Here is a 144,179-nt window from a genome sequence, read left to right as displayed (position 1 = left end):
CCCTGAAGCATGGAGCTGATGAGAGAATTACTGTGTACTCTGATTCAGCATATGTGACCACAACAACTCATTCAAGCATATTGAGGTGGAAAAGGCGCGGTTTTCTTAAAACAGATGGCACGCCAGTAATGCACAAACAGTTACTTGAAGAATTAATTGATTCTCTGACACTGCCAGCAGAAGTAGCAGTAGTGAAATGTGCAGCACACACGAATGGCCAGGATTTTGTTTCCAAAGGAAATGCAATGGCAGATTGGGCTGCTAAGGCAGCAGCGAAAGGACCGAGTTGTACACTATCACCATCCCCAACACAGACTGATTGCAACCCCATTTTGCTTGCCAAAGATACACACTCAATAGTACAGGAAGATATACAAAATGAAGTTGAGGACCCAAGTAAGTCACCACTCCCAGGTACACCTGATCCAACACTTCCATACACCATTGATGACACACAGCAATATGACATTTTTGCACAGTTACACCTCAGAGAGATACAAGAAAGTGCCCCACCTGAAGAAAAAGAGCTATGGAAGAGGAGGGGAGTGCAACAGGATGCTTCAGATTTCATTTACAGACAGACAATGACAGGGAAGCCTGTCATGCCACAAGCTCTTCTGCAAATAGCACTCACCCAGCTGCACCTTCCTACACATGTCCCTCGTGATATCATGTCCACTACTCTGCAGACAGAGTGGTTCATCCCAAATGCATATGAGTATATACAACTCTTCGTCCATCAGTGCCTCATTTGTCAACAGTATTCCCCTAGCCCAGCTATGAAAACAGTTGCATCAACAATACCAAGGCCCAAGGGTCCGTTTAGAGAGCTCCACATTGACTATGTTGACATGCTTGACAGATGCCAGAATTACAGATACCTCATAGTGGTAGTGTGTCCTTTTTCACGGTGGATTGAAGCTGGACCATGTGTCCATTGTGACGCTAAGGCCGCAGCCACCTTCCTGCTTCGTGAGGTCATATGTCGCTGGGGAATACCAGATTCTATTTCAAATACCATTTTTGACACAATTGCAACAATGCTAGGATTAAAACATAAGTTGACTTCAGCCTATCACCCCCAAAGCAATGGCATCTGTGAACGCCTCAACGGACTGCTCAAAGCCAAGATCAGTAAAATAAGTGCCACAATTGGAAAAAATGGCTTTATTGCCTTCCCATTGCTCTGTTTTCACTCAGGAACAGTCCCAGTTCTGTTCACCACCTTACACCTCACCAGCTTGTCACTGGCAGATCAATGAATATGGTTGTTCCTTCCACCAGACCTAAAATAGATAATGAAGCATCTTCAGAAATTGTAAAAGCTGAATTATTTGATTACTTGTGTGCCCTAACACGTGCTGCTAGGTTTCTTTCAATTCAGATATCGAAGACAAAGAACAAGATCGGCACCAATTCTGATGAACTTTTGCCTATCCACCCTGGAACACAGATCTTCATAAAGAAGCACGTACGGAAGTGGAGAGACCCTAAATACGAAGGACCATTCCAAGTCATTGACTCTTCACCCACTGCTGTCCAAATAGCTGAACGCAAAGCATGGGTTCATCTCAACCACGTGAGGATCAATCCAGCACCATCAGAGACTTGAACCTTAACAGGAAGGAGGGCATCTTATTTCCTATGATGATCCAAGACCGTGAATGAGGGTCTATGGAATAAGGGACAATAACAGACCAACGCCTCCTACCAAGATTCCAGTCAAAAAGATATGTACAGCTATTCTTATATTGTTTGTTATGTTTGTTGTTTCAATGGCTGTATTCCACTGGTTCACAGTACAATCAGAGAGAGAGAGAGCTACACCTAGCAATGTTAGACCTACCACCTTAGTAGGGTATCACATACCCAAATCGCCTCCTGGTAACATACTAGATGAGGAATGCACCAGCAATGGTTGCACCACCCCTGTATCCACCTTGAAACCTTCCACACCCCTTGCAGACACCACTGAATGGGACAGGGTACTTGATATCACTGTCCATGCCCCAGGGGAAGATGTCCCTAGACGTTTCCGTCAGCATAAAAGGAGTATCAGGTATAAAATGGGTCGCAATAAAACACCAAGGATATATACAAAACGTACCCAACGTAAGGAGGAACGCACTGTACACATTTCAGACTGGGTTAGTGATCTCCAGGACACAGTTGTGTACACGTTTGAACAGCACTCCATACCCGATTTCTACTCCCAGCGCCCCAGTGTGTCAGTGGAGGATTATGGTATCCACAACGCCTTGTTAGATAACATGTGGTATAGAGACATGAGGGAGGTGGGAAGAAAAGCCACGAATGACTCCTGTTTTGTATGCTCACACATTCCACACGCTGTAGGTGCAGATAAACTGCTCTTTCCCAAAGAGATTCCACCGCCCACTGCCAAATGTCTCCTACACCTGTTCCTCTGCCGCATACATGGTCAGATTCAGCTCCAGTCAGCAAAGATAAATAAGGCATATGTCAACGCCTCAGAGTGGGATAACAAGTATGTTACATTCACTGTTGTTTCTGATCCAGTAGAATTTAGCAAGAGGATGCAGGTTTACCATGAGATGGGAGTGTCTGTTGACATAAAGCAGGTTTGGGAGTATCAGTTTAAAACACTAGGATACTTCACTTTCCCAACACCCCCATCAAGATGCCACACACCCGAGTATCAACAAGCTAACCATACACATGACACGTGCCCTTGTCAGTGGAGACCAATTTTGCGCCTAAGGGCCAATATATATCTTAACAACAAGTGGAATGGCCCACATGACTTAGTATGTAAGGCAGCCTCTTTAGGTATCCCGATTGTAGGTCAGGAACATGAACATTATACCAATGAGACTATTGGGAGGGAGTGTGCTGAGATATGGGCACAAGAAACTAGAAGATACACTCTCAATGAAGGTACAAAGTACAAACCAAAAAGAGCATACAAGCTAAAGTCTCCTCTCCTTTGCTTCCTAGGTAACGGAACAGTACCTGTGGGTCAAAACACAAATTGCAGTCACACAATTTTTAATTTTGACCTTCAGTACGGCACCTCCAGTCTCATGGACATTTACTGGGCCTGCGGCGAGCACATCTATCTGCAGCTGCCCCCCCAATGGCAAGGACTTTGTTCCATCGTGACGATGCATGAACTGCATCTGGTTGTCCCAGCAGCAAACATTTCCCACATCCATGCACACCCAATGGCAGATGACGTTACCCTGCTTCACCACCGAAAGAGAGAAGTCATGAAATACTTCTCAGATGGCCCATTTCACAAAATACCTCAGGATTTCAGACTTTTCAACGATGCTGAACTTTTCTTTGGGGGAGTTATTCCCATGTTCCAGACTAAAGCCAATGCTCGCTGGCTACAAGTAACGAGATATGAACTGATGCAGCTTGTCAACAACACCCGGGATGGGTTCAACGCCGTGAAAGAAGAACTTCGACCCCTAAGACTTATGGTACTAGAGCACAGATATGTTCTAGATCAGCTGACAGCAATGAATGGTGGTGTGTGCGCCAAGGTGGGAAAGAGGTCCTGCTGTACTTTCATTTTAGCGAATGATGCCGATAACGGAACACTCACAAAAGCCATCGAGGATTTGGACAACCTGGGGAAAGAAATGCATGAGGAAGGAGGTGCTCAAGCGGATGTCTTAAAAAACTGGTTCAATTTGGACTGGATGCCTTCATGGCTGTCCGCAGTACTCAAATTTTTAATGCCAATTTTTTGGGTGCTGTTATTGTTGTGTTTTGGATCACAGATACTCATACACTGTGTAAAGAGATTTAGCTCTAAGGTGATAGGGATGAACTATGCTGGCTCAGGTTCATATATAGGAATCCGCAGAGAGAAGGGAGATGATGGAGAGGCGACCGTGATGAGTATAGTGGAGGTGACAATTCCTGACTCCCGCCCATTACCAGATGTTCCTATGAATAGTCAGTACCAGGCCCAGGTGCATGAAGTTCCACCACTTTCGTCACAAGGTGGCTTGATACATCCCTATGAGACAATGTGTGATACATTAGGGAAACCCAGTGCGGATTTAGAAAAAATACAGGACAAAAGCCTAGAGGAGCCACCTCTTTATAAATCGCCCTGGCCACTTCCCCCATCTCCAGCTAAATATGCAGTTAGTATGATGTTTAATGATGTTTGATTGGTTCAAATATGAACCAGAGGGAGGAATGACAGAGGGAGATAATTTCACTGCATAGTTATCCAAGCACATCCTTATCACTTAGTCAGCATTAACCCCTGTGTAGGCCCTGCTGCTTGAGTGTTATAGGCCTCAGTTACGTTGGCCTGAGCACTGCCATTTTCTATTAGTTTAGAGCAGAAGCAGAAAGCAGGTCTGACCGAGCTTCACCCAGCTCCACTTGTCTGCGTGGCTTCGCACGCCTTCATTTAGACCCCCACCCTACTGTATGCTAAGTTCATGAACGATAAAGGTCAAGTTCCTTATTAATCTTGCAACACACCCCAGGCCCCCACCTGAAAGCTGTGAACAGAGAAAGAGGAAGTTCCCGCCACAGCTAAAGCTAGTCCGATAAATGAGGACAAAAGTAGCAAATCAGTATCACAGACTGGCACATAAACGCATGAATAGAATCCTTCAAAGTAATAATAACACATTTGTGTTGTGTATGATGAATTAATTACAAACCTCCAGTCAAGATGCCAGGAACTCAGTCTGGACTGGCGTACGTGCCACACACAATTACGAGAAATGGGGCCACATTTACACTTATGATGGGAAGGTACCAGGCAGGGGCGTAGGAGACGATGGGGAGATATGTGATACGAGGTTGCGTGACATGACGTAATTACAGTCTCACGCTTTGGACATATAAAAAGGAGACCCGCAAGACTATCGGCGGGCAACTCCTCGTCTGTTTGTAGGTATTCAGGCAGAGAGTTGTCTCCAAGGGCCCTTGATCAAATGTTCATGTTTTATGTATATATATATATTTTACTTGTATTTTATTTGTGTAACTGTAACTGCTTTCCAACAAGACATTTTATATCTGCTTACGTTCTTTGTAACTTGTTTTTATACTTGACTTTTATATTATGATACCAGGACATCTCACTAAGTATAGAGTTGTGAGCGTACCTAATAATAATAATAATAATTTGTACCTTGCATTCTAATGTATTAGCATGATCCTCACTTATAAGCAGCAAATGTGAGTATTTTTCTATGTAACTAGCACAACCGTGTTTATTCAAACTGTCTCAAAGCTCACCAGTGTACTTAAAACATTAAAGCAAAGCCTCTCTCTCATAGCAACTGTAATCAGCACTGTGCATATCAAACTGCTATTATTGAATACTTCCTGAAGCTGTGTCTTCTAATAAAACTTGTTCAACTTTCAGAAACAGTCTCCAAGGCTCATATATCCATTTTTTCCCTGTTTTTAAAGCAAGCGTTCCAGGAGCACCGGTTACAAATTAAGGTGTGCCATTTCCCTTAGTTCTCTCTCACGGTCTCCCCAGCGCGGCTTCTGAGCTGCTGCGCCAAGCCCCCTGACCCCTCCTGCCCACAATTAATTTTCCCTCCAACACCATAGCGGATTCATTGGGACGATTTGCAATAGTAGAATGTCACTATAATAATGGGGGAGGCAAGCTAACAATATGCACTATTTACGGAAATACCAGCGGTGACCCAGATGTGCTGATCAAGGTCTCGAATGAATTAACACATTGGCCTCTCCCGTCAATCATATGTGTTGATCTAAATATTCACCTGCCTACCAAATGGTCCACAGATCAAGGCTTTAAATACCAGGGTAGGAAGCGAAAAGTTTTTTATGCATTAAAAGACATGTGCATGCTTCATGGGTTATTGGATGCCTGGTCAATAAAACACCCAGGGGACCCTGGCTATACCTAATATTCACACCCTCATTCAAGACACGTTATATTAGACTACTACGTGTTTTTGACAAATGCACTGAGATCGAAGTATCAAATTGAGCTACTACCTAGATTTCTCTCAGACCACAATCCTTTGGAGCTTAGTCTTATGAATGTCCTAAAGATACCCAATATAAAAACATGGACCTTTGAAAGGGCATTACTATATAATGATGCATATTGTCAACAAATGCGAACCTGGATCCTTGCTTTCTTAGAAGATAACATAGGCTCCACTTCTATTGACATGGTATGGGATGCTCTGAAGGCTTGTGTCAGGTGGGAGACAATGAAATTCTCCTGCAAATACAACAAAATTGAAAAACAAAAATTGGTCTTACTTGAAGTAGATCTGCGAAGAGCAGAAGAGGAATTGATTAAAGCAGTACATGAAGGATGGCCAACAAATAGTGAGATGTGCAATGTGGCTATTGCTAAAAACTATATCTCAGAAATATTAGTGGGGAGGGCAGTTGCCAGAGCAAGTGTCAACAGGGAAAAAACATATGAGCTGAGCGAAAAAGTGGGACACCAACTAGCCTTTAGAACCAGAGAAGAGCCCTCATTCGCAGTAATAAAAGAAATCAGGGACCCTGATTTAGGGCTAAGATCTGAACCCGCTGAAATAAGAACGGCCTTTCATGAGTTCTATAAGAAACTATACTGCGAGGACGACAATGAATATGGCGATCCTAAAATATATTTGGATTCTTTCACTCCCAATTGTTTGGGGACTGAAGACCAAGAACTATTAGATGGGTCAATCTCTTGGGAGGAAATATTATTAGCAATAAAGGGTCTGGCCAAGGGAAAAGCGGCAGGTATGGTTGGGATTCCCACCGAATTTAACACCAAATTCGCTCCACAACTTAGTACTATTATAACACCACTCTTTCAATATATTTTTCAGGGGGGAAGCCACCAAAATCATGGTCCTCGGCCAAAATAATTGTTTTTCCTAAAAAGAACAAGGATGTCAAAGAAATGGGTTCTTATCGCCCCATTACTCTGATTAATTGGGATTCGAAAATCTACGCTAAAATATTGGCATCACGCTGGCACCTATTATCCACAAAATAGTCTTGGAACGACAACACGGGTTCATCCCTGGTCGATCTACTACTGATCACATACAAAGAGCCATTTCTCTTTTTGACTACCAGGGAGTGACAGGAGACCCTATGGCGCTTATACTACTGGACGCGGAAAAAGCGTTCAATAGGGTCTCCTGGAACTACCTATGGGCAGCCATGACAAGGTGTGGGATCGGAGAAAAATACAGAATTGCTATTAAACGGCTCTATGTAAACCCGAGTGCCTGTGTTCTGATTAACGGGGTTCTCTCTGAGAGCTTTGCTATTACTAGGGGCACGAGACAGGGCTGGACCTGTTCGCCCATCCTATTTGTCATATATATTGACGCATTTTTACATAACCTAGAAAACAATGCTTTAATCCCTCCAATCAAAGTACGGGACTTAGAGACCAAATGCATGGCGTATGCAGATGACATAGCTATCGTTACTGGTGACCCAAACAATGCTATAAGAATAATCGAAAAAGAAGTGCATGATTTTGGGCGTGTCTCGGGATATAAGTTGAATTCGAGTAAAACTCAGATAGTTTTGAATAATAAAATCACGATGAATGACCCAAGGATATTTGACAAGGCAATATATTTAGGGGTCAGTATTAGTGCTAAAATTGAAAACATCGTTGATGATAACATTGAGCCCCTAATATATCGTACCAAGAAAGAACTACTGCGGCTACATAACTTGCACCTAACTATCGGGGGCAGAACTAACGTGGTCAAGATGTTATTTTTTCCAAAGTTTTTATATTTCTTTCGAGCTATATGTTTAGAATTTCCCCCACAAATTTTTAAAAAAATAGACATTATGGTTTCACGCTTTCTCTGGGGTTACAACAGACCGCGCAGAGCACTCAAATGGATTACTTTATCCCGAGAACGAGGTGGCTGGGCACTACCCAATTTTAAACTATATTATTGGGCTACAGTGTTAAAATACAGTGTAAACTTACTTGCGGCCAACTCGCATGGCCGTAATATCCCTACCCCGCAAGAACTTGTCTTGGGTGATGGAAGTGCCGGCTGTCTGTGGCGCCACATTAATGATGATTATTTTAAAAAAGTGAGGTTCAAAACTATTTCTAGTGTCTATAAAGTATGGGGCAACATAAAAAAAACTAGTAGGCCTAGGGCAGTATTCCTTCTACACCCCTGTGTCACAGAATACAGATCTTCCTGAAATATTTCAAGATGCATATATGCAGCGATGGATAGAATTAGGTGTTACCCAGCTGGGGTGCTTCTTTTCTATTAACGGAATGAAATCATTTGACGAATTGAAAATGGATCTTGATCTGACAAATCGGGATTTTTTCAAATTCCTCCAGGTGCGGGACTTTATATCAAAGAAGGTGGGTGGCTGTATTAAATTTCAACCATCTCAAATTATAGATAAACTAAGATTAGCTAAACCACTGAGAATCGGCGAAATATATGTAGGGTTGAATTTATTATTACCCGATGATATGAATAAACATGGGGCGGCATGGCAAACAAGGGTGGGGGTTCATCCTCAAATCGCTCTTGAAGCCTACGAAATGTCACTCACCTGCTTAATATGAATGAAACTTCAGGCACAATTTTACAAAACTTTCTTCTCCCTTTATTATACTCCTGGGAAACTGTCTAAATGGGGAACTGGGAAAGGAACAACCTGTCCACGATGTGCATATCCTGCTGCAGACTTAACTCATATGTATGCATCATGCCCAAATCTAGCTAATGTCTTAGCAGAAATCTCCGACTTCATTTCGAGCATCACACATGGCAGGATCATCATTACCAAGGAGGAAGTTTTGCTGGGCATAACTAGTATCGCCCGACCCCATGAAATACAAGGCCTGATTTTTGTAGCCAAGGCGGTCTTCAGACTGTGTGTCGCTTCAGCATGGATAGATCCGCTACCACCCTCATTCTTAGAATGGAGAACCCGGCTGTTAGCGACCTGCAGCCTGGAGGCTGCAATATATAGCAACAAAGGGAGGGATAAGCGAAATCGGGGCATGAAAATCTGGGCCCCGCTGCTAGCGTGGATTAAGGACGCTCAAGAGCCAAAACATCATACACATGGACCATCCGTTGTTGCAAATGCTGTAAATATTGTAAATTTGATATATCTTCAACCACATGATATGTTTTTGCTTAAAACGTTCTCGCTTATCATCACTGCTTATATTGTTACAAAAAGAAATGATGGAAACCTGTTCTCCGGGGGTGGGGTGGGAGGGAGGGGTGGTGTGTATGTATTAAATCTGAAATGCAAATAAAAATTGTTTTAAAAAAAAAAAAGAAACGCAGCTGCGTGATGCAACTTGGGCGCAGGCCCTCGCATCCCTCATCGGCAGAAGCCTCGACTATGATGCTGGACTCTGCATCATAGCCTTACATTTCTTTGGACCCGAAGCATATCCTCGACTGCGCACCGGGTTCTTGATGCCCGGGCTTCACATCGCAATCCCCATCAATGGGATCCATGAGGACAATGCAGGCCCTTGCATTGATGTCTCACTGCACTTCAGAACCAACACATTGCCTCAGTTACATGACACATCTTCGACGCGGACCCTCACAACACTGTGCAAATCAGGATTTAAGGTTCTTTGTTCAGCAGACCTAACTGGGTCCCTATAGCCAGCACATGCTCCATCGGGGTCGGCCTGAAATTGTGACTTTGTCTCGGTCTGGAGCAATCCGATATCTACAGTTGGCACTTTGGGATTTTTGGCACAATTTTCCATATAATCTTTAAAATTGCATGTCTCAGATTCTACCAATTGTATTTTTGTTGTTTTGGTCTGGTTTTATTTATTAAAGAAAGTTCTATTGTTTCTAACTTGGGTGGCTCCTTTTTGTTTGGTGTTTTCACTTAATTACTGTTTGAATTGTTGCACAAATACTTTGCACATTACCTCTAAATTAAGGCAGATTGCACTGTGCACAGCTACCAGAGGGCTGAGGGCAGGTTAATTTAGGGTTGGCTCATGGTTCACCCTGTCAAGGATTTTGGTTGCTGCTTGACCATGGCTCACATCCTACTCAACAAGTAAACCAATTTCTAAGATTCCCCCATAACCCCACCGGAATCCAGAAGTGGAGGAATCATGCATGCACTGATTAGGGATAATGTGCTAATATTTAAAATGTGTTTTAGGCAACAATGTGTATTATTCTACATCAAATTTCAAATATGAAGCACATTCTAAGGAAATTAATTAAAAATATGCATTCTAAAATGTGATGTTATTTTGAAGTACATTGATACAGTAGAGTAGGTATAACAAGACATACATAAAGAAAGAAAGAAAATAAAGTGCAATGCTGAACAGTGTAATTTTTAGCTGGCATTTCCAAAGTTTAGTTTCGCACATTGGGGAGGATTCATTGGTAGTTGCTTGTATCAAGAATGGACCTGCAGTGGTGAGCTTGCCAGGTGTGTTGAATAATGGTCTAAGAACCCCACTGTGAAAGTGTTTTTTAACAATAATGAAAAAGATGAAATTACAAGTTTAACATGTATAAGATATATACATATATACTGGGTAGTTACAGTTAGGACTGCGTTACCATGGGAAAATAGGAAACATATTTTTTTGGCTAGTTTATAAGTTTTACTTCGTTTGATGAATTTTCACCAAACGTTCTAAACAAATGTCTCATCCACCTCTGCTCCTTCATGGAAAGTTTTGTGGTGATCCATCAAGTGGGGACTGAGAGAAAGGATGGGTCTCAAATTTTTCCCCATTCGTTCTAGAAAGCTACATCTTGGTCCGGAAAACATGTATTTTGTGATTTTGTGTAAATACGTTTAGTATTTTTGAGAAATTAAGCCTGATTAACTTTCTAGAATTCACACTGCGGACGAGCCATGGATCTTAACATAAGATCTGATTGGCTACCACCACTTCAACAAAGATGTGATGGAAGCCATTTTGTGACTCAGGAACTCAGTCCCCTGTCCTGTAGGGAAAGTTGAAAAAAAGTTGTTTTTAAACATAGAAGGGCTGGATAGAGATACCGAACCCCCCTAGGCCTGGCAGCAGGGTCCCAGAGGGACACCCCAGATGAAACACAGCTTTGAAGAAGATTCGGTGCAGATCCTCTGTGGTTCTGCAACTCTGAATTAAAAAAAATAGATTGCAGTTTCCTGCCTTTTTTTTATATATATAACCCCACAGGGTGAGCTAGGGCTCCGGGGAATCGCACATACTATTTTTATGGGGAGCCTTTATTTAGGCCCTGGGTACCTCATCCCCTGGGCCAATATTTTAAAAACAAGCATTTGCAATGCAATCAGTTGCACATTTGTGAAAGTTAGAGCTATTGGCGTTGTAAAGTTGTAAATGACAAATGTTTTTACTTAGACAGCACTAAGGATAAGAAATTGGTATTGTTATTTAAATGTATAAGGCGCACAGCTGACAAGAGGTTTCCCGGCACCGCCTGACACGAACAGGGAAGAAATGGAACTATTGATTAAATAACCAAGTTTTTAAACACTTTCGGAAATTCGCATAAATGGTGTCGTTACTAAGTGACAAAGGAAGAGAATTTCACAAAGAGGGGCCCAGACAAGAAAAAGACCTACCACCCATTTGCCACAGTCTGTTCCTAGGGACCGAAAATGTTGCCTGAGTGGAGTAACGAAGAAGGCGCAGTGGAAGGTAAGGGTGGACTAAGACATTCAGGTACTGAGGTGCCGGGCCAGATTTGATTTTGTACATATAACTCAGGGCTTTGAATTTAATGCGGTTCTCCACCCTGAGTCAATGAAGGTCACGAAGAGAACCTGAGATGGAAGCCATTCTGGGAACCTGGCAGAGCAACCTATTAAATTAAAGCAGGTATCTACGAGGTGGGGGCGGACAAGCAGTGTTGTGTGGAGTTGGGGAGACGGCAAAGGGAAACTAAATGAGGGCACTGAACTGCAAATCATGCATAAATTAAGCAAATGAAAAAACAAACAAAACATGAGCAGTGGCCTCAAGGGGTGATGGGGGCCTGCCAGCAGTGTTCTGGGAGGGGTGAGGGGGTTGCATTGGAAGATTAAGGGGTGAGGGAGAGGTATGGGGAGATTAAGGGATAGCAAGCAAATGAAGCGGAGGGAAGTTTCATAGCACAAGTAAACAGAACAATTAAACAGCAAAGAGGCAGGCCAACCAAAAAAAGAGTTCTCTCAAAGTATAAATAACCTGCACAGTAAGAACGCATCTAACCGGGGCAGTCCTCATGAGAGAATACTAAATTCCAAAAGTAAGGACTACCAAGTGTACTCACCATTGAAAAGCTAGCATTTCTAAAGGACAGCAAGTGGAACCAACGAAAAAGATGGGCGTTTTTTAAGGCCATATACTAGATACCTCATGTCTTGAAGAAACAGTGCATGCGCTGCTGCCTAGCTGACACATAATGAAGAGGGGGCGCACATCCTCATCCACAAGCTTCCATAAGGGCCTGGCACCATCCACCAGGGCCACACTTTTCAAACTGAGGAATGGAGCGCCTGGTCCCCTCCTTAAGCCATGGCAAGGCCCCTTGGATCCCATCTCCCAGGTTCAGCTCAGGGGGATGGGGTCCCATGGACACCGTCTTTTCCCTGCCTGAGAGTTTGGACTGGGAAGTGTAGTGTGCTCACATCCAGCAGCTCCAGAAAGCTGCTCCTGTTGGGTGGGTGCATATAACATTTTCCATGACCTTATTCTCAGGCAGAGAAGAACAGAAATGCTCCCACCCAGTGTGAGCAAAACAAAAGTTGCTCCTGCAGGGTGGGAGCAATGTTGACTCCTGTCACACCTGTGATGGGTGCAGGCAAAGAAGCCTGAAGAGCTGTAGCAGCTTTTCCCCCCCACCCCCTTTCAGGCCCCAACGTGGGACATGTTGTGGTGGGCGCTGTGTGGGCACTGAGGCACCCCAATTAAAAAAACAAAAACAGCTTCTGTGGTAGCAAGGAGCAGGCAAGGCTGCGGGGTCCATGACCTTCCCCCACAGCCCCCATCAAAGACAATGGTGTGGAGTGTGCTGGTGGGCAGTGGGGCAGCCTAGTTAAAAAATAAACAAGAAAAAATGAAAATTCTTGCTGGATCCTGCGCAGGGAGCTTGCAGGGAGCATGGTCTGCAGGGGTCCCAGGACTTTCACCTGCAGCGAAAAACAAAATATAAATATCTGGGTGTCCAAAATGGGCTCTGGGACAACCCAAAAATATATTTAAAAAACTGAATAATAAATGAGTGGAAAGAGTGCTCCATATTTCCCTGCAAGGCCTTTTGAAACATAGTTTTTGGAGCCTGGTGGTGTACCTGGAAGGGGCAGAGGCACCCCAAGTATTTTTGTTTAATGTTGTGGGGGCTGAAGGGAGTGCAGCAGCCCCCAGCAACATTAAAACAAGAGTAAGTCTCCTGGGTCAATAATCCCATGACCCCAGGAGAGCTTACCATATGTTTTAAAAGCACTAGTAGCTGCAACTCTGTGTTCTTCAACTGTAGTGCAGAGCCCCCTTGGTGTTGATTCTAAGGCTGCACTTTGTAGATTGAAAAATGTTTAAGAAAAGATTTAAAGACATATTGATGCTTTTTTAAACTAAAAGTTTCTTAAATCACTTTCTTTAAACATTCCACTGACTGAATTTATCAAAAATACATTTCATTATAACTATTGGTGATTTCTTGAAAAAGACAATACTTGTGCTTTATATATGTTGATATCCAGACCCCTTCATAAAGTCAGTAGGCCCACTTTTTATATGTTGGTGTTCTGACCATTTGACAAAGTCATTACTTCTGTGTTACTTAAAATAATACCCTTTGTATTCAGCCATGCATGTCCACTGGAGTTTGGGTGGCATGCTCTGTGCCCATCCTCCATTGCACACAGCTTGTGTGTAGCAGGGAACTAGCAACCAGCAGGGGTTTGGGCACAGGCCTAGCCACAGGCCAGGCCTTATTGCCAACCTCACACTGAGTAAAAGTTTGTGCTTGGCTTGGTGTTACCTGGCCACGAGGGGTTATGTGTTATAGTTACTTTAGGTCACAAGTTATAGTTACTTGACTTAACTACAACTGTTGAATTTCAGTTTTTTTTGTGAAAACTGTTTGATAATGATATCTATCTATCTATCTATCTATCTATCTATCTATCTATCTATCTATCTATCTATCTATCTATCTATCTATCTATCTATCTATCTATCTATCTATCTCTCTCTCTCTCTCTATCTCTCTCTCGCTATATATATATATATATATATACTGTCTGCTGACAGACTGAGGAGCTTGATGCGCAAGAATTGGCACATCTTGCTCACAGACGAGGTACTTAGAGAGGACATGCCTGCACATCCCCAGGTGACCTTTAGCAAGGCGAGGTCTCTGGGAGATGCGCTAGTACACAGTCATTTAGAACCCCTACCCACTCAAAGTAATACCAACACTTTAAAAACCATGAGTGGTTTTTTCCCATGCGGGAAATGTAAAGCGTGTAGCAACAGCCGTAGGGTCCTGCAATATGATATCCCTGATGCAGGTATAACTAAGAAAATCAATAAGTTTATCACCTGCAGTACCACCTACGCTGTGTACTGTCTGATATGCCCATGCTGTCTCAGATATATTGGTAGTACCATCAACCAACTTAAACTGAGAGTGCTTGAACATCAGAGGGCTATCGACAAAGTGGACCCCACTTACCCAGTAGCGAGGCATTTTGCCGAGTATCATCAAAGGGACAGAACGAAATTGCGCTACTTTGGCTTGGATTATGTCCCATCCAATCCCCGGGGTGGAGACAGGTTGAGGAGGCTCAGGCGTCTTGAGTCCAGATATATAATCGATCTGTCTTCTAAGTTCCCCAAGGGCATGAATAGTGGTGAGGATATGGTGGTTCATTTGGGGAAATAATAGAGCAGGAAATAAGTCTGGAGTCATTCTGTTATGCCTTTATACCATCTATATGCTAGAACATCTTGCATATCTATCCGAAAGCTTGGCCAACCTATGAAAATGCGATAATGTTTAAATGTAAATATATGTATATATGTACATATTGTGCTTTGATTACATGGTATATTATATACTCAGGCTGATTAACAGTCTTTGTAAAATATTGTGTGCATAATTATATACACATGGGTATATATATGTATATATACGTATATACTTTTCCATATCCAATAGCATACTGTGTGTACATATATCATATATATCTCGTATCGAATCTCACTCCTCTTAGACTGTGCTAGTATCTGTATGTTTGTGTATGTAATTTGACTTAGATCATTTTCTACACTTATCAAACTTTGATTCAATGGACTTTATTAATTCGTCCATTCCTTACTGTGTAGTTATGATCATGTTGTATATAGCCTTTTGCTTATCTCCCGCCGGACGGACGTGGGGTATCTGTTTTACTGTGATGCAGGACTGATTATTTAACCACTTTTTTCTATATTTCTTAATTATGGTTGAATCATAGTATTTAACACTGTCCACTTTGACTGCTCATATGAAGTAGGCCACTTCCTTTTTGCACATATTTATGTATAATTTTAGCACCTGATTGTATGTGGTTATGAATTTGTTTATTTTTCTCATCCAAGGGACCTTTGCCGATCCACGGCCTTATTTCTTTTGTGTAATTGTTGGAACGCATTATTGAATTTTGCCCTCTGCGTATTTGATTTAACCAATCCATGGTTCAGATCTGTATGTTTTTTTGACTCTTAGAAAACCACTCTAAGATGGCGCCTTTGGTATTGCTGAGGGTTTAGTCCCTTGTTGATGTTCATGACTAACCACTTGATTGGATTTAAGGTGTGTTTTTGAATTATGGGCTGTGACACCGACGAAGGCTTTCTGCCGAAACGTTTGTCTGTGCTGAATAAACTGCACGCTGATAGTAACTCTCCTGAGTGCTGCCCTCTTCTTTTTCACGGAGAAGTTTTTTGAGCGCAATATATATATATATATATATATATATATAGAATCAACTCCTTACGATTTCCGCTATGCGCAGCAGCAGCAGCAGCACGCCAGCAACGAAGGAGACGGACCAGCTAGGTACAGCAAGATGGAATTTATTGCTCACAGAGGAAACAGCTACGCGTTTCGGGCCAACTCGCCCTTGTTCACACTGATGTATATATCTATATATATATTTTCATTCATGCACTGCTTATGACCTCAGATATTTCATCACCCATGACATATTAAATGGCACCATTGATGACTTCATTGATTACATCTCAAATAACATAATTGATTACATAATCCAGTTATTATGACAGCGTCCTATAGAATTTGTGGACTTGAAGTATTTGAAAAAGGTGCACCCGTGGCATAATTGTAAGTCAAGAGGTTGACAGGTATGCATTTGTTACTGATAAAGAACCATCTTCTAGGCCATATGGACAACTCTCGGTAGTTTCGGAAAACAAACTACACATATTCCTGAGATGAGCACAATGGTAAACAAGCTTAGAACCATGCTTGCAACTCCAGTGTGAGTTAAAACACCTCTAAGTGGGCCTTCCCTATATATGCTACTATCTACCATGCCTCAAAATAATCAACAAACCACTGGAAATAAAACAACTGCATCTCATAAATGTCTTTGTTGCATACATTTTGTCTTTAGCACTGTATTGCAACTATTTAACATAGACACATGCTCAGATATCCACTCATGGATAATCTATTGTCAACAGAAGCGTTGGCATTGCTTGTAGATCATTTGGCCGCATGCAGCAGGGGTTTGGCTGGAGAGGCGGGCCTCTGGCCAGGCCTTGCGGCCAACACCTCACTGGCAACCAACACTCCTACTGAGATGGCCTTTGGCTGTGCACAGCAGGGGGCTGGCATCCAACCTGACCATATCTTCACACAACCTATGGATATGTGTAGAAAATATTCTATAAATATTTCTTTTTTGGGGTGGTTGTGTTGGTTTTTTCACAGCTTTTTTGTTTTGATTTTCTTTGTTTTTTTATTCCAGTTTAGAACTACAGTTTAAAAAACATGCTTTTAAATGCAATTTTTGTATTTTTTAGTTTTTGTTCTACAAATCTCTGGAATGCTCCTTTTAGCGGTTCTTTAGCACTTTTGCAAAAGCTATTCGTCTTGCCCGAATTGACATTGTGGTGGCATTTTTTGCAGTATGCCACAAAATACTGCACATCTTCTGTCTCCTCTTTTCTTTCCTGTTGAAAGTCATCTGCAGTGGTACCCCCACCCTTTCTTCTGCAGCTGGATGATCCTTCTGGTAATCAGCCCTGGCAATCTGTTTTAGATGCATTGATCAGAAATGTTTCCACATCCCTGAGGTTCCTATTGAGTACTACCCTGACCGGACCCTGTAGTGTTCTTGTTTACAGATGGTGCAGGTAATATTTGCATTTACTATTTGTTTGCCAGACAGTAGACTGAAAAACTGCCACCACTGACTCTCTTTTTGGGCTGAGTGGTAGGCAATGCAGTGGAAGTTGTTGCAAGCACAATAATGTCTTTATCCTTGGTGTCAGATGACATGATAGCTTTGAATTTCTTGTGACAAAATCAGTCTGCCTGAATTAGCAATGTGCAATGCTATTCAGGAAATGTGCTTTTTAATTGTTTCTGTAGCCTTTTTGAATATTTTTTCTCAACTGCAGCTGATAAGTTGGCTCCTTTCACTTTTATTTTGTTTTCACCTTCTGTAAGATGCCACAATACTCTCCTAGGACCCATAGAGAGATTGGTGGAGTGCTGCAGGAAACTTAACCCTAGACGTAGTTAGCGCTACGCTAAGCTACGCGAAGTGCACTTCGCACTACGCACGCTACGCGTAGCTACACGAAGTGCATAGCACAGTAGGGAAATGCTGTTTGCACTGATTGCACAGTGCCGGATGCTTGTCCGCACTGTGCAATCATTGCAAACGGCATCTTGCACAGTGCAAGCGATTGTTTTCTGCCGCTCGAGTAGATTTGTACTCGAGCAGCAGCTTTCTCAACGCGGACTGGTAGTTTCTCATCACGAGCGGTCATGAGCATACGCTACCACTCGCAATGAGAAACCTGACCTCCCACATTGAGAATCTCGCCGGGAGGTTTATTTTCCATGGTCACGAGCGGCAACTTGATGCTTCTGATCGCAAATGAGGAAAAAGTCTCGCCGGGATGTTGATTTTGCTCGCTCGCGGTCACCAACTTGACGTTGAGGACCGCGAGCAAGCAAAAACTGCTCAGTACGCTACGCGTTTTTGCTCTGTGCTACGTGCAATTTGCGTAGTCCGTAGTAACGCAAACTACACACGCTCTGCGAGCGTAGAATAGTACTATGCCATGGGTTAATACAGGTTTTACTTCTTGTTCTGGATCCCATGAGTCAGGTGAGGTACCGTGGGACAGAACGTTTTCCTAATATTCAAGTTCATTAGCAATGGGCCTTTTTTAAGTTGGAGCTAAGGTTTTTGTAATGGTTTTATATGAAGTTGTTTGAATATATTTCTTCATTTTTCCATTCTTTTTAAAACATTGGGGGTACTGCAGTAGATTCCATACTACTGCTGGAACATGACTCACAGTAAAAGCTCTCGATGGTTTCTGACTCTTTTCCAACATTACACTTCTTGATGTCTGTGGGTTCATCAGCAAACAAATTACGTTTTAAGGATACTTTTGTAGTGGGAGAGGAATTTATCTTTCCGGGTGTGCCCCCATACACTCAGTCTTCATAAGTGCTCCCTGAAATACGGTTGAGCCCATCCAACCTTTAGGAGTTGGGGTGAGCCCGATGATAAAGCATGTCACTATTAGAGTGACATCCTTTTGTTCATATAACCCTATATGAAGAAAAGGATCACTTTTCCTTCTCACCCACAGTAGTGGGTGTGTTGCCATCTAGCATACCAACCATCCCCTAGTCCCTTTCTCTTCTGCAGGAACCATCTCGGTTCCTGAGGGGATACTAATTTGTTTACTGAGTCTACGACAGGGAGGACGTATCTCTTCCATCCTCTCCATTTGAGGACCTCCCTACCCTTCTAGGGTTCCCATTCAGGAACCCTAGCCTTGTGTATAAGGAGGTCTGTGGGTTCATACCTATTGCACAAAGCTCCAGCCCTGATTTTCCTTTTTATTGATTTTTTGGGGAAAAACTGTCATGGCTTTAGGAAATGACCAGGAACATTTGGAGGAACAGTAGGAATAATGAGGACTTCCACCATCCATCAAGGAGCAGTTTATTTCCATTCCTGAAGGGGAGAAGAATGTCTTAGTAAAAATCATCACCTGCACAATTTGCAAGCCGACCTTCAGGTGGGGCACTGATTAAAAAATAGTTTTGGGGCGTCTGGAATACAGCAGCATTTAAATGCCTTGCTTTCCTAATAGTTTAACACCTGCAGGAACAGGAAGGTGCCACACCCATGCCACCCTTTACTGATCCAGGGAAAACACTGCTGGCAATGTTTTTGAAATCTTAGCCACAGGACTCTGACCCTGGATAAACCACTGTTGGCCTTTGCTGTTTAATTTGTAACAAAGTAATTTGTGTCGGTGAGCAATGTGCAACAGCTACCCTAAGTTTCAGTTCCTTAAGTTTTTCATGTTTTTCACCAAAAAACCCAAAAATCGTTTATAAACTTTAAACATTCAAAAAGGGTTATTTTCAGAACCACCTTTTCTAGTTAAAAAGTTGAAAATAACTTTATGTTTGTCATGTCTCCGTCTTACTGTAAATACAGCTTTATATTTTGTGGTAGAGACTTATACCAAATTTTAAAGTCCAGCTCTAGTGTTTTGGGTCAGAACCAGATGTGAGGTTCTATAATAAGGGATGTGTTCTTTAATGGTTGGTTTAGTCCACTGTGACAGGCTATAAGGCTATTATAACATTCTGTCCCATATAGGCAGAATGTCAGAATTAAAAATAAAGGTCTCCTGGGGCCTTTTATGGAATAGAAACTCTGTTCCTGTTTTTGCCAGGGTACACCTTTTAATGAGTGCGCTGGCAAAAACAGGGTTAGTGTGCTTTATTACAAATAAAGCACTCACCACAGAACAGCTGCAAATTCCCCTGTTCTGAGGGTGCAGCATTAGTGAAAGGCAAACCAGTTATTTGAAGCAGTTTTTCATCTTTCTCTATTCAGGCAGAAACCCATTGCACTCCAGAGGAGGGAAAGAGAACCCATGCAGGCGTATTGTAAGAAATTGGATTATTATTTGGGGTGGATAACTACCTATCTTAAGGGCAATCAAAACGTTAGTCCGGGTGAACCCTCAAAGTCACTAAATTAACCTGAGCTCAAACACCAGGGCCACAGAGCAGACAGGCTTAATTTAGGTCAATATGTAAAGTATTTATGCCGAAGCAGAACAGTAAATACACAACTAATTGCTTTGCGTCTTTAGTCGTCCTTTGAAGTGCACCCTAAGTGTTATATGTTAAACCCAGGCCCCATGGCAAGCAGGATTTGGCATTCAAACTGTATTTGACACTGTAATGTCAAAAAATTAACTCACAATTCCACCCTGCAAAATCTGGCAGGTTCAGAGGAATCATTTCTGCCAGTTCAGGTCAACCTATTGCTTGCTACTGGGAGGCATTTCACACCCATTCACACCGATTCAAATGGTAATTACTGTCTGTCAGACGTGAATCCTCCACCTTCAGTAGGCCTAGATGCATTCTACTTTTTGAAAAGTTTCTGAAGTGTGTTTCCATGGTATTCCATTTTCATACACTTCCAATTTCTTTGTCACTATATAAGAGAGGAAAGTGAAGATGTTTCTAGATGGTATACTTTGAAGCTGCTCAGCACCAAATGGAAAACCATGCTGACTCTGAAGAATGCACAGTTTCCCACCTTAAACCCTGTGCTGATCTGCTCTGTACCCTTACTTCACCGTCAAAAAATTACGTACAAGAAAAAAAGCTCCCTCTGCCAATCAAAGGGCCCTATTTTTTAAGTTTCAGTACTAGGGGACTACCGTGGACTCCTGCAGGACCAACCATCCAGATATACTTATTTTTTTAACCCTTCATAACCACCCCGAGCACCTCTTTAAATGCAAATTTCTCCAACAGGGCTGAATGGATTTACACCAAGAAATGAAAGGCAATTTTTCTGAGTAAAGTTCTATCTTTTTACCAAATTGGAGTAATTCAGATGAGCCATTTTTGGGAGCTACAGTTGAAGTATCCTATGTGAATTGACATGAAATATCAATGTTTAGGGATACGCAAATCTTTTGGCCCTGTTTGAAGGATCACCCAAAGCGTTCCAAGAAGGAGCTGACGGTTGATGACTTTGTTTTGGAAAGTTTTGCACAAATTCATCAAATGGGGCTAACGTTATTATCAAAACAAAAAAAGAACCACTCTTACTATGGAAACCCTGACTTAACTATAACTACACAGTAGCATGTATATAGTTGCACACATTTATTTTACATGGTTAATCCTCCCTATCGAATGTTTATCAGTGGTTGGTTTCAAAGCTCTTATTTTCATAGAAAAAAGGTAGTTCTATCTGTGATTTGCAGTGCTGCATTCATTTGCAAGATATTTTACATGTTTTTTTGCTTTTAGTGCACAAAATACTGTGGTTTAAGAACACAAAAACGTACACTTAACGGGGAACAGTGTAATATAGAACATATTTTAGTATTCCCTGTGAAATATGGATTTTATCATCATTATGACTCCAAACCATTCTGCATGGTAGAATACCAAATTCACCCTTGCTAGTTTGGCACAAATATAATGACAGTACGTCTGGTCTAAGACTACCAGTTCACTGCTTTTAGACCAAGGGACATGTGATTATTTATTTTTGTTCCTGAGACCAGTCTGGCAGGAGCGTTAAGGGTAAGCCCTTAGCGGGGACAATTTGTATCTAGATAGGCCGCATAGAGTGGAGCTTCCGTAGTCCAGCCTAGGCAACACAAGAGCTTGGACAACCAACTTGAAGTCGTCCTGTGAAAGGAAGGGTTTAAGTTTCCATAGGATATTCATCTAATAATTCACTCCTTTGGTGGCATAATCAGGTATTTGTCTAGTGTAATTCCCAAGGATTTAGCATAGTCAATAATGTGAGAACAGTTGAAGGCTGTTAGATGCTTCATGCAGAGGTCGATCTTGGGTGTGTGGTTAGAAGGAGTGATGAGGAGGAATTCTATTTTGGTAGTCTTGAGCTTGAGGTGGTTGCCAGTGAGTCAGTTGTAAGTGTTCTTCAGAGTAGATTTGAGAGAAATTATGTCTTATGGGGAGGAGATTTCCGGATACAATTGAGTGTCATCTGCATACAGTAGATAAAGAATATTGGCAGAATTCAATGCTTCTTCAGGAGGTTCCAGGAATAAATTGAAAAGAATGGGCGAACGGGCAGAACCCTGTAGTACCCCCAGAGTGACCACGGAGGGCTGAAATAGGGATTAATTCACCTTGACTCTTTGGGTTCTGTTGTGGAGGAATGAAGTAAACCATTGTAGCACAGGTTCAGATAGGCCCATCCTCCGTTCCAGTAGGGACAGTAAAATGTTGTGTTTAACAGTGTCGAAAGCAGAGGATAAGTCAAGTAGTATCAGAAGACATGATTCATTTTGGCCTGGTATTTTTAATATGTCATCCATGATGTGAGTGAGTGCAGATTCTGTGCTTTGACCTTGACGAAAATGGGATTGGTGTTGATCCATGAGTTGGAAGTTCTCGATGTGGTTGCAGAGTTGAATCTGCATGAATTTTTCTAGAAGATTTGCCAGAGTGGGGATATTGGAGCTAGGGCAGAAGTTGTTAATATTTGAATAGTCTGCAGTAGGATTTTTTAGGATGGGGGTTACCTGCCCTACTTTTAGGCAGTCTGGAATAGTGCCTTGTCATAGTGAGGTATTAACAATCTTGGACCATAATGAGAGAATAGCCGTTTTTATCTCCTTGAAGATTGATGGTGGTAGCGGGTCACTGAAGACGTTAAATGGGTTAGCCGCTAGAAGAATATTATAGATGTCACTTTCATTGAGGTGAATGAAAGTGTGCCAGGAGGCATTGTTTTTGGGTACATCCCCAAGGGGACCAAGCCGATCCGTGATCTGAGAGGTGAGTGGAAAAGCATGTCCTGTAGCTGGAAGTAGTTCCCTCTTTGATTGTAGGTCATTTTTATTGGTTTTTGTTTTCCCCAAGAAAAATGAGACCAGATCCTCATAGTTTGGGGGAGTGCTGTCTCCAGGAACCAGCGGATTTGTGGCATTAAGCGATTGTTGCTTAAGGATTTCAAAAGGTTTTGTGGGTCGATTTTTAGCTTGGTTAACCTGAGTTCTAAAGATGCATTTTTGATTTTCCTGTTGCATGTGTTCCTCACTGATCTGAGGCGTTTTAAGTGTTCAGTGGGTTGTACAGCACTCTCCAGCTTCTTTCTGCTAATCTTAGTTTGCATCTTTCAGAGATTAGATTATCTTTGAACCAAGGTTTGGATACTTTAGTGGAAATGCTTTTTCGTTGAAGGGGGCCATAGAATCAAGAACGTCTAGCATAGAGGTATTATAGAACTCTGTGAGGTCATCTACATCTACCATGCCCAACTGTAGAGTCAAGGCAGTGCTACATCAGGTTGATAAGTCATTGGGATTAACATTTTGGAGATTACTTTTCCATTGTTTTGTTTTCTTGGGTTGATCTCTCTATGGGGTCACCTCTATGTGGATGAGGAAGGTGATGCTGTAGTGGTCTGACCAGTCGCAGGGGATAATGGATTCCAATGTGATGTTATTCCTTTTAGAGACAATGAGGACCACTGTATCTACCTTGTTGTGTGTGGACCTGTCACTGAATTGGATCAGATCATGGTCTGATAGGAAGGATTTAAGGCAGTTCACTGCATGGTCATTTGGGTTATTTCAGTGGAGGTTGAAGTTTCCTAGGAAGATCTGTACCACTTGAGGTTCGTCGTTGGATGTGATGATTTCCATGGTTTGTTCAATGAACGGCAGATTGTCTCCAGGAGGGTGGTAGAATGTGTGTAGTTTGCAAAGGAAGCTGTTGTTTCTTGTGATGCTGATGCAGAGATATTCATATGTAGGCAAAGTGCCAGTTTCTGATTGGTACACAGAGATTGTGTTTCTGTAGATGCAGGCTATTCCACCACCAGGTTTCCTAGTTCTATCAAGTCGAATTATACCATGGCTAGGAGGGACTAGTGAGTCTAGGATAGGGGAGAAGAGCTGTTTAGCAAAGTTTCCGTGAGGATAAAGATGTCTGGCTCATTTGTGAGGATGAGATTGTAAATATCTGGTGCATGTTTAAAAGCTGATCTGCAGTTGAGAAGTATGTATTTCAGTTGGTTAGTGGTATGGACATGACAGCCCGAGAGATGTTAATGCACTTGAGGTTGTCGCTATTTACAGATCTATGATTGTGGCTGGATTCTCTGTAGAGGGTGGCTTGAATGGTTTGGACTAGAACCCGGTAGGACTTATTAGTGCCTATCGAGTGGGAATATAAAGGAGGAGGTTGGGGATGTCACTGTCAGCTAGATCTGAATTCAGTATCCTGGGATGAAAGGAGGCATTGGGGAAGGGTATAGTATTTGATTTAAGATGATAGGCGTGCGGGTCGTGGCCGAGATACGTGCCTGTTTGGGAGCTGGTCCGGTTCATCAAGGCACTATTGGGTCTATGTGTGGGCAGAAGTTGTTTTGTGATGGTTGTCAGATTCTGGAGTTCAACCTTGAGGTGCAGCAAGCCAAGAGAGATCTCATCAAGGCATGCAGCCCAGGCAGTATGGTGACAATTGGTTATGGGTTGTGGTGTGAGGTCTATTAAAGGGGAGAGGCCGCGGGAAACATCCTTTACAACGAAACTTTTACAACGCAGTGCTTTTGCAACGCAGGTTTTACAACGAAAACCATTACAACGCATTGCGCTGGGGGGCGCTCTAGGATAGGGAATAGATTTAATTTACTATCCAACACCTTCCCTAGTATCCACGGGGACTGGAGTTGAAATAGTAAATTAAACTATTCACTATCCAGCACCCCAAAGCGCTATGCGTTGTAAAGGTTTGCGTTGTAAAAACTGCGTTGTAACAGCATGCGTGGTAAAAGCATGCGTTGTAACGTCATACATCCGAGGCCGCATGTGAGACCTGGTTGAGTGGAAACGATATCATTCAGCCATAGGGGTGTTTGTGGGTCAGGGAGGTCTTGTAGAGGGCCTGATTGTGTGGAGATGGGGGCAGGGGTGGGAAGGATGGTAGGGGGCTTATGGTCTGCACGAACGGCATTAGCAGTGAGAGTTTAATCAAGTAGGGAGTATAGGATAGGTTCCGAAGAAGAGATCTTCAGTGCATAAGGTGGAGCTCTGGGCATACCTGGGGTAGCCTCACAAAATAGTTCAACTGACCGAAGATAGACAAATGAGCAGGAGAGGATCCAGAGACAAGGGAATCTCTGTTTGTCTGCATAGGAGCCGATGAGGCATGTGTAATGGGTTGGGAACTCCCCACTTGATTCCTAAGCCCTGCTGGTGATGAGGACTCTAGCGTGGCTAGGGCAAGTGAGTAGGTGGGGTAGCAGTCGTAGGTGGCAGGGAGTGAGCTGATTGACATTGGAGTGGCCAAGGCTGTTGGGAGGGGTTTGAAAGTGCCATCATGGTAGCTAGGCTGACTTGGGAGGGCATGTCAACTCTCATTGTTGTCTTCTTGAGGATAGGGAAGATCTCATCTATTGTACCTAGATTGTCATTGGGGAATTGTACTAGAATATTGCTGTTATTGTATAGCGATATGATAGAGTTCGCCTTGCAGAAGGATGAGGGGGCGACAGAGTTTGAGGCCATAAGGTGTTTTCCTTGTGTCTGTGTTTCAAAGCATGGTATAGAGGACATTCCTCCATTGTTAATCTACACTTGTTAGCACAGAAATATGAGTCTGAGATAAGTGTTTCAGGGTGGGGTTTGAGGAACTTGTGTTTAAGTCTTTTAGAAGCATTTTTGGATAGATTGGGTGGGTATGTAATGGTGAAGGCATGGAGACCTGAGGGTTCCAATTTTGTGTCCATTATATGATGAGAGAGGGTACCTCTGGGAAATGAATGGGACCTTCAAAGAGAGAAAAGATTGCATGTTGTTCAAGGAGGAATTCAACTCATTGTAAGCTGGGCCCTACAACTGGCAGGTATATATGGTTACCAGCAAATAGCAGCATCTCTTGCAGTGGTTTCACTATCTCACCCCAAATAATGCTTTACAACTGTGCCTTTGTATGTGGATCACAACAGAGAAGAAATGGACTGAAGTCTCTAATGTGTGTCTGCCCAATCAGGAAACACAAGTTGCAATTGCATCATACACACCGGACCAAATTGTGTGAGCATGTGAAAATAAATTAATCTTAAAGCCAGCTTTGAATACAATAACCAAGGCTTTCATCAAAATGTGAAACTTTCTAGATACCAGTTTATACATTATTTGTCAATGAACCGTGGACTGACTATGGGTGCATGGGCAGGAGGCACACAACAAGAAAGTAGAAAATTATTGTGAATTTAAAAGTGCATGTAGCTCAGAGCACTTTTGGGAAGTTTGGTCTAGAGACACCTCATTTACACATTTGTATTACTGTTGTGGCTTGCTGGGCAATATATTTCGCTAAGCCGGTGGAATTGGCAGAATTTTAGTCACTCCACATAACACTTGCAGCGTGGAGTTCTATACAAATTCTACCAACCGCCATATGGCGGCGTTTTTTCTCACGCTCTTCTCTAGAACAGTAAGTTGGCAAGTGTGAGCGAGATTTGTCGTCCACTTGCACAATTTTTGGTCATGAGGAGGGAACCTGGTGAGACTCTCCAATGTGAGCATTCGCGGTCAGAAAGCTGGTGCTCGAGCACAAAATCTAGTCAAGCAGCAGCAAAATCAACTTGATGAGCTGCGCCCTCTGGCACGCTGCGTGATACCATTCATGCTGATTTTTCCACACAGAACACCTGGCACTAAATCACAGATAGCAGGGCACCATGCCTATTCACTCCCGTTCTTTGAATTCTGCAGAATCTCGCTGAGTTTTTTTGTAACTTTGCGGACTTCCGCACAGTGAAACTTTGTGAGTTCCACTAGGCCGAGTATTAAGCATCCTCTCACAAGAAGGCAACAGTGATTTAGCAGTCGCACAACCTATCCTTAGGGAAGTAAAAGGTAAACAAGCAACAATGCTCAATGCACTATTACATGCCTGTTGCCACAATGTGTGTATTTGGACCAGAGAAACAAAGTTCCCAGCCCAGGCATGAACAAAACAAAAAAATATAGCGGAGAACTCCTAGTGTACATTAACTGCATTGATCTAAGTCTTTCGACTTCTCCCGATAAAGGCCAGATCACAAGGCACGCCAGTGGCATACTAAGATTTCACTAGTCTTTATCAAATCTGAGGACTGCCCACCATCATCACCATTCTGACACATGGACTTGGCAGCTGTTCTAAAACATTTGATGTTATTGTTCGTCGTAATGCGGAAACAACTTTATAAACGTACACACTGTATTGGGAATGGACATTTTTTCACCACTTGGTTGAGCTGATCTACCTCTTTATGTCTCTATCGACATATTAAGAAGATTTCCAGATCCTTATATGCCTTATTAGTTTTCAAATAAAAAAATTCAAATATAGCACCGAAAAAGTCCTGAGTAGGGATGAAACACGTGTTGGCTGAAACATCTATAAAGCACTAACATCAACTTATATGTAGTTAATGGCAAACAACTGTGACTATAACTAGGATACTTGTTGCTTTTCTATTATACCAAGATTAGGTAAAAAATACCATCCTCCTGTACATTTAGATTCCTGATGTTTGATAATATTGCACAATAAATAAATGCTTTGTCTCCAACTAGTAGCTCGTGAGCTACTGTAGCTCTCCACCTACCTATAAGAAGCTCACCTGTGTGCAGTACATCTTATTAAATTAGCAAGCTTTTGCTTGGTTGAATTAATATACGTATAAGAAAATTGGAATTATACAACAGTAAAAATATTAGTAGCTCTCAATGTGTTTCATTGAACATAAGTAGCTCTTAGTACAGAAAAGACTCATTAGGGTGTGTTCATTAGGGTGTGAACAGAGATACATCAATGGACTTAGATAAGTACAGTTAATGTACACTAGGAGTGCTCTACTAGATTTTTTTGTTCTGCTAGTAGTAAGCATGTGGCTTAAAAAAATGCCCCTCCCTCATTCTACTCTACCAATAGTTTATATTTTCACATTATATCAAATGCAGTTTTATTATAGAAATGACTTAGCCGATAACTACATGATGGTGAGTGCATCTGCCAACCGAGGACTGCTGAGGTATTTTATTATGTTTAATTATATTTTAAAAAATTTTTTTAAAAGGGAAATGGATCATCAATATCTATTTATTACATGCTAATGTTATAAGTGGATACTAGAGCACACATAAAAATGGGAAGATTACACGTGATCAATAGCGGAAATATAAATGCTGGGACTCTCAAAAATTACATGTTGGTATAGTTTTGAGAATGTTTTACCCTTTTCAATATCCAAGGCTAAGAATTAGAGAGCAGGGAAATAATTTCGAATCAGGTTGAGAACCATGAAGCACTGGCTCCTGGTTCTTTCCTCACGCGGTTGTTCACAACTGCAAGCAAGGCCAGACTGGCCATACTTAGCATTGGCCATTTTCCAGGAGGCTGGATAGGTGGGGGCCGGTTTTGTTAGAGAGGGCCAATTTTGTGGCCGTGCAGCAGTCTTAAAAGCACTGCAAAGATCTTTGTATATGCTGCGGTTATCAGGCAACAACATAAGTGCCACGCTAACTCTGCTGATTATTGTACCTGCTAGAGAGCGATGGGAGCTTTGTCTAGTGGCAGTTTTGCATCATCTAACGTAGCACAGAGGGTTAATATGGCAACTGCAAAGAGCATGTACCATGTATATAAAAGAAAAATATTTAATGTGCATAGCTCAATGGGTTACTGCTACTGTCACATAGATTATTTTGTCATTGTGCAGTTCATAATTTACAATCATAATCTAGCACAGTGAGATATGAAATGCCATCAAAGAGCTGCATGCAAGCTGCATGGTACAACTTAGGAAGTTAGGTTCTTCTCCCATTCTTTTATTATCCTGATGTTGTTAAAAAAGGTTTGTTTGGGTAGAAATACATTCTTTTTTATTAAAGTCAACCCTAACCACTGAGTTATGTTCTGAATCCTGAGTTTATGTTTCTCCAGATCAAGCACTCTTAAAAGTGCCTACCAGTATGGATGCATGTGAATCCTACACCTTGTAGTGCCCTTTGCCTTACATTACATTTTCTATTCACTGAGTTACACATGTATGATTCATTGTCTCTGTGATGTAAAGTGCTCCATATAGAGAGTGGGTTAAGTTATTTGTAAGTACACCTTTAATAGAATGTATTATTACCGTGTATTCTGTATTCTGGAATGTTTAATGTGCATCTTTCAGATTGCTACCTGCTAATTGACTGGATTGGTCGTGGGTCCTATGTATGGAAATAAATCTTCTTTTCTTTCCTGAAAACTTTGGAATTTTCTTGGATTTATTTTTAAAGAACTTCCTACACTCTGACACCCTACACTGGCACGAAAGGTGCTGTAAAACAAATAACACACATGGGCTATGGAGAGATGAGAGGCACTGTTGGAGGATGATAGTGAGGGTATCATTGAAGAGCCCCAACAAAGAGTGTTGTAACCTGCTCATAGTAAGGTCCTCTTTTACTATGGTTTAAAAATTAAAACAATTAAATATATAATGACAAATGTGTCATAAAATGCACCATTTTCCCCTACGTTTCTAGGGGGAAAGTCACCCTAAGCCCCCTTTGTAGTGGTCATGCTTGTTTGATGCGCTCGCTCGGTCTGCACTATATGGGGGTGGTCTGACAAAATATGCCAAGGGTTCACAGTCCAGCCCTGCAGCCCTGACTGCAGGTAACATCACACTTCAACAGTAGTTTACAGTATAATCCATCAAGTAAGTGATATCATAACACTGCTTAAAACCCGAGCAGATGTCATCAAACAAAGCAGCATTCTAGAATACCTATTGTAGGTGATTGTTACTGATGAAAGACTGGGTAATAATAATAGTTCTGTTTTCTCAGCACAGGGTGGCCCCTTCAAGGGCAACTGTGGAGGATAAGGGTCTGCTCTGGTGAACTTGTGAGGTGGGATGATAGTCACTCAAGCTGCCCCTTCACAGCTAAAATTACAAGCCATGATGCACTTTATCAATGGATGAATGAGGAATCTGAAACTGAATGCATAGAAAACTGAATGAGTAGTGTCAAACAAAAATCCATCTATTTGGTCCAGTCAATAATGGCTCACGGAAATGGGCACCCTCCCCGTACCTAATTCAGCTACAAAAAGTTTGGGAGTCTGAGTGGACCAGCAGCTTTCTTGGAGGCCACAAATTAATGTTGTGGTCTCAAAATGTACTAAGAAACGACTAAGAAATTGCAATCTTTTCTCTCTCTTCTGAAGACTTAAAGACTATTAAGGCAGCAGTGATTGGTGGAAGGTTGGATTATGCTAATCGTATATATGTTGGCCTCCCCAAATGCGACATTGCCGGATCACAACTGATTCAGAACGCAGTGGAAAGATTGGTCTTTAAGGGCCCACGCAAAACGCACACAACACCTCCCCTAAAAAGGCTTTACTGTCTACCTATCGAACAGCGTGTACAATTTAAAACTTACTGCCGCATTTTGGTCCATCTGTAATCTGTGCAAAATCTTTTTGTTTGAGCCGACATAAGGGACATTACCATAGTCAAGCCTGGAGGTGATTAGGGCATTGACTACAGTTTTCCTTGTTGTTTCTGGTAACATCCAGCAAATTTTTCTCAGCCACTTAATGATGAAAAGCAGGTGGCCGAGACTTTAACTGATTAGACATGCATGCTCAAGGTGTCATCAAGGAGTACACCTAGATTACGCACTTGTGATGCGGGGGTGGGAAGAGTGCCCATTTTGTCTGGCCAGTGTTGTAGGTTCCAAAGATCTTTTTGCTTTCCCAGTATCAGTACCTCTGTTTTATCTCCATTTAATTTTAGGAAGTTAGATTGCATCCAGACTGCTATGTTAGTAAGTCCTATCTTAAGTGTAGAGGTATCATTCGGGTTCTGCGCAGATAGTGAAAATATGATTTGGGAGTCATCTGCGTAGGAGTAGATAGCAGCCCGGATTTTCCAGCAAGCTCCGCTAATGGCTTTACATAGAGATTAAATAGTAGCGGGCTTAGGATGGAACCTTGTGGTACACCATGTGCAAAAGAGTACATTTTTGAGCAAGCGTTTTGGGAAAACACTTGAAAGGTTCTGTTTGAAAGGAATGCCTGGATCCATTTAAGTGATACAAAAGGGGGTGCTGATGGACGGAGCATCTGAACCAATCAAACACTCACACCCAGTCAACAGATCTGGGTTTAATCCATCACCGTTTTTTAGCCCACTCTGCCACCCCAGTTCAGACATGGCCATATGCAAATCAGTCTGACCCTATGCCTCAAGGATTGAAACAGGGATGCCTACTTGCTCCGATTCTCTTTAATCTTTTTCTAGCCGATCTACCTGGACAACTAGACAAATGTTCCAACCATGCACCGAAATTAGGGAAAATCACCCTATCAAACCTGCTATATGCGGATGACCTACTGTTGATAAGTCGGACTCCAATGGGCCTGCAACATCTTTTGAACACAACCCATGCCTTTTCAGTAGAAAATGCACTACAAATAAACTTCAATAAATCAAAGGTGATGGCTGTGAATTATAGGAAAAAAAAGAACCCCTGCTGGTACTTGAATGGCGAAAAGCTCGACCAGGTCACTACATATAAGTACCTGGGAGTAATCCTGGACTCAAATAATGCCTCGAGGGCGCAGTTCAAATCCTTGCGAGGGAAGGCTACAATGACCTATTTGACTCTAAAATCATTGAAGGTCAAACTACCTGACCTTACACTCAAACCTCTTCTTGAAATATTGAGTGCCAAACTAAAACAGACTCTCACTAATGGGAGTGAATCACACCACGGTAAGGATGCGGCGTTGCTGGACACACTCATTGCCAACTCATAAAGGGCTATTTTTAATCTTCCCAAATACGTCTCCCCGGCTCAGATTCGACTAGAATTCGGAATCTTGAAACAAACTCTAGAGAGGCGGAGCGTGTATGTAACAAGTTGGCATAAAATTCGCAATGCAGATGCTGGATCTTTATGTGCAAACCTATGGGAAGAACTACTTCGGCACCGCAACCTCGCGCCGAGAGCCTACTTATATGAATCACTCAAACTTCTAGGCCTGACTGACTCCTGGGAAACATCAATAGATCTCTTGTCTTTTAAAAAAGTAGCCAAAAAATCAGCTAGCGTCATCTCAGCGATAGAAGACAAGAAAGACCTAGCAAACAGAGCACACGGATGGCTAACGGTGGGTGACTATGAAAAACTGCGGCCACAAGCGTACTTCAGCATCGGCATGAAAATTAATGTTAAAGAAAAATTCCTAAAATTACGCCTCGGGGTAATTCCCATACTTCCACATCTTCCACCTTGGGAGAGAAACAATCCTTCACAACAGTGTCGCATGTGCAAAACCGGCAAGGAGGACATAGTTCATGTGATCTGCATCTGCCCTAGCGTAAAGGACTTGAGGTTTAATCTCCTACGTCCTTTTTTTAACCTACATGCCGTCCGGACCTGTAGACAGGCAGTCAAACTGTGCTTCTCTACTAGCGACATCAAATTGAACTGTCAAGTTGTGAAGTTCTTTGATCTAATAAGAAAGAGACTTAACCATGCTAGATGAACTTTTTAAATCCCTCGAGGGTAACCATAAAACTGTTAATAACACTGTAATTTTATGCATCCTATTTTTGTTATGTTTAAGTAACAACAACTATGGACGTTTTACAATTTTGTAAAGATTTTAATTAATCATATACAAATAAAATATTTATTTATCTATGCCTCATGGGAATAGTCCAGCCCGAACTGCCAAGCCATGCCTTCCCTGGACCGGAAACAAGCTTCCGAGGACCGGTTTCTGGCATTTCAGCCATCTTCAGCCCGGCTTGCTTGAATCCAGTGGCAAAGTGAGCAAGGGACTCATGTCTGAGCATACCCTGCCAACTTATGGCGAACACTCACACCCAGTCAACAGATCTGGGTTTAATCCATCACTGGGGTGGCAGAGTGGGCTAAAGAACGGTGATGGATTAAACCCAGATCTGTTGACTAGGTGTGAGTGTTTGATTGGTTCAGATGCTCCGTCCATCACCACCCCCTTTTGTACCACTTGGATCCATTTAAGAGCAGTTCCGCCTATTCCTATTTTGCTCAGTGTGTTTATGAGCACAGTGTGAGATACGGTGTCGAAAGCCGCGCTCAAATCTAACAGAATGAGCACCACCGTTTCTCCTCTATCTAAGTTTTGATGGATTGCTTCAGTGACTCCCAGGAGAGTGAATTCAGTTGAGAAACCAGCTTTGAAGCCTGATTGTGAGGGATCAAGTAAGTAATGTGTTGCTACATATTGCGTCAGATGTATATGAATATGTTTTTCTAAAATGTTTTAAAAAATCGGAAGCAGTGATATGGGACGGTAGTTTTTGCTATCGGCAGGGTCTGCATTAGACTTTTTTTAATAATGAGTGAATCATGGCATGTTTCCAAGTGGGGGGAATCACTAACTCTTTGATCGATGCATTTAAAAGGTGGGTTAGGACAGATAGCGCGGAGTGATTGAGTTGTTTAAGAATGTTGGCTGGAAGTGGGTCCTTTGGAGATCCTGATTTAATAGATTTTAGAAGTGCATCCACATTTTCCGTTGTGAGGAGGGACCAGTCAGTTAAGACGCAATCAGCATCATTTGGAGTGTGTTCTTGCACAGCAGGGGGATGATGGACCACTGACGTGGATGTATTAGAGCTCACTGAGCTATCATACACATTATCTTGTGAGACAATATCTTGGTATATTTCTTCGACTTTATTTATAGAGAAGGATGCTAATTCCTCGCATTTAATTTTGTACAGTATTGGTGGTCTGGCTATGGTGTCTGAGCCGGCGAGTTCTTTTACTGTGTTAAACAGTGTTTCAGCACAGTTTGACGCAATTGAGAAGGTCAGATTCACAAATGGGACACAAGCTTGTTTACATTCTTTGTGATATTTGCTCAGAGCTATTTTATAGGTCAGTTTGGATGATTGGTCATAGTCTCTCCACTTTCTTTCCAGGATCTTGCAGCTGGTTTTTAGATTTTTTAAAGATTCATTGTACCATGGCGCTGGTGGGCGATGGACGGTTCGTTTATGTTTTATGGTAGGGAGGCAAATATCAACGGCTTCTGAAAGCCAGTTTTGCACTGTATCAGCGAGAGAGCCAACTTTTTGCTCTAGGGTTGGTTTGTGTGCATCAAGACATTCATTAAATTTAACAATGTCTAACCTTTTCCAGTTTCTCTGAGCTTTCCCTAGTTCTTTTACGTTGCTTAAGGTATGCTTATCAGATGGAGTGGTCAGAGTAAAATGTATCTGGTAATGGACAGACCAACTAGTCGGTAAAGCTGGGATGCAGGTGATAGTATTTAGATTAGAGAAGACAGGATTTAAAAGATGTCCGGCTATATGGGTAGGACCGGAATTGAGTAGCTCATGGTTTAGGGAATCCATGTCAGAGATAAATCTGGTACTATTTTTGCAGGTAGGGTCTTCCAGATGTAGATTAATGTCCCCTTATACTGTGAAATTAGCCTTATTAGTGGCAAAGGATGAGATAGCTTCCATAAAAGTAGGTATCCAGTTAGCAAGGTGTTCTGGGGGTCGATATACTAACACTCCTGAGTAAGTAAATTTAGGGAAGAGGGCAAGTTTGAATAGTGCAGCTTCCCATGCAGGAATGGGTAGCTGCTCCAGGGTGCAGCTAATTTTTTTTTAAAAAATTACTGCAATGCCACCCCCCATTCTTTTTGCTCGATCCACTCTTGCTATTGCGTAATTGGAGGGTAAGGCTATTGCTATTTCTGGGCCTGAGCTCTCATGGAGCCAGGTTTCTGTGAGAAAAGCCGCATCCAGTTGATCATTCATAAGTAAGTCAAAAATATTAGCTTTATGTTTGGGGAGAGAGCGGCAATTTATGCTAGTCATAGTATATGATTTAAATCGGGGGGTTATTTGTTTTCCAGCATGCAGTGTGTTTAGGTCATGCTTAGGGGTGAACTGGAATCCGCAATGTGTGCAGATTGTGGGATCCATGATATCGAGAGCTCTAACGCAGTTGGGCGTTTGAGTGTTATTTAGGGCCTTCAGAAAGTCGGGGTTGTATTTGTAATTACCTGTCTTCCTTGCCTGTTTTTTCGTCAGTGGATTTGTTATTTTGTTTGTTGTGGAACCAGGGGTCCTGGCCCTGGGCCCGGGCCAGGCGTGGACGGGCGCAGACCGGCTTGCCTTTGGCGCGCCACCGGCACGCCCGCTGCGCGCGTACACTCTAGGGTGTCCATTTTATCCCTGACTGTGCCCAACAACTAGCCCGCTGCCCGCTCCGTTACCTCTAAGAAGGTGGCGGTATTTGGCGGCAGTCCCAGGTTTTGCCCAGCGTCCCCTGTTCAGCTCCTGGTCGTCTGAATCAGGTAAGCTGAGAACACCGATACAATTTTAAAATAGTGCATGAAGTTTTACGAAAGTAAAGCAAATAAAAGTAAGTGGCTAAAAATGAAGACTCCCGGCTTCCGCCTCAAGAGTTACAGACTTGTGTGGCAATTAGGTGCGGGAGCAAGAGTAGGGCGTCTTTTATCCCTGACTGTGCCCAACAACTAGCCCGCTGCCCGCTCCGTTACCTCTAAGATGGCGGCGGTATTTGGCAGCCGTCCCAGGTTTTGCCCAGCGTCCCCTGTTCAGCTCCTGGTCGTCTGAATCAGGTAAGCTGAGAACACCGATACAATTTTAAAATAGTGCGTGAAGTTTTACGAAAGTAAAGCAAATAAAAGTAAGTGGCTAAAAATGAAGACTCCCGGCTTCCGCCTCAGGAGTTACAGACATGCGTGGCAATTAGGCAATAGCAGATGGCAATAAGAACAATAAACATTAATGCTAGGCCAGTGCTGTTTTTAAACTGGCATCCAGAGACTAAAAGGACCAGTCTCACATCAACATTTTCAGAATGATTAGAACAGTGGAATAAATTCACTAAAAGCTTTTATTTTGTAGTGAAAAAGCAATACACTAAGGCAAACAGTTTGTATGCCAATATGACAGTATTTATTGGGGGTAAATGATGTGCAAGTAAAAATTAACGACATCATGTAGTACATCAACAGTGAGTTGCTTTGTCCTACTAATCTACCACTATAACTTCTACCAAATTATTAAACCCATCCACCGAAGCTTATTATAACCGTATGATTCATGGTTTTCTATCTTGTGTTTTTCTTGTTGCAATGCTACAGTTTTATTCATGTAAATTTATACATTCAATAAATTATTTGCACTAAATCAATTCGACCTAAAATAATGTACTGCTTCTCTATATATCCGGTTCCGAAAACGGCAAAAATGTTAGTATGAACACTATTTTCCACATCACTGACAGTCCCACCTATCCTAAGAATGGTGCCAAACCTTGTAGAAATGTATGTATATGGTAATTCTATATGGCAAATCTAGCCAAGAGGCAGTTGAGGGATGTACGTGGTAAAGTTGGTGAGTAATAGGAGAAGAAGCTGAGTTGATGCATTGCATTGTAGTGTTCTTTAAATAGATGAGTCATAAACTCTTTCCTAAATCGGAGCAGCATAGGAGCGGTCCTGATAGATATAGGCATGTTGTCCTAGATCCTGGGTGCATACATGGAAAGGTCTTTGATATCCTGTAAGTTCTAGACTTGCATTATATATAGAGTGTACTATCCCTGTTTGGGCCGCAGTGCACCTTTAACCCCTTCGCAGCGGGGGTAATTCCCCCGCTGTGCTGGGGGGCAGGGGGGCGTGCACAGCGCCCCGGTGCTCATGACTAGCTCAGCTCGTCATGAGGCACAGTGCTCGTGTGCTCATGACGAGCTGAGCTCGTCATAGCCACACCCGTTTTCATGGAACGTTCAGCACAGCAGGGGAATTATCCCCTCGTGTGAGTGTTCGAGCTCGTCATGAGCACACAAGCACCGTGCCTGATGACGAGCTGAGCTCGTCATGAGCACGGAAGGAGTTAAACGGGTGTGCTAGTTGCGAATTGGGTCAATGCTCCCTATTATAATAAAGGCGCTGCCCTAAGGGCCGCAGCAAACAGCTGCCGGTCGTGGGTCAGTACATTAATGAAAGGTGGACTGACTGTTTGAAGGAGTCGTTCTGCAATTTTCTGTGCAGACAACAAGCAGGCCTTCTTCTGAAAGGGTGGCAGAGATACCTCTGCAAGCGGTTGCAGTGAGTGAATACACCTGCCTGCAGGGAGATGTCTTAAGGGTCCAGACATCAAGCTATTTACCATTTCAAAGGTCAGCCCAAGAGAGGGCACAGCGACTGCGCAACACAGTCTCTCCGCCACGTCTATAATGTGATATGGATGCAGAGGCAATGTGCTTCTTCATTTGCATGGTGCCATGCCCCCATACAAGTAACGGGGAAAAAAACCTGAGATAGCCCCGGTAAACATGTAGCGCCAGAATGAACGGTTTAACAGAAGAAGCCAGGCAAGAGTCTGTGACCCTTTCTGTAATAGCAAACTGTTCCAAGAAGTGCAGAAAGTGGGCGTAAAGGCACAATTCACTCTGGGACACTTAATGTAATACAGCTCCATATGTCTGATTCTGGATGGAAGACATCTTAGGAAGAATTCCGGACAACTGTATATTTGTACATTTAAATGATGGCAATAAGTAGGCTCAATGGTTGTCGAGAAGAAACAGGGCAAAACATTCCTACTTTGTGGAATTCTCAAGCAAATAAAATGAAACTATCACCATATAGCAGTGTAAGCTGCCATCTTGCTCATCTGTAGAGAGCAGCAGAGTGCTAATAGAGCAGTAAAGGTTTTGAGTATTATGCTACTGGACATTTTATTGTTTCTGCTGATGTACTGCTATGATGTAATTAATCATGTACTTCATGGCAATCCAGTTATATGTCACCACTAGCTAAAGACTGTTGAAGAAGAACGGTGGAAACGTGGATTGCATCAGTGGGAACCCTGTTTACTTTGTGTTTTCTGACAGTGATACTTTATGGTAGAAATGCCACAATGCAATTTAATATCCACTGCTGGATAATAAGGATATTTTTAGTGCACTGCTATATATGAGGTCTCTTTTTGAAAATATTGGTTCACCATAAATGTCAAAAAGATCTTCTATGGCATGACCCACTTTTTTTTTATAAAATGTTGCTTCATTCACAGGAGACGTGTAATATCTTGTTCAAAAGTGTCTTATTTCCTGTATATGTGGTGCACTCCTGGCTCATCATGTAGCCATTTTAAATTATTGGAAACCATTGAAGTACACTTTCTGTAGTTTATAGTCCAGGCCTGCACAATATTGTGGTTCTTCTCTTCTCAAATTCATACAAGTATGACTTATTTGGTAGTCCACTGGACAATGCAGCAACAACATAGACACTTGAGCATGTTTAGTAATGGATTAATATTTTATCTACATCAGCGGAAAGAAAAAACCTGCAGTAATAGCAAGGTAATGCAGCATGCAGCTATATGAAGAAACTTAGGTGCTGACCTGTACCAATATGCTGATAGCACCCAAACAATCAGCATTAACACCCTGAAACCCGGCCCCTCCCAACTGCCAACCTGGATCAACCTGTACACCACTCCATTGCCTTTGGCTATGTTGGCACAATAGAAATACCCTATACATACACACACTCTCACACACATATGCATGAAAGACATCTTTCTTCTCCTGAACCCTCAAAAAATAGACTTTGTACTTTCTAATAACCAAGAGCAAATGTTATATCTCCATCTTGGATTCCTTGGAAACAGACAGAATAGAACCCACTCTCACTCCCTTGGCTAAATCCCAAGATCCCCGTCACCCGTTATTAACCATTCTCTGAAACCGCCGGGAAACCCTTTTTGGGTAGCTGTTGCGCCTTATAAATCAAAATGAACATAACATAACATAACCGCTACCTCAGTCTGGAACTCTGCTCTACAACATAAAATATCAACGTTGCTCGCCACGTTTCAAAAGCATGCCAAGACTCAGCACTTCAGACACATTCTGGACTAACCATCACTCCATAAAGGACCTTGGAAGCTACAGACACTTTCTCACGCCCAACACCCATGCACCACTACTAGGGTTTGATACCCCATACAATGTAACCTGCTTTCAGTTATAGTGTTGTTCTATGGAAGGAGCCGTATTACATATATGTCCAGATACACTATATAAATGGTTAAATAAATAAATAAAATTGTGGGATTAGGTGCTGAATAAGCCATCATGTTTATGATAGGGTAATTCTCCAAAGAACTGATCTGATCCAACTCCACTAATTCGTTATCATTCCAAGTGCCTCAGAATTCCAACCAATCACAATAAAGCTGTTGAGCCAATTGAATCACCATTTTCTTTCCAACAACATCAAATATGTCTTCAACTCTACCAAATATAAAACCAATCAGGTGTTAAATGATTCACACGAGTGACGTCACAAAACACTTTTAGGCACTTATAGGTTCTGCTAAAACAAATCAAAATGATTAAATAATATTTTTGGGTGCGCCAATCACACAAAGAACGCACAAAGTACTGACCAGCTCATCTGATTTATTTAATCCCTGCCGCTGTGCCACTGGACAGTGCCCATTGACGATATATGAAGCTAAATGCTTTAATAAAAATGCCATTGGGAGTGCAAACCTTGGAAGGCACGTGGAATGTGGAGAGGATTGGCAAAGTGTGGCTCAGAGAAAAGTGTTAAAGTGCAAGTACATATAAACATTATGCTATGCTTATTCGAAAATGTCACTGGCTGAGTCAGCTGCACCGACATTTTGATGATTAAAGGTTTCATCGGCCTCCAGCACACCTAGATCATCAACGTCCTCAAAATGACTCCTTCTTTCTTCTTGTTCCAGGGCGGTCTCTAAAAAAGATATATGTTTCTGCGCTTCCAGCTCTTCATCCATATTCAAGGCCGTGAGCTGGCTTCGTGCCGAGGGTCCTAGCTCGTCCTCCGCCATTGAATCACCTTCTCCTCTGTGTTCTGGAATTGGTCGAAGGGCAAGCGCTGTGAAAGGTCTTTCTGTTCGTAATCTTTTCTTTAGCTCTTCCTCTTTGGTCTGAAAATAATATACCACACCAAAAATGTAAAGTACATCCTTCTGTGTTTGTCACCAGAGGAGATAACTTATGCATTTGTACTCATGCAGTAGCTACAATGAGACTTAGCCTTAAACAAAGCAACCCCTATTGGCCACTGTAACATCTCAGATGATTGGACAGAGTTCCAGAAAAGCAAAGAAAGTTGTGGCCTGTGTTTTCATTTTTTATTTTGTATTGTTTAGTCTTATCTAAAACTTCACAATTCAAACTCTTATGTTATTAAAAATGCCATATCCATATATACACAACCCATAAGATCTAAAACCCCAACTTTAAAAGGTCTATAGACATGACAATGCAAATTCAGCTCACACAAAATATCCTACTAACAATTAATTTCTTCTAAAACTATTCTATAGTCTGCACACTTTTATAATATCAAGTCCGCTCAGTCCGTGAAATGTATCTGTAGTGTTGAAAACAGGCTTAGGCCCTGGGGCATACCATGTGCCATGGTAATGGAGGGGGCGTCACTCTGAAGGAGCCTGCTCAGCTAAAGATCTTTGTAGATTATTAAATTGGCCATTCTAAGTGAGATTTTGTCCCATGCACCTGGTGAAGGAGAACGACAAATTACTCATTGCAAAGACTCAACCCTTGAACTGTAATCCATAATGGAAAAGCCAGTATGTTACATCAATTTAATTTTGTTGATGTGGTGTGCCTCGATTTCGTTTCTAAACTAGTGAATTGCACCAGTCACTAAAATATTATGCATAATGTCCAGGAAAAATATCAGTAAAAGGTTTGGTTCCAAAAATTGTCAGTAGAATGCTTGGGGGCTATGTTGCTGCGGTGCTCAGTGGACAAGCCATGTGGTAGCTGAGTTTGAGTGTTTCTTGCCTTTAAGGCAGACGGTCTACTGAAGTCATGGTCTATGTGACAGACAGGATGTTACCAGTAGAGTGAGCAGAGCTTCCCCTTTTGAATGGTGAATATATTTTTAATTGAAAAGCTCTTCACCCTCACTGAGGGCCTTATTTATGACGGCCTGCGTCAATTTTGTGCGACTGTTGCGCCACTTTTAGTGATGCAGCGGTGGCATAAATAATACGCCATGTTGCGCCATATTTACGAAGTGACTCATCTAGGCAAATGTGTCTCTTCGTAAACCCCTGCGCTACATTATACCTGCGGCAGGTATAATGTATGCAGTGTGGGCGTTCCCCCACTAGAAAGGGACGTAGGAGTGGTGCAGCAAAATCTAATAGATTTCACTGCACCACTTCTAGGACACCAATGCGTCAAAACCTTACGCCTGGCTCAGAGCAGGCGTAAGGGTGACTCAGGCCCTTGCCCCATGTGAAAGGAACATTTCTGGAGTTGCATCAGGCTTCCGACACAACTCCAGCAATGAGCCCCTTTTTGTGCCGACATATACGTCAGTAATACTAATGTATCTGTCATTCCTTGCGACATGATGCTTCATACTGTAAATATGATGCATCATTGGTGCCGCAAGGAGGGCGCAGTGAGAAGTGGAGCATCGCTGCTTTCACCCAGCGATGCCCCACTTCTCATAAATGAGGCCAGGAATGTCTCTGCCCACTGGGGCTGTCCCAGCACAGGAATAGGTATATTCTGGTTTGGCGTGCACTCAGATTAACACATATGTCACCAATTTGATCTAAGTCACTGCAGACCTTGATTTTTCATGAAGGCACTCACAACACCTGAAGTCAGTCACTAACTTCTCCAGTCGAAGCCGGAGGAGGACCAGACAGACCCTGTCAGCATCACCACTTCTACAGCTACTGCGCAGTTTAGGGATAAAAGCTACATTGCGAATCAGCCTAATTCACACCCCTGTTCTTAAAGTAGTTACATGCACCACTGCTGACAAAGCCACCGAGTAGCATGAAGAATGTAGGCACTGCTAGAGGGCAGATTTGTTTTCAGCAAATATCAGCTGAAATATTTTGATGCAAATGTGGGTTACCTTTCGCCTCTCCTCCGCAGCTCTTATTTTACGGTCAATGTCTTCTTTTGTTAACTCCTTCTTCTTTTTCTTTTTGGTCTTCAGTTTTTCTAATTTTGCGGGTGGTCGCTTCAATGGTTTTCGGTTCCCCTCCACCTAAGGAAGAAAGTACAGACATGTTTTATTTGCTTATGAGAGTAGATGTGCAGATGTGCAAAATAGGCCAAAAAAATTAAAGTGGCTCTTGACCACTTCATGTCGTCTTCACAGCCTCCCTACATGTGAGAGAATGAGAGTGCCAGATGGCATGATCTCATGAGGGACACATTTGTCAGACCCTAGTGTCCCTATAAGCTAACTGGGCTGGGGTTCAGTACACAATGTGCATAGACTGTGTCTAGAGTGATTGACAACATTTTCAGGAATCTAACTGGGTATGTGAGTGCATGATATGACTTTGTGGGGATGAACATAGATTGTTCCCAGAAGTCAATTCCCTTGTACCCTTAGATGAGCTGTGGGGCAGGCAGATGAGCTGCTGGGCTTTGGCAATGCTCCTCCCAAGTGGTGCAGGAGAGCGACTCATTCAGGAGACCCCAGAATGTGATTGCCTTCCCATGCAAATGGACAGGACCACGATAGACATAAGGGCTGAACAGGCCGGCATTGGGTTGGACTAAGCCACTGGGGCAGATTTTTCACGGATTTCTGGGATTCAGACCATCTTCGTGGTTTTGGGCGAATACTAGCAAGGAAGAGGCGTTGAGTGGAGTCCATAGTGGGCTTGCCTTGGTGTTAAACGTAATAAAGGGTGGCAAAAGAAATACCAACCAGATATCAACCAGATACCTGCACACAAAAAATCCTACTCACAGAACATAGGGTGGTGGAATGTAAGCTCCACTTATGTGTGTCCACGTAAAGGGTACTCCTGAGAGAGCAATGTTTTGGCCATGGCTGTGGTTTTTATGATCTGAATGAGGTGTTAAACCCATTTGCTTCAGGAAGACACATAAGAGGTATTTCTTTGGCAATGGCAATGGCTTCCAGGAGATGATAGCCGGCCAGACCAAATCTGACTTGCTGTCTCCCAGTAGATTTTTTACTATCAATATGATGTTTCACAGCTGGGCTCTATTATTATTTATATTTCTTGACGGATCGCTCACTCTCCTATTTCCTATCTCTTAACTTGAATACTTCCTCCTGCTAATATGTGTCTTATCACTATTCTGGTTCCCCTTTTTCCTTTCTTCAACTTTTTACTCCTCTTTTCCATTTAAATTATGCCTGTGGTTGTACATGTACTTTCTATCATACATGGTTTCCATGAATTGGACAACAAGGGTGGCTGATAAATCAAACACAGAGAACATCCCTGCTGAGGAGACAGGAGCTGGAGGCAGTGAACAGAGGGGGTATATTTACAAGGGGATAACGTCACCTGAAGTCCCTTTTAGCGAACTTCTGGTGGTGCTAGGCTCTTCTCCATAATTACAAAGCGGCGTTAAGCTACTTTTTTTGGCCTAACGCCGCCTTGTAAATACGGCCCCTTTTACACACATCACTTTGCGTGAAAGGGGCATGCAATGGGTGTTGCTGTGGGTGTTATACTGCAACACCTATTGCTTTTTGACGCTTCCCCAGATTTACAAGGATGTGTAAATCTGAGGCAGAGCCAAAAACTAACGCCATGAATAGCAGGCAGTAGAATGGCGCAACAAGCAGAAATACTTTTATTTCTCCTTATTTTTGCTTTTTCTATGTGTGCTGCAATTTGCAGCACACATAGAAAGAGCAAAACACCATTAATGATTGTTTATGTGCAGGAAGGTGTTCCTTCCTGCACACAAACAATCATTAAAGGATCTCAATTTCCTACTTCTGTGTGTAATGCATTCTGCAGCACACAGAGAAGTAACAAATCGCCAATATTGATTGTTTATGTGCAGGAAGGGACAGCTTCCTGCACATAAACAATCATTCCCTGCAACGCAGGCACCTTTGCACTATACTACAAAGGTGCCTGCGTTAGCGCTAGGCAGTTACATTTAGTGCTAGCACTAAGGAAAACACAGGAGGTTACCTATATTCTTGTAGATACGGAGCATCCCTGCATTTTGGAAATGTCGGAGCAAGGCGCTGCCAAATTTGACGCTGATCCATGCTCCGACATTATAGGCAGTGAGGCTCAGCTAAGGACAGTGTAAAAGGAAAAAGAGTCCCACCAAATGTCTGCTATACTATAATGTTATTGCAGTAACCCTGGTCTGGGTCAGAGGGCACTATATCTCAAAGTTTACTAAATTATTGTCCAAAAATTGGACCACATCAAAAGCAATACATTTGAACACACATTATAAATGCACAAGGTACGTCAAGAGGAGTTCTATATTAAAACCACATGTAGGCATTACATTTTTAAAAAATGACATTTTATTATTAAAACCTGAGGGAATCACCCTCTGTCATAAAAAAAACACAATATACACTGTTACAAATTTGGAAAAAATGATTACACAATTCATATCATAGAAAAAACAAAAAAGTCGACGCGGCGTTTCGGTGCTGTTTGTAGATCTGACACCTTCTTCAGGACGGTTTATCTACAGGAAAGATTTATATGCATTTAATACACACACTCCTCTTACTAATAACGTACAAGAAACACATAGTCTCATTGTTAATCCATGAAAAGAATATCTAAAATTGTTGGTTGTAGCGATATAAGTTGTTCCATTTTTTACCACTAAAATAAACAGAGTCATTTATTTACAAATAGATTTTTTGTGTACAAAACCTTCTCATTTTTTGATTTTGCAAATCTTATCACTTTCTTCACAGGGTTGGTGATAATACCCAACTACTTCTTGCTATATAATTAACAATGAGACTATGTGTTTCTTGTACGTTATTAGTAAGAGGAGTGTGTGTATTAAATGCATATAAATCTTTCCTGTAGATAAACCGTCCTGAAGAAGGTGTCAGATCTACAAACAGCACCGAAACGCTGCGTCGACTTTTTTGGTTTTTCTATGATATGAATTGTGTAATAATTTTTTCCAAATTTGTGACAGTGTATATTGTGTTTCTTTTTATGACAGAGGGTGATTCCCTCAGGTTTTAATAATAAAATGTCATTTAAAAAAAATGTAATGCATACATGTGGTTTTAATTTAGAACTCCTCTTGACGTACCTTGTGCATTTATAATGTGTGTTCAAATGTATTGCTTTGGATGTGGTCCAATTTTTGGACAATAATTCAGTAAACTTTGAGATATAGTGCCCTCTGACCAAGACCAGGGTTACTGCAATAACATTATAGTATAGCAGACATTTGGTGGGACTCTTTTTCCTTTTACACTAATTACCCCGTCCCTCATAGGATCAAGGGGGAACTCCCTTTTTCTTTCATATCAGCTAAGGACAGCACATTCAGATAAAGCTGATTGTTATTGGTGTCGTGGTGGATGGGGATGCCTGATGCTTGTAACCGCTTTTCCCAGTCTCTCTGTCGATATTAACCAGTTTTTGGGCTACACTTGACTGTGCACCCTCCACATTCCACTTGTGGGTATACAACAAGTGCTGACAACACAGGCGCACATTACATAAACACACACATCAACCATAAATCACCATTTGAATCAAAGCTGATCAAGCACCTTCATGACAATATCAGCGCCTCTTCCAAAAATGTAAGACTCTGCTTTTCTGTGTAACTAATCAAGCCCTGCTTGGTGCAATAAATAGCCAGGAAATCAAGGGGCTGAAGGCCTTGTATGACTCTTATAATGCATTAAGTGAGCAGTTTCGTTACCAATAGTGTGCATTGGTGTAGGGACTGTAGCACCTCACATCAGTGTTAGGAGCGGTAGCGAACAAGAAAGGAATTTTCGAGTAAAATTATCTCAATAATTTCTTGGGAGTGAATGGAACCATTGCAATTTTCAAATCTTTTCTTGATGCCAACTATTTTGAGAAACAATCAAAAATAGGTAGAACCGGTTTATTTTGCTCATTAATGTTTCTGTATTTTGTCATACATGCATGTATATTCATCCTGTATAAAACAAACATTGGGAATGACTTAAGCATGTGAACCTCTGAAGTTCATTATATGGAAGCAACAGTACAGAGGACTGTTAGTGGAACTGCCATAACAGACACATGCATGTAATTGAAGTGGGGATGTGGGTACCGGGAATAGCCTTATTAATTTATTTTGCCTCCTGAAACTGCATACACTATGATTGTGAGCAAAACAAGAGTGCTTGCTTTAGCACTGGGAAAAAGGCCGTTTTTATTGACTTTGCTGTTCTTTACTTCTACTGCAAAAATCAACTATTTTCTTCTTCACTCACAGTCAAGAATCTAGAGTATTGAAAAACGCAACTGCACGTACCATGACATCAAAAGCTTCGCCATTTCTCACAAATCTAGGCTGACTTTGTATTATTCCTTGCATCATGAGCTCCTCTAGGATGTCTGAGGATTTCGCTCTTTCCTGGGGAGGTCCTTGCTGATTGGTCAATCCGCCGCCAAATAATGAGCGCTCTAAAAATAAAAGAGAGAACATTGGTTAGTCTGGACACCATGGGTTTGGTTGTTTAACGACTTTCAGCCAGGGTTGGGCATGCCACTTTGAAAATTGTTGGGTTGTAGACCACTCTAACATAACTAAATCCCAGACACAAACATTAAGGTGAATGTGTAAACGAGAGAAGAAAATGAATATAAAATAAGGACACCATTGCTCATGTGCACTGAAGGAGCTTTCTTTATTATTCGGACACATTAAAACTCAGTCAAACTCAGTCATTACATTTCAAAAGTTTCTGGGGCCACTGAAGTATGGATAGTAGGATAGTACTACAGGGGTGTAGAATAGGAAACAATATTGCTAACTCTACTTTCCTTTATAGAATACTCTACTTTCCTTTACAGGATGTATCGTTAGAGCGCAAGAGAGCGGAATCCGCATTATCCAACAATGTGGTTTTTTCATAAACTGTGACCCTGATTACAAGGTAAGGGCTGTTTCTGATCCTCGTATATAGGGATGAAATTTATGAGCAGTCTGATAATAATCACAAACTTTGCATTTTTCTATAATAGATTTTTGGCCGGTCAAACTTGATGACATTTATCTGGGTAAAATACCAGTAAAAAGGCAAAACATGCGAAATTCAGTAGTTTTTATATTGATCCTAAATGTTATGCCTCATTTCCAAATTTGAAATTCCGAATAGGAGGTATTTACCACACCTGGTAAATACGTCCTTACCCACAGGTAATCAGGAAATGGGATTTACCAGATGTAGTAAATACCCGAAACTATTTGCACAACTCCTTAACCAGACTCATGATTACACTCCACCTTTGACCTCCACTCAAACGACTATCCAAGGGAGTGATCTCTTGCAACACTATGGCGACCAGGGTCTTACATAGTCAGCACAGATCAATTCTGGATTTAGGCAGGCATTGCCAGCTAGTTTGTGAGCTCAGATCCAGAGGGCTAGAGAACCGTTTCCTATGTTCAACTAGTTCTCGGTCCCAGTATTCATCTGGCCGTTGAAAATATAAGATGTCTCACATAATAATATACTATATCACATGATAATCTGAAAATCATAATGATCTCCCTCCATCCCTCAATTTTTTTTATTTAAAGATTTTGGTTCAGAAATAAGTCAACAGCAGAAGCTATGGGTATCAAGGTTTTCAATGTTGATCATTCATAATGTCAAATTCGAAAGTCAGTGCCACCTTAAAAACAATTACTATGTCAGTGAAAGAAGGACCGTTCTCAAACGTGTTTCACAATCAAGAATCATCGCACCTTTTTTGGGGCAGGGTCGGATTGGGAATTTGGGCATTCAGCCGATATCCGAAGGCCCATGCAGGAGAATGCGGTGCTTAATTTGTGCATTCGGTTGCCAATGGACCAGCACTAATTTTTGGGGCCTAAGGCTTCTTTTTCCTAATGAGATTTTGATCAGATCAAGAGAGAGACTGGTAGAACAGGAGGCAATGAGGAAGAAAAAAATATTAGATAAGCAGGGAGAAAGGAGAGCTGAAAAGGACATGCTTGAGTGAGATAATAAGGCAGGATGTGTAGGGTGGTGGAAGAAAGAGGCATGAGTTGAAACCATGACTAGGGTCCCTTGTTATTGAGATGGCCTGCATTTGGCAAAGCCGACCAAGAACTTGTAACACAAGATTTGTGTTTGTGTGTATGTGTATTAACGTTTTGCTTGTGTTGGTGTTCAGTATCTGACAACAATGCCAATGATGAAACCATATCTCCTCTATATTTTGTCCAAGTCCCTGGACCGTTTCTTCCATTCACTGCTCACAGTGAAAGTCTGTCTCTTCTGTTCCAGAGCCCATGAACGGAGTCCGTCTCCTAAATCCGTTTGTCTGTAGTAAGAGTCTACATCTTTTTCATGATTAAAATCAAGTAGGCCTTTGAATCTAGAGAGTATCTAGGCATTCTTCTTCAATTCTAATTTCAGTATGGATACCTCTCATCATTACTTATTTGCTAATGAATGAATCCTACCAATTAAAATTATGCAAATATCTATCATCCCCCAATTAATGAAAGGAAGAGAATCTCTGTTATTGTATCATCTTTATTGTTCCATGTGCAAATATAACCCGTGAATATTTAAGTCTGTCTCCGGTTATTCACATTTTCATAATCTATCAAAAACTTTTGGTACATGGCACAGCTATAAAAAATGTGCAAAAACTAAAGTAGTGTCCGGGGCATTCTTTCTCATTTACACAAATCTACTGAATAAATCCTAGTAAGGGTAGCCAAAAAAACCTAAGAGGAATGTGACCTTATTTGTTTAGTTCATTACAATTCTAAATTCTGTCCAGTAGAAACCACTCCATTCCAGCCGCCTTTTCAACAATGATCAACTTTGTACACCAAGTGTTGACTCATCATTTGTCGCCTTCATTGGCATATACATAGACTCCTGGTGGTAATAATAAGCATATGATTACTGAGATTGAATGTGTGGTATATGTATACGCCACATATTCAATCCCTAAATGGTCCAATGTGGAGAAAAGAAGGAGACGAGTCGACACTCAGTGTAATACACCATATGCTATTTAAATCTCCATCATTAATGCAGCAAACAGCAGTGAAAATACATGACGCGATTCTCTTCCTTTCCCCTATGAATGAGCAGGTACTTTTGGGCTTAATGGCCAGGAGGGGACTCAGGAATAATAGGGAGGAAGCATGGGCAAAGGCAGAACCAGGGACCCGAAGATGAGTGCCAGGAAACCCATGGGTGAGATGCACTGAAATATTGGAGTTTTCCGTCCTGTCCTATGTTACCGATTCTAAAAGCCATAAAAGGCCATATTTACGGTAACATTCTCCAAAATGATCTCCCTGATACTAACCTTGCAATGCTCCATGAAAGGTAGCGATCCACAAATGTGGGACACTATTTTTGGTCCCTATCCAACTCTGGTTATAGGCCTGTCACTGTCATGCCTTTGACTTGCTTTGACATTTGCAGAGCTCAGTGATTGTAAAGCCAAACACAGTTTATTTATGATGTGGTCACACTTGGCTTTTCCTTTTCTAGCAGCTATTGCCTTCTGCCAATTTGTTTTAACTGCTACCTCTTTCCTTTCCACCAGTTGTCAATGGCAGAGCACATCGAGGCCATTTCCCGTATATTGGACTGAATAGAGACTATTTTAAGCGCCTCACAATATAGTGAAATCCAGAAGGGTTTTCTGAATGATGAGCACGTATGCAAACAGTCACGAATGAAAGTCACTATATGTAATGATCTCATACATATTCATTGTGAGCATCTCGAAACACTGACTGACTTGACTGCCCAGTCTGCCACTAGTTTTGCATCCTTGTTCCACCCTTACTGTTTTCCAATGTTTCTACGAGCTCTAGAACTGACATTGTTCGTCGAAAACACAGGATTTAAATGAAGACATAAACTAATTCACTTAGTCAAATAAGTCTTAAGGCAGATCAAGCGGGGAAACATTCCTTGCCTGGAAAAAAGTATTTTTTCTCAAATTCATGGAATTGCATTTCTTAAGCCGTATTCAGATACATCATGGTGAAAGCTTTGTTTCCCCACAAGCTTTTTTTTTTTATACAATGGCACAGAAAAGAGAAAAAAAACTCCAACCTTTCGCATCCACTCGCAAACAAAAGAAAACGTGCCTAACATAACAAATGTGAATGTGTCCTTATGTAACACAAATGGTGCTCAGGCAGAGCGCTCTGATACCCGATACTTTCAGGTCAAGTTCGCGCTATGTAAAACTCCGGGGAAAAAAATTTCTTCTAGGCAGAGACAGACGCGTTTTCCGGCGTCTATTGTTCGTTGCAACGAGCCGACGTCACAACAGAATGATCACCTGTCATTTGTGTACAATTGCTAGGGCATCGCACGTGCAGGATGATTGCACCTTCTGTTGTGACAACCGTTGAACCCTTGGCTGGAAATGGATCTTCACTGTCACAATTGTGAAGTCTACAGTATCTATTCGTCGATCAGCGCGCAGCCTGTAATTACTGTGTCTGTAAATGGCTGCGCCACGCCAATCCCTGCGCCGCTTTCAATGATTGGACAAACTCAGGGCCTCATTTACAAAAAAACTGCGTGGGGCAGCGCCGCAATACTTTTTGCTGCGTTGCCCTACCTTAATTTGAAAGGGCAGGAATGCACCGTATTTACAAGATACAGTGCATTCCTCTAATTTCAGCCATCGCACAATTTGGTGCCTTGCGCCAACAACGCAGGCACCCTTGCACCATGGCGCAGTTCAAGGATGTCTGCATTGTTGGCAGAATTTGTTTTGTGCAGGAAGGGGCACCTTCCTACACCAAAACAACCCAGAGAGACATTTTTCTCATTCTATGTGTACTGCAGAATGCAGCACACAAGGAAAGAGGGAAAAAAAAGGAGAAATGAAAACACCTCTCCTCGTTACGCCTGCTCTGGAGGCGTAAAAAATCCATGGCTGTTGCGTCGCAAAGTCCATGGAACACCTCCTTGAAGCACAGTAAGGCAACGCAGCGCTTACTCCATATCCATGACGCCATGAAAAGCCATGAAGGGTGGCTTTGTGTCACCTCATAAATATGATTGAGACCACTGGAGCGTTGAAAAAAAAGCGATGCTCCAGCGGTGCAGTCCTCTTGTAAATAAGCCCCCTAATGTTTATGAAATCACCAGAGCCTATGGGTGGGTTGGAGGTGGAGCTGAGTAGACCAACAAGCGTGGCAAGTGATAGAAGACTTTCAGCTCTCAATTGCAGACCTGCCATCTCACAGGGTACCACCATATTTCACATAATAAGAGCTCCCTTCACCCGTCACCTATTTAGGACCCAATATCACACAGAGGCAGACATGGCTGGTTTTAGCATTGACGGTGCCCCATTGTAGAATCTTTTTCGATGCCCCTTAATGACCTCCTTCTCCACTGATTCCCTCACAACCTCCCTGCAATAGTGTCCCTCATCTCTCCATAGCCTCTGTTTCATATGCATTTAATTTGTTTTATAGCGCTACCCATATTAGTGTAGGGTGTCGGAGCACTTTACATCACACACATATTCTGCGGAGACAAAGAATCATAAATGCGTAAATTAAACTATAGGAAATGTTACATAGGACAATGAAGGTTACACGGTGTAGGAATCACATTATCCATATTAGGCAGTATATTTTAAGAGTGTTTGGTCTGGAGAAGCACAACTCAGGATTTAAATAGTACGACAACATTTATCAGCATAGCATAATGAAAGACTGGGGAAAAACATAACTTCTTAACCTATACCATACAGTTTGCATGCAGCTCTTTGGTGACAGCTCATAGGTCACTGTGTTACATTAGGATTGTAACTTCTGAACTGCACTTAACAAAAGGATCTACGTGACAAAAGCAGTAAACCACTGTGCTATCTACATAAAATACAGTTCTGTGAGTTACATGTTCTTTGCAGCAGGCATATTAACCCTCTGTACTACTTTATGATGAGTCAAAACTGCCACTAGACAAAACTTGATCTACATCCAGCAGGGATATTGAGAACCAGAGTTATCTTGAAATGTTTACTGCTGGGCACACAAGGAACTCTCCAGCATTTATTTTTACATAAAGCACCCTCCACAGTCCGCGCCAGCTGCGACTGCACAGGTTGCACTGCCCTACAGCTGTTCCTAGTGGCAGAGAAGACAGATGGAAAGCATTGCACAGGGTGGGTTCCAGCTTGTCGTTGGGGCTTTGAATAGCAGATGTGCATTAATGTCTGAAAGAACACTCCAACACATCAGCGACAGCCTCAGCAACCATTTTCGGGGGAGGGTATGGGCAGTGCTGGAATTGGAAACACTTTAGTTTGAGAACCCATAAATTGAGGGTCCAGGTTGGCAACAAAGAGGGAGTGGAGTCATGAGAGGCAGAGTCATGAAAAGCAGCCTGGCAGTCATCTTATTATTTTTTCTAACTCGTTCACAAAGCAGTTGGCACCTATGAGAAAAGTGATGATAAATCTGTACTAGCTTAATTGGTTGCAAAGGCTGCATTTTAAACTATCTCTAAAGCAGCACTGTGTGCCTGGCAAATCTCAGAAAATAATAATAATGGTCAAATAACTTTGGTGGCTATTGCACTTGCCAGAGAGATCTGTGTTTTGTTTAGTCAGTGTTGACTCATAAAATAGTAAAGAGGGTTATTGTGCCTGCTGCAAAGCTCATTGTCATAGGCAGAGCTTCAGGGGGGTTGTTTGGGGTGTTACATCACCATATTAAATGTGTTTTATGGTAAATAGTTGGGTACAGGTACTTTCAGTCGGGTATGGTGAGGTGTCTATTTGATTTCACCAGTAATATGTATATGCAACCAGACAAAAATGTGCATACACTGTTTGTTTTAAAAGTGTTCATATATGTTGGTTATTTTACAACATGTTGTGTTTTCTCACAGTACGCCTACCAATCTGCATTTGCCTCCCTTTCCACTGTACTTCAGCCCCTCTTAAGCGCTCAGCTTGTGGCATAATGTATTTTAACATCATACCTGCCTGCATGTCTAAAATGGCAAAATGGCTGAAGGGCAATTTGCTTCAATTCAATAGTGAAAAGACAGAGATTCTACACTGCAAAGTGGGAAAGATCTCGCAAGGATTGCCGAATGATTTCTGGCCAACAAATGCAAACGGCTCGCTGGCACCAGTAAGCTCTGTACGCAATCTGGGGGTCAGCTTTAATGAGAAAATGAACTTGGAGTCCCACGTAAACAAAGGAGTAGGAGCTTGTTTTACTCTTATTCGAGGACTCTGTAAAATACTACCTTTGCTGCCTGTCCAGGCAAGAACCACAGTAGTCAGGAGCATTATTTTAAGCCGTCAAGATTACTGTAATGCCCTGCTTCTGGAGACCCCGGGGTATTTGGTTGCCAGACTCCAGAGTGTCCAGACAACTGCAGCCAAGCTTGCGCTGAGCCGCCCACGTCGCTCCTCGACAACACAGGCCTTAGCGGAGCTTCACTGGCTCCCAGTAGCGCAAAGGATCTTGTTTAAATCCTTGTGCTTAACGTTTAAAGCACTTCATGGACAAGGACCAAAGCCGATCCAAGCCAGATTTCAATGGTACGTACCCACTCGTAACCTTCGCTCTGCATCTGCCTATTCAGTCAGGATACCAAGGACAAAGAGAGCAACCTTGGGGGGAAGAACCTTTAGTGTGGTGGCTGCCCGCCTTTGGAACAGCCTTCCCTTAGAAATTAGGAGTACACAGAACCTAATGCCATTTCGCAAGAAAGTAAAGACCTAGCTCTTTCCCACTGAGCTATGTACTGGCATCAAGGACGTGCATGCACACTGCAAGACAAGGGTTAAAAACCTTATTGATTTTTCTCAACCTGTTATTATTCAGTTGCTAAAAAGGGTTTCTCCAAGTAGTACTAAAGGATAATACCAAGCACTGTGTTAAGTTTTAAATCCTGACTTTGTGTTTCTATCAGCAATTCAATCTTGGTATATAATCTCTAAATGTTTTTTTTAAAATGTCACTCCTACACCTTGAAACCCTCTCTGTTTTATGTAACATCATGTACATTGATTTACACTACACCACTGTATGATTTAACGTCAATGTTTAATGTGTGCTTGTGATGTAGAGTGATCTGACACCCTACAGTGGGAGGAGTAGCACTATGAAGCCTCAAACCTGACACCAATAAAACCAAGGTACTCATCTTTGAGAACACCGCCTCTTCCTGGACCACACCTGGTGTCCCACTAAACTAGGCCCTCCCACCTGAGCCCACAGAACATGCAAATAATCTAGGCATTATTCTGAACAGCAATCTATCCATGAAAAAACAGGTGAATGCTGTCTCCTAAGAATGTTTCCACATCCTCTGCACACTGAAGAAAATCATCAAATGGCTCCCCACAGACACCAGAAGCACCCTCACACAGGGCACTCATCAACAGCCACCTGGACTGCACCATCACTCTCTATGAGGGGATCAACACCCAACTCCAAAACAGGCCCCAGACAATACAGAACGCGGAAGCCTGGCTCGTTCTCAACCTCCCGCGACAGACCCACATGACCTCCCACCTCACAGTACTGCACTGGCTCCCTATCATCAAACGCTGCCATTTCAAACTCCTCACCCACATTTACAAGCCCTCCACAACAAGGGCCCAGCCTGCATCAACCAGAGTGAACTTCTACCAGCCTACAAGGCAGCTTCACTCCTCCTCCCATACCTCGCTCTCTCCCCTCGAATAATCAGAAGCAGAAGTGGCAGCTGATCAGTGGCGGTCCATGCAGGTAAGTACGATGGGGCAGGGCAGGGCAGGGCAGGAGTTGGTGGGTGAAAGTGACAAACGACGGGATAGAGAATGTAAAATAAATAAAACCACTTCCTTGCATTTACCGCATCCCAGAGTCGGTGATGCGACGAGAGCAAGGTAAGTGGTTTTATTTATTTATTTATTTCACATTCCCTATCACATTATTTGTCACTTATTCCCTACCGAAGCCCCCCCACACCACCATGCTAACCTGCATGAGCCGCCACTAAGACCAATCCATCTCCCACCTTGCCCTCAAACTCTTGAACGATCAGCACCAACACCTCTGTAGTTCAGAAAGAAACTTGGCTCATCAACAAATAGCTCGGAGCAGCAGAACATTCCCCCCGCCAGTGCCTGGAGACCCTCACAGGTGATAAGTGGCGCTCTATCAATCCTGTTTGAGTTGAGTAACAAAAAAATAGCAAGTGCTATTAAATTCTTATTCATGTAAATAGTCCTAGATATTGATACATCTGACATTCTTAAAGTGTGTGCATATCTCTTACATATAGGGCTTGCACAAAATCAAAAACTTGGCTCCAAATGGTAGTTTTGCTTAAGTAGTTGTGAAGTTTTAACAAGCTTTGTACCTTTGTTTCCCCATTGCATTGGCATCTAGGTGTTAAGCTGAAAATAGCTCCAAGCCATGATTCTACTCAAACAAAAGGAGGGCTGGTGGCCCTTCAAATATGCCTTTATTTTGGGCACAGTAGGAAGAGAAAATAAAAAAGCCACTTAACTGCTTGCACAACAGACAACACGCGAGCACTACTGAAGAATTTGTCCCGGTGTTGGCAAATTTCACCAAGACCAATTCAGCATATTCACAGGGGCCAGAGAGATCCCTGATCCGGCTGAATAGCTGCTGAAAAGGGGATCCAGCTGGGCCCCCCTTCATTCCAGAACTGGGTGTGGGGGGTGTTGGTGAGGGGAGGAGGCAGATGTGCCTCTTAGGTAGTTTTCTGCATGAAGCCTGCGCCTCCAAGCCCTCATCGCCCTCCCACAATGGTGAAATATATTTTAAGTTGGCAGGTCTGCTATTGGCTTCAAGCCATAGAACAAGTGACATGCTGGCGCTCAGAGAATGTCAAGAGGTGCAAAACAATCTATATAAACGTGCTGAAAGTGTTTTTCTGTCTGTTTGTGTATTTTGATAAACCTGGTATTATCGCATTAAGAAATGCAACAGAACCACTTCAATTTTGTTCCTGTAAGCACTAGTAAAAGATTGTGTTAACTTCACAGCTCTAAGCGTGAAAAAACTCAATTTCTATGCGGTCTCAAGATTATGGGCTACAGTAACACAATTACTAGAATTATGTCATTATAGTGAGTGATCTGACAAACTCTCAGTTAGAGATATGATATGAGGGTCTAAAACTATCAAGAACATTTACTGTCTCTCTCAACAGAAATATTAGTGTCAGTGAAAGAAGGAATGAAGGACTAATGGCTGCTATAGATCTTCTGCTCCAACATTTCATTGTCTGTATTTCTGTTTCTCCCCTTTTTTAATTTCGAACATTTTATCCTTGGTGGGTGGAATATTCAAATAGTTTTATAAATCTTCTGCCTCAGGCTATTGAGGTTAATAAAGCCCCTCACTCTAGATATCTGTACACACTTGTGCTTGAGTCCGGAAGCCTACGCCCCACTACTTTCAACTGTCAGCAGCCGCCACTGGAAACCGGGTGCAGAAATGCTGGTCAACTCATGATCAGGCAGCGTAGATTTCAAAACCGAGGACTGGGGTTTCCTGGGCCCCATTGCAATTGGTTTTGGAAACCGGTAGCGTTTTGCCAATGCGCTAACCAAAATGTCTATGTAAAAGTGATACACGGACAGAACCGCAATATTTGAAATGTTGTATACTCCTTAATATAAGAAAAGGATACATTGAGAATCAACACTTTTTAAAAGGAGATTACACACCTGACTGAGCAGGAGTGGGTCACAATCATGAGAACAATCCCACAATGGAATCAAGTTGCCCTATGGCTACTGCAGTGTCAGCATCCCAGCGCCTGCCGGCCTGCTTCTTCGCCTCTTTTAGCAGCATACTGAATCCATAACACTCATTCCACATCTCTTGAAAGTGCAGTGGAACTGAGCATAAAATCAATGGATCAAATGTCACCCTTTACAAATGTTGTACAACAAATCACAGTGTTGCGTTGGTAACTTTATAAATAACCATTCACTGAAACTGTTTGTTATTGAGAAACTTGAATTAAAACCTATAACCTTGACAATAAGGATCTAAGACATTAACCTCATGCGTGCGGCGCATTTTCCCGCCGTGCGCTGAGTTTTTTAAAAACCTGCGGTTCATGATGAGCTCAGCTCGTCATGAGCGTACGACAGGCGTACCTCATGACGAGCTGAGCTCGTCATGAGCGTCGAAGGGGTTAACCACTAGGCCACAATCTTTTTACTTCCCCCACAACAGCCCTAAAACCAAGAAATGTCTGTAATGTTGTAGAATATGCAGGGACACTAGGACCGGTGCAGCAAGAGTAAAGGTGGGAGGAGAGAAGGGAAGCGAAACAGGAGGGGTTAGGACTGACAGAAAGGAGCAGGGAAAGGAAGAAGGCAGACAAGTGTAAAATAAATCTCCACTAGTCTTCCACACCTTCGGTCAGTGTCGTTTGTTCCAGTGTCACGACACTACATCTGGTGACAAAGGTGGGATGTTATGCAAATGAGCGTCAGGCAGGTATTCGAGCACAGGAAGACTCACAGCGCCTGTCACCTGGCGCAGATGCAGCAAAGTAGATGATGACAGCACTTGAAGCAGGGTGCAGGATCAGCAACGAGGGGTTCAGGAATGCAGCGGGCGCAACAACCAGCCTACGAACGCCTAAACACCACTAGTGTTGACAGCCTTCATGAACATGTGGAATGAAAGTGTGTGTTCCACTCTGACTTAGAAGTAAGATCATTTAGTTAGGTCCTTTTGCAGTTTGAATGCAGTTTCAGGCGAGTGCCTGACTTGAAAAATGGCCGCCATGGAATTCTGGCAGTGGATTGGATGAGGCGCCTGACCTCAAGATAGCCGCCGGGTGAATCTTGCTCCTCGCGAGAGTGCAGGTCAGAAGCAAGGCAGAGGCAGAGATCATTGACAGCGTGGGAGCTGCCCAGCGAGCATGTACAGCAGGTAAAGCAGGCACTGGGAACCTACTTGCAGGCAGATGCGGCCTCCGGGTCCAGGACAGGCACCAACACGCCTCGGATGGACGCCCGAGGGCAGGACAACAATGTGGGAGCGCAGCTCAACCTGGATCCTGCGCGACCGGGGTGGGCTCCCGGGTCGCGGCACAGCACAGAAGCTCCGAGGCAGCGGAGCGCTCGACGTGACACCACTGCAACAGACGATACGCAGCCAGGGTCAATGACCATCCTCGTCGCCAACTGTAGTTTAGAGCATTGGGAATGTGGTGATTGACCCTTCTGATTGCCTCTTGCTGGTTTGAAATCTGTGAGCGTGAACAGGTTCCCTTATGAATATAGCCGGAAACACTGTGCGCCCTCAGTTATAGATAAATTACACTGTCCTTAAAATGCCCCCAGCAGTGATCCAATTTCTGAATAAAAATGTAAAAACAATCCCCGCTCAGAGGTAGGTAGATGTATCGGTAAGGCCCAGTAGGGCCACCCAAACTTTAAGCATCGCTAGTATGACCCTGCCACCTGGCAGCCAATAGGCACAGGTGCTTTTGTGGTCGCCTCTACAAGTGTGAAATTTGAAAAAAGCAACAGCAGTGGGCGTTGAACTCTCCTCTCCCTCCAGGGGAAAGTCTGCACCGACCTGTACCTAGCGTTCGCCATGGTGGCAGTCCTTTCTTGAACAAACTTCACATTCTGATTTTTTTTTGTTAGGAAATGCCGCTTTTAAGATGCACACCACTCCCCTAATAAGTTTGCTTTATTATAAATTACTAGAATGTATCGTGCCCAATTAAAAGAAGACTAGACAATATTCTCTGGTTAAAGTACTCTCTGCAAAAGCCTTTGACGAGTACAAAAGTATGCAATAATATGTGCTAGCATGCAAACACGCGCCTAGTTACGCTATATTTGGATAAGTGACAGTGAGATTATAAATACCGTTCTGCAGAGTGCGCCTTAATTAATCCCATGTGGACTCTATGCACCTGACATTACCTTAATGCAATCCAACGTTCTAGAGTAGCTGAAATACTCTTGGAAGCGCTAATTGCGCGCATGCTTGTCGACAAGTTTGAAAAAAGTCAAACAAACTTGTTCAGCAGAGTCTAGCTATTGTACGTTTTGCTTTGATGCACATTACCAGTTCCACAGCTGCTCATATCTGCCGCTTCATTTTAAACCAGTGTGGCAGAATGCCTTTACAAATATAGATCCTGGGCCGGCTTTAGCACTAGCGGTGCCTGGTGCGACAATCTTTTTCGGCGCGCCCTCTGCCCAATGACCCCCCCCCCTCCTTGGATTCCCTCACTACCACCTGGCAAAAGTGTCCCTCATCCCTCCATAGCTCCTCTTTCACATACATTTAATTTGTTTTAAAGTGTTGTAAATGCTGGAATTACTAATCCACTTAGCTAACCTCATAAAATTCAGATCTGTTCTTTGCAGCAGGTTTATTAACCCTCTGTGCTACTTTATGGGGAGTCAAGACTGCCACTAGATACAACTGCATCTATTGCCCTAGCAGGAACATTAATCACAAGAGTTATATTGACATTTTTATTGCTGCCTGAAAGCTGGACTCACAAGTAACTCTGCAGCAGGTGCTTATAAATGGTAGGTTATTGCTAAACACAGTGGTCCACCTGAGGTCAGTGCCCCCCTCCAGGTCAGCACCCAATGCGGCCGCACCAGTCGCGCCACCCTAAAGCTGGCTCTGTATAGATCTGTGAGGCACGTGAAACTGCCCACAGTCAATGGTGTGATAATCTGTTTCCTATATAGGAGCCACTCTGTTCTCCACCTTTGTAGGCACCACATGTGGCTAAAAGTAGCGCTGGACGAACCACTGAATGCTCGAGCCAGGTTCGAGCCACAGACCAGGCTCAGGCTCAGCTAGAGGCCCTCCTAGACCCTCGAGCCCAAAGTAAACTGAGCTTTCATGTATCTTCTGCCTCCCGCTGCCACACTTCTCTCATTTGGTAATTACACAGATCATAGACAGTGAAAAGTAATAGAGCCCATCTGCATACAACTCCCTCCAGCAGGAGTAAATACAAATATAAAAAATCTTTCACAGTGGGAGCTCTGCCACCTCACTTCACTTGCAAAGATGGGAAGAGGTGTCATGGCGTTGGATCTCACACACTGTTTGTTTTGCTAAAAGTCTAATTGCTTTTGTTGAAGTGTTAAGGCGCTCCTAAAGTTGACACCTTATTATGTGAGGAGATGCTGCAATGTCCTTAGGAGTAACTGGCTTTCCCTTAACTTCGTATTTTTCTCTAGAAAGGCTACTTTTTCCGATTTGATTTAACATGAAATACGGTACAATTATTAAAAGTGCACTGGTTTAGCTCCTTAAAGAATTAAACATGGAGCACTAACCTTTGAAGTAAAACAGGAAATGATCCCATCTACTGGTTGAATTGCACTATTTGGACCAGGAAAAGTGTGATCAATCCCAGCTTCCTCCCATGATCAAATTCTGTGAGCGTAGTAAATTACTTGAAATATATTCAGGACATGCGCTGGAATAAAGTGCTGCACTATTTATAGCAATATAAAGGACACATGACTCCTAGCTTGCCTCACATGGTTCGCTAATGGCAACATCGTCATGGCAGAAGTTCATATTTAGAAACTCACTTCTAATAATTACTACTTAATGCACTGATATAATGTACTGTACTAAAGTGACACACTCCCATGACCTATAGCCTATGTTTACATGATTTACATGCCAACATTTTTCATGACTCGTGAACAAGCACAATACATCGCAGTCATCACTTACGTCAATGACACTCAAATCATCCTCTTCCTGACACGCAAGACAAACACCACCATCAACTGCATCACAATGGTAGCAGACTGGATGTGACCCAACTGCCTGAAGCTCCACTCCCACAAGATGGAAGTACTGGTCTTCCGCAACAAGACCTCTCCTTGAGAATCCACCATCAGAACTAGGGCCAACACCCACACCCACAGACCAGGCAAGAAAGTCTAGGGATCATCCTAGATCAGTGGTTCTCAAACCTTTGACTCCTGAGGACCCGACATTGAGTTATTACTGGAATCGAGGGACCCCCAAGCAATTTGTACTATTTAAATTTCAAACATTAAAAAAGTAATTTGCAGAAAACACACAAACAAGTGCACACCAAAAAAATACTCGAATTACTAAAGATTTTATAATTTTATATTGAAAACATTTGAAAAAAATCAAAATATTTTAATGGGACGGTTTGTGCTGCATCTCGGCGACTAACATTTCAATGTTTGGTTTATTTCACGGTTTGAGGCTTCTGCACCTGCCAGGGCCAGACTGGAAAGCCAAAGCAGCCCTGGCAAATGTCAGAACAGTCCCCGTACGGTGCACACCAAGTGAACATGTGTACCTGACCACTACAAAGGGGGCTTCAGGGGGTTCTCCCACCAAGAACATTAGGCGAAAATGGTGCGTTCTATTACACATTTATCATTATATATTGAATTGTATTAGCTCTTAAAGCATAGTAAATGATGATCTTACTGTGCACCTTCAATGATTCCCTCACTATCACTCTCCAACATTGCCTCTTATCTCTCCATAGCCCCTCTGTCACATGTATTTCACTTGTTTTATAGCACCTCTCATACCAGTGAGGGTTGTCAGAGCACTTCACATCACACACATACAGAGACAATGAATCATAGGTGTGTAAATCAGTGTAGAACATATTACATAAGGCAAAGCGGACTACAAGGTGTAGGACTCACATTTCATCCACACTGGGATTCATTTTTTGCTTAGTCTGGAGAAGCACAAACTCAGGATTCAGAACATAACACAGTGGTTAGCGTTGACTTTAATAATAAGAATTTATTCCTACCCCAAAAAAACTTTTGTAGCAGCATCAGGATACTGAAAGAACATAACTTACTAACTTGTACCATGCAGCTCTTTAATGGCAGTTCATAGCTCACAGTGCTCGATTACGATTGCAACTTATGAACTGCACAGTAACAACTGAATCTCTGGGACAAAAGCAGTAACCCACTGAGCTATGCAAATAAAATATTGTTTTTTTAAATGCATGGAACACATTCTTTTCAGGAGGCATATTAACCATCTGTGCTACCTTAGATGTGTCAAAGCTGCCAGTGGACAAAATTCCCAACCCTCTCCAGTAGGTACATGAATCACCAGAGTTATCTTGACACTTTTATTGTTGCCTGAAAATAGCTGATTATTCAAGGAACTTTGCAGTGCTTTTTAAAGTGCTGCCATTTGACCCCCTGAGAATATGTTAGGACCCCTAGGTGTTCGTGGACCACAGATGGAAACCACTGTCCTAAATGACAAGCTCAACATGACAGCTCCTGTTTCCACATCCTACGCATGCGGCAAACGTTCTTCAAATGTTTGCCACAGAACACCAGACGGACCATCACACAATCACTCATCACCATCAAGCTGGATTACAGCAACACTCTACATGGGAATCTCCAAACAATTCCCACAATGTCAACGGACCATCCAGAACACAGCTGTAAGACTCATACTTCACCTCTCATGCCAAGCCACACCCACATCACACCGCACCTCAGGAAGCTTCAGTGGTTCCCCATCCACAAGCTCAGCCAATTCAAACTTCTCACGAAAACATACAAAGCCCTGCACAACACAGGACCAGAATGCCTGGATAGCTGCATTCTCTTTCCACAACCCACCAGACATCTATGCTCTGCTTCTCGCATCTACATGCCCAACATCCACAAAAGGAAAACTGGAGATCATTCACTCTCCCACATCACACCCAAGACATGGAATTTCCTTCCTCAACACATCAGAGCCTCCTCCTAACTCATTAAGTTCCTCAAGAAGCTGAAGACCTGCCTACTCGTATAAGCACCGTGTGTACCACAAACCTACACACCATACCCAAGCACCTGGATACCCTCCTGGGTGATTAGTGTGCGATACTAATCCGTATAACATAACATAATACAGCACAGGATCTTAAATCCAAGCCAGTCCATTGGTGTGTCTTTGGCTCAGCTCTCCCTTTTATTTTGCTGACTAGCCCACCTCTACTATAAAGACTTAATCGTTCCTCCAACACACTTTTCCTATTATGAGTATAGGCTTGCAAGTCCCAGCATGCTAAGTGCTGTGAGCAGCAAAAATAGGTGAGTCATCCTCTTGTCATGGAATCAATTGGTAGCTACACGGCATGTATAATTATAAAAAGAAGGTATTCAACAAGAACAAATAGCCACTTGTATAGCGTGCGCTTTGGCTGTGTGTGAAAGGTTTTAAACTGTATCACAAAGCTTTGCTCTAGGTAAAACTGCACAATAATGCCTTTGGGTGCCAGATGTGCTATATTTTGTTTTGGAATGTCTGACATTTTAATAACGCTGGAGAAATTAGCAAAATTACTGAATTTTGTGTTACGCAAAAATTATCAAGTTTCTCAAAAGAACACATGATTTGATTTTGAAGAATTTTTTTCACTGAGTGTGCATCTCAAGTTAAAAATTCTCGAAAAACACGAGTGGGAGACTGACTCACACAGAAAATGTCTTGCGATGGACATTTCTACTCAAACCAGCCTTTTGCTGGCTTCTCATAAGACTTGTATACATAAAGCACACGTTTAAGTATAAAAAGTAACGCAGGATACCTACAAGTCACATTTCGGTACAAAAGTGGATTTTTGTGAAACTTTCATGGAATTTCACTAAAGAAAATTACGCCATTCCTCAGAGCCCACATTTTGTAGTCTCTGAGGCATTGGTTTGATATTGACCATCTACGTTGGGCAGATCACTGAGAAAGTCTAGATTGGATGACGACGGGAGGCAAGATGGCCGCTGAGAGGCTGTAGGGAGAGGTCGTGTCTCTTCACTCTCCCTGGCTTTGGAAGATATGGGCTAGAATGGCAAACCGATATCCCAGGATTTAAGTTTCCCTGAAAACTACAAAGATATGTTGTATTGGCTGGGACACTTTGGGCAGAAGGACGCTAAAAATCTACCCAGGAGGAGCCCGTTTATCTGGAGCATTAAGGCAGCGCTAGAGTGGACGCTGACTTTAACGGCCCAATTAATAGCCGAGATTACTGGCTGGGGTCAGCTTTGTTGGTGGAGGGAGCTGTCACTGTCGTCGTGGGATACAATGGCCCGAAAGTCCCGAGGAATTGAATTGAATTGAATTGAATTGATGATTTGTAAAGCGCGTTGGCTACCCAGGGGCGTCCCAGCGCTATAGAAAAGAGTGAGTTGGGCTGGAGAGGCTGGAGTAAGAGAAGCTGAGTGAAAAGTTAGATTGGAATTTTGCTGAAGAGCCAAGTTTTTAATAGTTTACGGAAGGTGAGAAGGTTAGGTTCTGATCTGATAGGGAGGGGAAGGGAGTTCCAGATCCTAGCCAGGTTGTAAGAAAGCGAGCGGCCTCCACATCTGGCCTTCCTAATGCGTGGTACTGAGGCGAGGTGGGAGGTTGTAGACCTGAGTGGGCGGGAGGGTAGATAGGCTTTCATCAGGGGGGAGTTAATAGAGGGGCCTGTACCCCAGTAGGATCGGTGTGCGATGCACATGCTCTTAAATTCAATTCTGGAATACGAGGGAAGACAAGGAGAAAGCTGCTTGGAGTGACTTCGATGCTCCGGCAGCTAATCTAAGGGCGAAGAAAGTGACGCGAACCCAGGAGGAGCGTGCTAACTTCCGAGTTAATGAGCACGATTGGAATGCTGCTACTACCAACACTGGGGCTGTTAATACGATTGAGAAGAGGAAAAAGGAGAAAAGCAAGGAGAAACCGGCTTCCAGTAAGAAACACAATACAGGGGGCAAAACAGCCGAGCAGGTGACTATGAGGCAGCCTACAGTTATCGAGGCGTTCCTACCTGCGAACTCCCGTGTGGTACCGGTTATCTCGGCGGGTCTCGGAGTGTGGGCAGCGGACACATCGCAGCCTCAGACCCGGGTTCATACCCCGCGAACCAGAGCAGTGTTGCAACGAAATCCAAGTAATTGCGAGGACTCGGCTGCAGCGGCGCTACCGGCAGGTTCGGAAGCGGCAGAAGAGCAGGGGGCGGGACAGACTGAACCGCAGCAGCTGGGGGAGGACTCGACATTACCGACGCGGGATGCTGGAGGAGAAAAGAGCGTAATGCCGGAGGGGAAAGGACAGGATGGATCATCGACCTCAGAGACCCCAGTGAACTCAATAACTCCAGTAACCCCACTGACCCTGGCAATAGTATGCTCTGAGCGGGAACAGGAGCAGGGGATATTAAACAATATTATAGATAAAGAGGGAGCAACGATCACGCACATGGACATGGACACGGAGATAACAGTGGAAGTAAGAGCTGAAGCACAGGACGCAGAAAGGGATGGGGTTAAAATTGGTAATGACTTGGGAGTTACGCTTGTGGCTGGGGGTGCAGAAGGGATGATTACATTTGGGACTGTTCAAACATTGAGCAATGTGGACACTGAAGACTGTGATTTAAAACAAAAAGGACATTCGAGTACGCATCCTATGGTTAATCTAGGCTCACCTTCCGATGAGTGTTTTTTTTCTGTGAATGAGGGCGAGGAGGAGGAGGAAGAGGAAGAAGGGGGAGAGGGCGGGGGTGGGGAAAGCTCCTCTGCATCCTCCTCAAGTATTATAGAAACAGAGAATGATTTAATAATCTCTGGATTGGCGACAGAAGCAGTGGTCACCTCAGACTCAGGAGAGGATACAGCTCAGAAATCACCCTATAAGCATAAATCGAAAAATTTGACAAAAAAGCGGAGTAAATCAAAAAATGTTTTAAGTCCCCTACACACAGATGTAGTAAAGCGGTTGGACTGGGATTACTCTGCGACATCGCAGCTGTATCAAGAGAGTGTTGGGGGGCAGGAGCTATAACTACGCAAGAACAGGATCAGGAGCAAGCACAGAGGCAGAGTCAGTCCCAAGGGCAACCACCTAAGGGGTTTGAAATGATGTATTCGATGTTGAGGCAGATTCAGGTGGAGGCGAGAGTGGAAAGCCGCAGAGCCAGGCAGGAAAGTAAAAAGATACAAGGATCTCTCTGCAAAGTGAATAAATTGTATGCAGATTTGACAGGGAGAGTTACAGAAGTGGAAGAGAGAACCGGTATCTTGGAGGACGAAGTGAAGAAAAGGCAGGAGCTTAGGCAAGATCAAGAAAAGACCACATCAGACGTTTTATGGAAATTGGAAGATTTTGAAAATAGGCAGCGTAGGAACAACATAAGACTTTTGGGTATTGCAGAGGGAAAGGAGGGGGAGGACGTGAGGTCATACGTTATTGTGCTATTCAGAGGTGCGTTTCCCGAGATATCAGGCTGGGACTGGGAGTCAGAAGTACAGCGTGCACATAGATTCCCATTCATACAGTGAAAGGGGAATTCATTAAGTAAACCTAGAGCAATACTCATATATGTTGGCAACTATCTCTTGAGAGAAGAGATTATGGCAAAGGCAAAACCCCAGGCTAAATGTAGATACAAAGATGTTGAGTTCTTTGCTAGGCCTGACTTCTGCCATACAACGGTAGAAAGGAGGTGGAGAATGCGGGAGTTGATTGTGCCATTTCAAAAGATAGAATGCGAGGCAACTTAATGTTCCCTAGTCGGCTGAAAGTGGTAAGGGATGGACAGTTTAAAATTTTCCACTCTGAGATTAAGGCTCAAGAATTTTTGATCTGGCTGAAAGAAAATACGGCACAGGTTGATAAAGAGCGAGCGGTAGCTCTGGTCCCACAAGGAAAATAAAAAGGCATAGAAGTAACAATAATGGAGAGGGAAAAATGCATAATGATTTTTGAATAAAGTAGGGAAAGGGATGTGTATATCAGGGAATTTTTTGGTGTATATAGGCATACATAATGTCAGGGAGAGGGGAGGTGGAGGACACGAGATTCCTAGGCAGTCACAGCTGCCACATATAGGTCCCGCGGACCTATTTGCCAGTAGGGGTGGAGGGACCGACAGGGTGGGAACCCAGGGGTGGGGGAGAGTGGGGGGGGGTGAGGAACACAAGGAACACAAGGTTTGGAGATATTACAGAGGAACAAAACAAATAAGTCAGAAGAGAATGATTAATAAAAGAGAATTGTATTATTTTTACATGGCCATTTGTTTATTATATACAAATTTTGAGTTGAGTAATGTAACAAGGATTGTGGTCTACTTAACAATTTAGAATGAATACTCGGATAATGACATGGAATGTGTGTGGGCTAAATAATAGACAAAAGAGACAAAAGGTGTCTACTCTAATAAAAAGCTTGAGATTGGATTTTCTACTACTGCAAGAAACGCATATCCAGGCGTCTGAAGTACACTTACTTGAGCAACTGGGATTCTCAGTTTTAGCCTTCTCACGGCAGGGTTCTAGGAATAGGGGAGTTGCAATATTAGCAAGACAGAGGGGTATTAATACCAGGAAGAAATGGGAAGAGGCTTGGGGGAGATGGGCTTTGATAGAATGTCTGGTAGGGGAGCAATGGATAACTGTTGGCTCCATATATGGATCTACTGGGGATGCTGCTGAAATTTTTGAACAGATAGATATAGAGTTGGCAGCTTGGGCCCCCTGTGTTGTGTTAGAAGGAGATTTTAATAAAAATGGTGCAGGGGGATTGGGACTAGGGTTAGGACCTCCTGTTAGATATCAAGGAAGAAAAAGAAGAGTATTTCAAGCAGTCTGCTCTTTAGCAAGGAACAACAGTCTACTGGATGCCTGGGATGCTCTCAAACCAGGAGAGAAGGGATACACGTATTATTCTGCGCCGCATAGAGTGAGTGCGAGATTAGATTTTTATCTGGTTGGTAGTTATTGTATTTCAGGTGCACATATTGAAAGGTTGCCAAGAATATTGGCGGATCATAATCCCTTGGTTATAAATCTAACAGGGATATCAGAGTCAAGGGGGGGTTCAGTTTGGACCTTTGAGAGAGCGCTCTTAGAAGAAGAGGTATATATTCAACATATGAAGCGGTGGATTGTGGAATACCTGACAATAAATAGGGGCACAGCAACTGAAGGCGTGGTTTGGGATAGTTTCGAGGCTGGAGTGAGGGGAGAGACCCTAAGCTATGGGGTGAATAAAAGGAAGCAGGAGCAACAGAGAAATCAAGCTCTAAGAAGAGAGATATTATTAGCCGAGGAAGAAGTGAGTGAGAGTGCAGTAAACCAGGCAAATATATCCAATGGTAATGGTAATGTACTAGAACCTGCTATAATTAGATTAGCAAAGCTGAGAATGGAGGCAGAGGAACATATAGCATCTAAGACAGCCAAAACATACGTGACTAATAGGGAGAAATGCTATGAACTGAGTGACCGAGTAGGTCGAATGTTAGCCGTTAGAGCAAGGCAAAAGACAGCGATTGGGGAGATAACTGCAATTAAGGATAGATTTGGGAAGGTGGTAACAGGCACACAACAGATTAGAGAAGTCTTTAGAAAATTCTATATGAATCTATATGAAGAAAGTCAAGGAAAGGATTTAGGGGAAATAGCAGCATATCTGAATGACTCCCCAAGGGTAGAGATGGAAGACCAAGAAAGAAGGAGACTAGATAATCTAATAGACCAGCAGGAGATCGAAATGGCCCTTAAGAGTCTTCCTTCTGGCAAAGCAGCTGGACCAGATAAGATACCATTAGAATTTTATAAGGTCTTCTGGGAAGAATTAGGGAAGGATATGGTACGTGCTATGCAACAGGCGCAGAGGGGTGTATCAATACCAAATTCCTGGTCCGGCGCAGAAATTGTGGTCATTTTAAAGAAAGGGAAGGTACCTACAGACCCTGGTTCTTACAGACCAATAACGCTTATGAATACCGACACAAAGATCTATTCGAAAACATTAGCAATAAGATTTGCCAGTGTGATAACACCATTAGTTACCATCAGTCAGCATGGATTTATACCCAGGCGAGGAACCACTCACCACACACGGAAATTAATAACTCTCTTTGATAAAATGGAAGTCACAGGGGAACCAATTGCGGTATTGCTATTCGATGCTGAGAAAGCATTTGACCGGGTCTCCTGGGACTATATGTGGAGTGTCTTAAATAGGGCAGGATTTGGGGATGGCTTTGTCACTGCGATAAAGACATTATACAGGTATCCGGTGGCTGCAATAAGAATAAATTCAGGAATAACTGAACAGGTGCAAATTAATAGGGGTACCAGACAGAGGTCTCCGTGTTCCCCCCTGCTCTTTACCATGTATTTGGATCCACTAATCCGTAGAATGGAAAGGAATGAGAATATATCTCCGGTTATTACACCTGGGGGGACTGCAAGATACTCGCATATGCCGATGACGTGGCTGTTGTAACATCAGTACCCACAGAGGCTATAAGATATGTGGAAATGGAGGCTAACAATTTTGGGAAAGTATCAGGATACTCCCTAAACACCAGTAAAACACAAATTATTAAAAATGATAAGGCAATATGTCAGGACCCGCGTATGGTGCAGACAGGAACATATCTTGGAATAACAATTACTGCAGAATTGGAAAAGATAGTAGAACTGATTATGGGTCCTATTATAATGAAAGTGGGTAAAGATTTAGATAGGCTCCATAATTTGCATCTCACGTTAGTTGGAAGAGTTAACATTATCAAGATGCTAGTTTTACCAAAATTTTTATACATCTTTAGGACAATCCCCTTATGGTTCGACAATTCTTGGTTCAAAAAAGTAGAAGGTATGATTAATAGATTTATTTGGTCTAAAGGGAAAACTAGGAGAGCAGCAAGATTTATGGTGTTACCAAGGGAGAGAGGGGGGTGGGCATTACCAGATTTGAAATGTTACTATTGGGCTGCTGCCTTACAATATATGGCTGGACTGATGGGCAGAGCGGAGGCGGAGGGGGAAGATGAATTAGGATCATTAGCAATATATGGCCTTTTGATGAGGGAAGAGGTAAAGAATATATTTTTAAGACATTTTGACACAGCTTATTTTAAAAGGACCCGATTCAAGACTATTATGGGAGCTCATAATATTTGGAAAGCCTTCACTAAAAAGTATGGTTTGGGGAAAATTAATAGATATACTAGAATAAGAAACAACTTAGCATTCCCCGAGGATATTTTCTCCGATTCAATCTTTACAGAATGGTTCAGGAAGGGAATTACAAGGGTGGGAGATTTGATGGACCCGCAGGGGATGAAGCAATTTGCAGAAATACAGGGGAAATATGATTTGGCAACAAGACACTTTTTTAAGTACCTCCAAGTAAGAAGCTTTTTGGCAAATAAAAGGGGGGGTTTGAGCGGATTTGAGAAAAACCCTATACTAGAGGTAATACAAAAGGGAGTAACTTGCACTATCAAAAGGCTATATGCTGAGTTAATTGTAACAAAACAAGATAATATGGAAAGTTGGTCGAATAAGTTAGAAGTAGAATTGGAATGCTTTAAATTATCATTAGAATTAGGTCAAAATATTTTGTGTTCTGCAGCACTACAGGCACAGCACTATAAAACCTTATATCGTCTATATTATACTCCGGCAAAACTCGCACAATGGGGGGCGGTTACTGGAATTAATTGTCCTAGATGTGGAAGTTTGCAGGCCGATATAATTCATATATTTGCAACCTGTCCGCATTTATTGACGATACTGAAAGAAATAAAGAATTTTGTACAAGGAGCATTGAAAATAACAGTTAACTTAACCCCTACGATAGTGATATTGGGGGTGGATTCGGACAGCACCCAGGGAGAAGGTTGTTACTTTATTTTTGTGGCAATGGCAGTATTGAGACTATGTATTGCCTCAGCGTGGCTCGAACCGTCACCACCAGTATTTCAACAGTGGTTAGCCAGAATCTTAAACATCTATAGTTTGGAGAAAGCGATATATGCTAGAAAAGGAAAAAAGGGAAGGAAACTGGGACTAAAAATATGGGAACCAATAACCAACTGGAAGGAAGAAACATAATGTACCATGATGTATAGGTGATGTAATGTTTATCGCGATAGGAGGCAGGGTCCTTAAGCTCGTAGCAGAAAATGTTGTCTCGAATTGTTTTTCCCCACTCTATTTTTTATTTTTTTTTTGCTCTTTCTCTTTCACCTTCGTATATATTTTAAACCCTATATATAATCTATATGTTTCTCTGTTGGAAATGTAATAGTGGATTTGTTTTGTTTAGAAAATATGATTGAATGTATATAGTAACCTGTTCCTCATCCCCGGTTAAGGGGGAACAAAAAATGTGTTAAAAATTTCAATAAAAATTATTTAAAAAAAATAAAAAAAGGAGAAAGTCTAGATTGCTCACTAAGAACTGAAAATGCTGTTGGAATGTAACCGAAAGTTACCAGCATCTCTACTATTTGTGCGACCCTGTAGAGCTTTCACAACCTAGGCAGCCTTTACACTTCTGAGATATGCTGGTGGCAAGGCTGCACGTTGTTTTTGTGGCTGGCTAGAGAAGATCTGCCTGTCCTATATATTGTTTAGTTATGGTTCACATTGAATAATGAACTAATAAGAAGTGTGAGATCCTATCAGAGATCTTCCTAGAATGTTGTGTTCAAGGACTTTACCATTTTGTTCCACTGTGGTAATGCCTCTTGCATTTATTTCATTCTGCTGGGGTACACGGTCATCCACGGGACAATCCTTAGCTTGGTCTTAGGAGACTCTTCTGTTAATACACATCTTTACAGCATTATGTGGCTCCAGTGCAGTTCTGTGTGCTTTTCAGGCATAGTCTATTTTATTTAGACTGTTCTGAATGGCTTGATATGTACAGTCTGTGAAAAGTTCTTGGCATGCTCTTGACTTTGAACACTTATCCAACTATATGTGCGCAATTGTGCCCGAGTGTCCGAACAATGTGTTCTTTTGGTGTGGTGTGAGGAGGTGTGCATAGTGTTTTCTTTTGGTGTGGGATGAGGAATAAAAATGAGTAATGCTTTTTACCCATTGCAAAGAAACATGGGTATTTTAGAGATTACTAATTTCAATAAATGAAATATGTCTGATTCTTGTATATTTACCATCTCCCATTTTTACTCTCTGCTTGGATCATACGAGGCAATTTCATAAAATCAGTTGGTTCATAACATTCTTGTTCAAATTTAAGATGGCTCTGTGCCTTTTCATATATTCCAGTGTTCCTTTGTAAGTTCATGTTCTTTAATGCTTTTAGCATTCTAATACTATTAGATCGTTAACATTGTAGAGATTGAATCAAGTACAACATTTGTAGTCACTGATGTGTTATGTATTCTCTTAGATTTTTTACTTTGTTATCTTGCTGTTAAATAAGAACGTTGCATACTTTTAAATAGTTTTATTAATCTGTTTTATCTTTTGATGTACCGATGATGTACGTTTTATGTATTAAGTAACCTGCAATAAACTAACTGAAACATGAGTAAGTAAGAACTTTAATAATAATTAAGTTCATAACAATACAGAAGTAATCACAATACATGTACGACATTTAAAAATGGTAACATTTCAAATACAGACACTTCTATTACAGAAATTATTGAAAAGGTTTACTTATGTCTCGGTTTGACATCTAGTCCGTACCCATCTTGAGTACAGTTCAAAGGCAGCAGGAACGTTACAGGAATTTTACAAAAATGTATTGAAGGGCTGACCTCTCTGGGGAAATGTCCTTATGAAGGATTTCGATCCCAAAACCCTTAGAGGCAATTTGGGAAATTCATTTCAATAATTAAGAAATGCTGAAACTGGTTGTAAGAAACCATAGGAAATGAGTTTGGGGATCGAGTCAATGCGAAATGAATATTGAATCTAGTACCCAGATTGAATGTTTCACTGATTCGTTTCGGCAAGCCAACAAATAATTACTTGCCATTCTTAAGTTGGCCATTCATGTAGGGACAACTTTGATAGATACATAAGAAAGACCTCAGGACATTGGTGGTGGCAGGGCCCAACACGGCCCCAACTCCCTGGGTCTATTGCCACGAATGAGAGAAGCTAGAACCAGCAGCTTCATCTAAAGCATGCCGAGAGCATTCGTTATATGCGTTGTTCCCCATTCCTGAGGCTCACAGTGTGGTAGGAATTAATGGCTGGTGTAACCTGCCTTTTGCAGCATTCATTTGTTTAATGATACTCTATGTTTAATGGTGCTTGCTGAGAGCACGTCTTCTATAGGACTATAGCCTGGATATGTTCAAGATGTCCCATGCAATAATCTGAAATGGACCCCCTCTTTATCTTCAACTGGTCGGGCCTCACGAGTGGTTAACAACGTGTTTGCACATTCTATTGCAAGTTGCAAAAGAGAGGTAACACCTTATAGCCACCTCTCAACCTTTGAACTCAAATTCTTCACATTGCGAATTTCGAAGGCAAATTGAAAGGCCCTTTTGTACATTGCGAAGTTGGAGCGCTCCATTCCCTTTAGTATCAAGGCCATTTATTCTAATTCACCAACCGGCGGCCATTTCTGCAGCCACCCTCAGACTGCTACCTACAATTGCCTTATTGTAGCATCGCCCGCTTTGCAAATGCAATATTGTTATGAACGTGGCGCTTCCTGAGCGTTTACTCCAACTGTCAACAAACCTGTGTTACGAAAATAAATTACGGAGTATTTACTCCGACACTCACTTTGCAATTACATTATATGCAGGTGTTTTTAAATTATGTGGGCCTATGTGAATGAGGTCTTAAAGCTTTGGATGTACACTAATTGCAAAACACATAAAGGATAATTATCTGCCTGGTGTGATATTCCATTCTTACTTCAAAAAGTGCGAGACGCACACCCAGAGAGGCGAGGTGCCAGCATGCTTTGATCAATTTGCATGTCTCAAAACGTCACAAGGTGGTATGTAGCCAGCACCATTGTACAACTTCCCCTGCACGCACCTACCCGCTGTCACTGTCACATCTGACTGCAACAAGCTTCGCCACCTGCCACTCCCTTGCCGCTAAAAAGCCAGCAGTCACGTGAGCGAAGCCCCGCCTCTCTCAGCATGCTGACAGCTAGATAGACAGCTTGCATTGAGTCGTCACGTCTTTGCACTGAGTGTGACGGCCCCTCGTGAATATCTACTGAGCTGGCCTTTCTTTAGACTTAACGCGTGCATGTCTTTACTAAGTTACACATTTGCTAGGCACGGAGCTGCCCTATTGCTGATTTAAAAAGAGACACCCCTCACATTCGTGTTCTCTATAACTCGGCAAAAAACGTAGATACAATTAAACGCCTTGCCATAACACCTTTATTCAGACGATCATTTTATTGATGCAGACGAAAGGACATTACAGGTTCCTATCATATAATAGATTACCAACGTTACAGGTTCCTATCATATAATAGATTACCAACGTGACAAACAAAATGGCGCAAATCCATTATGTAACATTTTCTTTGAAAACAGAAAAATAGATGTCTCAACCAGATTCTGGGCTTTGCTTATTCCAAACAACATATCAAGTTTTGCCCCAAAGAAAGCATTTGTGAGTTTACACTTCTTCCATTTAATTAGCTAAGAAAATGAAGCAAATTCATTTTTGTCCAGTATGCAAGTGTGAATATTGGGACAGAGAGTGAGGTATAATTGGTTTGTGCACCTTTTTATGCACTAAACAGAAAGCGAGACCATTTTTGTCCAATTTAGGTCTGGTGCGAAATATTTATGCAATACAGCATATCCACAAACCTATTTCCTTTTAAAAACCTCAATAATGGTTCTAATGTATTTGCACAATTTTTCTGACTTGGCGCAACGGTCACACAAAAGTGTTCTCGTTTCTGACAGACCATTCCACTGCTAAAAAGTTGATGCAGCACAATCACTAAAACATGTTCAACTGTGTGTGTGTGCAGCACGACGCCCCTGTGCTGTATCATTTGGGAAGCGATGCTTTCTTTGCCATCTGAAGTATCCCGAGTATGGAGTCTGCATAGAAATAGCCGCATTACCCAGCAGACTGTGACTTCAGACGAGAAACAAGAAGGCAAGACGCGGCCCGCTTTAATGCTGGACCATTTTCTTTCCTCCACTGAACTTTTATGACAAAGGAGAAAAAAGTCGGAGTGGTGACCTTCTGTAATGCTTCGGTGATGCGGCAGGGAATACTGAAGAGAATGATAAACAACCTCCGATGACTTCAGTGGATAAATAGGAGCGTCTGTTTATTACTTATGCTCGAGCAAGGATCCATCTAGACCTTGGGCTAAGCTACATATGATGTCCAGGGTCACTTTGGGCAGTACGGCCACTTTTGATTGTTCCACTCATCGGAACCGAGACGTCTCTTTAGCCAGGGAGAGTGCCGGGGCTCTGATTGACAGCATGGCGGGCTCAGGTTAGGTGTGTCTACCAGAGCAGGAAAGACGCCGCTCTGCTGCTCATGAGCTACACAGAGGCCTGGTAAGCACACCAGCCCGCTGTGTAGTTATATGTGGAGTTGCTGCTGAAGACTCCAGGAGCTTGAAATCCCCCAGAATGCCAGAGGGTGGAGAGGGTGTGCATCATACTGCATTTAACGGTGCTGGGTATCATTAGGCCTTGCGCAGTCAATGACTCAGAAGAGTGTAGTCAGACAAATAAATCACCTCCATTTTGAGGCGTACAACAATGGCACCTTCTTTCAATCTTGTTTCCTTCCTTCCATCTCTCGTTCCTTATTTTTCGTGTTTTTCAATTTTTCTTTCCTTCATTCTCTTCATCGTTCCTTATGTCCATTAGTCAGTCGTCAATTTATCCATCCATCCATCAATCCACCCCCTTCTTGTTTCCATCATTTTGTCGGTCTTCAGCCAATACTTAACCGACCACTGAAATGACTTTCATATTTCACTATACTAATTCAAAACTAATCCTTTATTGGATCCGGAGTAGCGTGCAACTTGCTGAAAAAGCGCTTCAATGCCTCGTCAGGGGTGGTAAGCGCTATATACATGCAATTACAATACAATACAATTATTCTTCCAATCTTCTCTCCATCAATCCATTCATCCATCTCTCTTTCCTTCTTTAAATTTAGCCATCCTTCTTCCCATCAGCGATTGATCTATCTCTCCATTTACTTCTTTCCATCCATCCATCCACCCTCTGCTCTATCCATCCACCCATCCGTTCTTCCATCCATCCATGAAGCCATCCCTGTCTCAGCCCCACTCCTTCCCTTGTAGTTATGCACGCGCTCTCTCCCCCCCCTCTTGTTATGTGTTAACGGTCTAGTAGCTGGGTGGGAGGAGTTAGGTGGGCAGGGAAAGGAAGAGGCGGAGTATGGACAGGATGGGGGCAGTTAGAGTAGGGACAGGGTGTAAGCTGGATGTACCGAATAAAGCTCCAGTGAACTGTGACCAGAGTCTGTGATTATTTGTAGCACGATGCTACAACTGGCGACGAGGGTGGGATCGGCATAAACCTAGCCCACAGAACCCCACAAGAGTGCCCTGTCCCATGCGGTGCTGAGAAGAAGAAAACGCCGCTGTGTGGAGCTGCCCCTGAGAGAGAGGCCAGCAGCAGGTGACCCTATACCTCCAGTGGTGGCCAGGGAGTGAAGAAGGAGCCACAGCAACAAGCGCCGAAACGCTCGAAAGCGGCGCAGCAACGAGCACTGGAACGCTCAGAGAGAGAGCAGTTCGCGCCAAAACGTGGCCCGTCGGATGCGTGCAATCCGGCGTGTACTGAGAGAACAGAGATCGGGAGCCCACTCCGACTCTGTCCAGTGCCCCAAGAACTGTAGGACTATTTTCCCGAGTGACCCTGAGGAGCCTAGCGGTAAGCGCTGTTGAGCGCGGGGAAACTGGAGCCTGAAGAGCCGCAGGCATCGGAAATCTCACGCCCGATGCGTGAATTTTGGCACCGTGTCGCCGCATGATTGCGGTAGTGGACGCAGCAAGGCGGGAGCCCACCCCAACCTCACCGGACTGTGGCAGTGACTGAAGAGGGCCGAATCCGGAGGTCTGCTGTCCCCTGAAGACGTCTGCTGGTGAGTCCTGAGTGACCTGGGTGCTGAGTGGGCCGAGAGGAAACCCTGCATATCGATAGCAACGGCGGCCATCTTGGAGTCAGGCAGCTGCAGGGACAGACCCCACGATCTCTGTGGGGCGGCCATCTTAAAGTCAGGCAAAGCACTAAAAAAGCCAGATAAAGAGCAAACAAAAGAAAATAAAGCACAACAAGCCACAGACACCGCAGTAAAAGTGTAACACAAGCAGACAAGCACGAGCCAAGCCAATCAAACAGACATTCAGAAGCAAACTGCGCAGAAGTTTGAAGTCGAACAGTGCCAAAGTAACCAGAAGTAACCAAAACAGGATTTTGCGGTGCCACGATGTCGACATCACCGCGATGAGATGAGGTCAAGCCCATCATCGCAGGAGGGTCGCATTTGAGGGCTCCAGAACCAGTCACCCTAACGACAGGTGGAAGCATGGGCCCCAAGTGGCAGGAATGGCTCGAAGACTTCGAAGACTACATCGAGGGATCCAAAGTGACCGTTGATAAGGACAAGCTGATAGCACTCTGGAACCTGGCAGGGCGGGAAATAAGTAAACTAATCAAGGATCTCCCTGCTGCGGATACCGGAACGTATGACAAAGTACACAACGCACTGAACAGGAGATTCCTCCATAAAAGGAACGTGGACTATGAACGCCATGCTTTTCATCAGGCACGTCAAGGAAAAGACGAGGCAATGAGCACATTCATCACTCGCCTGCGGCGACTATCGAGGCACTGCGAGTTCGACAATTTTTCAACCGACGCTGCCATCAAATCACAGATCATAGAGGGGTGCCACTCAGAATCCCTCAGGAGGCGACTGCTGAGAAAGCCTCAGGAACTGGACGATATTGAGGAACTGACTCGCGTCTACGATCAGGCTGAGGAGCATGCCGCGACCATTGAATCTGGGCGCAAAGTAAGCCTTGAGTAAGCACATCGAGTTCAGGACCGTGGTGGCGGTCGAAGAAGCTCGAGAGACAAACAATGGACATCGCGACCGTCGTCTCGCGTGAGACGCTCAGATCACAGAAGGCGGGAAACCGGCCGGAGAGAGAGGAGACCAGAGAGAGCAAGAAGGTGCTACAGGTGCGGATATGACTATCCTCACGTGGACGTCTGCCCAGCCATGGGCCAGCGGTGCAGAAAATGTGGTCAGACGAACCATTTCGAGGCAATGTGTGGCGTGTACAACAAAGAGAAGTGAAGTGGAACTGGGAGGTCGTCCCGGTCGGGCACCAGAAAGCACCACGTAAGAGCCGTCCATGACAAAAACACAGGGTCCTCCAGCTCGACACACTCCAGCAGGGAGTCGCACAGATCGCGATGGGAGCGCAGATCTCCGTCCCGGGGCTCCAGATCTTCATCTCGAGACTCCGAATACACGACTCACTATGCAAACATGATCGCAGACCCAGATCAACTGAAGAAGTATCCTCGGCTACACATAAAAGTGGGGAATCATGACACTAAATTTGTAATGGACAGCGGAGCTTCGCTGAACTACATCCCCGTCACTGAGTATGAGAGGATGCGACCCAAGCCCCCGCTTGCTCATGCACCCGACCGGGTCTACACCTGGATGTCCAAGAAGCCGCTGCAATGTCTTGGCAAATTCCCGACTACACTTGCACATGACAACGTCACTATTGATGCAGTCATTCATGTCATCAAGGGCCCCGAAGCTGACTGTTTGCTCAGCCTGCCGACTGAGGAACGTCTCCGTCTTGTTGAGATCCTTTTCAAAGTCTGTGATGACCAGAACATCGTCAACCGTTTTCCTCGCCTTTTCATCGGGCTGGGGAAGTTGAAGGACCGTCAGATACATCTGCACGTCAACAAACAGATTAGACCTGTCGCTCAGCACCCCCGGCGTGTTCCCTTCCATCTTCAAAAGGCTGTCAAAGATGAAATCAATGACCTCCTGTCTGCTGACATCATTGAACGCACGGACGGTCCGACCCCATGGGTTTCGCCAGTGGTCGTTGTACCAAAAAAAGGGCATCACCAGCAAAGTAGGACTGTGTGTCGACATGCGAATACCCAACACTGCGATAGAACGTGAGCGCCATCCAGGGCCACTTCTATGTGACATGATCTCAGCCTTAAACGGAGCCAACGTGTTCTCTAAATTGGACATAAACAAGGGCTATCACCAGCTGCAGCTGGATGCCCAGTCACGCCCCATCACAACTTTTGCTACACACCTAGGACTCTTTAGATATAAGAGAGTGAGCTTTGGTGTATCATCGGCTGCCGAAATTTTCCAAGAGGCTATTCGGCAGGTCATCCAAAACATCCCCAACACGCTCAATTACAGCGACGACATCCTTGTATATGGCTCCGACACCCGTGAGCACGACATTGCACTCAACCGGGTCTGCCATGCCCTGCTTGATGCGAACTTGACTCTGAACAAGGACAAGTGCGAATTTCACCAGTCGACACTAAAATTCTTCGGCCATATCTTCTCAGGAGCGGGAATGAAACCTGATCCGGAAAAAGTGGCAACCTTAAACAATGCCAAGTGCTCTCAGGACGTCAGTGATCTAAGGTCTTTCCTGGGAATGGCCAGCTATTGTGCCCGGTATATCCGGGACTACGCGACCATCAGCCACCCGCTCCGCACCTTGACCAAGCAAGGACAACCTTTTGAATGGACTCCCCAGTGTGAGCAAGCATTCACAGAGATCAAGCGGGCCGTGGAGTCCGCCGATAACCTTTCTTACTTCAACCCCAGACGTATGACTGAAGTCACCGTTGATGCTAGCCCCGTAGGGTTGGGGGCCATTCTGGCACAATATGACAATGACTCTGACCAGAGACGTATAGTTGCCTATGCCAGCCGCAGCCTGTCCGATCCTGAGAAGGCGTACTCACAGCCCGAAAAGGAGAGTCTTGCAGTGGTCTGGGCATGTGAACATTTTCATGTCTTCCTCTACGGCAAGCACTTTACCCTGATCACTGATCACCAGGCACTAGTCACCATCTACGGCAACCCCCGATCTAAAATGCCCCCTAGAATTGAGAGGTGGGGCCTGAGGCTTGAGGAGTATACCTTCATGATCGTACACAAGCCGGGAAAGTCTGAAAACCCGGCAGATTACATGTCTCGGCATCCGCCTGCATCAACCAATTCTTGTCCTTCAATTGCAGAGAAATATATCCATTTCGTAGCTGACCAGGCGCTACCTCCTGCCATTCCTATGGATGAAATCCGAGACACCACCGTGCAGGATGCCGTCCTACAAAAGGTACTCCGCAAGATTCGAACCAACAGGTGGAGACATGACCCTCATGATGAAGACAATGAGTTGGACACCAAACAAGAGCTGCAAGCATTCCGGCACGTCCATGAGGAACTGTCAGTGACCTCAGATGGAATCATACTGCGGGGACAGCGGATTGTGATCCCCAGTAACCTACGGCAAGGTGTTATCGATCTTGCCCATGAAGGCCACCGGGGAGTCGTGTCCACGAAGCGAGCACACAGGGAACGTGTGTGGTTTCCCCTACTCGACCAAATGGTGGAATCCACCCTGAAAGACTGTCACCCGTGTCAACTGACAAGCAAAGGTGATCCTCCGGCCCCATTGCAAATGACCACATTACTGGCTGGAGTATGGCAAGAAATTGCTGTGGACTTCTATGGACCATTACCTTCCGGCAAGTATGTGATAGTCATAATCGACGAGTACTCTCGTTTCCCATTCGCACAGTTCGTGCCTTCCACTGGTGCCTCCAGTACCCTTAAGGCGTTGGATGAATTATTTGCAACCTGGGGTGTCCCCAGAGAGGTGAAGACAGACAATGGTCCCCCCTTCAATGGACATGAGTTTGGTGCATATGCCCGACACTTGGACTTCCATCACAGGAAGGTCACACCCCTTTGGCCACAAGCAAACGGCACTGTTGAACGCTTCATGGCCACGATCAAGAAAACATTCCAGCAGGCCTGTGCCGAAAAGAAGGACCTACAAATCACTCTCAACGAGGTCCTCAGAGCCTACAGGACAACTCCCCACTCAACCACCGGCAAGTGTCCTGCCACACTGATGTTGGGTCGCCCCATGAGAAACCGAATCCCAACCTGGGATGGAGCGCTGCGAGCTATATCACCCACCCACAACCATCTAGAGATGACAGACACGGACAAGCGCAACAAGAACAAGATGAAGTCATATGCTGACGCCAAGAGAAGAGCGAGGTCACCCTCTGTACATGAAGGAGACTACGTACTGGTGAAACAAGACCAACAGAAGAAAACTGACTGTCGCTTTCGCGATGAACCCCTACTGGTCACTCAGCAGAAAGGCACTATGCTGACTGCGGAGTCTGACCACCGTAGAATTACAAGAAACGTGTCTCACTTTAAGAAGTGCTCCAGAGACTCGACAGGATCGTTGCTCGACCCAACTGCGTCACTCGGTCCTGAAACCCCTGAACGGGACGCTCCAGAGGATCTGGGCCAATTGGGTGTACCCCAGACTGAAGTGAACACTGATGAAGTGAATGCAAGGCCGCGCCGCAATGTCCAGCGACCAAAGAGACTCATTGAAGAGATATGAATGCACACGTTGTTTTGTTTGTTAAGAAAGGGGGAGATGTTATGTGTTAACGGTCTAGTAGCTGGGTGGGAGGAGTTAGGTGGGCAGGGAAAGGAAGAGGCGGAGTATGGACAGGATGAGGGCAGTTAGAGTAGGGACAGGGTGTAAGCTGGATGTACCGAATAAAGCTCCAGTGAACTGTGACCAGAGTCTGTGATTATTTGTAGCACGATGCTACACCTCTCTCTCTCTTTCTCTCTCTCATTTGATGCACCCCTCCGAAGCACCATCAAACTATCATCTCACACTGGTATTTTGAGCTTCTGTTGGGAGATCAGCAGTCTCTGATCAAAGTCAAAGAAGCTGTAAACAAAAATGTAAATGATGTATATTAATCAGAACTTCTCAGTGGCACCCACCCCTGCTCAAGCTGCTAAAGTGGTGGGTTCATGGCGCCCCTGGCATCTCGTGCCACGCAGTGTATCCACGAGGTGACGAGTGTGCCTTTCCATGGCCACGCTGTGTTGGGAAGGCTGTGACAGAATACAGTGGAAGCAGGTATGAGAACAAGAGGCACAATTGAATGCTCTCCACCCGCTGAAATTTATTTTTTGTAATATAAAAACTTATCATCTGCAAGCAAGAACATATTTGTTCATAAAATATGAACATATCAAATGTATTAAATGCTGTGCATCAGTGGCTAGTGCCTGTGTTGTTTGTGCTTGTATACATTAAGTAAATGAGTGTTTGTGTCCAGTGTCCACCACTATCAAAATGCTGCCAGCACCCCCACATGGCTCGCCTGCCCACCTCTATAAGCCAGGGGCATAAAAAAGGCCCCCGCAACCCCCACCGTGCGGGGGCTCCCAAGCTGCAGGGGGCCCCATCAGCACAGCACTCTGGCCGAAGAGCTCCTGATTGAGCCTGGAGAGGGACCCTCCACGTACGTTAGAGGGAGGCCCCCTCAAGTTTTGTTACGTCAGTGCTGTAAGCCCTGCACCAGCACTCTGCAGGCAATGACATATCAAGCAGGGACGTCATTTAGGCAGGGGTGGCTCCTCCGCTATGCTTTTAAGCTTAGATGTATTATTGTAGGAGAGTAGGGTCTGCAATCCTATGATCACCCAGATTTTTGCTTTTTGCTGCACTGGTTTACGACTTTCCCTGGCTGTGGGCCTGCTAATCAGACCCCCAGCCTAGCTGTTCTCTCTATCCAAATTGTACTCAGGTACTGAATTGGCACTGGGCCCTCTCCAAGTCCCTGTACCCAGGGCTGAGGTGCACCCAGAAGTCTCCCAGGGGCTGAAGCATGTATTATGCCACCCCTGGGCTGACTAACTAAACTGACACAACTGGCTGCACGACAGCTGGGGCAAGGTGGTGTACTCACCCTTTGCTTTAGATATAGTATACCTATATCTAACCCTAAAATGGACACACAGATCTCCTATCAGTCACTCCTACGGCAGGCCTTAACAATCCTGAAGGCAGAGTGCTTGGAATCGTGTGAGATGGTGCTCTGGCATGAGCTGAGCCTGTCTGCGGCTTTCGGGATCCATCCCTTAGCCGTTTCCATGATATCGCATACCATATACTCTTAAGTGCATTATAATCCTCGCGGTTATATGCCAACTCTGGTATCGCTTTATCAAAACATGTCGAGTAAGGTGTCATACGAATTGGAATACTAAACCCTCGCCAATTCTGGCGACGGGGTTAGCATTCCACCCTTCTAGAGGGACACGACATGTATGTAACCCCTAACCCCGGTTAAAGTCAGACAGAGCCTTAGCATCCACAAAATGGATGCTGCCACCGAGACACAAGTCTGCCCTCCTGCTGCTGGGAGTCCTCCCAGAGCAGGAGATAAGGAGAAAGGGTTTCCTGCCAGGGGCGGTGCCAGCACCGTCCCAGACAGGATTTTGTGTATTGTAGGTAGGCAGGGCTTCAGAGGAAGGTGACTGCACGTGGCACCCCCGTGCTCACTGTGCATAGGCTGGCTTGAACCAGTTCCAGGGACACTCCAGACCCTGTGCTGGGGAAAAGCCCGCCAAGGAAGTGGGTGTAACCACCCCCCTCCTGGTCCCACCCCTAGGGCAGGACTTAGTCGCGTGCCAGCCCCCTTTTCCCAGATAAAGGTAGGAGCAGGCCCCCTTCCAAATTAGATCATCTTTGAATCCTGAAACTACTTTCTACGAAAGGAACTCAAGACTTCTTCCTAAGATTTCTCCCTTGTGGCTAAGGAGTAGTCACCCTGCGTCCGCAGGCACCATCAAGAACACTGCGGTCTGCTGCACGTCCTTCCTCCGGAATCCGACTGCCCAGCTCGGCGAGAACCGGCTTCCCTGGCACCTCTGACCTCTACCCACCTCTACAGCCAAGCTGAGAACCGTGGGTGCGACGAGACCTCGAGGGACCGGCCATCTTCAAGACTGCACGACTTCTGCACAGCAAGCCCGCCGAGTAATTTCCTGGTGAGTGCTTTGGGGTCCGAGAAGCCCCGACCCTGAGCAGCTCCAGCACCGAAGTGCAGCCTCCCAGCATCTCCACGATCTGCGTGGGGCCCTTCTGCTTTTTGCTGCTCACCGCGTTGTTTGGCTACTAGCCCGCCGGCTTGTGGCCTTCTGAACGACGCCCGACGACATCACTGCTGCTGGTCTGGTTGCTCCAGACTGGCCCTTGCTCCCTTCCCGAAGAGGAGCACCCCGGACCCTCCTGGTCCACTCAAGACGCCATTTTGAGTCCACCGCGTGGGCTTGAATTAGCCAAGGCTTGTTGCCCAATCCTGGGTAACTTCGACGCCGACAGCTTCATCCATCGTGGGACAGCTCGCCTCTCCATCCTGGTCGCCGACAACGCCTCCTGGTCCGTTAGATCTGCAGAGCCAGCGTCGCCCACTCACCTAGTCGAGGTGACTACCATCCGGTGCCCTCCTGGTGCCCACTGACTACTGGCTAGTAGTCACGAACTTGGTCCCCTCTGCTTTCAGGTGTCATCCATCTTCCAGATCCAGGCTTGGATCAACTCGAACTATCTTCACTGGTCGCCTGCCAGCATCTTTCTTCCAGGCTCCTGGTCCGGCAACGAGGATTCCCGACGGCTTTTGAGACCTATGCAGCTGCAGCCCCTGGGCTAGGTAACTTCGGCATTTCGGTGCCCCAGCATAGCCTCACTATCCAAGGGTCAGGATCCACTGTCGTTTTCTTCCTACCAGGTCGGGTTCGCCCGTAAACACTAACTTTAACTTTACTAGCTTCCATAGACTTTGTCCCGCATCCCGCGTGAGAGTGCACACTCTGCACCCGAGTCCCCTAGGTCTCCTAGAAGTAATCTAACGATTCTATAGTCAAGTCCTAGCGATTCCAAAGCCTATTAGTACTGTACTTACCTGCTAGTAATTTCGCATTCCACTTTTAAAGTATATGGTTTTTCGTGCCCTTCGGGCATTTGTGTATACCGTGCTAACTTAAGTATTTTCGTAAGATTTTTGTTGTGTGCTTAGCACCCTGTCCTCATAAAGAGTACAGGGTTGTTGTGATTCTAATAAATACATTGTTTATTTTCATAACACTTGTGTGGTGTCCTTTCACTGGGTGTTCAAGGGGTAATGTGATGGTAAAACAGCTGGCTTAACACGCCCTCTAGAGTCTTAGCCTTAGACTGCTCGTATCCATGCTACTAGGATAGCTGGTCTATAAGGTTGACTTACAACCAATCATCAATAAGGGTTGTTTGGACTGATATATAGTGATCACTAGAATAGTGAACACTGCACATCAGGCCAACTTCTCACATTGGTGAGCAGCGGTTGGGATTTGAGCTTGCTGTTGTTTTACCACACATGCCCTAAGAATATCTTGTGAAAGATCACATAAGTACTAAAGGTACATATAACTTAGCTTAGAATACTCTGAGTTCTACTGAACCAGCTGTTGTAGCTCCTAGGGCCTAGCACACCCTAAACTACAACTCTAGCAAGGGATCAGTAGGCAAACATATAGTGTAGGTAAGTGCACCACTTACACCTCACTAGAAAAGCATGTCTACCCAGGGAGAATCTACTGAGACTCCCCTGGTCAGTGTTGACCCTCCACAGGTCACTTCAAGATATGCAGCTCTCAGTTTTCAGGAGATGAGACAAATCTGTGTCTCCAGGAAACTGAAGCAGGGGTCTAACCCCACCACTCCCTTTCTGATAGGTCTCTTAGAGACATATGATGCCAGAAAGCTTTCTCAGTTACATGAGAACATGCCAGCCTTAGAGGGAACCTCTGAGGATCCAGACCTCCCCAACATTGCCAATGCAGTTGAGGAGGAGGATCAGGGGGAACTCTCTGGGGACGAGGTAGACAAAGGTCTTGAGGTAGTCAGAAGGCTAACTAGGGCCAACTTAGACTTGCTTGGGCTAGGATCTGGGGGACCCCCAGTACTGACCCTAAGTAGGCCTAACCTTGGAGTTAGGAGAGATAGATCTCTTTCTAGGGACTCCAACAGATCTCTGCACTCTAATGCCTCTTCTCAGAGGAGAAGGAACTCTCCCCAGAGGAGATTGACTTCCCCTCAGAGAATGGAGCATGAAGCCAGGATGAGACAGGCTACTCTGAGGATTGAAAGGGAAGAAATTGCCCTGGCCAAAGAGAAGCTTGCCTTGGCAAGAGAGCAGCAGATGAGTGGGTTAGCTCCCACTGGTGGCAGCAATCTCCCAAGAGATAGAGAGAAGGGTTTAGATACTAAACACCTGACTAAAATAGTGCCCCCCTTTAAGCAAGGGGATGATATCCAGAAATGGATGGCTGCTTTGGAGAGGGCCTGCACTGTGCAGTGCATTCCCCGAAGTCAGTGGGCAGCTATACGGTGGCTCTCCTTTGATGGCAAAGGTAGAGATAAGCTCCTCACTACAAGAGTGGAGGATGCTAATGATTACCAGGTCCTGAAAAATGCACTGATTGATGGGTTTGGTTTAACCACTGAGCAGTACAGGTTGCTGTTCAGAGACACCCAGAAAACTCAGACTCAGGACTGGTCTGACTTTGTGGATAGTGCCACTAAGGCTTTGGAGGGCTGGTTGCTGGGTAGCAAGGTTACAGATTACACAGGATTGTATAATCTTATGATGAGAGAACAAATTTTAAACAATTGTCAGAACCAGTTGTTGCACCAGCACCTTGTTGATTCAGATCTGACCTCTCCCCAAGAATTGGGAAAGAAGGCAGACAAATGGGTCAGGACAAGGATCAAGCAGAACCAGAACCAGAACCAGGGTGGTCAGAAGAAAGCAGACCAGAAGGGTAATGCAAAGAGTGAACAAAATGACCAGAAGTCTTCACCAGGTCCCCAACAAACCAAAGAGGGTGGGGGTCAGGCTTCCCAGAAGAAGAAGACTCAAGAAGGCCAGTCAAAAAGGTGGTGCCAGTACTGCAAAAGTAAATCTCACTGGTTTAGTGAGTGCACCAAAAGAGGAGGACAAACTCCTGCCACTACAGCCCCTAAGGCAACTGCACCCCCTAGTACAGTCAGTAGTGGTAGTGTACCTCCCAAGGCATTAGTTGGGTTAACCTTGGGAACTGAGGGGTCTGACAACTTAGTTGGCACACTCACTCAGGCTGTCCTTGTCTGTACAGGGGATATGGATATAACCCCTGAGATAAGTCCCAATACTTTGGGCAAATACAGGCAGACGCCTTTGATTAATGGCAAAATGGCTCAGGCCTATAGGGACACTTGTGCCAGTGTCACCATGGTGACACCTAACTTTGTGGACCCTGGACAGATCATGCCAGGTACTGATTTCCTGGTGACCAATGCCAGCAATGTCACTACTAGTCATAGTGTGGCAATTGTGGCTTTCTCCTGGGGTGGAGTGAAGGGACAAAAGAAAGTTGTAGTCAGTTCAGACCTCCCAGTTGATTGTTTGTTGGGCAATGATTTGGAGTCATCACAATGGTCAGAAGTGGAGCAGAGGACTCACATGGAAATGTTAGGCTTGCCAGCACATGTGCTTGCTGTGACTAGGTCACAGGCCAGAAAATGCCCCACTGAACAGGTGCTGGATCCTGAAATGATGGACCAGACACCTTCCAAGAAGAAGAGCAGTAAGGGTAAGGCTTTGCCTTCCCCCTTGCCCCAGGTTGAGGATCAAGTCTCTGAGGAGGCTGATCTGAGAGAACTGAGGGAAACTGAGCCTAAAGAGCTTGAACTTGATCAAGTTGAGTTTCTGGGCTCAGGGGGACCCTCCAGAGCAGACCTGGGGAAGGCACAGTTAGACTGCCCTTCCCTTGAACCCCTCAGACAGCAGGCTGCTGCTGAGGCTGCAGGGAATGCCACAGGTGCCCACAGGGTATACTGGGAAGATGGACTCCTGTACTCTGAGTCAAGAGACCCCAAGCCTGGTGCAACCAGGAGGCTGGTCATCCCCTTGTCTCTGAGAGGTTTCCTTCTCACCTTGGCCCATGAGATTCCCCTTGCAGGTCACTTAGGTCAGACAAAGACTTGGGACAGGCTTGTCTCACACTTTCACTGGCCCCATATGAATGAGAATACCAAGGAGTTTTGTCGCTCCTGTGTCACTTGCCAAGCCAGTGGTAAGTCAGGTGGCACAACAAAGGCCCCCCTCATACCACTACCTGTGGTGGGGGTTCCCTTTGAAAGAGTGGGGATTGACATTGTTGGTCCAATGGAACCCCAGACAGCATCAGGGCACACGTTTATACTGGTGGTAGTGGATCATGCCACCAGGTACCCTGAAGCTATTCCACTTAGGACCACTACAGCACCTGTAGTGGCAAGGGCCCTAGTTGGAGTGTTCTCCAGAGTGGGCTTCCCTAAGGAGGTTGTTTCTGACAGAGGTACAAACTTCATGTCAGGATATCTGACTGCAATGTGGAAGGAGTGTGGTGTGAACTACAAGTTCACCACACCCTACCACCCACAATGCAATGGGCTTGTTGAGAGATTCAACAGGACCCTCAAAGGGATGATTCATGGACTACCTGAAACTCTTAGGAGAAGATGGGATGTCCTGATCCCCTGCCTCTTGTTTGCTTACAGAGAGGTCCCACAGAAGGGGGTTGGCTACAGCCCTTTTGAGCTTCTGTATGGGCATCCTGTAAGAGGACCCCTGTGTTTGGTGAAGGAAGGATGGGAGAGACCTCTCAAAAAGCCTGCAACCAACATAGTGGACTATGTACTTGGTCTCCGCTCCAGGATGGCTGAGTATATGGAAAAGGCATCTAAAAACCTGGAGGCCAGCCAAGAACTTCAAAAAGCTTGGCATGACCAAAAGGCTGTTCTGACTGTGTACCAGCCAGGACAGAAGGTGTGGGTGCTGGAGCCAGTGGCCCCAGCAGCTCTGAAAGACAAATGGTCTGGGCCCCACACCATCATTGAGCAAAAGGGAGAGGTTACCTACTTGGTGGACCTTGGAACTCCCAGGAGCCCTCTCAGAGTGCTCCATGTTAACAGGCTCAAGGCATATGTTGACAGGAAGGACATGAGCTTGCTCATGGCCACAGATGAGGGACAGGAGGAAGAGAGTGACCCTCTCCCAGACCTGCTCACTCAGAATCCTGATGATGGGTCAGTTGACGGTGTTGTCTTTTGTGGCAGCCTCACTGAACATCAGCAACAGGATTGCAGGCAAGTTCTGCAATCCTTCAGACATATGTTCTCTCTGACACCCAGCCAAACTGATTGGTGTACCCATGATGTTGACACTGGAGACAGTCTGCCTGTCAAGAGTAAAATCTACAGACAGCCTGATCATGTTAGAGACTGCATCAAAACTGAAGTGCAGAAAATGTTGGAGCTGGGAGTCATTGAGCCCTCAGATAGCCCTTGGGCTAGCCCAGTAGTTCTAGTGCCAAAGCCTCACACCCAGGGTGGTAAGAAAGAGATGAGGTTTTGCGTAGACTACAGAGGCCTCAATGCAGTCACTAAGACTGATGCCCACCCAATACCAAGAGCAGATGAACTTATAGATAAATTGGCTTCTGCCAACTTCTTAAGTACATTTGATTTGACAGCTGGGTATTGGCAAATCAGGTTAGCTGAGGAGGCCAAACCCAAGACAGCATTTTCTACCCCTGGAGGGCATTATCAGTTTGTGGTAATGCCCTTTGGACTGAAAAATGCACCTGCCACCTTCCAAAGGTTGGTGAATCAAGTCCTCACTGGGCTGGATGACTTCTGTGCAGCATATCTAGACGATATTGCTGTCTTTAGCTCCACCTGGGAGGATCACCTGGTCCACCTGAGGAAAGTGTTAGAGACTCTGCAAAAGGCAGGCCTCACTATCAAGGCCACAAAGTGCCAGATAGGGCAGACACAGGTTGTATACCTGGGCCACCTGGTAGGTGGAGGCCAGGTTCAGCCACTGGAGAGTAAGATACAGGCCATCAAGGACTGGACTCCTCCAATCACCCAGACTCAAGTTCGAGCTTTCTTGGGCCTGACTGGGTACTATAGGAAGTTTGTCAGAAATTATGGGTCCATAGTGACCCCTCTTAATGACCTGACAAGCAAAAAGATGCCAAAGAAAGTTCAGTGGACAGCAAGCTGTCAGAAAGCATTCAATGACCTAAAGCAGGCCATGTGCACAGCACCTATCCTAAAGAGTCCAGATTACTCCAAGCCATTCATTGTCCAAACAGATGCTTCTGAGTTGGGTGTGGGGGCTGTTCTGTCTCAACTGAATTTTGATGGTAATGATCAGCCTATTGTTTTCATTAGTAGAAGGTTGACACCCAGAGAGAAAAATTGGTCAGCTATTGAGAGGGAGGCCTTTGCTGTGGTTTGGGCCCTGAAGAAGCTGAGGGCCTACTTGTTTGGCACTCACTTCACCATTCAGACCGACCATAAGCCCCTCTTGTGGCTAAATCAGATGAAGGGTGAAAACCCCAAACTGCTTAGGTGGTCCATTTCCCTACAGGGGATGGATTTTACAGTGGAGCATAGACCTGGTACTGATCACAGCAATGCTGATGGGCTCTCCAGGTATTTCCACTTAGAGCAAGAAGACTCACCTGGTCAAGGTTAGTTTATTGTCCCAAAGTTTGGGGGGGGTCATGTAGGAGAGTAGGGTCTGCAATCCTATGATCACCCAGATTTTTGCTTTTTGCTGCACTGGTTTACGACTTTCCCTGGCTGTGGGCCTGCTAATCAGACCCACAGCCTAGCTGTTCTCTCTATCCAAATTGTACTCAGGTACTGAATTGGCACTGGGCCCTCTCCAAGTCCCTGTACCCAGGGCTGAGGTGCACCCAGAAGTCTCCCAGGGGCTGAAGCATGTATTATGCCACCCCTGGGCTGACTAACTAAACTGACACAACTGGCTGCACGACAGCTGGGGCAAGGTGGTGTACTCACCCTTTGCTTTAGATATAGTATACCTATATCTAACCCTAAAATGGACACACAGATCTCCTATCAGTCACTCCTATGGCAGGCCTTAACAATCCTGAAGGCAGAGTGCTTGGAATCGTGTGAGATGGTGCTCTGGCATGAGCTGAGCCTGTCTGCGGCTTTCGGGATCCATCCCTTAGCCGTTTCCATGATATCGCATACCATATACTCTTAAGTGCATTATAATCCTCGCGGTTATATGCCAACTCTGGTATCGCTTTATCAAAACATGTCGAGTAAGGTGTCATACGAATTGGAATACTAAACCCTCGCCAATTCTGGTGACGGGGTTAGCATTCCACCCTTCTAGAGGGACACGACATGTATGTAACCCCTAACCCCGGTTAAAGTCAGACAGAGCCTTAGCATCCACAAAATGGATGCTGCCACCGTGACACAAGTCTGCCCTCCTGCTGCTGGGAGTCCTCCCAGAGCAGGAGATAAGGACAAAGGGTTTCCTGCCAGGGGCGGTGCCAGCACCGTCCCAGACAGGATTTTGTGTATTGTAGGTAGGCAGGGCTTCAGAGGAAGGTGACTGCACGTGGCACCCCCGTGCTCACTGTGCATAGGCTGGCTTGAACCAGTTCCAGGGACACTCCAGACCCTGTGCTGGGGAAAAGCCCGCCAAGGAAGTGGGTGTAACCACCCCCCTCCTGGTCCCACCCCTAGGGCAGGACTTAGTCGCGTGCCAGCCCCCTTTTCCCAGATAAAGGTAGGAGCAGGCCCCCTTCCAAATTAGATCATCTTTGAATCCTGAAACTACTTTCTACGAAAGGAACTCAAGACTTCTTCCTAAGATTTCTCCCTTGTGGCTAAGGAGTAGTCACCCTGCGTCCGCAGGCACCATCAAGAACACTGCGGTCTGCTGCACGTCCTTCCTCCGGAATCCGACTGCCCAGCTCGACGAGAACCGGCTTCCCTGGCACCTCTGACCTCTACCCACCTCTACAGCCAAGCTGAGAACCGTGGGTGTGACGAGACCTCGAGGGACCGGCCATCTTCAAGACTGCACGACTTCTGCACAGCAAGCCCGCCGAGTAATTCCTGGTGAGTGCTTTGGGGTCCGAGAAGCCCCGACCCTGAGCAGCTCCAGCACCGAAGTGCAGCCTCCCAGCATCTCCACGATCTGCGTGGGGCCCTTCTGCTTTTTGCTGCTCACCGCGTTGTTTGGCTACTAGCCCGCCGGCTTGTGGCCTTCTGAACGACGCCCGACGACATCACTGCTGCTGGTCTGGTTGCTCCAGACTGGCCCTTGCTCCCTTCCCGAAGAGGAGCACCCCGGACCCTCCTGGTCCACTCAAGACGCCATTTTGAGTCCACCGCGTGGGCTTGAATTAGCCAAGGCTTGTTGCCCAATCCTGGGTAACTTCGACGCCGACAGCTTCATCCATCGTGGGACAGCTCGCCTCTCCATCCTGGTCGCCGACAACGCCTCCTGGTCCGTGAGATCTGCAGAGCCAGCGTCGCCCACTCACCTAGTCGAGGTGACTACCATCCGGTGCCCTCCTGGTGCCCACTGACTACTGGCTAGTAGTCACGAACTTGGTCCCCTCTGCTTTCAGGTGTCATCCATCTTCCAGATCCAGGCTTGGATCAACTCGAACTATCTTCACTGGTCGCCTGCCAGCATCTTTCTTCCAGGCTCCTGGTCCGGCAACGAGGATTCCCGACGGCTTTTGAGACCTATGCAGCTGCAGCCCCTGGGCTAGGTAACTTCGGCATTTCGGTGCCCCAGCATAGCCTCACTATCCAAGGGTCAGGATCCACTGTCGTTTTCTTCCTACCAGGTCGGGTTCGCCCGTAAACACTAACTTTAACTTTACTAGCTTCCATAGACTTTGTCCCGCATCCCGCGTGAGAGTGCACACTCTGCACCCGAGTCCCCTAGGTCTCCTAGAAGTAATCTAACGATTCTATAGTCAAGTCCTAGCGATTCCAAAGCCTATTAGTACTGTACTTACCTGCTAGTAATTTCGCATTCCACTTTTAAAGTATATGGTTTTTCGTGCCCTTCGGGCATTTGTGTATACCGTGCTAACTTAAGTATTTTCGTAAGAGTTTTGTTGTGTGCTTAGCACCCTGTCCTCATAAAGAGTACAGGGTTGTTGTGATTCTAATAAATACATTGTTTATTTTCATACCACTTGTGTGGTGTCCTTTCACTGGGTGTTCAAGGGGTAATGTGATGGTAAAACAGCTGGCTTAACACGCCCTCTAGAGTCTTAGCCTTAGACTGCTCGTATCCATGCTACTAGGATAGCTGGTCTATAAGGTTGACTTACAACCAATCATCAATAAGGGTTGTTTGGACTGATATATAGTGATCATTAGAATAGTGAACACTGCACATCAGGCCAACTTCTCACAATTATCATTTTATGTTTCCTGCCTCTTTGCAGGCAGGTGGGCGGGGCTACTCTGTTCTCGGAGCGGGCCGGGGAGGAGTGGTTTGCCCACTCCTAAGTGTGCAATGACTGTTTGGTCGGTCCTCTCGGGCAGCCCAATCCAGTCATGTGCACTTTCCCCATTCTTCATGCAGGCTGCATTAAAGACTGCATGGAGAACAACACCAGGCCCCCATTTCCTGGTTAAGCATCAAACCAGGACGCTCAAAACCAATCACAACGCTGCATTGTGATTGGTCAGGGGTGCCTGGGTGCTCACCAGTCACAACGCTGGGTGCTCACCAATCACAACGCTGCATTGCAGCGTTGTGATTGGCCAGAGTGCCTGGCTGTACTCTTCAAGTGCCTGTGACGAGGAGACCCGGCGCCGCAAGGTAAGTGTTTTTTTTTAATTATATATATATATATATATTAATTGCCCACTGCCCCCGTCCTCCCCCTCATGCACCTACACCCACCCCACCACCTACGAACAATGTCGGCTGACACTGCATTTGGGGGTAGTCAGGGGTCACAGCTGTGACTTTAGCTTGCTCCCTGCTACTCCTGGCACTTCCTTTGCGACCCCTGGCCTCGGTATGGGCAATTTTGCCCCCTCTGAGGCCAGGGGTCACAAAGGAAGTGCCAGTAGTAGCAGGGAGCAAGCTAGAGGTCATATCTGCGATCCCTAACTACCCCGAAATTACATCTATGCTATTAAGGTAAGGGAGTAGAGGGGCCGCCGGAGAGAGCTGGACCAGTGGAGTTGCTTGCTGGTGGGTGGCAACTGGGGACCATGGTGCCATCTTCATGATGAGTTGGCACCTTACAGATCAGGATTCAATAGTTCAGGCGTTACCATTAGAGCGGGTGAATGTCCATGTAACTTTGAACATGGAAGTAAATCATCTAGAAGGAAACTGGCTGAGCCAGGGGAAAGTGACTCGGTGTATGGGACTTGGAGCGCACGAGTGTCTCTAACCCTATAGCTTGGTAAGTGCTGCCAAGCAGACCCTTTGTCACTCCAAGCCTCCCTTTGCCTAGCCTGCACAAGCCCGTCAAACCCATAGCGCCTGCTCCCTGTGCTCCCCACGCAGTGCATGTTTATTGATGCAACAGTGAGGGTTGCACTCTATTTGTATGGCTTGTATGGAATGCCATAATAATCCTTTCTTGTATGGTGCACTTAATCTTCTTTGCGTTTTATGTACAGCTCTTAAATTCACATTTCTTCAACATCTAAGCAATGAAAATAACAGATGTTTCTTTTATCCAATTTGGATGGTACTCAATTTACAGACCTTCAATCTTGAGCCCATTTATATGTTTGCATTTAGCCCCACCCAAATTCCATGGCTCATTTGGGCGAGTACCTGCACTTATTGTTTTCCATTTAAAACACAGAATAAGAGCAACTGCCTCACCAGCTTACTACGCCCACACATTCTCTTAATGGTAGGTGTCAGGCGCGCAACACCCATTGGACTCACTGGGCTTCAGACCCCCCCTCCACCCCCCCACCCCCCATCGTGGGTGGCAGCCCGGGATGAGACAGATCCCGGGCACACACAGAGCCGCACCCGAACGTTTCACAGGTCTTTAAAAGACCATTTGAATGTTAATTAGGCCTTGCAGTTGTTTCACCCCTTCTAAGAGCCCCTGCAGCTCCGCTCTGTCTACTGATTAAAGGTTCAGCCCCCCCCCCCCCGAAATTTTTTCTTAGCCCCCCCCCCGAAATTTGGCTCTAGTTGCGCCTCTGGTAGGTGTTATACTAAAACAATTTGTCTTGGTGAGGGGCATAATCTAGGGGCCATAATCTAGAGGTGAGGGGCATAATCTAGAGTGGAATGTGAACGTTGGCATTGGCAGTTGGCCAGTAGCAGCGGTCCGGCACTGGCAGGCCCCTGGCCGGCGAGCTTCGGACTGGGTCCAGACCATGAGGGGCACCGTGCATGTACTTTGCAGGGGGCACCCTCAAGTTTCGTTACGTCACTGCCTGACGCTCGTCTAGGCACAGCCTTCCAGTGCTCCATGCCATAAAGGGAGTGGACATTCTCCAAGCACACTCGTACCTCATAAGCACATGTTTCAGCACCCCACGTGGTAGTAATAAGCACTATATAAATGCTGCAATACAATACAATACAAAGGGAAGTAGAAGTTGGCAGGCTCAGTCATATGCCACACGCCATGTTCCTTGATGTTCTTGGTGACAAACTGGTGCAAAGGGTCACTCTAGTTTAAATATTAGACAGGCACAGTTAATGCCTAACATGAGATGTGTTATAGTGATTAAATGCAGGTTTCAACAAGTATTATGGGGCCAGGACATTATTTTGCAAGATATGCTTTTAAAGTGAAAATAATAAGATTTTTTTAAGTAGATGGTGAGTCTTGCGTTCATTTTACATGTGCACTGTGATCGTTTGAAAGTTTGGCCTGATACGTTTATGTGCTTCTTTCGCCTATATTATTACTGGCGGGAATGCATGTTCGATAAAGGCCCTGCAAGAAAAACCCCACAATTAGCAGATGAGTGTACCACAACTCCCATCACCCCGGGGCACTATTAAAACGACTACCGCGCAGGCCTAGATTTATAAACTCTGGTGTAAAGGGCGGTATTAGCTTATATTGGAGTGGAGAGGTGTGGTGCAGGGGCCAGGCCAGCTGACTTCGGAGCAGAGAGTGCACCGGTTCAATCTCGGCTCTGGCCTCAGCTCAGTACCATGTGACTCTGGGCAATAGCTCACTTAATTTCCACGACTGCCCCCAGTGCCTTGAGACCCGCAAGGGTGAGTAGTTTGCGCTTTACAAATACGTACTTACATATTTATCACCTCATTTATTTTATGTAGTTATTTATTTTATTTGACTTTTATGTTGTGTGAGCAAGATCCGAAGGGTGTCAGAGTGCTTTACATGAAAAAGATATACTAAATTAATACTCAATTTTTTTATTCTATTAGCCTCATCATCATTATTATTCTAAGACGGAGTTGCAGGTTCCAATGAGGCAGGCTATTTTTCAATTGGGCTGATTCGAGTATTATTATATATGCCAACATTCCATATCCTTGGTCTTGCAGACAGGTAAGGGGGACAGGCAGGCCGCATTAGTCTCTGAAAAGCTCAGTTTTGAGAAGCTTTCCGAAGTGAAGGTGGTCTGTGCACTTCCATAGGTGGGAGGGTAATTGATCCCAATATATGGGAGGGACAAATAAGAGAAGGCTCTACCCCCAGAGCGTGTTTTCCTAAAGTGGGGAATAGTGAGAAGAGATTTCTCGCTGGATCCCTCAGATCTGCTCTTGGGTACGGAATGAGTTTCTCTCTTTGGTGCTGATGTTGCAGGACGAAAGCGGGAGGAAGCCGGGGGTCAGCTATACTGCCTGCACTTTTGCTAGGCTTTGCTCTTTTGTGCGGGAATGAGCTCAGTGAAAGCAATACTGCTGCCCCAATTCTGGCCGGCCGTTTAATTGCAATATGTGTGCTAACTACTGTCACTGCATATATCGCAGTTTTGAATAGTGTGATAAGCACCCCCTGCAATCCCGGCAAATAACAGGCCATGCAGATTTTGGCTCAGTAAGCACTAAGGGGCATATTAGCAAGGGATGGCGATATAATTATCACCGCTTTAGCGGCCGTTTTTGGGCGAAAAGCGGCAATAATTATATCGTAATATCATCAAGGACATGCTAGCGCGTATTTCCTTGATGTAGAGCCCGTTTTTTCACAGCCTCGCCTCGCATCGCTAATGAGATGCAAAGAAGGCGTGGCTGTGAAAACAACACATGTCAATATCGTGAAGGCAGCTTCGCGATAATAACAAGGAGGTGCAGCGATAAAAAAAATTACACTACCTCAGCCTTAACAGACGTTAAATTCCTAACTAAGGCATACTTTTAATGGCAGATGGATTATGCTGATACGACCACCGGGTCGTATCAGCAATGTTATCGCTGTTTTCAATGGAACATCGCTGGAAAACCAGCAATGTTCCATTGAAAACACAGCTATCGCTGAAATATTATCGCCATAGCGATATGCGTTGTAAACATAGCGGTATCATGGCGATAATATTCAGCGATAGCTAGTGATAATATTTCTCTCGCTATGTACGGCCAGCGATAATTATCGCTGGCCGTTGATAATATGCCCCTAAAATCTGTATGTACTGCTCCGCTTTTATGGCGATAATCTTAATTGGTTGCTTAATTGTGCAACATCACAATATATTTGATACCCTCTTCCTGGCCGACAGAAATAAGTGCCTAAGTGTTAGTACTGCATGACCTGTATGCTCTTATATTGGAACTTGGAAGATCTGTGGCCCTGGCTGGGATAGAGTGGGTGTGAGGGGATGGAAGTGACCACCAAGGTTTGCCGTAGGCATTGAGACTGGTGATACAGCTGTGGTCATGGACTGCTGCAGTAAAACTTGCCTTCTGCCATCACACATTTTATTTTAAACAGATGTTTTTGCTTGGGATCACTGAGCTGTAAAACTTGCAGATCAAAAGTTACAAAGATATTAACATGTGTTCAGGCAAACTATATTTATTGTTGATGAACAAAAGTAATGTCTGTTTAATGCAGCATGCTGGTGTTTCCGTGTAGTGAATTATTACTAATTACAACATTCTTCAATGCATTTGTGATCAAGTTTGTCTTCTTATCCAATGATTAGCTCATTCCTGTTTCATGGCTTCCCAGTGGCAGTGTGTGCTGAATTCTATTATGCATTCAGAACATTTAATGGCCCTTAGAACAGGTATTTGTCCATTATAATAAATACAGTGTACAACTTGTTACAGCGGCACATTGCCTCAGCTTTACAAGTGTAAAGCAGGCCCTTGATGCACTGCAGCGCAGGTGCACCCCCCCCCTTTAAGGGGACCGATATTCAGTCTAAAGCCTATGGATATTAATGAGATATGAGAGTATCCGGTGCCCCTCTTCACATTCTGCATAGGGGACATTTTTTTACGGAATGTATGTTCTTTTTCTGCATGTTCTTATTCCACAGGGAATCACAACGCGGTCGTTACAACGACCGCCTTGTGATTCCGCATATCACTACTCCGCAAGTCGGAACAACGACTTGCGGGGGGGGGGGGCCTGGATGTTGGAATAGTATAATTTACTATTCCAACTCCAGTCTGTGCGGATACTAGGGAAGGTGTTCGATTTTAAATCCAATACCTACCCCCGCCCTCTGCAAGTCGTTGTTCCGACTTGCGGAGTAATGGTATGCGGAATCACAACGTGGTTGTTATAATGACCGCGTTGTGATTCCCTGCGGAGAAATAGATTTGTGGTGAACATTGTTTACCTTTTTTTACGTCATGCCACTGATCAGTAGCATAGGACAAAATGATGCTCCTCCCCCTCTGCAGAATATAGTGAGGCGGCCCTCAGACTTTAATATCTTTCAGATATTCAAAGACCTTGAGATGATGCCCCCCCCGCCTAAAAGGTTATTCCTAGACTGAAACTAGGGTGAATCATCAGATTTGCACCTTCTCTGTTCTGTAAGTTTACAGTTGACATATAAAATGAAGCAAAAGAGGAGGTCGAGGTTCTATTGACCGTACAATGCCCAGGTGATAGAGCCTGGGTTCAAAGGGTCCCTTCTGGATTCTGTCTTTTTGAGTGGCAGATGGATCATTTCCATGGAGCACTTGGTGGACCAGGCTAATATCTGGGAAACCGGGGCCTGATTTAGAGTTTGGCGGGCAGGTATTCTGTTACAAATGTGATGGGTATTTTGTACGCCTTATTACAAGTGCATTAGACCCTTAGTGTCTTGAATAATACATTATTCTGGCTGGTGGTTTTGTGCTGTAATTTCCTAGCTCCTGTAAATAAACTGGCAGTGACGTGGGTATGTTGGCCAGGATACTGCAGCCATATACACAACAATGAACGGGTCCTCACAAGGCAATTATACATGGAATCCGACCTATAACTCTTATTGCAATTTTACAATATTCTCCCCTTCTTTTAATTGCAATAGGGGTAGAGAGTGCAACGTGTCTTGCCAATTTAAAAAGCCCAAATCCCAATTACGACAGTCTCAAAGAAAACAGCCAACAATAGTGTATACTACTGTAAAGAAAAATGTGCAGAGGCAAGATGACCCCTCACGGGCGAACCACCATCGGGATACCTGATAGGTACTCACCAGATATGCCCTGTTCTCATCATCGGCGGTCATCGGTGAATGTGTTCAAAAACAAGATGTGAGCGCAGTGAAAACCAAAAAATGTAATTAAAATGCATTGCCTTTCACAACTTGAAATAGAGGAAACTCATACATAAAAAGACCTGTTGGCCGGTAGGAGACACCTGGGCCCTGCATGGTCTTGACGTTGGTGTGTTCAACAACTTTGCAGTGGTTAAATACTATAGCCCTGAAGAAATTGCCTATAAAGTTGTGAAAGGCAATGAAACATGTCGGCGTGGTTTAATTGGTATGCATGTCTAGCAACCAACCCTGCTTTTTAAACGGGTAGGTAGCACAAAATCAAAGAATAAAGTAGTAGTAATCGTGCACGCCTATGCATTTTAATTACATTTTTTGTTTTTGGTTTTCACTACACTCACATCTTGTTTTTGAACATCTTGCCTGTGCACATTTTTCTTTACAGTAGTATTGCAATTAAAAGAAGGGAGAATATTGTAAAATTGCAATAAGAGTTATACGTCGGATTCCATGTATAACTGCCTTGTGAGGACCCGGTCATTGTTGTGTATATGACTATATGAGTGGAGGGCGACTCGGGTTCTAACTTTTTCCCTCTGTGCTCCTTGTTGAATACAGGATACTGCAGCAACAAGCTGGACTCTTAAAGCACATTCCTGGCTTACGTATGCGCGGGTTGTTGGAGACCAGTTCCTTCCCATGGACTGACGGGGTTTTTTCAATTCGTCTTCTGAAGCACCAGGTAGGAATGCGGTGCCAGGGGGTGATATACCTGGGCTGGTTGGCAAGGACATTCTACTAATAGTTGTATTCTTTACCTCTTAGATCAAAGCTTATCAGGGCTTTTGGAACGGGCCGTACTTCTGACAGAATGTTTTAGGATTAACATGAAAGCTTGTGTGGGGGTTTACTTAGAAAAGGACAGGGCTTGTACCTGTTCACGCTATCTCCAGGTAGGATTTCCCTGCAGGGTATGGTTTTCATTTTCCCACTTGCTAGTAAGAGGACCACCATTAAACATGTGAACTTACTATCTTTTAGTTACAAGCCATTCTGGGCTCCACAGTAGAGGGACCTCCACGGGATTTACCTGCTTACCTACAGCTTTGCACTCTACTATCGAATATAATACATTGCGAGATCATTCTCTAATACAGGTTTGTGGAACTGTTTTAGACATGAATAAAGTTAAAACAAACTGTAATTTCGTAAATATCTGCAGTTGTGAGTCATTCTCCTCCTCTTGCCTAGGTATTAGAGCACGCTAACACCAGTTGTTGAGAAAGGTGTCGCTATCACTTTATAAATTCCATGCGGGTCAGTATTTACTTAAACTAGCTTATGGGGGCTGTAAGGACTACATGTCAAAAATAGTGATTCTTTTTATGTTATGTCAGTTACAGACACAGTGTGTATCCCTCTTCATAATGTAGATACAGACATAACTTTGGTGCAGGCTTCCATATACATTGGAATTTGGAATCTTCAGGCTGTGAGGCCTTATGCAGGTCGGCCCTATAACATGTCTTACAGGGAGGATTGTCCATTAATTTAACCACTGATATCGTAATGTTATGGGCCGTATTTTTATAGATATTTACCTTAATTGCTTAGGTACAGGAACTCGTGGAAACAAAGGCGGGTCGCACAAATCACGATCCATAGGACCTTAATGCTGTAGCGCCTCCCCCAGTGCCTTGAGACCCTCGCGGGTATGTAGTGCGCTTTACAAATGATTGATTGATTGAATGCTGCACACTTTGACTCGGTAACCATTGAAAACCTAGAGGACGAAGCTCTCTTTACTTGATCTGGGCTCCCTCGGAGAATCAGATCATCTCCCATTAAACTGCCATATTGATTTTGGCTGTCTACTGTGTTGGTATTGGCCTCATGTTCACCTTTTAAAATGTTCTTCCGTCTGTTCATTGTATTTCTCGCAGATTTTGTGGGTCCTTCCATACATCCGGTACACTGTTCTACGGTGATGCCGGGTAAATATACTAATGTATCTTAGGTATGAATGGATCCAGACATGGTTCTTTTCCACTTAGCATGCCTATTCCTGCTAAAACAGATCTGAGACACACTATCTTTGGGGACTTAGGATTTTCTTTGCTAACTTATTATTCATCTTCCACACTTTTCTCATCTTTGTACTTAACAATGTTCACAGAAGCACGACGATGGTGTTTTCTTCTCTTTGGGGGTCTCTTTGGTTAATAAAAACTACATCACGGAATGTCTTTCTCGCACGTATGGCACTTGCATTGGAGTCATTAGCTGCTATGGATCTTACCCGAGATGGCATTGCATTAATGATATATTTGTTAATTGTACTTTCTATTGTACATTGAAAGATTTTAATTGCATCTAAATGATTCGCAGCCTTGAAAAAGTCCTGCTGGAAGAAGCACGTGTCGGCTGCCAGTGTGTTTTTGTATTTGTACATTTGAGAACAAGAAGGAAAGAAAAGAAATATCTGATGGACTCCCTCTGACTACTATATATGCTACTATCTAGTCTATGCTTTTTTGGGACTGATTCTGTGTGCCTCGGCATTTGTGTATGTTGTTTGTGAACTCGACAGGGTCATTTTTCCCATACAGTTTGTTTTTGCCTCTGAGGGTGGAGGGAGACTTGCTTGTTTGGAGAGCACCACACTGCACTTTACAGGAATGTTAATTCTTGCCCTACTCACTACTAAGATGTGCATTCACAATTTGGCATTGCCACCTATGTGGTAATGTGAAATGACTTGAATGCAATTGGGGTTTATGTCAAGTATATTCAACAGATCTTTAGAGAGGAAGGTTATATTATACACTGGAGTAGACTTGACTATGCCAATAGGAATGAACAAGGGGATTTAATGAGCACACCATTCCATGCGTTTTTCGGGTTTTCTGGGATAGTTCTTTTGGAGAAAGGGTTAATTTTAGGAAGATAATGGAGGAGAGATGGGCGAGGTGGTCCTTGATGAGTTTCAGTTGAATGTCTTGCCCTTCACAGAAGGATTTAGTCAGGAAAATAAATGTCATTTGTTCATGTGAAGGTGGTGGAAGATAAGGGGGTTGTGCAGAGTCTGGTGGAGGATTTGGGATAGCATGATTTAATGTGTTGAAGGACTCCTGATCAATTAGAATTTGGACTAAAAAGCCCTCTGGATGTGCACCACATATTGGTCGCTCTGCTTGGGAGGTTGTATGACTTTACAATGCATGCCATTACCCCGCATGCTGTTACAATGCATACCTTTACCCCGACTTGTTGTCGGGGTGCGTTGGAAGTTGAAATAGTATAATTTACTATTCCATCTCCAGTGTTTGCAACAGCAGGGAAGGTGTTGGAGGTAAATCCAACATCTTCTACCCCCTGCAACAAGCCTTTCCCATTGTAACGACATGCAGGGTAATGGCATGCATTGTAACACATCCGTTGTAAAGGCTGTTTCCCGCTTGGGAGCACAATGTTATATTTTGAGGGTTCTCAATATTTTTAACAGTGAATTTTGGTTAATGCTAGTGGTGGTGACAAGCTTGGGAAACATGAGGTTTTGTCTTCTATTCTGATAGTTACAGGAAGGTACGAGGAGGGTATTTCTTCAATCAGTGTATCTCCCCGCTTTGTCGGGCCCTTTGCTCAGGAGTGCCAGCGTGCACAGAAGGATTATTGCTGTGTAGGACAGATCAACCGTGCAGTCTGTTAACAGAAAGAAGCGTGCATACCGTAGTAAAATTAGAAACACTGTTTGGAGGATGGGTACTAGGTTTTATGGTAACACCATGAACTGTCCTCAGGATATAAGGGGGATATATTGAAAATATGTATCCTAATTTGGTCGTGGATGATAACATGATCAATGAATTTGAAATACCTGCTGCGAGAAGAGTTCACCTTGGCAGACAGGGAGAAGGCATGATCACTCTTATGGAGTTAAGTGAAGGCTAGAGTGTAAGGAAGTGGAGCATCACCTCCAGCAAGACAATCACTGCGTAGAATCACCACAATTGAGGATATAAAACTTTATAAATAAATAAATGAATTCAACATTCTTTTTATTTTACCTGTGAGGAGTCCATCATGTCTGTCTCGAGAAGATGGCAATCTGTCTACTACTGTTTCTGGCACAGTCCCCGGTATTGGCTCATCCTCAAACCCAACTCCACTGTCCAGGGTTCCTTTAGATATGGCTGATCCATCTCTTGGGGTGGGAGCAACATTTTTCTCAGATTTGTCAAATTTACCCTGAAAAGAAGAAAAAAATGGATATAAGTGTTTATTAAACAACGCAAAATAGAAACAACTGATATAGATTTTCCCCTTCGTAGCTAAGGGTGACAACTATGCCATTTTACAGCCTCTTCCAGGGTCTACATACAATTCTTCACTTTCCCGAACATCATCCTTGTTGTGATTTTTGTTGTTGCCCCAATTCCCTCTTTCTACTGTGGCTTAAATTCCAGTGGCACCGGCACAGGTAAGAAGGGTGGCGTGTTCTCCTACGGTGAAATTCAGGAATGAGAGGCGAACACTGTTGGACAAATTGGGTGAGACTATGGTGACATTCACACCGGGCAGCCAATAATAGGATGCTATTGCAAACGGACCAGTTGCTTGTTTTCTTATATTTTTGACCCTGCGTTACTGTTGTAACTGTGGAGGAAGGGACAACCTCTGGAGTTAACAGAGTTATGTATTCCTGATCCTGAATATGTTGTGAAGCACTGTCGAGATATTGGTTTGCCTTGCCAAAGATTACTTTAATTATAATGCTTGGTGCCGATGCATTTTGTTATCAATAAAAACTGTTAAATAAAAAGAAGGGTGGTGTGGGGAAGTCAACATACCACAGGATAAGTTAAATAAAAAATAAAAAAATAAAACCACTCACCTTGCGCTTGCCGCATTGCTGGTAATACGGCGACCGCAAGCTAAGTGGTATTATTTTTTTTAATTTAATTTCACTTATCCCGTCGTAGGCCGACTTTGCTTCCCCATCGCTCTTACCAGTGCCAGCTGCCACAGTTAAATTTCCCAAGAGAAGATTTGTAAATTTGATACAATGCCACAGCTATGGATTTGAATATGCAATGTGTGTATTGCACACCCATTCCAAGAACAAAGCATCAGAATACTTGGTCCAAGATGTAAGACGAGGAAAGCGGGAGGTGTAAGATTAATAGCTAGCAATCGCTATGGTTGCAAATGGTGGTAGAAAGCTGGTGAAACGATTGACGAGTTTGTCAAAAGACTTGATACGCTCATCAACATTGTAAGTTCAATTAATAAAATGATGAAGAAGGCATACGTCTCAGAGTCATAGATGGTTGACTATCCGATTCATTCCGACTATGAATGCTGAGAGAAACGTTCAGTCTAGAGTGAGTACTCATGGTTGCAAGAGCCGAATAACATGCAGACCAACAAGCTGCTCACATGGAGGCCGGAGGAGCCCAGAGTAATTCAGCGATGAACATCAAAAGTAAGCAGAGACACAAGGTTGATGGCCACAAAGTGATATCTCCAAAGAAAAAGGAACTGTGCTTCGGATGCAGATTTTCTTTTCCACATAAAGGTAAATGTCATGCAATTGGACAAATATGCAAGGGTTGTGGGAAAGAGAACTCTTTTGTGATGGTTTGCAAAGCGAAGGTAAAACAAGGTACAGCACGTGGAGAAAACAAATAGACGCCTGAACATTCCAGAAGCGACGTTCTACTTACGTCCACAAGGCCAAGCGTCCACATCAGTTGAGGGAAATGGAAACTAAACAAAGTCTATTGTCATCTAAATCTTCATCCAAATATTCTTTAATGACATTGTCAAGTGACAGTGAAGAAGATGGATTTGCGAAGTTGATGTCAACTAAAGATCAACGTGTGCATGTCGGATTGACCGCATGCAAGGAAGAATGCAAGTCAAAGAAAGATCGACAAGTGAAGTCACAAAACTCATGTAGACACTGTCTTAAAATCACGCTAAAAGTGAATGGTTGTTCCATACCTTTTATCATAGACAGTGTCGGGTCGATAAACATCATGCCTTAGGAGAAGTACAATGAGCTGTCCAGTGCCCCGTCTCACACCATTAAAGAGCAAAGTGTATACATGGGCTGCCTCAATGCCATTAAAAAATCAAGGTTCATTTGTAGCAACCGGTGCCCTGTCTTACACCGTCCAAGAGCAAAGTGTATACATGGGCTACCTCAATGTCATTAAGAGTCAAAGTTCATTTGTAGCAACCATGAAGCACAAAAAGACGAAAGTACAAGTACCAATTCCTGTACTTCAAGGCACGTCAGCAAGTATTTATTTACTCAGTTTCAGTATTGCTGCTGAAATGGGACTGATATTTGTAAATTACAACATAAATGCTTATCATGAAATAGCGCACCAGTTTCCATCATTGGTTCATGGATTAGAAGAACCTAAGACAATGAAGTGCAACTGCATATTAATTAGGACATTCGTCCTGTTGCTCAGCAAAATGGTCGTATTGCATTTCATTTACAGGAAGCTGTAAAAAAGAACTTGAGATATTACTAAAGCATGATATAATTGAGCGATCTACTGGTCCAACACCATGGGTTTCACCCATAGTGGTATTGCATTAAAAGGACAGTAAAGAAGCTTTATGCATTTGTGTTGATAGACATCAAACTAACAAGGCAATTAAAAGAGAACGACATCCAGGTCCACACATTGCCGATATGCTCACACAGCTGAATGGTACCAAAGTCTTCTTTTGCCTTGATCTGAACAAAGGATATCATCAATTGGAAATAGAAGAAAATTGCAGTTATATTACAACCTTTTCTACCCATATTGATTTGTTCAGATATTAAAGATTACATTTTACATGTCATCAGACCTGTTTCAAGACGTAATTTGCTCACATCCCCATCACAACTGGCTCACATCCCCATTACAAAATAGTCACTGTTTTTAAAACATTGTGTGAAATGAAATGGGTTTTAACATTTTAATACAGGAGTGTTACCCACTTATCATAAAGGAAGCTGAATCTCCACGTCAAAAAGCAGAGACGTTTCAAGGCATGAGCAAAGTTGGCAATTGCCCTGGGCCCTCACCAACTTAGGGCACTCTCAGGAAAATGAACTTCCTCTTTATCTAGCTTGTCTCTGCCTATTACCGTATCACAGCCACTGTCATCTTCTGCCTACGTCTACCTCTGAGTTTCTCTCGCTATGCCCAGTAGTATCCTAAGGACGGTAGGGGGCACTGGAAAGACATTGTTCAAGAATATTTGTGCGATTCCCGTTTCTGAGAGTTTGTTTGTCACTAGGTGGTCTTCAAATAGCAGAAAATGGTCAGCAAAACTGCAAACAGTGGGTTCTTGCTCGTGGCTTCAAAAATTCTTAAGAGGACAGTGTGAAAAAAAGGTTTGTGCTGCAAAAGACGAAGATCTGTTTTTGCTATCTATGATTTTTAATGTCCATTGTAAAAATGTACATGCATTTTAAACTGTTCCTTCTTTGTACCTATTCTGAAACACACTCTACAGCGAAGGGCTATCAATCAAGTGGTAAAAGCACAATAATAAAATGAAACAATGAAATATATACAAATATAATTCCGTAGCTGATGAGGGGATCAGAAGCTGAAAACAACAACATGGGATAAATCGAGAACATGCTAAAAGTCGATTTAAACTCATCATCTTCCTTTCAGAGCTACTAAAGTAACTAAGGTGGAGTAGGAAGGTCTATCTAAAACATGCTTGACGTCCTTAGTAGTTCTTGCTCTTCACTGGTGGAAGGGGCAATTACATGATTGACTAGTTTTTGGTAAGGATATAGGCTGTGTTATCTTGCTGATCTGCCGGATTTTGGAGACTTGTTTTGGAGCGCCGGAATGTAACTTAATATTTAAATTTAAATATTTACAGTTTAATTTAAATATTTAAGACACCTGTGTAGGAAATGTAGTTAATCATTTTGTGAGCTTCACAAAGTTTTTGAGGGTTTTCAAAAATGCAGAAGAAAAATCAGCAAAATTCCGTTTTGGAGAGTAAAATGATTTTAGAGGAAGAATTCTGCTGCGATAACAATATTTTGCAGGTAATTTTGCCTGTCCAGAAAAATGTAAAACTCTAGTTACTGAATTAAAATTTCTTGTTGCTCTAGTTTGTTATGCTGTATTAGTTGCTATTTTATCAAGCACATCAGATGTCATTATAATGGTTCATTTGGGCTGAAAGACTGAAGTACAAGAATAATAATGGCTGCAGCAGAGTTTATGATTACACTAAAGAAAAGAGAATTTTTTACCCTTTACAAGACAATTAGTCATCTTGGATCGACTTCGGATGAAGTGGGATAGACTCCAGAATTCGGAGGCCTGCACAGAAAAGGCTAGGCCACTCAAGTGTGCCTATCTGCTGTCATGGCTAGCCACACATTTCAAAATAACAACTCGAGCACAAAAACGTTATACTACAAAAATATGGTAGCCAGGATATCTACTACCTAAATAGCATGAAGATAAGTAGATATAGGTTGGTGTTGAAGTAGTGTTCTTAACTCAACATCTATATACCTAGATACGTAAATATTGGCATAGTACATAGATATGGAATTAAATATAGTAAATCTAAAATTTCTAAAAGTACACCAAAATCCACACGAAAGTACATCAAATTGCATGTCATATAAAAGGGGAGGCCGAGTCGACCACCACCATTTAGTGAAAAGTCGAAACTGCTTGATAATAATACCAAGCTTGTACTTAGTACATTAAAAAAGCTGAATTTTCTCCTGGTGCTTTAATTGATTTTCATTCATTTTATGTAGTTGATTTGTAGAGCCTTTTGTGTCACCTTGTAGTCACTTTGGAGCACATCCGCTATACAGAAGAGCTACAGAAACAACCACATGGGTAATCTGAGTTCAGTGGGGGAGAAGCAGTTCTCTACCTGGCATTCTTTAATAGATGACCCAAGGGGAGACTGTCAGCTCTATTAGCGGCTGAACAGTTCTGCTCAGATTTCTAAAATGGAGATAATTTGGGTGTTGCTCTTCAGCAGGGGTCCAGGGTGGTCTGGGACACTATACTCCCACTCCTGCACCATTGTATCTTTGCCATATAAGATAGCATTGAGAAATCAGGTGAGAACTAGAAAAGCAGTGGAATGAAGGATCTTGGTGGGAATGTAATGCGGAGCCATCTTTGCCAACATCCTGCACCTTTTTTCCGGTTGTCTTTGTGAACAATACAAAGCATCTTGAAGTTCATCCTGGACTGTAGTAGGATTAGTGAAGTACTTTCAGAGTTGGTTTGACATGGTTATGATTCTATTGGTTTAAACACTTACTGGCAACCTGGTTTTGTTGCGCAAGCAACTAAATTCGTTTTATTTATTTGTTTGTTTACTTACCGCTGTGCAGCAGTTTTCCGGAGTTTGCTACCCTTCACCCTGCCCCTCCCCCGCCCCACATCAGTGCCCGGCAGCACTCCCACCACAGGCTGCTACTGTAACTATTACAGAGGTAGTGGTAAACAAAAAGTCAGCACAAATTCAGGTGCAGTGGTTCAGAAGTATTATACTGTAATGCAACAATTATATAGCACCTACTACCCCTCTGAAGGGCACTTTAGTGCTTCACTATATGGGTAGTGTGCTACACCATGTAGGGTGTGTGTTTGAAAAGTGTGTTGTCTTTGTTTTTGTCATGTGTGGAAAGTGTTTAAATGTTGTGGGTGATGATTATTGAGGTGCAGTTTTCGTGTCATAACAAACATCACTTAGCAATGTTATGGATGAAGAAGTGTGAGGAGAGAATCATGCAGTTTATGGTTTTAGGTGAGCTGGCAGCTTTGAACAGTTCTGCAGATCCCTTAATGGTATTCCTTATGATCATAGTCGACATAGCTCATTACTGCACTGGGATGTACATTCTGAAATATTTTATTTAACGTTTACGGTCATGAACAGGCATAAGATGAAGTAAGACATTGTGGAGATACCTGTTGGGTTGGACTTTTATAATATCATCCCATATTTGACTGTGATTGTGAAATGTCAAGAAGCGGTCATAGCATGTAGCTCGTTGGGACCGGCAGTGGTGGACTAAATTTAAATCCTTCATTGGACAGCGGAATGTGTAAGATTTGTTTAGTTATTCTATGATTGATCAGTTGGTGATGGGAGGTTCGTTGCTGAGGACTGGAAAAGTACTGCGTGATAGACATGACCCATAGCAGTTTTGTCTTATGTAAGTGTGAGAGTGTCAAGCAAGTATAGGGAACGTATTGTGCTGTCTATAGGAACTAGAATTGACTGACTGACAGCTGAGTGTTACAGCATTAGCATTTGTGCGGAGCAAGAGGGTTATATATTGCACTCTGTTGCAATTGCATTTGTATAGTTCTTACTATCCCTGATGAGGTGCTGAAGTGCGTTATGCCAGGAAGAACAATAACCCAGTACCCAACGTTAGTGTGTTTTTTTTAGCGGTTATTGTTGATTATTGAGATTTGTGTTGTGCATCTAAGGAAAACATTTCATGCATTTACTTCAATTTCTAAGAGGAAGATTAAATTAATAGAAATCAGGTGTGAACTTTAGAGGGAGGGAGTGTGTGAATGGATGTATGACATTACAACGCATGCTTTTACCACACATGCCTTTACAACGCAGTTTTTACAACGCATGCCATTACAACGCATAGCGCTTTGGGGTGCTGGATAGGGTATACTTTAATTTACTATTCCAACTCCAGTCCCCGTGGATAGTAGAGAAGGTGTTGGATAATAAATTAAATCTATTCCCTATCCTAGAGCGCCCCCCAGCGCAATGCGTTGTAATGGTTTGCGTTGTAAAAGTTGCGATGTAAAAGCACTGCGTGGTAAAAGTTGCGTTGTAAAGGATGTTTCCCGTGTGAATTCATGCAAATAGTTGTGGTATTAACAGATTAGCTACAGGAGATTAGATATTTTGTTAGATTGTAGGGGTATGACTTTTAAAGGAAAAATCTCTGAGATGGGATGTTGGCAATTTTCAAAAATACAATAATAGCGAATAAGGCAAATGTGCATGTGTCTTGGAGTAGGCTGTATTCAGAGAGAGGAGGACTGTAGAGGATGAAAGTAAGGGGAAGTTCATTTGAAAGAAAAATGGAGAGGCAGTAATCGGAAATTTAATGTCAAAGTCAATTACTATGGGATTACAGAGGAGGCTTTTTGATATTGAATGCAATCTTAGTGTAACAAACTGTATCAAGGAACACATTCTTTTCATGTGCGATACTGCTATATTAGGTGCTTTTGAAAAACACTAGAATCAGGTTAACTGTTCACCCCCTGAAAAGTTGCTGCTAAACCACTATTTCAGCAAGAACATCACATCAGCTAGAGAGTTAGAACAATATAGTAATGACTGGACAGATCTGAGATAATTAAGTAAATGTAATGAGGGATAAGTGATGACTGACCATTTTGTATTTTGCTACCATCGATTACCTCTTGACTCAAACCCTGCAAAGATGAGATGGTTAAAGAGTTCTAGTAAATTCCCCAAATTAAAAAAAATATGAAAGCACACGCTTTATTTTCTAGGTTCACGTGGGTCAAATGTAGTAATTTATGTGCCATAAACAAGCATCTCATCACATCAAACCATTAAGCACTTTGTAGGAATGGGGTTGTTTTCCAGAACATATTTAGAGATGCAATTTAGAGATGCAGGTTGACACCCTTTCCACAGCATTGATATCATAATAGAATGTAGGGTTAGTGTAAAAAATTACTTCTAGACTTTTGACTTTATGAGAAATGCTAGGTGCAGGTCCTAGGCTGAGGGCTAGCATGGTAGAGGCTGACTCCTACCCTTGCATTAGGATTTCAGATTTGGCTCTGTTCAAGCACAGACCCCTTCCTCTAATCCGGTGATAGATATTATCTGGTGGTGTTAGCTTGGTCGTCACTGTAGTTCTTTGTAGAATTGTGTGTTAATTTACATTGTAAGAAGCACCAGATCTTGTTCCAGCACCAGAGGGTGTATGAGGATTAATATTCATATTTCAAAGAGCTCAAACAGGATCAAGGCATTTTGCATTCATCAATGGTCATGAGCATCTCCTTTCTCACGCTAGGGGCTAGAAGGCACATGTGACATTTAACAGAGCTTCTACATATATAAAGTAACAGGGCTGAATTTACCAAGATTGGATCCAAATCTCACTCTACATGAAAACAAGTTGTTAAAAACCATGATGAAGAATACATTAATTGTAAATGATTGAGAAGATGCGGTATTTTGTTCTAGATTTAATTGCTTTTCTTTTATATCAAATGATATTGTATGTATGTAATAACAGTATGATTGTTGGCTTTGAACTCCTGCCCACATTTCAATCGATCCAAATATATGGACTACAATAATCACAAGGAACTCTGCAGTGTTGTGGGCACACAACTCAATCAGCTTTCTTAATGTATGTGCGCAATATTTTCTATAGAGATACATTCTACTCTATAGGACGTCTTGCCACATAGTATTTCCTGTAAAGGTATAGGGGTACATTATATCTGGCTAGCCAATGAGATGTTGATGGCATGGTTTATATTTCACAGAGGAGTACAGCTGGTTGAAAGTTGAGTGAAGTCACCTTGTCATTTTTAGATATTACCTTTATCCTTCCCTGCCTGCCTCAATTCACTTTGTTTTCCTTCCAGCTAATCGGGTGCTATTATCTGCTGGGGAAAGAGCTAGTCGGAATGAGTGATTTGGGATTCAATGGGTTTTTTTGCAAAAGGGAATCATAGGTGATGACAAGGGGCAAGACCCCTCCACCTGCTTCAGTGAAATGCCTAAACAAACTAGTAAGCTTTTCAAGAACTAATGCAAGATTATCAACCCAGATCCAGAGATGCTATTCAGCAACCATGTGAAAGCTTCCTCAAATACAATATACCAGATCAGGGCACCTATAACCAACAGCATAAAATCATTATCATACTTGCTCCTACCTCCCCTCTCCTTCTCCAATACACTGTTTCCCTTCTAGCTGCTGGGCATAGAGGAAATCTTGAAGACGGCAGTTACGCCCAAGGCATTTATCATCCCATCATAATCCTGCACAGCAACTGACCTTAGAAAGTTCTTCAAAACCATGGTCCTTGACTTGACTAAGCTTTGAAATGTGTTCCTCAGACATGATTCCAAAACGTCTCCAACCTTTGTTAACCACATCGCTGCTTGAGAGTTTCCCCTGCTGTGCTCGACAGCAATAAAAACGGGTGTGGTCATGACGAGCTCAGCTCGTCATGAGCACACGAGCACTGTGCTGCTCGTCATGAGCATGGAAGGGGTTAATTACCCTCTCCTGCAAAACAACTCTAACCAAAATAAATTTCAGATTTAAGGCCAATCTAAAACCGTAGCAAAATCCGAATTTTGAAGTTGCAAAACAGCTCCAAAAACATAGAGATACGAGTCTTTTACCTGACTGATACTTTTGGACTAAGCTTACTTTTGGATTAAGCGTGAGATGGCACTGGTGAACATTAAAGAAGGCTTTGTGTCAACAGTTAATTAGGGATCATCAGAAGGATTGGTATTTGTGGGCTCTTAGCGGCATAAGAGAAGGTTGATTTTACAATGCTGCTGAGCTGTGTGTGGGTGTGCGTAGGGATATCAGGCGTAGTCTTGCAATTGATTCACTAATTTATCTTTTTTTTAGTTGTCTTTTTTCAAAAACATACAATCAAACTCGACCCTGCTTCATATAAATGGCTGTAAACACGCACCTAGCACATCAAAAAAGGGGGAGAGTAGAGGTAGGAGAAATGGGACTCGTCCTCCACAAATTTATCAAATAACCAAAAGAGAGTCCCTTCTGTCAAAGCAAGCAAGTCAGGTTTTCAGTAAGGGAGTAGCCTTGACGAAGGTTTGACTACAGGCGTCCCTTCCACTCCTCGAAGGACTCATGAGGCCCAGTAATGGTCTATTATCATGATTTTTGAGATTTAAACAGACCAATCAGGTGCTGTATAAACTTTAATTTCTGTATATTTTTGCTTATCATTACATTTTATTTAGTTGAATAGAAATTTAGGAGGGGGAGCATTCTTTCTCCTTTGGGGTCCTGAAGAAAAGCCTTGGGGTTGGGCTTGAAACTAGTTGACCAACCAGGGAAGCAGCAGGTTTTTCACCCGAGCATTTTCCACGTGTCCCCAGATTTTAGCATATCAACTAGGGGAGTAAAATAACGTGTTTTTTGTACCACTATCTTGATATTTTTTATGTTTTCTCCTACAGTTTAACCCCCTCCATCTCAAAGAACCACATAGGTGTGTAGGTGTACAGGAACACCCCTTTTTCCATAAAGTGCTCCCGCGTCTCCGTATGCAGCAGTACACCCCTGTCCGTAGAGGATAGGGATGAACCCTATGGTGAAGCATGCCACTAAGGGGCAACCTGGGTGGGTGAGGGTTATCTGAAAGAAAACGTTTTTTTCTTTCTTTTCAGTCCTTCTAAGAGGTTCGCTTTTCCTTCTTTGACAGACGGGACTCTCTTTTGGGTATTTGTAAACGCACACAGACAATAAATGAATGCAAGGTACTACAAGATAAGTTGTCAGGGTATTGTATCATCAAGTATTGTATCATCATCAGCGTTACAAAGAGCAAGAAAGTGGAATAAATAGACAAGCTACACCGTCATCTTTAGAGTCGCATGAGTACAATAAAAAAAGTTAATGATGGATTGATAAATCCCTTCTGGCATTCATTTCATATCATAGTCCACAATCACACGTTGGGCAAAGTGATGCAAGGGACAGGTCCACTACATGGTGTGAGAATCCGCCCTTCGTTTCACCTCACCTCTGACAATCTGCATTATCGTGGAGCCCATATCTATAAAGCCAGTCCTGAGTGTAGTATACTCGGTTAGTGTACTTGAAATGCATAAGCCTGTGTCTACTGTTCAGTGATATAGTCTGGATTACAGAGCAGCAATATTGCCAAAGTTTGCCACTAATGTCTATTCCCAAGTCTCTCTGCCAGTCAAGCCTGACCTTAGTCATACCAGGTCTATATGCCTCCTGTGCAAATGCATAAAGCCTCGCTACTAACTGGTTAGGGGTAGCTACCTGGAGGAGGGAAGACAATGCGGACATCTCCAGGGTTTCTAGCCTGTCATCCCTTAATAGCTCCCGCGGTGTGTGTCTTGCTGTGTAATAATGAAATTGAAGGAGAGCAGTGGACGTAGTACTTCTTTCCCAGACCTGCTCCAACGTGTACATTGTGCCATCTTGAAAGAAGTTCCCCCCATGCTAATACCAATCTCATTTAGTGCGATTGTTACTCTCCCCTCACAACCCATTGGAAACCTTGAGCTCCAATCCAGAGGTATATGTGGTGAATACAGTAGGAATCCAGCCTGTCTCTCCAAGAGATAATGCGAGGAGTGAACCGTGGTGTTCAACGAGTCAAAAACACTGTGCCTCGATGTCGGATTACTAAATAGCATTAGTGGTAATGTGTGTGGGTCTGCAGCATCTCGCTCAAGGTGTAAGTGCAGAAAGTCATTAGGGCCATGGATCCAGTAATGCACAAACACGCTCTGTGCTGCACTATGTTAGGTCTCTAGATCTGGGGCATTAGGTCCTTCCATGTCTTAAGACAGAGTAAAAAACTCCCAGAGCACCCTCGGTTGCCAGTCTGATCGTAAGGGTCCAGAGATTATCAAACACTGCACCAGGCAGTAACATTCTGAAATATAAACAGAAACCAAGGTAGTACCACCATCTTCATTATGGCTATACGGTGAGAGACAGTAGCAATTTAATCCAGCATTTCAACAGCTTCCAAGAGTCTCTGTATCGTCCTACCAAAAATATCAAGCAAACTAAAGCTGGGTCTGTATGTATCTGTATTCTTAGGTTTAAAAAATGAGTCAGTTGACTACTGCAAGGGAAAGACCAGTGGGATGGGCGTAAGGGGAAAGGTAATGGACTAATCCCAATGCACCCGGAGGCTGGAATATCCTCTAAACTGCACAACCTAGTGCAGTATTGGGGCCAGGTTGCACTCTGGCTGGTGGACATAAAGCAGTGTGTCATCGGCGAATGCCGATATGACCAAATTATAGTACGAGCCCCGTTATCCTCTTATTCCTGAAGTACACAGGCTAGTGGCTCAGCTACCAGACCATATAACAGGGAGATAGGGGGCAACCATAGTTAAAAGTGTAATAGTTGTGAAATGGATATGGAACTAAATCCCACAACAATGTCAGGGAGTCTATGACAGGGAGTTGACCTACATTATTAAAAGCTCCCATTGAGGCCATATATGACCCGTGTCACGGCATTTAAAAGAGCATACGGGAGGGGCAGGTTACAGACATGGATAGACCTCCTAGAAACGGAGGCTAGAAGATAGAGTCCGTCTTTCCGCGCCTACAGTGTACTTACAGGCTATCCTAGAACCGGTGCGGAGGGGGGGGGGTAAGTATGTATGAGGCTTAACTCACCCGCAGCCAGGAAACATAGTATATCCCACTGATCTGTCCACACACGGAAATAGTGTTAGTTCCCACTCCACCTACCTGTCGTCTCATCCCACCCGGAGAGGTGTGAATATACAAACAGCACAGGGGAGAGGACCGCTGCTTCGGCTCCCGGGCCGGGGCCCCCGCCGCGCTTCTCCTCGCCTCCCCTGGTTTTGCCATCCTCATCCTGAATGAATCTCCTGTCGACTGGGGGAGGTCGTGAGGCAGCGAGGGGCGTGGCGCACCTGTGTGTGAGTGTGACACAATGACGGGGCATTGGAGCAGGAATCATTTTCGAGGCGGAGGTGTGTGGGGTGGTCGAGGGAGGGGTGAAGGTAGGAGGGTCCTAAACCCTTAATTCAGATCGACAAACTGGAAACTAGAACATGGTCCCAGAGTTTCCGCTTCTGGGACCATGGGTACAGTAGCTTGGGCAAACCCCGGCACATCCTCGAACGCTATACTTTCTAATGACTGTCAGTCCGGTGCGGATACCAGCTTAATTTGCACCATATTTGCAACCTGAATACTAAGAAATCAAGCAAAATGGGTAAAAAGGCTGGAAATTATTGCATCCAATTTTACACCAGCGCAACACATGGAGATAACTGGTATTTCCTTCTGGTTTTACAGGGAGCAAAGCAAACACATTGTGCTCCACTTTTCACATGCGTTGAACAACTCTTACAAAGTTGCCAAATTCAGCTTGCTTTGTGAGTACTCGATAATCACAGAGTAGAAAATACAACACAAACTGTATTTTCTCTATTTGTGCCCTGGTGCAAACCCCATAATGGAATGCGCCGATGGGCAGAACCTCAGAAGTAAAGCAAAAGGGATCAAACCCGATTTGCCGCACATAGGCGTTACATAAGGCGGCCCAGCGCTGCTTATGCACACAAGGGTATCCATGTTTGCCTGTCATTTGATTTTGTTCGTGCTGAAACTGACCAGGCGCTCTCATTCTGCCTCTGTCTTATAGTTTGCTGCTTTCAATTTAGGAGATCCATAGATCACAAATTGAATCCATGAAAAGGCCAAGTGCGCTTTTCATCGTTCAGTGGTCGATAAACTGAGTACTTTTCAATTGGGCAAATGACAATTTACAGCGCTTAGAATCAGAAGCAACTGCGGTGTTATGCAATATCTAACCCAGTTCTTTTAATAGCTTGTTTTCATATAGTGCTTCTTCTCACACGTGTATCTATATACACAACTGTTTAATTTAGGTTTGTGACTCATAAATGCCCTTTTTAGGTTTTGCCTGGCGAAAAGATGCGCTCTGCGCATCTTTTTCGCGCAGGCGAAATCCTGATGAGAACGGTAGTGTGGCTTTGGGTCGGCCCTCGTCATTCATTGGCTGGCTCCATAAATGGAGCCTAGCCATTGGACGAGGGGCCTGTCCGTCAATGCCGGACCAGATTCAGGGGCGTTCCCGAGATTCTTTGGCTTTTGCCGACGTCACGCGACGTCAGCCGAAAGCCGGGAACGCCCCCGAATCTGGTCCGGCATTGCCGGCACTTCTGCGTCTCTCCACCCCCCTTTCCCGCCCCCTCCCGCTTGTTGCCTGATGCGCTGCAGGATGGCCGCCTGTTGAAGGGGCTCTGCAGGTCAGACTTTCCAATCCTAGAAATCACCACGAAGGCGCGGGTCCTGCTGACATAAAAACCCCGCTACCATGAGCTAAAAACAGCTGGAGAGCCTGGATGAATTCCCAGCTGTCCTGCAAAGCCGGAACACACTGACAACTGCTGGTGTGTGCCGAGGCCGCGACCATGGCTGAAAATGGCTGCCTTACTCGGCGAGATCCAGTAGCTGCTCCAGACTGCCGGGCGCCCTACACGAAGAGAAGACACCAACTTACATCCGGGGGCACAGGGGACGGACGGCGGAACCGGAGCTCAGTTCATATGGTAGAGCTGGCCTGCATATACTGACAAGAGCCCGGGCGGAGGGCGTGTGCGCGCGCCCTGGTGGCGACTGTGGCTGCGGCTGGCGAGATCGGAGGCGAGCTGTTGCAGACCTGCGTGGGAGCGAGAGCCGGATCTGTGACCGCTGGTGGCGAACTGAAGACAGCGTTGGGAAAAGGTGCGGTAAGTGGGGCTGAGTCCGCTGCTGGGAAGGGGTTGGGCTGAGCCACGCCGCATAGGCCCTGGCCCCGTTGCAGCACCTGACAGCTGCGGGGCTGGGATATTGTTGTGTAGGCCCGGACACCACCCGCCCTTCACTGGGCCTTGGCCTGCTTCTACACAGGGGCGGCTTCTGTGCAGGCATCGGCGGCAAGAAGTAGGGAGGCTGAGGTGGGTCGCGGCCATCTGGCTAGCCTCCCCTGCATTAAAACTGCAGGAGGGTGTTCCGGCTGTACATGGGCCCGCTAAGCCTCCTTCTCCTGCTCGGCGGCCTGCGTGGGGCCCCCCCTCCTCCTGCCCTGAAGTTGGAAAGACGACCCTGGCCCCCGGCTCCGCATCCACTGTTTTTATCAGGCTCTACATATCTGGTGTGTACATGTAATGCACTAACTACACTGTGGTAGTTAACTACACTATGGCGAAGGTGCACATTTCGGCGTGACTGTTGCTGGGGCAATCAGGGACAGACTGTTCCTCACTGAGGCACTGTATTGAGACGATCTCGGCGCATTGCCTATAACCAGCTGCCTAGTTGGGATCTTTTACCGGGCGTGCTCCACCAACCTGTTTGCCTACGCAGGAGGAGTGCAAACCTTGCCACTGACACGCATCACTATGTCTATTTCATACGGGCTGGGGGCTATCTAGAACGCCCCCCCTTCACTGTCATCCTGTCTGATTGCGGAGAGGGTCCTCCCTTGGTTTTCATTCTCACTTGAGTCACAAACTGCACTATTTGTCCCTAAGTGCATGTGGGGTGGTACACCGCGGCTGGGCTAACGACAAACCTCACTTAGAGGACATAGGGGTCACTGTAACAGCTGCTGGATTGCCTTCGGCGATATGTGGGGACATTTAAGGCTTGGGCGTGGACTATCAGCTCAGACGGACTCGTGGCTGACTGCGATATTGGGCTTGCTATCATGGGTAAGATAGATCCAAAGCAGCCCAAGATCCCATTCGAGAGCAAACGTCAAACGTGCACCACGGAGGTGACAACAGAACTGGACGCCACCCAGGGCCCTAAAGAGATGGCAGACCAACCGGTAGAAGATATGCGCTCTATCCTACTTGATGTGCGCTCCAGCCTCAAAACCATAGACAATAATATTGATGCATTAACCTCAAGCCTGGATGTTGTCAAAAAGCGGGTGGTTGCACATGAAACTTGCCTGGATGTCCTGGAAAACAGATTGTCGCGGAGAAGCCTCGTTGCCTGCTTGTGCCTCCGTGTGCCCCTGTTGCCTGCTTGTACCTCCGTGTGCCCCTGTTGCCTGCTTGTGCCTCCGTGTGCCCCTGTTGCCTGCTTGTGCCTCAGTGTGCCCCTGTTGCCTGCTTCTGCCTCCGTTTTCGTGCCCCTGTTGCCTGCTTGTGCCTCCGTGTGCCCCTGTTGCCTGCTTGTGCCTCCGTGTGCCCCTGTTGCCTGCTTGTGCCTCCGTGTGCCCCTGTTGCCTGCTTGTGCCTCCATGTGCCCCTGTTGCCTGCTTGTGCTGTGTGGGTGTGTGTGGAGGGCTCTGTGTAGCTGTGTGTGTGGGAAGCTTTGTGTGGCTGTGTGTGTGGGGGGCTGTGTGGGTGTGTGTGTGGGGGGTCTGTGTGGGTGTGTGTGTGGGGGGGCTCTGTGTGTGTTTGTGTGTGTCATTTGCGAGAGATAAAGCTAGTGGCATTGTAAATGGCAATGCCATTTATTTATGTTAAAAAAACATAAATAAAAATAATGTCAAGAGCAATGCCAATAGCTCTAACTTTAACAAAGGCAAAACCATTGCATTGTAAATGCTTGTTGATTATAACCATGGCTTTAGTGGGAAAAAAAATTGGGTGTGTGGAGGGGTGTCTAAAAGAGATGTGTCTTATGCAATTAAGGATGTGGTTTAAGCATATAAAGTACATTTCTGTGCTTTCCGTATTGTGCCACCAGACTGGTATTTCAGGACTTTTCCTAGATTTCTGTTATTGCACCCAGATATATAACACAACTGACATACACCTAAAACCAGCTAAAGTATTGGCTTTGCCAATGGTTGTTAGCTATTTAAGACAAATGAGTAACAACAGTTATTTTGCTGTAAATAATTGATATTTAAAATGTTTTAATTTAAAAATTATGAGACTCAGAACTAAACATAACTTAGGCCTGTGGAAGGGGTAATGGCCATCAGAGAGTCAATCACTCCTGTTATGTACACTCTATTGCCCACATGCATCAAAGTGAATTGCATTCGCAAACGGTGCGAATCGCAAAATTCAGCCGTTTGCGAATGCAATTCATTGTTTTGGGATGCATTAACCTTTTTGGCTTTTTCGCAATTTAAGAAATCGCAATTTATTTGCTATTTCTTAAATTGCGATTGCATTTATGAAATCGCAATTTTGCGATTTCTTAAATGCAATGCATCATCTTTAAAAAAAATGTGAATTCGCAAATTAGAAGTGTTAAATTAGCATGCAGTCAACCTTCATGGTTATTTTAGAAAAGTGTCAAAAATGCACAAAAGTGCACTTTTAACAATTTCATTTTACACTCACACATGCCCTTGGGCATGTATGTGTGAAACAAGGACTGTATGTTACATTTCAGGGGTGCAGGGGGGGTCCTTTGGACCCCCCCTGCACCCTAGAAATTGCATTCTCATTTTGCGATTCCTGAATTGCGAATCGCAAAATGAAAATGCCTTCCCATTGATTAGGCCCATAGGAATCAATGTAAAGGAATTCCTTATTTGCGATTCGCAAAATTGGGAATCGCAAATAAGGAAAAATAAGAAATCGCAAAAAAATATGCAAATTTTTAATGCATAGGTATTTGCGATTTCTAAATTGCGATTCCTTAATTTTCGCAATTTAGGAATCGCAAATACCAACAATGATGCATGTGGCCGTATGTTCTTCATGTATGCCCTTTTTCTCTTCATAGCTCCACCATCTGCATATCCAGCTGCAGCTCGTGCAGGTAAGAGCAGTGGGGCCAGGTTGGGGGGGGGGGGGTATTTTGCCAGAGGACGAGGGAATATTAATTATTTATTTAATTTTCCCTCGTCGTCGTCATTCGAAAACACCCCTGTCAATATTTTGACAACTCTATATCTCCTTCACACCCATTTGCACAGAATCACAGCTGAAACTGGAGTACGTGACCAACCAATGCTGTGTGTGCTCTGCAGAGAGGCCCAGAGTTGGATGAACATGTATACTGAACACGGTAGGCACTGTGAGAAACTCACACTTTCTCCCCCCTCAACTCTACAGCACTCAATAGTGGCCCGTTATGAACACCTGGAGGTGACTCAGTTCAAAGAATACACTATACAGTAGAGAATACACAACACTCTGGAAAGAGCCGAAAATATGAGTGAATGCAAGATTAAGTAGAACACGTAAAATATAAACGGGAACTAAATCTCTGCCATGAATTACCTTAAAGTTTTTTACATTCATAGTTCAGAAAACAATCAGTGGGTTTGCCTGTAAAGTTAGGGACATGAATATAGAGCCCGAGAGAGACCCGTATCACTATCAATTTTTAATTACTATAAGGTCTGACAAACTCAGAGGGACCCGACCCACTTGAATCACTGATTTATAACTAGGGCTTCCAGTTTTATGGCATTTATGTTTTTTACATTTCCGTCTGTATTTATTCATATTTATTTTTTGCTAATTTCATCTCTTTTTATCCATATTTATTTTGGGTTATGTAACAAAAGAAGCTGAGAATAGTATATTTCCACATTTATTTAAATAATGAATGTGCTCTCATGCCTGAACAGCTTTCAATTATATGAACACCCACAGATGATCAATGAATGCACTAATATGAAAAATGCAAATGATAGTACAAACCTTGTGCATATCCAGCCTTTTACTGAACTTGGTTTCTTTTTAGGTCTCGCAGTTCTAGGGTTGGAGCGCGTATTCTGTCCTCGCTCTGCGAGGCTTATTGTGATTGTCAAGATTTTAGAAGGGGACTTGAAGCCCCGCCAATCTTTCCCATTGGCTGGCATCATCGTTTATGTTGAACGATGGCATCGATTGAAAACAAGGCTTTTTTGTTACCGCCCTGTCTCCTTCTCGGCTGGCCCATCCGCACTCGATCGTTTGCTTGCGTTGCGGTGTTATCCTGTCTCCTTCATTAAGTCGGTAAGCACTTTTTTAAAAATTCGTGCAATGGCGGGCTTCGCACGCTAGTTAAAGGAAGCTGCTGCTATCAAGCAGGGACATATCTAAATGTTTATCTGCCTCTGCAAGCACTGCTCCGGAGAGTGCCTGGCGTGCCGGCCAGGCATGAAAGGGCGCTACAAACTCTTGCTTTTTTAGAATCATAGATTGCCCCATTACCAACTAAGCTCAGATCCCTTAGTGCCACGGCATGCACCACGCAGGTGCTTGCGTCATCAGCCCCCACCCTCCTTCAATATAACACTAGCTGACTAACAACATCTGTCCTAAAAATAAATGTGGTTCGCGCTGTTTGTCAGAGGCGCCCTCTTCTGTGGGGGTTTAGTTTAGTTTAGTTTTTAATTTCTGCACAAATCCCCGATTCCCCAGCGCTGTGCAGGGTTGCCCAACACTCCCATACTATTACATTATTTTGAAAGCTAAACGCATGGCAAATGTCACGAGAGATAGCAGACTTTTTAGGTCTCGGCCTGATCCAGCGCATGCGCTGGTCTCGGCCGAGACATTTAGTAGCTCTGAGAAATGCTACTTTGCCGACGATCAGCCTGCTAGAACGTGCACAAGAGCGCGCACGCGCATGTGCGTCATAGCAAGCTGATCGTTGGCAAGGTAGCACTTGCGGTGATGCGCGTGCACACCACTCATGTCACCACTTACATTTTTTTTTAATTTCATTTTGTGGCAGCGCTCAGAAAGTCTCATAAACGCGGGTCACAGCTGCAGCAGGACGACTCTAATTGTTTCATTAGGAAGACTTGACGCGTCGGCATCCCTATTTCTTCTTTGAATTGTCAATGCGTGTTCTTAGAAGTGACCACGCCGCTGCAAGGTCGAGCCTGATACTTAGCTGTGGCTCAGCTCGAAGGCCTCTTTGAACTTCGCGTCCATAACAAACAGAACTTTCATATGGCTTTGGCCTGCTACCCACGACGAGGGCCGGAGCTGCCGACTTTGGTGAGGCATGGGATCCTGGGTTCGAGTCAGGTGTGCGCTCTACATCCTGTGATTCTGAACAAATTGCTGAGTATATCCAATGCGACCTTCTTTATGCAGTTGACGTGAAGAGCTCCATTACCTTTGGAACGAGTTTGTGCTATAGAAAAATGCACTCTCATATAATACTTAATGAAAAATGTATGTGTTTCACTGGCATTGAAACACAGGAACACTAATTGTTCTGTTCTTTTAAAACCCTCTCTGTCTCTCGGAGTACATTAGTTAGTGTACACCAAAGCTGCGCTCTGCATCAGCTGAGTTTATTCCCTGTTTACACATATGAGGGCAACAGCGTCCAACATAGGCATGCAGGAACTTGCCCATTTCCAAAACAGGTCCATACAGTTTGACTGGTGATGTGGTTGGGTGCTAATATCTTCTAGAAGTTGTCAAATTCTTCACTTGGCCCATAATTCCATCCAGGAATTGATTAATAATCATTCATTGTTTCTGATAAAAAGGGTACCTTTGCAGGGTTGAACATTCTGACACACAACCACACACACACACACAACCACACACACACACAAAACCACACACACACAACCACACACAACCACAACCACACACACAACCACACACAATACCACACATACAACCACACACACAGCCACATACACAGCCACACACACACAACCACACACACAACCACAACCACACACACAACCACAACCACACACACAACCACACACACAACCACACCGTCAGTGCACACTTTCACCATGCACAGACACCATCAGTCGTCAGTGCACGCTTTCCCCGGGCACAAACACCACCAGCCGTCAGTGCACGCTTTCACCGGGCACAAATACCACCAGCCGTCAGTGCGCGCTTCCACCAGGCACACACCACTAGATGCCAGTGCACGCTTTAACCGGGCACACACACACCCCCAGCCGTCAGTGCACGCTTTCACCAGGCACACACACACCACCAGCCATCAGTGCACGCTTTCACCAGGCACACTCTTACCACCAGCTGTCAGTGCACACTTTCACCAGGTACACACCACCAGCCGTCGGTGCACGTTTTCACCAGGCACACACACCACCAGCCGTCAGTGCACGCTTCCACCAGGCACAAACACCACCAGCCGGCAGTGCACACTTCCACTAGGCACACACACCACCAGCCATCAGTGCAAACTTCCACCAGGCACACACACCAACAGCCATCAGTGCACATATAAATTGTCGCACTTTACTTCTAAACGTATTCATCTTGTTGTGAACGTATCTAGGACCCTATTTAAATATTCCCAATTCATGCCCTTATGTGGTTATAACAAATCATATCCTTATAAAGGCATAAGAATCATATCCATATTTAGTCATAGCCAATGCAGTCCAAATATGGCAAGGCTACTCCCATAGACTCCTAGAAAGTACAACGCGTTCTTTAAACAAACCAAGCCTTTAGCAGCCCGGTAATTCCCCCTGCTTCTGTTTTGATTTGTCCAAGAACTCCTGGAGTCCTAAAAGAACTGCGAGTTCTTAGTGACGTCTTATGTCCAACCTTACGTCAAACTCGGCACCTTCCAGGTATAAATATACCAGCATCTGCCTTAAGCAGACACACGGTGGTTTGGAGCAGATCGGCTATCTACTTACCCGAAGCCCAGCTGTAACGAGTGCCGAAGGAAGCCGACCCTCCCATTGACGCACTGAGAGAGACGCTGTCTTTTCTCCTGCCGAGAAATCCAGCTCCAGTGTTTCCAGTCACCCTTGCGGGTTGCTGGGAGATCGAGTCCTGAGAAAGAGATACAAGACCTCCTTCATTCTATAACCAAGGTCCGGAGCTGATTAGATCCTTAGAGAATTCTTGATTCAGATTCTTGGCAAAACTATCTTAACTAAAACTGCAGCTCATATACTCCTTCCCACGTACTAGGCTTAGGTTAGGTACACCGGGGTAGGCGTATCTTAGAAGCACCAGTTGAGTACGTTTATTCATGGTTTTATAAATGTATATATTTTATCTATTTTAAACATGATATGGCTCAGAAACCAAATCAATGCTTTTACAGTATTATTTCATAATACTCCTTTTACTGTACGCACTTTACTTTATAATAAGTATTGCAATTGTGGCAATTAACTTCTCTTGCATGAGAAAGAAGACTGCTCAATAAATAACCACTTTTATTGAAAACGCCTGTCTCTCTATTTCTCTGCACTCCTGGTGAAACTAAGCATGCACGATTGACTGAGTGAAATAGCTATCTATTGTTTCCGCGACTCTGGAGATATACTCCTTATTCTGGAGGGAGCAAAGTTGTCATGTTTATGCAGTTGTCAGAAACTAATCCCTTCTTGTCTATTCAGGAAAGTTAACTCCTTCCTGTTCACTCGAGAAAGTTTCTAGTGACCTCTGAGCTAGCTGGCATTCATAATTAAGTCTAACATATTCAATAGAGACCTAGTCGACCTCAGTCCTACGTCTAAACGATCGTTTATGTTATTCCAATGCGCAGAGCCTATTGGGAATATAGGAACTACACTAGAATCTAAAGCGCAGCGTGCCACCATTGCTACAGAAATAAATTCACATTTTTTTGGCCTACAATTTATAGACTTTTGTTGCAATTGGTGTTGCAATATGTAGCAATGCCAATAGCTCAAACTTAATTAATGCGAGGCATATTGCATTGCAAATGCTTGTTGTACAAAGTGGCTGCTGTGCTTTCGTCCCATTCTCTTCCTCTAAAGTATCTTTTTTTCACGAAACACAACATACTCAAAAGTGTGAACAAAAGCCATGGCTGGCGCGTTTTTTGAGTGGACTGGTCTGGTTGAGTGAAATATGAGACACGTGATTTTTTCTCTAGCATATCAAAAACAAGGCATTCACACACATACTAAGCACATACCTTCTGTACTCTTCCTTTTGGCCAGTCGGCCTCAGAGCACAGAGCATGCGCAAGGCCCACATTTACGAGTAATGTAAGTTCAAATCTCATGAGTTAACATAACAGTAAACACACTTAGCTCTAGATCTTTTCCTAGTATGTTGTTTTTTTTAAACAATGAGATGTAAAGTGCACTGCGATTTGGAGCCTGGAACGCATATTTTGAAGACCAGACCTTCTGTACAGGTCGCGCGATTATCAGGGCCGGGCTCGCTACCAGGCGTTTTGTAATGCTGCTGAGCTGGGAACTGATTTTGTTGATGGGGACCTGCGTGTACTGAACGAAATTCATTTTGCTTTAATTATGTCAAAGCACACGCAGGTCTCCATGAACGAAATCAGCCCCCACTGCAGTGAAATCAGCCCCCAACTCGGCAGCATTCCAAAACGCCCGGTAGTCAGTCCGGCCCTGGCGATTATCCCGATGCAAGCATAATTGCGTCATCACCAGGCCACAAGGAGTCCGCTTGCTTGCACGAGCAGAGCAAAGGGGATTTTTATGGTACTGACTTCTGTCCTGGGTCGGATTGGGACAAAAAATAGTTTTGGCCACCAAATTTAAAGTAGCCCCTATCAGCAAAGCACATAGCTAAAAAAAAACACAAGCTTTGCAATGCAATAGGTCTCGCAGGTGTGAGAGTTTGAGCTAATGGCATTGTAAATGTTGATGTTTTTTTTTTTACATGTTGGTTTTTAAAATATAAATAAAAGGTATTGTCAATTACAATGTCAATATCTTAATCTCTCACAAATGCGAGACCTATTGCATTGCAAATGCTTGTTACTGGTTTAACGTTCTTACCTGTCAGTCTACATAGCTGTCATGAATGATAGCATTTAGAATTACTAAAAAATAACACAATTTCCGTTATGATTTCACATTGAAAAGTGAACACAGACAGGAAACAAAACGGTTTTCTGTCTGTATTTATCTGTCAAAACAGTCACAACGGAAAACAGGGAGCCTTACACATAACTAAATTTAATGTAAATTCAATTAAGGAGCTTCACATGCTATAAGATGGATCCGAAGCTGCTTTCTGCATAAGAAATCGGACACGAGCCACTCTATCACCATATACAGAAAGTAATACTTGCCTGCCAATTATTTCAATAAATCCAAACGGCCAGTTATTTAAGTCCCTACCACTGAATAAAGTGACTATAAGCAAGGGTCTAGGTAGTCCCTCTTTTGAATATAAAGTACATGGACTGGTGATTTGCCCAGGGTCACACAGTTAAGTATAGAAGCAGAGATTAAGGGCATACGAGTGCAGCGCCAGAAAGAAGAAGCCCCAGTGTTGGGACATGACGACATCCGAGATGGTGATTAGGCCAGGGTCACACCGTTTCAGTGTGGAATTAGTGCGTAGAGTCCAGAGGCCATATTACGTACATTTTGCAACAAAATTCACATTGACTGAGTACTGACACACAACAGGTCACCGAAATACAACCACCGGGCAGCAAGATAACCACCCCAGGAAGGAAAAGATTTTAGTGTCAACATAGTTTACACGGTTTTCCGATATATTCTTATCTCAAAGTGGCCACGCCTAGACTGCCATTTACTGACGCTGTGCCATGTCTTTAGTTATGTACTGCAGTGACAAGCTTAGGAAATGGTGCGAAAGTGCGAGTGAGAGATACACAAATGCTGTAATCCCCACCCTTTCACATTCATAATAAGAGAGTGGTACTTACATTTAACAATATTCAGATTTTGTTTTACATTACATAGATTCACAACGCAATACACTTGATAGAGAGCAGTGAAGTATTCAGAACTCCGGAGTTACGGTCAAGGGCTAAAATCAAGATTAAAATGCAAGTTGCAAATTCGGCAAACCGGGTACCTAGCCGCCTTCTTTCATTTCGATATGATTTAATGCGGCAACAAACATAAAAGTAAAAAAAAAAACAACACTTTGAACAGAAAGGACTACCCGAAGTAACGAATCTCACTGGTAAGTGTAGCGCTGGCTGGCATGCACACATGTTAACAAGGCGCAAAGTTATTAACCAGGGAATGAACTCTGTGTAAACTCCTCGAGCTGAACTGGGTACTGAGCTCGCTTCCAGGGGGCAGTCACATTTCTATGTGGAGACCCTATAGCGAACGCACCTGTACAGGACAGGACTCCCCGTGAGTTTGCATTGTGGTCACGTCAAAACATGGACATATTACACTGGGAATATGTACCTATTAAAGCCTCGCGTGTTTATGTGATTGCGTTCATTGCCAGCTCCTGTCCAGCGCCAACCACAGCTCGCGCCCATCTCCATAAATGTCATACCGAGTAGAGTAATAGATCTGTCCAACCCCAGCTCCCGCCCTGCCTTGTCCAGTCATTTCTCAAGCCTTAAACATCTCAGGCCCACAGTACGTGTGTAGCTCACTGGTCATATCAGTGACAGACTGACAGACCACAGGCCATGCCCACCCACAGCGCATGCCCAATCGTAACCCTTAGTAGCTCATGTTCAGGAGCGTACCACTTGGTGCAGCGGGTGCAGTGGCACCGTGACCAAGAGGCCTGAGCTATCATCTAAAACCTGATTATTGATGTTATGTCAACTTCACACAGCAATCAGAGGGACCATTTCCTTCTTAGCACTATGCCCACGATACACTGCCAATGCTCATGTTTGCATGGAATGTCCATTGACAACCATATATCAATATTTGGAGCCAGCAGGGTTTATTTTCAGTTCACTTCCGCATGTACAAATGCTTAGTGCACATTTTATTTCAAATCCTATGAGGAGAGCGTTCCGGTTTCAATGTGTTATCTTGAGCACACTGTGTATCTGTATATTCATATATGTGTTTCATACTTTCAATATGTTGTCAGAGTGTCTGAATATCAACACATTTCTTCTTTACTTTGAAATGTTTTCCCAGGGTCATACACGCTAGCCAAACCCCACCTCGTGCCTGTCACATTCCCAGTCACAGTGACAGACCATGCTGTCTCGGGACACACATAACCCCCTCCCAGCGCCCCTCCAGCCAGAAAAGTTAATGAACTGCCCGTCTCGACTCATGCCCGGCACCAGTTGGCGCTCAGTCTCAGGGCATGCCCAGCCTCCCGTGCTCCCCCGCGTAGGGAAGCCTCAACCCCCGTTACCTTGCTCTTCGCGCCCTCTTCTACCCAGCCGCTCTGCCGGGTGTCTTTGGGCTGCGCCACCTCCTGCACCTTGGTACTAAGGCAGCCCATGCTTGTGCGGGGTCTGTGCGTGGGAGTTTGCGGGCAGCCTGCGCTCCTCCTCCCTGGCTTGGACTGGCCGCCCCCACACTCTTTAACACTCTTATACTGGGAGGGAGGGACGAGGCGTCTCTAGGGACTCAGTTGTTGCCAGGGGCCGTTGCTACAATACAAGACTTACCCCACACGGCGTGATGGTCACCGGAAGTACATGGGATGCTACAGCACAGCACGCAGCAGGAAGGGCACACTGGCCTCTGATAACTAGCAAACAGCCCCAAACACTGCTAAATCTCGAAGAGCAGTGTGACCCATCTAACGGGTTCCGGGGCTCCCCATCCCCCTGGGAGGGGGGCCCTGTTTGGAGGGAGGTGAGAAATGACAATCGGAGAGCAGAAGACTCTGATGTTGGGAGTGCTTGCTAGTAGTATTCTAGCAAACTAGTCTGTTCTGCCAATTACGTCTTTTTTCGAGTACACCACGTTGTTATAAATTCCAAAGGCGCAAGCATGTTTTAAAATTAAATTACATCACCGACATCTAGGTCGAACTTATTCTATTTCTCTCTGTAGGAAGCAACGTCCAGGGCGAGCGAAGTGGCTAAGCAAGTTTCCTCTGTCCGTGCATTTTTCCCTGGATGTTTTTTTGGGGCTGTGGTTTCTAGTGCCCCTAAACTCAAGGTAGCCATAACACTGCAGATTTGGTGCTTCTCAGAGGGAGTTGCATGTTATCCTCCTGATGAAATGAGGTCCAGTGGACTGGGGCAGACGTGAGCCCTTTGTGTACTGTAATCCTTTGCGAACACACAGGCGCACCTGTCGTTAGGGTTACCCAGAGCAAATCACAAATGTTTCCATAAGGTTTGAAAGTGAAAGACTTGGGTAGGATGCTGCTCGCATAGAACAGTGCCATCCAGTGCATTACATCAATCAATCAATCATTCAGTCAATCAATCAATCAGGGAATTGTAAGCGAGCTACTCATCCTTGAGGGTCTCAAGGCGCTGGGGGGTAGGGGGGTCCGCAGAACTGTTTAGCCAAAAAGCCAGGTCTTCCTGAAGGTGTTCAGGGAGGGGCTGTGAGAAGGATCTTCCGCCTGCTCTGGCTCTGTGGATGCACGGGGTCTCGGCCAGAGCGAGGCTGGTAGATCGGAGATTTCTTTTGGGTACGTTGAAGTTGATTCTGTCGTTGAGGTATTTGGGTCTTTTGTTGCCTGGCCATTTGTAGACGTGAGTGAGGACCTGGAAGGTGACTCTTTTCTCCACGGGGAGCCAGTGGAGTCAGCGTAGGTGTTGGCTGATGTGTTCGCGCCAGAGGATGCAGAGGACGAGTTTGGCAGCAGTGTTCTGTATTGTCTGGAGTTTGTGGAGCAGGGACTTGTTGATGCCGGCATAAAGGGAGTTTCCATAGTCCAGTCTACTGGTGATGAGTGCGTGGGTGACTGTTTTCTTTGACTCCGGGGGGGGATCCATTTGAAGGGTTTGCGAAGGATGCTGAGGGTGTTGAAGCAGCTAGAGGTGACTGTGTTGACCTGTCGGTTCATGGTGAGTGATGAGTCGAGAACAATGCAGAGGTTTTTGGAGTGGTCTGAGGGGGTAGGTGTGCTTCCGAGCGCTGTCAGCCACCAGGTGCTGTCCCAAGCTGAGGGGGTTGTTCCGAGGATGAGGACTTCTGTCTTCTCAGCGTTGAGCTTTAGGCACCTGTTGGTCATCCAGACTGAGAGGTCTTGCATTCCCTTCTGGAAGTTAAGCTTGGTGAGGTCTTTGTTGAAGGAGAGGATGAGCTGGGTGTCGTCGGCGTAAGATACGATGTTGAGGCTGTGTTGTCGGACAATGGATGCTAGGGGGGTCATGTAGATGTTGAAGAGGGTCAGACTCAATGATGATCCCTGTGGGACTCCGTAGGTGATCATCATGGGGGTGGAGCGGAAGGGTGGTAGTCTGATTCTTCGGCTTCTTCCCGTGAGGAATGAGCGGGTCAATCCAGGGCTGTTCCATGTATGCCGGCGTCGTGTTGTCTGGCGACTAGTGTGAGATGGTAGATGGTGTCGAAGGCTGCTGATAGATCGAGTAGGATGACGGCTGTGGAGTGGCCTTGGTCCAGGAGGGCACATATGTCGTCTGTGGAGGGGAGTAGAGCGGTCTCGGTGCTGCGGTTGCTTTGGAAACCAGATTGGGACAGGTCGAGAACAGTGTTCTCTTCGATGCGTGTACCCGCACTTCTTCATTTGGAAGGGATAGTACCTGCACTTCTCAGCACTGCTGCAATACATTTAATGACAGAGTGCCGGCACCTCTCTGCAGCAAACAGGCACTCTAGTTAGTGAGTACCTGTACTTCTACATTTCCATTTAAAGCACTTGTGCCATCACTTTACACCCTCTTCCCGTTCTCTTCGATGCGCAGGTACTGTCCCGTACTGAGTACCTGCACTTCTTTCATTTGGAAGGGATAGTACCTGGACTTCTTAGCACTGCTCCAATACATTTAATGACAGAGTGCCAGTACCTCTCAGCAGCAAACAGGCACTCTAGTTAGTGAGTACCTGCATTTCTACATTTCCATTTAAAGCACTTGTGCTATCTCTTTACACCCTCTTCCCGTTCTCTGTTCTTTTTTCCTAGGCCTCACAGGCTTTGCAAATGCGAGTTGCAGCTGCAGTGCAGCTCATGAACATCATCTGAATTCAGGCCTGCATTGACTCCGTTGCTGAAGGGGCTTTCCAGAGTGTCGAGTTGTGTGCTCGTTGTAATGAGTCAGCGGTCTAGCTGAACTCGGCCGGCCACGCCGGATACTGTAACACCCATGCGCTCACACCTGAAGGACGGATTGCGCCAATAAATGGGTGGGCAAGACCGCACAGGGTCAGTCCACACCAAGTGCAAATGCGTGTGGTGTGTTTTTTCTGCCACGCTATCCAGCAGCTTTGCGACGCAGCCGGTGAGCCCCAGGGGCTCCCCCGGCTGATGCAACACTGGCAACAAGGAGGGGAAACTGATCCAATCTCCAGTTTCCCCCACAACCAGGGGAACGACTGTACCACCCAGGTGGGAACAACTGACTGCTCGAGTGCCACACCACCCAGCATGCATCACCGGCATTGAGGCTCACCCCAGCGGCCCGTGCCAGGACGACACAGCAGCTGCAATCCACATACTGCCACACCCCTGACACAAACGGTGAGTCGGCAGGGTGCAATCAGCGAGTTTAGCCCCTCCGCAGCGCAGGACACGCACCAACCGCCTATGCAGCCACCTAAGGAGAAGCCCACTTGGGCAGCAGAGCAGAGCCACGTCCACCGCGTGCCTGCATTTCTCAGCAGAGTCGCACCACAACCGTGGAAGACTCACAGCCCCCATACCTGATCACTCAGGACCAGCACAGGCTAAAACACTACCAAACAGCACAAAGCCTGTGTAAACAGCATTTGTCCAGGCACAGACAGCACCAGTAAGGCGCATGGGGGATAATGCAGAGGAGAACCAGGCCCCAGCCCGAGTGATGGCACAACACCCTCCCACTGGAGTCCTACCCCAGTGGGGGGGTCAGTGAGGCAGCTGACCCCACCACAGCATCCCCTAGGTGAAAGACATGGCTGGGCCGTCTTGAAAATTATTTCATTGCTACCAGGGAGACGGATGGGGCCGTCAAATGATCACTCTTGCTCCACTATGCTGGAGAAGAGGTGTACTTGCTCTTCAAGCACCTTCCTAACATCAGAGCCCCAAATGGCGTTTAGATTACTCACCTACCAGAAAAATCGCATACTGAACTGCCATAAAAACCTATAAAAATGAAATCAGAAGCGCGCAAGCCACTTAAAAAAAGAAAACAAATAGTGCAGCAGCCTTCAGGCCCAAGGAAATATACCAAATTGCTAAAACCCTTCTCAAACTCCCAGAAAACCCTCAAAACCCCCACAATGTCCAAACTCGCTGCTTCGATCTGGCCAAGTTTTTCTATAATAAAATCTATACCATTTACTCCTCGTCCCCCCACACTCAAATTCCCTCCTCACACACTTAGCCCACTGAGCCAGGGATCCAACCCTCAGCTTCTCTTGGAACCCTCCCCCCCGCTGGACCCCATCACACTACAATCCATCATGGTTCAAGTCAAATCTGGCTCCCCTAACGACCCAGCACCCCCGCACTCCCTGCGGACTGTTTCCACGCATATTCTCCCCACCATCCTGGACCCGGTTAATGCCTCTCTAGCCACGGGTATCGTCCTGCCCCTCTGGAAACAGGCCATGGACAAAGCCCTCCTTAAAAAAAAAAACTTAGACCCACAGAACTAAGGGAACTACCAACCTATTTCTCTATTAATCTGACTAAGCAAAATCACTGAGAAACATGTCAATATCACCTTGACGGAGTTCCTCGAAACTAACCACCTGCTCGACCCCTCCCGGACAGGGTTCCGACCCATGCACGGGATGGAGACCGCTCTCCTCGCCATGACAGAGGTTGCCAGGAAGATTATGGATCAAGGAGGCACTGCTGCCATTATACACCTGGACCTCAGTGCCGCCTTCGACACTGTAAACCATAACATCCTGCTGCGCAGACTTACCAATCTAGGAATCTCAACAAAACCTATCACATGGTTTGAGTCCTTTCTGTCGGGTCGCTCCTTCCAAGTCTTTGAAGGTGAAATCACTTCCCCCAGTAAACCGCTCAGCTTCGGTGTCCCGCAGGGCTCCTCCCTGAGCTCCACACTTTTTATTGTTTATATGAGCCCCCTGGCTGAGATCGTCCGCCCATTTGGGCTAAAAATCATTTTTTTTTTTTTTGAGAGTTTTATATAGCACGAACTTGAACCGAACCGAATCAGTTATCAGAGCGCTTTACATAGCACCAGTTACGTTACATGAGGACACACTTTCATTTTTTTTTTTTAGGCACGGGGAGATTAAGTGATTTGCCCAGAATCACAGGGGGTTTTTGGCGTCGTTACCGAGACTCGAACCAAGTTCCCCAGGTCTGAGGTCGAGCGCCTTAGCCGTTAGGCCAACCCCTTTGCTTAATGGGGAATCCCCTTTTCACACTCATGATCTTTGGCAGTCCCTTCAGGTCAAGTAGACCAGCTACTTTTCAATAATTATCTGTCACGCCATGTAAACAGAGTCTAGAGAACCAGGTACAGAGCAGAGAGGGTATCTGTCAAGCAGCAATACCTTCCTTTTCAGAAGTATATTCATAGAAAGTCGGATAGGATTTGCACCTAGAATCACAAACAGTAGCTCTAAGGTGGTAAAACCACATCAATAAGATTTAAGAATGAATAAATGAGTTTTAGGCAGAAGACCATCCTTGAGGATCAGAGAAATCTGCATGGGCAGCGGTTAGCAAGATAACTCCGAAAAACAAAAGGTGGATGTTATTTGGAGGCCAAATTTCCCAAATGCAAATTACAAATATTATTCAACATGGACCACAGCTATCCTCAAAATCAGTCTAAAATGAACAGCTGTGTCGATGATCTAGTTCAACTAAATTATTCAATTAGTAGTACAAATCTTCACATTGACAACAAAGGATTCATGTTGATCTTAATTAAGCAGTGATTGGTTGAGTTATCCAGGCTCAGAGGTTGCTCAGTCATGCCGACGCCTCCGTGATGGGACCCACGACAGCGATTGCTTCAATCTCCACAAGCCCATTTTTTGGCAAAGCAACAACCTGGTATGCTGCCCTTGCAGGGCAATTTCTTGGAAAAAATTGTTTGTACACATCATTCACACCAGCAAAGTCGTTGATATCCGTCAGCAACACTGTAGTCTTCACAACATTTTTGTAGTCACATCCGCCAGCCTTCAGAATTTCCCCCATATTCACAAGAGCCTGTTTGGTTTGTGCTAGTACTCCACCATCTACAAGCTGTCCTGTTGCCGGATCCAGACCAACTTGTCCGGCGATATACATAGTCCGGTCTACGACCACTGCTTGGCTGTAGGGTCCGATTGCTGCAGGCGCCTTGCTGCTTTGAATGATTCTTCGGATTATCGCTGCCATGGCTGGACGCAAACCTTCGCACTCCCACCAACAATCTGAGTATACGCTGGAATCGACGAAGGAAGTGGAGTTGGAAAAATAAAGAGACTGATGCCAATCCACCTGTCCCTTTAATGGCCATTGCACTCACGGCTGTCTTCGTTCTTGCCGCAGAACAAACACAGACGATACTCAGCTAGTGGTGGCTGTGAACCAACCCCAATCCTGGCCCAGTAACATGAGGAGCTGCTTAGAAGCAGTTACCTCATGGATGACATTGTCTTGTCTCAAACTGAATGGAGACAAGACCGAGCTGCTGGTTCTTGGTAACTCCCCACATCCCTCTATTGACTCCATGTGGCCGCCCTGCCTTGGACCTGCCCCTACATCCAAGGATACAATCAAGAGCCTGGGTGTCTGGCAGGACAAGTCTCTGAACTTCAACTACCAAGCAGTCAAACTTTCAGCCACCTGCTTTGGTATACTCAGGCTCATCAGTAAAATCCTTCCCCTTCTACCCTTTAAGGCGAGACAGGTTATGATCCAGGGTCTCATCCTTTCCTGTTTAGACTTTGGGAATGCCCTCTATCTAGGGGCCCCCCAGACTACTCTAAACAAGCTTTAAGTCACCCAGAACTGTGCTGCACAAACCCTCCTCCAGATCCCTCCTCGCCTCCCCGTAAAATCAGAACTAAGAGATCTCCACTGGCTCCCAGTCAGGAAAAGAATTGAATTTAAGGGCCTCTGTATTGACCATCGTGCCTTCTGGAAAAAGGGGGCCATCATCAATCATTCCCTGATTTCCCCCTACCACCCTAACAGACAGCTTAGATCTGCTTCCTCCTTCCGGGTCACAGTACTCATGATTCGGAAAGTCAGATGTGGGGGCGATCGTTTTCCTACAATTCGGCAGGGCTCTGGAACTCCCTCCCTCTCCACCTCCGATCAGAGCCCAACCTGCTGTCCTTTCGTAAAAAGCTAAAAACCCTGTTATTCAATAAATAAGACTAAGCCCCACTGTCCACTTACATATGCTAGTTCACAGCACTAGGACGCCTCAGGGTAGCTATCGTGCTATACAAAAACTCTTTTCATTTCATTTTATTTCATTCAACTGACTATAACGCAGCGGTGACTGCGCTCAATGCGCATTTCGACCCCCAATTGAACCCCGACTTTGAGCGGTTCAGGCTGTGACAAGCCAAACAAAGGGAAGAGAAGTCCATTGATACGTTCCACGCACGGCTGAGGGAGCTTGCCAGCATGCACCTAGTGGATGAAAGGGTGGTGGAAGAAATCAGAGCACAGCTCATCCAAGGAATACGCAGCAAAGTGCCGCAAAGGCTCATACTGCGACAGCTGTATATACCAATGAACGACATACTAGTCATGGCAAGGTCCCACGTGTGTTTTTCCTGCCGCACTATTCAGCAGCTTTGGGACGCAGCTAGCGAGGCCTAGGGGCCGCGGCCAATGCAACACTCCTCTTCACCGTGGTTAGAACAAAGCCTGAATACCCTGCTGAAGCTCTGCGGGTTGCCATACTGCTGCTTCTCTAATTGTGTGTAGGTAGGCTTGGAGGACAGGGTTGGATTGGGAAGGCAGGCGTTTGGCTGGTGCCCGAGGCCCAGACCCTGAGGCGTGATGTGGGCCACTTTTTCCTCATCAAGGTATTGGCCTGGTCTGCTGCTCTGAACTCGAGAGGCTGCAGCAGTCCCTTCCCAACCCAGCACAGATTATCGCGGACCACTGTCATATATAGAATGACAATGGGCCAGCCCCGGCAGACACAGCATGTGGTGTGTGCTCCCTCCCTGGCCTTGGGGTATGATGTTGAGGCCTCGCCATGGGAGATGCTGCTTTTGAGCAGCAGATTTTTCACTCCCCTTGATAGGGGAAGTGATGGGGACAATAAGTGGGGTTCTGCTTTTATTCGCGCAGTGGATTGCCACACTCCCATTTAAAGTGGCCAAGCAAGGCATCCTTGCTGCTCTACCAACCTCCCATCTCAAACCCAGAATGTAACCAGAGAGCAACCCCCTGCCTTACCTGTCTCACCTGCAGATTTAGCACTGAATTGAGAGGCTTTGTCAGTAGATGCCCTTGGCAATGAGTTTCCAAAGCCTCAGTGCCTCCGCAGTGCAGCTTTTATATAACCATAGCAGGGCAGCTTTTAAATTACCAAAGGACGACCCCACAGAAAGGGTTAATATTTTGCACAGAGATAAAATGTTTGGTCATGTATTCCTTCCTTAAACAAAAAATATATATAAAGCTCTTTCAAACAAAGTCATTGAAACTGAAAGTGTTTACTCCTGTAGTTGAATACTTAAAACAGCAGTCATTAAAGTGCTGTCTGCTGGGGTGTACTGATATAACCAGAGCCACTGGAATTATGCAGCTGTGGAGGGCCAAATTATGCAGAAGGGTTGAGAAAATTGTGCGGTAAGAAAAGGAAAATTATGTGGCGTAATGCAGCAAATTAATGATAGTATTACTTCATTATTTTGACTTTTTACACTTGTTAACAGTGTCTGAATTGGCTGCACACAGTGCTTAATTTGTAAAAACAAGAAATGCCAGGGCCCTCTTTAGGAGGCCCCTGCAGCTTGCACCACACATTGCACCTTCCAGCGCTGCCAATGGCAGTACCAGTACGATTACTAATCATCACACGCTTAAAAGTGCGACAATTCAGCCTACTTTAGGCCCCCAAGCTATTAGAAATGCTTGGGCGGCTGTCAATAGTCATTTTTAACAGCGCCCTCATGTGGCAGACTGGTACAAGCCCTGGTGTTGACAATTAGGTGCTGTACTGAATTAGGCACTGGCTGCACCTCATTAGTACCCGTTTAACACTCAAAAAAAGTAAAAGCAACTGAAAGGTAAGCAGTCAAGCATTGCAAAGGGCCTTCTACTGCAGGGCAACATGTGTCACCACATTTTAGGTAACTTTTGAACCATTTGAGCTAGAAACAGCTTTTTGTTGTTAAAAGTTGTGAATTATGCATCAGATAATGGATTATGTGGCAAATGTGGCAAATCTATCTGCAAACAAAGCAGGAGCAGCACAGTCGTATATTACCAGTGGCTATGGATATAACTTACAAGCTTCCTTCTGGACAGTACCAACCCAATTACTCCTCTTTGTGAGGAAAGTGGATCATTGTACTAAAAACACCTGTTAGGTTCAGTGCTACGAAATGGCAGAACATTCAGTGTAATGCACTAAGGAACAACTCAAAATGAATGTACCTTTCCTTTCTTTTTCTGCCTCTTTCAGCAATGCTCCGATTTTCGACTCTTTTGAAACAATGTCTGTAGATCACTTTATTTGTCCTCAGTAAACACATCACCATTCTTTTATAACAGCATTCAGGACTTAATTTGTGCTGATAGTTGGTAGTGGTTGGCACAAGCACTAATTCTTTTACACCATGGATTACTTTTTAACATGAGATTTTGACCAGTGCAAGACAGAAGAAGTCAGAAAACGAGGGGAACAGAGTCATAGGAAAGCACTGACCAAGGGAGAAACGAGGGAGGAAAATGAACTGGCAATGGTGAAATAATGAGACAGGAAGAGTAGGATGGTGGAAGAAAGTGGAATAGGGTGAAAGCAAGTGTTTGTTGCCTCGGTACTGAGCAGCCCTGTGTTTAACAACTCTGACTAAGATCTACTTAAAGACAATCTGAGCTCCACACACATACACATGTAAATCAACACATTTTGTTTGTGTTGGTGGGTTGCCTCCCCCACTACAGAGCTCATGGTGGGGGTCTACTTCAAGCCTTTTGTCCATGCTGGGAATCTGCCTCTTCCACAGAGGATTCACTATGAGCATCTCTCTCGCATTCCAGAGGCCATGAGCAGAGTTTGCCATTTCGATCTTTTTGTCCATGTTAAGAGTTTGTGCCTTTTTATTATTACAATTGGGTAAGTCTTTGCTTCTAGACAGTATCTTGCCACTCTTCGTCAAATCTAATTTCAATATTGATACCACTCTCGTCATTACTTCTCAACGGATGCTTACATCCTCACAATTTCAACCACATAGATGTCTATCATCAAATATTTTCAGGAAGAGTATCATTGATATCATCTCATCTTTATTGTTCTATACACAAATACAATCTGTACAAATTTAAAACAGTCACCAGTCATTTACATTTCCATCATTGTTTTCTATCAAATAACATTTAATACATGGCATAACTTTGAAAATATTCTAAAAAGTAAAATACTATTCCAGGCACCCCTTCTCATTCACACATATCTACTAAGTAAGTCCTGGTAACGGGAAACAAAAACAATATGAATTTCATCCAGTACTTCCCTCTAGATACTTTTTCAACAATCATCAGATTTAGTACACAACATTTTGGCTCATCACTTGTTGTTTTCATCAGGATATATATGGATTGTGGTCTAATAGACAGGAGTGGGGACTCAGAGATATGAAGTGGAGCAAAGGATGATGGACATTCACAGACTTCAAGATGAGCATCAGGAGAAGAGTGAGTGAGTTTCAATGGAATAATGACATTTTCAGTCCTGACCAATGTAAGTGGCCTAATAAGCAATACAATGCGTTCTTCACTAAATCGTTCTCCTAAAATTATCCTCCTCACACAAAACAAAATGATGCTTCACAAAAGGTTGCAGTATGGAAATGTGACCCCCCTTTTTTTAGGTGCCTGGGTCTATTTTTGGTCCAAATCCAACCCTGTTGGAGAACTGGTTGAGAGGTAATTTAATTTACATGGTTGACATCAATCAATCAGTGCTTGTAGAGCTCAACTTATCACCCTGCAGAGTATCCAGGTATTGTGCTGCTTGTCTCAGCCAAAGTGCCAGGTCTTGAGCACCTTCTTGAAGTGGCTCAGGGAGGGGCAGTGTGTAGGTGGAGGAAGAGGGCATTCCAGGCAGTGGCGGCGAGGTGAGAGGAGCATCCTCCTGTGCGGCTACAGAAGATGTGTTGGGTCAGTGCCAGTGAGAGGTGTATGGAGCGGAGGTTTCTGGTTGGATGGTGGGAGGTCAGACGGTGGCTAAGTTACTGTGTCCATGTTTGTGGGGCACTTTGTATGCCTGGGTCAGGAGTTTGAACAGGCATCTCTTCATGACGGGAGCCACTGGAGATTTTCGGGTGTTGGGTGGTGTCTGTCCTCTTGGGCAAGCTGAGAATTAGCTTAGCTGCTTCTTTCTGGATTGTCTGGAGTCTCTGTAAAAAGTTTGGAGGTTGTGCCGGTGTAGAGTGCATTGCCGTAGTTGATCCAGGGGTGATAAGTGCCTGAGTCACTGTTTTCTTGGTGCTGATGGGGAGCCACCTGAACATTTTGTGGAGCATAAGGATGGTGTGAAAATATGCTGAGGCGATGGTGCTTACCTGGTGTTTCACGGACAGCTTGCTGTCTAGCACTATGCCCAGGTTGCTGGTGTGGTCTTTTTGAGTGAGGGTGGGTCCTAGCTCCATGTGCCACCAGGAGTTGATCCAGAAGGCGGTGTTTCTGCTCAAAATCAGAACTTGAGTCTTGTCCGTGTTAAGTTTGAGGCATCTGTCACTCATCCATGTTGCGACATTCTTCATGCAGGTGCGGAAGTTGGTCTTGGTTTGGGTGGGGTTTGTGGATAGAGAGAGGACTAGTTGAGTATAGTCAGCGCATGAGATGATGTTAATGTTGTGTGATCTGATGATGCCTGCAAGAGGGGTCATGTAGATGTTGAAGAGACCTGATCTTCAAAGGTTAACATATTACTATGTGTAGGAGAGCAGGATCTGTTTCCTATGGTTACCCCCTCTTTTTGCTGTGTTTCACTGGTTTTTCGAATTTAGTCTGGCTGCAGCCCTGCTAATCAGGACCACAGCCTAGCTGTTCTCTCTCTAAATTGATTCCATGTACATTAGGTACATACCAGATTGGTTTCTGAGTTACCTTGTGAGCCCCTAGTATATGGTACCTTAGGTACCAAGGGCATAAGTACCCCAGACGCCTACCAGAGGCTGAAGCAAGTATTATGCCACCCCTGGGAAGCCTGCCAAAATGGCACCACAGGTCTGCACTTGCAGCCTGGGTAAGGTGGTGTAAACACCCCTTACTGGGATATAGTATACCTATATCCACCATTTAAAACAGACACATATTAACCTATAAGTCACTCCTATGGCAGGCCATGACAATCCTGAAGGCATAGTGCTTGGTTTTGTGTGAGAGGGTGCCCTTGCATGAGCTGAGCCCCTCTGTAGCTTTCGAAATCCCTTCCTTATAGCTGTTCTGTGATATGGCCATACCATATACTTTTAAGTGCATTATAATCATCGCTGTTAATGCTAACTTTGGTTTGGCTTTATCAAAACATGTCGTGTTTGGTGTCAAACCTTTTGGAATACTACCGCCCATCATTTCTGGCGACAGGGGTAGCATTCCACCCTTCTAGAGGAAGAAGACATGTACACACTGGTGTACCCGTAATAGTTTTAAAGAGCATCAACATCACAAAATAGATGCTGCTGCCACAGACACGAGTCTGACCTCCTGCTCCTGGATGAAACTCCAGCAGGGGAGGCCTGGACAATGGGTTTCCTGGCCAGGGAGGTGCCAGCACCTCCCCAGACAGACTTTAGTGTATTGAGGCAGGGTGGGTTGCATTCACTGAATGCTTTTGAGACACTGCCTGGGGCATACAAGGTGCTCCATCCATTTCCCAGTTCAAACCCATTGGTGGGGCACTCATCCCCAGCTCTGGCATGAAACTGGACAAAGGGGAAGGGGTGTAACCACCCCCTTCCCAGGTCCTCCCATAGGTGGGACCCTAGAGTTAGTCCAACCCCTAAACTTTGCATAAGTATAGGAACCCAGTCACGAGATTTTTAGATTACCCTGGACGAAACTGTACCTTCGACATTCCATATCGACTGGAAGACGGAAGAAATCTCCTTTGGGGTCAAGGAGTGACCTACCTGTTCAAACAGGCACAAATGCCGGTCTGCATTTTTGAGGCTCCCACCGGATCTCGAACAATCTGCAACACAGGACATGGACTTCCAGACATCTCTGAGGCCGACACAAGATCCCAGCAAAGCTGAGACCTGCAGCTGGCATGAGAGATGTGGTACCGGAATGCCTGGACATCCTGCAATTTTGCAACTGCACCTACTTCCTAAAGTTTCCCAAAGTTGTGCATTGGGCTATTTGTTGCCCTTGCCCCGAGCACCTTTTGCACTGAAGCTAAGAGACCTACACTCCACGAGGATTCTGTGGGCCTGTTTTCATCACCACAGCTTGAGGCTCCTTTGCAATCCCTAGTCCGTTGGCTAGTGGGTCCCCACAAAGGTTAATCCTTTGTTTCTTGAACTTTCCTGGTTGCTCCAGACGTGCTCTGACTCCCCTTCAAAAGGTGTATCCCTCAGACCTTGCTGGTCTGCACCGAAGCCAATCTTGTCATCTTGCATGAGTTGCTGTTGCCAAGGCTAGTTGGGTTCAATCTGGATACCAACACTGCAGCACTCAACATCCTTTGTAGGACAGCTTGAATCCAGCTCCTGTTCATCATCGACACCTCCTGCTCCTCTTGCCTGAAGAGTTAAGCTTCACCTTAAAGCACCCGACATCGGCTGGCATCTTCTTGTCGCCATCCTGGTCACTGGCTAGTGACCCAGACTCTGTCCCCTCTGCTTTCAGGTTCTTCTAATCCCTGACCCACCCTTGGATCCATCTGGACACTTTGCTCCTGGTCGCCTGCAGCACTTCTTTGCAGCTCTCCATAGGAATCGACGACGAAACCCGACACAAAAAGACACCTATGTACCCGGCTTCCCTGGGTGAGGTAACACGATTTCTTCAGTGCTCCCGTGGGTCTTGACTCTCGAAGTGTCCAGTACTGAAGGGGTTCCCTCGAATTCCACTCCTAAGTGTCCTAAATCTTTAACTTTGTAACTTAAATTTTCCTCATAGAAGTCTATGGTGATTCGTGGCTGTGTTTAGACACTGCACTCGTCCCCCGTGGGTCTCCGGTGTCCCTACATTGGGTGGTTCCTGGTTGCCCCAGCGGTTCTACAGGCCCTAGGCCTCACTTCTATCCCTCATGTGGTCTTATACCACTATTTTAGTATATGGTTTGTGAGGCCCCTAGGGCAAAACGTATACTGTGCTATTTACTGTGTCCTATTTAAAGTTCTTGTGTTGTACTTTGGCCTATAGCCTCATAAAGAGACTAGAGGGGTTGTGTTTAGAATAAATACATATATTTTATATATATATATATATATATATATATATATATATACCTCGTGAGGTGTACTTTCATTTGATTATTCAAGAGATTATAGACTAGTAAA

The 144,179-nt window shown here is 44.4% G+C and overlaps 1 protein-coding gene and 1 pseudogene across 1 annotated transcript; both read right to left on the bottom strand.

Moving 5' to 3' along the window:
• Positions 1–39,818: 39,818 nt before the first annotated feature.
• Positions 39,819–129,909, bottom strand: STMND1 (stathmin domain containing 1). The gene is made up of 5 exons (XM_078687965.1): positions 129,772–129,909; positions 103,978–104,158; positions 46,721–46,872; positions 42,336–42,470; positions 39,819–40,353 (listed from the first exon to the last, which is right to left on the bottom strand). The coding sequence occupies exons 1-5, from the start codon at positions 129,859–129,861 to the stop codon at positions 40,024–40,026; spliced, it is 888 nt and encodes a 295-aa protein (XP_078544091.1). The 5' UTR covers positions 129,862–129,909; the 3' UTR covers positions 39,819–40,023.
• Positions 129,910–135,224: 5,315 nt separating this feature from the next.
• LOC144827538 (2-iminobutanoate/2-iminopropanoate deaminase pseudogene) lies at positions 135,225–135,895 on the bottom strand (annotated as a pseudogene).
• Between the last annotated feature and the right edge of the window lie 8,284 nt (positions 135,896–144,179).

The sequence above is a fragment of the Lissotriton helveticus genome, chromosome 4_1 (assembly GCF_964261635.1).
Source record: "Lissotriton helveticus chromosome 4_1, aLisHel1.1, whole genome shotgun sequence".
Lineage (NCBI taxonomy): Eukaryota > Metazoa > Chordata > Amphibia > Caudata > Salamandridae > Lissotriton > Lissotriton helveticus.
The sequence above is the reverse complement of the archived record's forward strand: the minus strand, read 5'-3'. Positions and strand labels throughout refer to the sequence as shown.

Bases quoted from the DNA above. Each gene is read 5' to 3' on its own strand.
- STMND1 (XM_078687965.1), bottom strand. From the start codon at position 129,861: ATGGGCTGCCTTAGTACCAAGGTGCAGGAGGTGGCGCAGCCCAAAGAC. The intron at 42,471-46,720 runs GTACGTGCAGTT...TTTCTTCCTTAG, and splicing joins GCGAAGCTTTTGATGTCATG to GTGGAGGGGAACCGAAAACC. The intron at 40,354-42,335 runs GTAACCCACATT...TATTATTTTCAG, and splicing joins CTGCGGAGGAGAGGCGAAAG to ACCAAAGAGGAAGAGCTAAA.